The sequence below is a fragment of the Echiichthys vipera genome (genome assembly GCF_963691815.1).
Source record: "Echiichthys vipera genome assembly, chromosome: X".
Lineage (NCBI taxonomy): Eukaryota > Metazoa > Chordata > Actinopteri > Perciformes > Trachinidae > Echiichthys > Echiichthys vipera.
The window spans coordinates 33,546,563-33,661,562 of NC_139825.1; the positions used below are offsets into that span (position 1 = coordinate 33,546,563).

The 115,000-nt window shown below is 40.7% G+C and overlaps 4 protein-coding genes across 8 annotated transcripts; all 4 read right to left on the bottom strand.

The window, feature by feature from the left end:
- Positions 1 to 14,499: 14,499 nt before the first annotated feature.
- Positions 14,500 to 36,328, bottom strand: LOC310965313 (vitamin D3 receptor B). The gene is made up of 10 exons (XM_083938832.1): positions 35,892 to 36,328; positions 35,532 to 35,606; positions 22,712 to 22,859; positions 21,643 to 21,773; positions 20,319 to 20,515; positions 20,063 to 20,162; positions 19,186 to 19,366; positions 17,198 to 17,349; positions 15,424 to 15,540; positions 14,500 to 14,853 (listed from the first exon to the last, which is right to left on the bottom strand). The coding sequence occupies exons 3-10, from the start codon at positions 22,855 to 22,857 to the stop codon at positions 14,600 to 14,602; spliced, it is 1,278 nt and encodes a 425-aa protein (XP_083794958.1). The 5' UTR covers positions 22,858 to 22,859; positions 35,532 to 35,606; positions 35,892 to 36,328; the 3' UTR covers positions 14,500 to 14,599.
- A 7,209-nt stretch (positions 36,329 to 43,537) lies between these two features.
- LOC310965309 (tensin-2-like) lies at positions 43,538 to 74,926 on the bottom strand. Of its 2 annotated transcripts, XM_083938822.1 has the most exons (26): positions 74,361 to 74,926; positions 66,866 to 66,971; positions 66,689 to 66,726; positions 55,788 to 55,882; positions 55,111 to 55,294; positions 54,820 to 54,870; positions 54,598 to 54,720; positions 54,434 to 54,498; positions 53,762 to 53,845; positions 53,523 to 53,635; positions 53,294 to 53,354; positions 52,976 to 53,051; positions 52,307 to 52,436; positions 50,951 to 51,016; positions 50,748 to 50,864; positions 49,244 to 50,647; positions 48,973 to 49,123; positions 48,021 to 48,868; positions 47,792 to 47,923; positions 47,100 to 47,192; positions 46,839 to 46,916; positions 46,563 to 46,640; positions 46,258 to 46,426; positions 46,052 to 46,120; positions 45,082 to 45,111; positions 43,538 to 44,890 (listed from the first exon to the last, which is right to left on the bottom strand). In XM_083938822.1, exons 1-26 carry the CDS (start codon positions 74,481 to 74,483, stop codon positions 44,746 to 44,748), a joined length of 4,629 nt encoding a protein of 1,542 aa, XP_083794948.1. In that variant the 5' UTR covers positions 74,484 to 74,926; the 3' UTR covers positions 43,538 to 44,745. The 2 variants fall into 2 exon arrangements, with proteins under 2 accessions (XP_083794948.1, XP_083794949.1); XM_083938823.1 differs by lacking the exon at positions 45,082 to 45,111.
- A 3,180-nt stretch (positions 74,927 to 78,106) lies between these two features.
- eif4ba (eukaryotic translation initiation factor 4Ba) lies at positions 78,107 to 91,508 on the bottom strand. 3 transcript variants are annotated; one of them, XM_083938829.1, is made up of 15 exons: positions 91,473 to 91,508; positions 89,334 to 89,474; positions 87,523 to 87,728; positions 86,326 to 86,442; positions 86,133 to 86,187; positions 85,073 to 85,219; positions 84,064 to 84,186; positions 83,682 to 83,852; positions 83,037 to 83,364; positions 82,278 to 82,366; positions 81,590 to 81,851; positions 81,313 to 81,350; positions 79,627 to 79,756; positions 79,183 to 79,255; positions 78,107 to 78,929 (listed from the first exon to the last, which is right to left on the bottom strand). In XM_083938829.1, the coding sequence occupies exons 1-15, from the start codon at positions 91,483 to 91,485 to the stop codon at positions 78,852 to 78,854; spliced, it is 1,971 nt and encodes a 656-aa protein (XP_083794955.1). In that variant the 5' UTR covers positions 91,486 to 91,508; the 3' UTR covers positions 78,107 to 78,851. The 3 variants fall into 3 exon arrangements, with proteins under 3 accessions (XP_083794955.1, XP_083794956.1, XP_083794957.1); XM_083938830.1 differs by lacking the exon at positions 79,627 to 79,756; XM_083938831.1 differs by lacking the exons at positions 79,183 to 79,255; positions 79,627 to 79,756 and having other exon boundaries at positions 78,109 to 78,929.
- Positions 91,509 to 105,892: 14,384 nt separating this feature from the next.
- LOC310965763 (keratin, type I cytoskeletal 18-like) lies at positions 105,893 to 109,772 on the bottom strand. 2 transcript variants are annotated; one of them, XR_014593791.1, is made up of 7 exons: positions 109,264 to 109,772; positions 107,881 to 107,963; positions 107,327 to 107,483; positions 107,048 to 107,212; positions 106,835 to 106,960; positions 106,303 to 106,581; positions 105,893 to 106,155 (listed from the first exon to the last, which is right to left on the bottom strand). XR_014593791.1 is itself a non-coding variant. In XM_083939518.1 (7 exons), exons 1-7 carry the CDS (start codon positions 109,708 to 109,710, stop codon positions 106,116 to 106,118), a joined length of 1,239 nt encoding a protein of 412 aa, XP_083795644.1. In that variant the 5' UTR covers positions 109,711 to 109,772; the 3' UTR covers positions 105,893 to 106,115. The 2 variants fall into 2 exon arrangements, 1 of the variants encoding a protein (XP_083795644.1); XM_083939518.1 differs by having other exon boundaries at positions 106,361 to 106,581.
- Between the last annotated feature and the right edge of the window lie 5,228 nt (positions 109,773 to 115,000).

A 115,000-nucleotide genomic window follows, 5' to 3' on the forward strand; every position in this document is an offset into this window, starting at 1 on the left:
AAACTGATGTAATCTCAAAAGCTTCTTACTGACTCTTGTTCTCAGTTTCATAATTCAACACTGAAAAACTTTCACTCCTTTTCTAAACACCTAATAGGTACAAGACTGCTCTGATAACAAGTAATTTTGGTACTACAGGGACTATTTTCAGCCTCGGGTAACATGAATTGACAGTTAACAACAAAGAGCAGAAGATGTTGAGAAGAAAAGATAAGGTGATTCTCTACATCCATTTCCAAACTTGCGCTCATGTCGTGAGAAAAATCAACTGAAAGCTATTTCACAGCTGTTTTTCCCTCACGCAGGATTTTGCCTAAATGTTAATCAGGTTGTTGATTTTGTTCTGATAAGAATCAATCCTTTTTCCCACCACTGTTTATTTAGGAATGTTCTGTTGTGGATTTTTTTTATTTATGGCAACTACTTCTGATTCTGTCAGTCAGTCTAAAAGTCGAGCCAGTCCACATGCATGAGCAGTGCGTGGTGGCTGCCTTTCTACATTTAGTTTTGCCCATGATAATGGGCATCAATAATCAATTGTTTAATTTCATTTAATTACAAAGGTCATTTATTTCTTTTGGACAGAGAAGATTGAGATTACGCTTATTAAGATTAAGATTAAGATTATTAAGTGTTGGGTGAGGTTCAAATATCTACATTTTGTTCATGGATGTGACATATTTACGTATTCTACATATGTACATCAAAACTGTAGTGAAAGTGTTGTTATGATATCACTATAACCATCAAAAGACCAATCATTTTATCTTTGCTGTGAGTTGCTCGTGTGTCGTGGTAAAATTAGGCAAGACTTTTAATCTCTAGATGTGCTACAGACGTACTGCTCAGGCAGGCTCCAACCTGCTGACATGGCCGCCAAAATAAAAAATAAACAGTTTCAGTGATGCACAAGCGCTGATGGCGCGTGCAGTATGGCGCAGCCGTAATACTGGTGCAATGGAGCATCTCAGGCGTCAAATGTTTCACTTAGGGGCACAATAGTAGGAGTTCACTGTCAGGTTTCCCCAGTTCTTCTGTAGAATGAAACCAGTGACCTTTCATTTGCAACTATGCAGTTTTAAGACCAGCGCTGGAAAACACAATAAAATTACTTTAAAGTCCAAACCTGCCAAAACATAGCATGTGATAGACTATAAACTTAGCTCAGAGAATAAAAAATAACCATCATAAAGCATTAATAGTCTTTAGACGAATAGCTTATACAAGAAAAATACGTGAAAGTGTCAGGGGTCATGATAGGGGTCAAGTGTGTTCTGGGAACAGCTCATCAGTAGTTTTTGACTTTTTAACTTATAAATATCTCTGTGATCAGAAACTGCATTCTGAATTAAATCTGTGTTTACTGAGCACACCTGAAAAATAAACCAGCACTTCTTCCAACTTTCCACCTAAACTCCATGTATAATGATTTCAGGTCTGTGTAGAAACCACATGACTGAAGTGGCTTGAAAGTGAATAAACAGAGTGGCATGCTGTGTGTGTGTGTGTGTGTGTGTGTGTGTGTGTGTGTGTGTGTGTGTGTGTGTGTGTGTGTGTGTGTGTGTGTGTGTGTGTGTGTGTGTGTGTGTGTGTGTGTGTGTGTGTGTAAGTGGTCTTGGAAAATAAGGGCTGCAAAAGTCCCATTAACAGGCAAACATATTTTCCCCTGCCCTGTTTTTATACACACAAACACACACACACACACACACACACACACACACACACACACACACACACACACACACACACACACACACACACACACACTGCCCTCTTCCTTTTGCCTGGAAAGTAAAAAGGGCACAAGAACAACAGAAAAAAAATAAAAAGTCCGATGTTTTTCTTTCTTCTTTGGAACGATATCCAGCACAGACAGAACATGAAAAAGCTATGTTTTTTTTGTGTAAGTGTAATTAACTTTTTTTCATTTAAAAGATGTATAAAAATGTGAAGTTCCTTCTGTTCCACATAAATCACCCAGACTTTTAATAATAAACAATACGATTTTTCACACTGTGCCCCTGCATTGACTTAATCCTTGCATGCAAGACTACCGTTAACAGTGAAGGAGTGACTTATGCCTCCTGAGTGCTACATCTCAGTGCCGCTCCTAAAACGCAGGTTTATTGATGTTCTGTATGTATGTATTTTCTCTCTGTCTCCACCTTCAGCTGTGTGAGAGCAGAGAATGTTATTCTGCCCCATGGAGGGCCTGAGAGTAGAGAAACATCCACGGGCCATGTATGCGTTCCTCACATTCTGAACCGAAACCACATGGTGGGTTTAACCCTAATGATATTTGGATGACTTGCATAACGGACATCCAACATCCAATCTAGATAAGTGGGCACAGAATCAATGGAGAAAAGGAAAAAAGGGTCCTCTCTCTTTTGCCCTGTAGGCTCACACACATAGACATTTATCCATAGCATGAGCTTCACATTAACGATCGTTCTTTTGCTTTGTCTTCTCATCGTGACTGACTGTTTAGTTTGAAATAAAACTCTGTCTCTGTCTCACACACAGACATACAAGAGATATGCACACAGAAAACAACACGCCCTTGTTATTACTGGAAAGTCACAACTGACATCCCCCTGCAGGCGGCTATGTGCCAACTGAACAGTCATACCCCAAGCTAGGGCGTAAAAATAAAACACTCCTTATTATGCCGGAGGCATTCTTGGCAAAATATTTAATAGAGAGACCGTAGTGGTGGAATGTACTCAAGTACTGGACTTGAGTAAATCTGTTGAAGTACTTCTACTTAAATTGAGAATTACTACATTTTACTTTTTTATTTAATTTACACTTTTTGCTGTCCTTAGTAGATTCACATTATAACGCACATATATCACATAATAATATATATATATATAAACTAATAAATTATGATATACTATTATTATATTATATCATATTATATTAGCTCCACCTTTACCACCTTTGCAATTGTGATTACAGTTATGAACACAATTGCATTATTAGAGTCCAATGATAGACTATAATACATATATTATTCTGAAATGGGCCCTTCCGTAGAAGATTGCAAGACTTTTACTTGTTTACTTGTTTATTATAAAGTATCACACACAAACACACACACACAAATATATATAGTATTATACTATATATTTATCAATTAGTGTTACCTTGAATTCTTGAAGAAAATGTTGTTTTTCTTGCATGCCTTCACGGTGAACGAAGAATTGATGTAATAGGGGTATATATCATACGCCCCCTCCATTACTTCAATTCATTCTCTATTTTTGGAGACTTTGTTCAGAAAAAGATTTCAGAAAAAATGTCTTCAAGAATTCAAGGTAACACTCTTTTCACTTTATTGATATACAAAGGATGAATTGAAATGTGACAACTTCTTCCACTACTGCGCCTATCAGTGCGCACACACGCGCTCAGAGCTGCAGCAGTCTCTGATAATATGATGGCACCACCCGTTGGTATTATTTATACCCCCATAGACAGAAATAAATGCATTTGACGACCCCCCTATATGCCTGTACAGTGGTACCGCTCTGCAATGTGTGTGTGTGTGTGTGTGCGTGTGCGTGTGCGTGTGCGTGTGCGTGTGTGTGTGCGTGTGTGTGTGTGTGTGTGTGTGTGTGTGTGTGTGTGTGTGTGTGTGTGTGTGGACGTCTTTATCTCGTACTTGTGACTAGACTCTGCCTCACCTAAAAGCCAGTGCCATTCCAAGAAACTGTCCTGGTGTGACCCTGGTCACCGAGTGCAGGGTTTGGTTTATAGAAGCAGAGGTGAAATGACGTTTTGATTTTGTGCATTATTTTTTTCAGGCAATATTAACGCAGTGGAGAAAGGTCATGTAAATATGGAATCAAATTCTTAAGTGAAGTATTTGTTGAACAAGAACTTTAAAGTTGCGAGCTGTGAACCAAACATTGACATTTTATCATCTTATAAAGTTGTTGTAGCAAACGTGTTAGCCAACACTCGCCTAGTTACAGATCCGCAGACAGGAAGCGACATTAGCATTTATTTGTAGTCAAATTTGTGTCCAGTGTCAAAGATTCTCTTTACTTTTATCAAAGCGTTTTCACTGAAAGGAGCTGCCTGCCAAAATAGCAATTTTGCTGGGCAGAAAACCAAAACATTCAGCTGAAAGACACTAAAGACCCAGAAACACCAAACTCTAAGAACAAAAGAGTGTTGCGTTGCCTCATGTCGCCTTTGTCTCAGCCAAAAAGTAGCACTTGAACACACAGCAAAGACTATAGCCAGTGGCCACCTAGCACGTCTGTTCTGCGTCTGCGTGAGAAGAAAGAACTCTTCATACCAACAGGTGGCGGTAATCTTTATTTCTCATTCAAAAAGGAAAACCGGATGATCGTCAGTATACAGCTCAAGACGCTATTAGCACATTAACAACACAACCCAATGTTGAATGAACAAATAATTATGGGCAGTTTCTGAAAAAGAACTCAATGGCTTAAAATATTTTTATCTGACATAACAAGTTTGTTTTCACTCTCACATTCTCTTGACTTTGGTCGTTTGCTTACTTTCCTCACTCTGTTTCTCTTCTTGTACATTAATTCGATTAAAACTGCACTAATCAATATTTTTTATAAACAATTGGTCAAATGACTATTGTAACGTGACAGGTCGTCAATGAACATCCGTCTCCCTAGTTTTTGCCCTGTGTCCCACACAGTTGGCACTAATTGGCCCCTCGTCAGCAGCTTTTGAGTTGATTCAGTGTTGAATCTGTGATGGGGCTCGTTGGTGAGAGGAATCACTCTGGCAGTTCAGCTTAAGACATATGGAATTAAATATAAGCCAGCATCTCAAGGAACTGATTTCTCTTAGCGAAAAAAAGAAGATTTTGAATGAATGGTTTAAAAAGTCATTGTATGAGTCAACCTGTATAAGTGCACCGAATGCGCTTAATGAGTTGGGCTCACAGAGTGCAAATCTGTGCCATTTGATTGAAAAATTAGAACAATATGAATGCAACTTGGCCTGTTTTTAATATAACAATTTCACATGTGGACATCCTAAAACTGTTCTAATGCTGGTTCACCTTTACACACCTGAATGATGCAGGAGAGACTGCTACTTGTCAGTGATGTTTATTATCTATAGAAGGTAACTTACGGACAGAAATACATCCCCCTGTGGAAAAGTACATGGTGTACAGTTGCTCGTTGCCCTGTTTGGAGATAAAGCAGCCAGAAAGCCCTCACCTAAGGGATTTTGCTGCAACCAGAGCCTCTATTTTCCTTCATCTAACCTCGTGCACAACGGCTCAGCAGACCGCACGAGCGGCAACCTTATCAGCAGGCAAAAGAAGTGCCTCTGCTTCATACCAGAGCTGACAATTAACTGTCACACAATGACTGGATTTCTCTGATAACCTTTTATTTGTTCCTCCTGCACATCACCACTTGTGCAATCTTGCTCCATACATGACCAGCCAGAGAGATGTGAGTTGAGGTGAGCTCAAATCTCTTCTGGCATATTGTGTCAGATATATCTTCAGAAAGCCTGCTGTGTGGGTTCACCAGCAGTGCTGTGTGTCCCTGCACACACACAAACCACAGCTTTGTGGTGAGGTTGTCCAGTATGACCTAAATAATGTCAACTGTTACTGGCTGTGTTGAATCAGAGAGGTCATTGGGTCAGTTGAGGCGTACAGGCTCTTGAAATGAGAGACAGTGACCTCTGGTGGTCAAATGATAGCATGAAAATATCTCAGCACCTGCATGTCTTTGAAAACCTGGAGAGGACCCACGCAGACCAGGGAGAACAGTCAAACTCCACACCTAAGGGTGCCAGCCCGGACTCAGGAACCCTCTTGCTGTGAGGTGAAAGTGCTAACCTGTATCACCCATCTGCCATACTGCCTATAATAATTTTAAATATCCTGGGGATCTGACGACATGTATTTAGAGTGTGTACGGATGGAGTGAAGATGTTTCTGTTCAGAGCTTATTGTACACCACTCTATACTGCACACTTGTGGTCAGAGAAAAGCAAGCTGACAGAGACCTCAAGTAGCTTATAATGATGTTATGAGAATATTACTTAAGAGACCTAGATGGTGGAGAGTAAGTGAAATGTCTGTGTCTGCAGGAGTCAATGCTAGATTAATGAATCAATGATTATTATCATGAATGAAATAATTCTTGTGTTTGCCTTACCAAACACAAGATTTAGCACCACATGCCTTTTGTCTTATTGTAGGACACTGTTTTTTATTGTTGTTTTCAACCATGTATTGTGCTTTTATATATAATTTATTCTATGCAATGTCTTGTCTACTATCTGGACCCTGAGTCCAGATAGTAGACATACTTTATTAGAATAAAGTATTCATTGATATCTATACAAATATTCATACTCAAATTTCTCATTCTTCTCATTCTCATTTCTCTCTGTTTTAACAATGAAAAGAAGATAATGTTTGTACCAAACTGTAAATAAAGTAAGACCATATATTTTTCACCAAGGCAGTTCAAGGGCAGGTTCGGAGCTGATGCCTTATCTTGAACAAGTTCATCGTGTTCCGACGGCCAAAATACCGTCTCTCTGCCAGGAAAACCGGTTCATCAACGCTTTGCTGGGGGCGGGATAACCATGACCAACAACAAAAACTAAAACTCTGTGGCCGGCATTTTAAAAACAGAGCTTCAGTATGTATGGACGCAAAATCAAACCAGTGGTTCAACAATCTGCCTGTATAACTGTCAGGAGGTCCTCAACAGAAGTGCTCCATTCTGTAAGGCAAGGCAAGTTAATTCAACAGAAAGGTAGTTCAAAGTGCTTTACATAAAACATTAAAAGCATTGGAGTGAAACAATATAAAATATAAAATTACATTTAAATAAAAATAGTAAAAACAAAATAAAAACAAGGAAGCAAGGACACAACATAAGGCAATGACAGTCAATGCAAACTGAGGCTTATGAATCCAACAATTTGTGGCAGGCTGTGGGGTCCTCAACTTACAAATTTGGTGCCTAAATAAAACACCTACAAAACAATCTTAGCAATTAGACAGATAAACTTTTAGTCACATACTTAGATGGCAATTATACAGTCGCCAGTTGTTCAATTATAAAACATTAAAAGCATTGGAAAACAAATAAAAAATGACATTCAAGGAAAAATAATTAAAAGTTCATCAAAAGCAAGAGACGAAATTTCTAAAAAGGAATTCTCAGTTGTAAATTATCAATTTAACTAAAATATATTCTTTTTATTATATTAAAATATAATTTCAAAGACAGGTTATATAACAGAAAGGTCTTCAGTCGCAAATGTATTTTGGCTAAATACACTAAACCATTCAGTGCTTTGTAAACCAACAGAGGTATATTGAAATTAATTCACTTTCATTCATAAGTTGCACCCTCATCTGTACTTTGCCCCATTTAAATGTTTTCCTATTTCTTACTTATTTTAGTAAGTTTGTCGTTGTAATATGCATAAACGGTATACGTAGTATCTTTACACTACAACACAGTATATCAAGCATCATGAACAAAATTATTTACTCTGGGATTAATGAAGTTCACCCTTGCTTTCAACCGGATGCTTTGAAAACAGTGTAGATGTTTTGGCTTTGGTTTAGTGGGAGTCGAACCATCTTAACACCATCCAGCCCTCCAGACTAGAAACAAACTTTAGGGGATGGGGGTTGATCCCTCCTTTGTTTTCTGGAACATAGACTACCTGACAGGACAGCCTGGCTGTGAAACTGTGTCTCAAAGGGGTTGTTTTGGCTGCATTCCTGTTTGCACTTTACACAACAGATATTAAGTACAACTCGAAGTCCTGCCACATCCATAAATAAGGAGACGGTGATTTTTTCGCAGGTCTAAATCCCCTCTTCAGCTAGCAACATTGGAAGAACGTTGCAAGGTTGAGTCAATGACAAATGCACATTTTATCAGCCCCAGCAATCAGGCTTTAAAACACTTCAGCCAACAGAGGGGGCTTGTGGCCTTTGCTGCTGGTTTCCTCTCTTTCCCTCCCTCAACCCTGGGCTGTGCAATAATCCTTCTAGGACTATGTGGCACCTTTTTTTTTTTTTTATCTGAATAACCTTCATTGGCATAATTTCTTTATTATTTTGTATGACTTTGCTTTTCAGTCATTTTAAATGTGTGAACTACTAGACACCCACATTTCCATATAGATAGATAGATAGGCTTCATTATGATGAAATAGACAGATGGATACTGTGTAGCTGGTATTGTGGGTGTACTTTGAAATGTTCTTGTGTAACCTGTGCACATATGTTGCTTCAAACAATGTACAGTTGTTCTTAAATAGCTGTTCAAGGACAATAAGCAGCATTTGGATCAGCAGTGTCCATAAAGTGCATAAAACGGATATATGACGTATTAAAGGTGTACAGCTAATACATGAAAACAAATCACACAGAAGCCCACTGCTATGTACAACTGTTTATTTTTGATTTGCAAAACATCTGACAAAAATAACATTACATAAACACCAATTTATAATAGAAAAAGAAGATCTTTGAAAAAAAAAAGAGACAAAAGAAAAATTGCAATTACATTAGAATTTAGGTGAACTTTTTTTGATAATAGGAGCCATATCTTTCTGACCTACAAAGGCAGTTTATGGCTAATAGATTCATCAATATGCATGTGTTACAAACATTACATTAAGTGCTTTTGTTGGTTCAGGCATTTTAATTGAATGTGGCATGATTTGGGTTCACAATGAAGGGTGAGAATTCAATGCCAAATTCAAATTTACTCCTTATAGAAGGTCAATACACATGGCTGACTAAATACTAAGTGCTAAGTAATAGGCCAATCTCTTATTGAATTAAGATGGGGAACATCTGAAGCCAGCTTCATTAACACCCTCTCTGCATCAGAAGGGACATATTATGGCACACAGCTCAGGGTAGTTGTGACCATGGCGACATTGTTCCTCAGTATTCACTGATCAATAAAAATTATCTTATTTCATTCAGTGTTTACCTGAAGCAGTTTGACATGAATACAAAATAAACTTGGTTAAAAATCACCAGTGAGTAGTTGCTCTGTTAATGATACTATGCTCTGAAAGGATTTTTCCCCAATAAGCTCAACTAAGTTGTGTGTGTTTCGAAAGACACAATATTCCAATGAGGCCTGTTGCACCACGGGGGCGGGGGGTGGGGGGGCACACGACATTTTCGACGATGCCTGTATTATGCGGTATCAATAACACACAACTTGGTGATGCTCGAGATAAAAGCAGCATTGCATGGATACTGAGGATTTTTACTTCTCCCAATTCCCCTTGTTAGACGAGACACCAGCAGGGAATGATGAAGGCGAGAAGAAAGCAGACTTAAGGACAGAAGGGGAGGTGAAGATGGACATGGTAGGGATGGCGTACTACAGAGCAAAGACCGTGCTACGGTACTAAATGGAGCGCAAACACACCTCCCACTTCTCCTTCAACTGCATTCACATCACAAAGTTCCCCTATTCAATTTGCCCTTAAGAACCCTAAAGATAAGGTAGATTTAAGCAACATGCCAACCAGATTAATCAAATCTCTTGCTGAAAATTACCAAGATATCCAAAGGACAACAGGCCCTTTTAACAACTGGCATTAACATCAGCCCTGAGTGATCCGATGAAGTGGACAGCTCTCAGTACGTCTGTTCGCACTTAGCAGCAAAATGTGCCGATGGTCGTATTTCTCTCTGCCTGACGGTGGTATGTGTATTGTGTTCAGATTTTCAAGTAGACATTTTATGAACCAAAAAATTAAGTTATTGTCTACCAGTGGTCGCCGGAGACCTCTGTGCCCTTTTCAGGTAACCATGGTGCACAGAGCTCCAGAGAGCCAGGGAGTGACAGGTGTCAGATCTGTGCAGAGCACTGGAACAAAAACACAAACATATTTCCGAGTATAATACCTATTAACAACATCCAAGTCATTCTCAGTGGTGAAATACCTTCAAAATACTAAAATGTTTGAAAATAAGACGTCCAAAATACACAGAGCTACCTATAGCTCAGACGTTGGGGATAACGCCAGCGAATAATTGCGTAGTTTCACTTAGTCAAATAGGCGACCCTTCGATGTGGCCCAGGACAAATTCACGCGCACACCGCTAAATGAATGAGGGCATATTCAGCCCACACCACCTCTGAATGTGCTCTTAGCGATCGGACTAAAATGCGTCGTTCACAAGAGCTGTCCACTTGTGATCGGATCATTCGTGACGGATGTTATTTTATTGCCAGGTGTGAACAGGGCCAAAGATGCATAGAAGTCTTTTTTGGAGTAAATGCAGCCTCACCTTAGCCAGTCTGAGCCCTGTTGATCAGAGTGCAGGCACTATATTAAAACACTCCTGGTATTTTGTGCGTTAAAAAAGGGCAATGTTAAGTCTGAGAAGAAAGAAACTGTACAGAAAAAAAAAAAAAACTATGAACAACTTCATTAGCTGGACTCTGGACCAAATCTGTGAGATATCTCTGAGGTAATCATTGAAATATGACTCATTAGACAGCAATAAATACCAACATGAATACAAATATTACAAAAGTAAAAACAAAGGCAAATGCTTAATGCTAAAGCAAAAAATCTGAGCTAAAAGAGGTAGGTTTTTTTAGGTAGATTATGGTGTACATCCATTGCGGACACTCCTTTTTGTAAGAACTAAATTAAGTTGATTCCATTACAATCCCTGTCCTAATGAGAGGAACAACAACAAAAAAAGAAAGACTTAAAAGCCTTTGCATGGGAGATGGCCATCTGTTTTCTATGAATGATATCGTACATGTTTTACAGACAGGATTTGTAATGGTAACAGTTATACAAAAAACTTCAAAAATGTCTTCTAACATGATAAACTGTAAAGCTTGCTGGTGATAGTGTACCATGAGTTGTGTATTGCAGGTGTTGTTACTGTGTTATGTTGCCAAACTTGAGGAAATCTCACCAAAGATGGACCCATCTAATTTGTGGTAGATTTCCATTGATGAATGTTATCCAAGTTCCAGTATTATAACAACAACCACCACCGCAATGCAGAGTTAAAAACGTATGAATTTTGAGCAGCCTACTGTGGTTAAACCAAACAGGAAAGTCTAGGGAGGCACCAAATTTAGATTTAGTTATATTTACCTTATGTACAGTATGTTGTGTGAGGAATTAAATGGAGAAAAGGTCCAAAAAACAACATTTAATCAAGTCATGAAAGGGAAAAAGGTAGCTCACGTCCGGTGATAAAACCTTAAGTGAGAACTCCCCTGGCGATGTGCGGTACTGACCAAAATCTACTGGTTCAATTGGCAGCTAAATGATACATCCACAAGACTCTTCCTGTTTGGTTTTTAAAGCCCCCAAGGGCAACTCTCTCATTTACCCTGTTCTTGTGTGGAGGGAACTCTCCCTGTGGCACTTACATGTTCACCAAACCTCCCGCTGTATTAAACATACACAAATCAACACTGCATCTCTATCTCAAAAACAATATAGAACTAAAATCAAACCCATATCTACATACAGAAGTATGTATTCAGAGAAAATCTACATGGAGACTTTTCAAAAACTTCAAAAGTCAGTGTTCAGTAACCAAGCACATCATATATATCATCAAACTGACATACTATACATATGAGTGGTACTGCCTAAAGACACTCAATCATCAACTCCTTATAGCTCAATCATGGTAGGGAGACTTGTGTATATATAAAATATATACACACACACGCTACACAATCCCAATGATTTTCACAAAGAAAACCAAACTCATTAGGATTACGTGAATATGCAATCATCCAAAAACTATTTAACTATCTCTGCTATATCCATGTCCAACCCTGCCTGTCAGCTTGTAGAGTGTCACAGTGACTGATGAAGAGTTGGAATAAAAGCCACAATGACTGAGAATGGACTTAAGGTTAGGTTTAAAAAAACAAAAACAAACCATGTGGGCTAAACAACTTAAAGCAAAAACTGTCACAACTTCTCACAAAGCCGTTGTGAGAACACATCCAGCTCAACGACAAACACATGCTCTCTCCCACCATCTTCCTCTAAGATCACAGAGTAACCCTGGGCTGCTCGCGCTCTGACATGGGAGGCCTGTACAGGCCAATCACGGGAACCGTTTTCATCGACGTCTTCTGAGACTCGTGCCATCTCTGCAAATGACATCTTTTATGCCAAGATGCTTTAGTGAAATCATCTGAACTTGACTAGAATTTGACTTAAAACTTCTTTGGGGAAATGTCTTGATATAAAAAAACATGTCATCTCATAAAATTTTACCATAATCCCACATGCAGCAAGCCATACATTACTGGCCTCTAAACCTAATTCTCTGGGCAGTTTGGTTTATAAGCCATTAGATGCTGTCTGATGAAGCATAAGCCAAAGATGACTGACAACAGAGAAAAGGCATACGAGTTCCTCTCATACACAAGCTTATCTTCCAAATGCCATGGATAAATAGCATATGACTTTAGAAGATTATATAATGAGGATATCCAAGGCTCTGGAGTCATCATTTCGATGCACTGTAATGTATCAGGTGTATAAGTAGCTTAGTGATCTATATGGCTTATATTAGAGAGCAGCACAGTATGTTTAGCTTGTCCTCTTTCTCAAAATGAACCTCTGAAATTAGGCAAATACATCAACCCACCACTAAACAAAAAATTATTTGATTGAGTCAAATACACAAGCAATCCCTGTTTAAGCCATTTCTAACTCATTCTTACCAAAAAACATGATCAAAGTCAAAACAAAAGAGCATAGTGTCTCAGAACGTAGTAATAATGTATCAGAAAAGGGTCAATATTGTATTTGCATATACATTTCTGAAGAAAATTAGCCTTGAGAAATATCTATGTAGCCCTATGTACAGCGGCGGACATATATATACCTGGTATTTACACAATGCAGCCACTAGAGGGCTGCGCAGCATACATCATCAAACAGGAGGGCCTGGGTGTAGAGGTGAGCACCACATCCACAGCCAGGCCCTCCGACATTCTATAAAATCCACTTCCCTGTCAGAAACGAAAGGGGTGTGATATCTGGGGAGGTCTGAAGCAGCTTCCCAAGCTCTCCGCCCACCGAGCTCACCGTATACTAAGGAGGAACAATTCATGGAATTGTTTTTAAAGGTGAAATGACGTATAAAACAACAAAAAACATCCATTGCAATTACATCAGTATATATGCCAATTCCAAGTATGGTATGCAGCTATATATTAACAAGACAGGCCCCTTGCTTTGGCCTCGATTTACTATTCCAGTTAGATTTGGCATCTTAGCCCTTTAAAATCTGTGATAATATAGATACTGTATATCAATACATAGGCTTGAGTAAAAGGTGGTATAACAGTGCTTAGGATACATGTGGTAGTAATTAACTATTTACAGGGAAACAACCATTTAAACAAAAGAGAAGAAGAATGAGAAACAATTTCAAAAGAGAGTAACAAGCCATAATGCAGGCTTGGTTTGATTGACAGTTAGCAGTGTAAAAGTAGCTAACACATTTAGTGGCTAATTCTCACCTCAAAACCAGGCACCCCAAAGTCCAAAACCTCACTAAATTACAGACTATGTTCTACACTCTGCACTGTAAACCTAAATAATGACAGTTTCCTTCATTGGCTGTGAGGTGAGTGAGACTACTTGCTTGCATGTCGAGTGGCTGCATGCGTGAAACGAGCCATGAAGCAGCAAGGTTATTTTTGGGTACTGGAAGCTTTTTGAGAAAAAGTAGTTGACCATACCTTTGGTGAAAAGGCTAAAAAAGGCATGTGTTTGAATTGTATACACAGTCATATACATACATACGCTGCCTTGGAGAGAAGCAGATGAAAAACAAAGAAAAATAATAAAGTTTTGAAACATCAAAAGCTCAAAGTAATGTGCAGGCACTGCGTTTGCACAGATAAGCGGAAATGTCATCTGTACTGTATCCAAATGGTTCTGTGTAAATGTTACTGTTTCACATAGGTGATGTAAAACAAAGAGGTAGCTCAACTAAATGGCTAAATGAATAACTGAGTATGTTGTGTTGGTGTGTGAATGCACATACACACACAAAATGTCCAGTCTTTTGAAGCAGCGGTTTGTTGATTTAAATACAGACAGAAACACTGTATATCGGCAGAAGTTGTATGTAAAGTTTGATTTGTACTCTATGTATAAGTGTCCTTTTTTACTACGTCTCTCTACATCTGCTTTCCCCCCCCTACAATCTTGGCCTTTCTGCCAAGATAGACTTATTTAGACAATAGACAGGAACACACACACACACACACACACACACACACACACACACACACACACACACACACACACACACACACACACACACACACACACACACACACACACACACACACACACACACACACACACACACACACACACACACACACACACACACACACACACACACACACACACACACACACACACACACACACACACACACACACACACACACACACACACACACACACACACACACACACACCTATTTCTTCCACTTGCTTGCTATTCTACACTTCCATCCCTACTCCAAATTCACCATTGAGAGCCAAAGGTTCTAAGAGACTTCGCTGCCAAACACCTCCAACACCAACGGGGTGAGCTGCATGCTGTGCTCCGGCTGGAAGGACAGTGAGCGGTACTGTTTGGAGTGCTCCTCGTTGAGGCTGCGCAGGTCGGCTAGCTTCTGGATCATCTTGGCGTAAAGCAGCTGTCCTCCTGGGTGGTGAAGCTGGATGTAGGCCTGCAGGGTCTCTGACAGGCGGTCTTGGAGGGCTTCAATGCGTGCATGATCCTGCACACCTGGGCGGTCTGCAGAGTGAGGGGTGGTTACGGTTGTTACACAAGCTAAAAGGTGATCGAAATGTGCTGTTGAAATTGAAACCTTTTTGGAAACTCAGGATTACAATGTTTGTGTTTATCGTGGAAGTTTTATCCCACAAAATGAAATTGCATGACCTCTGTGTTTGTATTCCTACTGTTCTGGTCAGGTGGCTTTCTAATTTTAGATCAGTGAGAGCAAGTCTAATGAATAATGAGTTGCCTTCTATACACACAGGAATACAAATACCCACTTAGTTACACATGCTTGCATCCTTGCATAACAATACATGTATAATATATGCACTGCATCTACGGCAGATACATACCATAAGCAACGGGTGTGTGTTTAAATAAAGGCTTTTGCTCACAAGAACATGAAACCCCTCAAGCAGCTTAGACCTCCACCTTAATGTGATTAATGTTGACTGACAGATGTTTCAAATAATCTCTAAAATATTTAAGTTGATCTGTTGCCAAAATAAAAGCTATAAGATCACTCAAACAATTCATCGTGACCCTCTATATGTTTCCTCCTACACACAGTCAGACCTACGGTACCTGGAGAAAGCAAGCAGATGGCCATCAGCAGCACATGTTCCTCCTCCAGCAGGTTGAGCTTCTTTAAGCCCACCTGGAACTTCACCAGCGGTTCCAATAGCTCCAGAGTGTGGCCCGCTACAGAGGACGTAACACATCATTACTGTCTGTGCAGCACATATAATCAGCTATACACTATAATGTAGAAGAAAGGCCCTCCAGGGAATGTTACCATCCCGCTTACTCATTAATATTTTATTTTGTCAGTTGGAATTCTCTCGACTGAGGTTTTATATTTCCTTGCATGCTATGCGTTCTCAGCTTTGTTTTTAAGAACTACAAGCTGAGAATTTCTTTAAATCAGCAGATTTTAATATGGATTGATGTATATTTCTAGGGTTGCTTTTATGTAGATGCATAATTGAGAAGCCATATAAATACTGATCAAAGGTTTTCATTGATTATCATGACTGTACCTCCATTTGCTTATTTTATGGCCGGGGCTGTGTATTGGACCTCAATGCTTTTCCAGCACTGACTGAATAGTGCCTGTAGCATTGAACATTTTAGCGCCAGATTCTTTTTTAAATGAATTCATTGTTGTACTTAATAAATTAATTTAGACTTCCTTTTATAATGCATGTTATTCATGCACTGGTCTTACAGTGCAGGTACAGTTGATTGTGTTAAGGCAATGTTAAAGACTGACATGTTTTAATTGCAGAATGATTAGGATTTCTCAGTTGTGGGTTGTAAACATAACATTCACAGTTGGCCCCTGGCTCAAAGACACCAAAAGTGCACGTCCCCCGACCACGGAGGCCAGAACCCAGCTGAGCGTACTGACTGCAGCATCACATACTCGCTACTCGAGAGCGGTATACTCTATGGCTGGGGGTTACACACCCAGTGCCCAAAAGCTGAGGCCCATAAACAGATACAGACGGCGACACATGCTTTGAGCAGGTCACAGTGATGATTGAGAGAGATTACTTTTGTATAAGTATATACATTGTTTTGTTTTTTAGGAAATTCCTGGTCATTGTGCCTTTAACTATTTGTTTTTTAAATAATTAAATTTTTCTGGAAAAATACTTACTTAACAAAAGGCAGTATTAAAAAGTATCAGTTTGATAGTATAGAAACTCAGGCATTGTATTGGACATTTTTAACGATACATAGCAGTAACTATGTCTGTAACTACTATTACTGAAAAAAACCTACTAATGAACTGCAGCTGTGAAACAGAATGAATTTAAAATCCTGTGTGGAAGGATTGTGTGGATTCTTTTAATTTAATACTATTGATCACTACATAAGAAAACACATCTGCATTCCAGTCATGTTCATCTCAACTACTGAGTGATATTTTAAAAGGAGCACAACAGTGCTGCTTCTCCTGGTCCAGACAGTGGTTGTTTTGTGTGGTGAGCAGGTCAGGAGTGACATTCTTTGGTTGATCCGAGAGAGAGGGGTCTTGTTTGAAAGGCAATGAAAGCCTTGCCCACAGGGGCCTCTGCGGATATGTAAAACTGGTTTTGCAGAAGTCTATGCACTAGCATCCTTTTCCTATGTGTGTACACACAATTGCCAGTGACATTTTCAAACTAATTACGTATCTGGTCACTATCTTAATGCCAGACGGCTTCCTTCAGGCACTAGATAGAAATGTAAATGTGTAACTGTAAATGTGTGTGTCTTTTCTTCAGCTAAGTGAGTCGATGAGCATGCATATGCATACACACTAGCTTGTCTTCACAGCAGTCAGATTGTACGTGGCAGAGTTTACACTGACCTTTGGTGACATCGCTGATCTGGTATTTAAAGTCAGGCCCACCGCAGCTCCAAGACATGTCTTCCAGGTTGAAGCTCTGATTTGAGCGCAGCATGATAACCTCAATGGCGCTGGACTTCAGCAGGGCAATCTGGTCCTCTGCAGTCAGCTCCCTAGAGGGAAACAAATCACTTATTATGTTTGTGGACAGCAAATAGTAAATTATTGAACTAATAGTCTTCAAATAACCTTCATCATGTAGTGCTGGTCATGCTTTGTTTGACAGGACAGTGATAAAGCAATAGGTAAGCAAGTAAAGATGCAAGCCAAGTAGTCATCCTGCATGTATATGTCAGTTCAAAAGTTGTGCAATTAATTTCAAAGGATTTTTCTTATCAATGGTTCTACTGACTACAGGTTCAAGGTCAGTCACAGTCTTCAAAGTTTATCAGATGTATGTTTTGCAGGAAACATGCATGCTTTGGAAATGGAAACAGACAAAATCATCATCTTCTGTTTGCTTCCACCTGCTGTGAAGAACGGAGGTTGCTGTGTATGGAAAACTCATTTGATAAACATGAACTAAACTGATGCCAAGTGCATCATTGCGGTTACAGTAAAATCCTGCATCTACTGTAGTAATGTTGTGAAATTTCTTTAAATGTTCATAAAAGCTCACTACTGAACTAGCAGGAGACATGAGCTGAAACCTGCAGATCTTCAGGGGAGGTCTGGGCTGTTTTTCAGAGCTTAGGGAGCAGATCATAAGTGGACAAACATTCCAAAGGTAATCCGACCAAGTCCATCACTCGCTGCCAGTGGGAATGACATCTTTCAGGAAATACAGGCCCCAACTCGTTCTAGCCTTGACTTTGGGTTGACCCCCGAGACACTGAGCATTTGTCCCTGTCAACACACTGAGAGGCAAACACGCTGAAAGGCTGCAGTTTCAACGTGAGGAAGGTGGGGAAAAAACAATGAAAAGGCCTTGGCCAGTCATTGTAATTTTGCCTTTACAGTCTCAAACAATGTGCCGGCTTGTGTATTCCACAGGTATATTACTCTGTTTCTAGTTTCAAGGTTACGGTATTCTCCTTCATATCTCTTAAGAATCAACCTTGTGCCATTCAAACTAGTAAACAAAAGACAGTCTTTTGTAATAGGTCTATCACACGCTCTCAAAAAATGTTGTAAGATGATCAGAGAGATAGTAAACCTGAGTGTGTACATGCAAGGTAGACAGCTGTCTGCTCAGTACTAAAAGGAGTGTCTTCCTCTAAAAGGTTAGACAATCACCTACTCTGAACTTCACATAACAACATGACCATGGCAAATGTATAACTTTATCCAGTGAACACAACATAAAAAAGATTTTCCACAGCGTCAGCTATCTGTAATATACAGTCTATCAGTAATCTATGGCCTTTAGACCACAGCCATCACTGTGGCACAATATCGACTAATCAGGCAGAAAAACAAGTAGGTGTACAAAGTCTTCGACACACATTTAGGTAAAGAGTCACTCAGAGACATGTAAATACAAAATACATGGGAGGGAGTTGTGATAATTCTGCTCATACATCTTTGTTGAGATAAAGATTTTATTTTACCAGCATTTGTTTACTAGAGCTGGTCTATTCTATATGCAAACAGAAAATCAGATCAACAGTAAGTCCTCTGAAAAGACTTAAATACAGAGAAGCTGAGGAACTGTGTGCCATCTCCTCTACCCCTCTGTCACAGTGGAATGCAAAACAATACAGCCCAAGACTGAATTAGCAACATGTCGTTATTTCTGCAAACAAACATGCTTTCTTGCCATCATATTGGTCATTGCAAATTTAGAAACACAATATTTTTTCAAGATAGAATATAAATCCTCGAGAGAAGCCATGTTTTTTACTGGCTAACATTTGTTGTTGACAACTAATTTAGAGTTACAAAACATTGGCAGACTGATAGAAACATGCTCTCCACATTCATACACACACACACACACACACACATACCTGAACCCAGGGATCATCTTGGCAAAGCCAATGACCTTCTGGATGCTATAGGAGACCAGGTCAGCCAGGTGGGGCAGCATGGAGAAGCTGGAGCCCTCCTCCTCACTGGAGTCAGGGCTGCTGCCCTGCTCGTGGTACATCATCAGCAGGTTGTTGAAGTTCATTTTGGTGTCTACTGACTCTGCAATGATCAAGTTGAAGACAATAGAGCGAAGAGGAAGCAAAAAAAGAGCGGAGACAGAAGAAAGTAGTAAATAAGGGAGGGAAAAGTGGTCATACACAAAGCATGACAATGTCAGACTATTCCTCATGAATAAACAGACTTTGTGCCGAGACAACTGAAACAAATCAGGGAAAAGAGAGGGCTTGTTGATGGAAAGGATCATCTGAGAATACACAAGTGACAGGTAAGTAGGAGTGAGATGAAAGCTTAGATGACAGCTATGACAACATGGGAAGCACGCTGAGCTCTCTGAGGTTGTTTTCAGTCATTCCTCTCTGCTGGGTGTTGCCCATAGGCATCCATTAGTGATGGATGCATTAATGAACTGATGTTTACTACTAGGAGTCAGGTGTCGGTGGCAGGAACAAGTTATTCATAGAATTGCCACTGAATTCTCAGTAGAGCAGCGCAACCGATTATATACGCCAACATGCAAACAGATGAACTACAAGATGTGTGAGCCAATTTCACTCCCTACTGAAAGTTGTGTATCTTTGTGTTTTAAGTTCAGCGAGATGACACCTTTTTAGTCCTGGTTTCAGTTTCTGATTTGTTTCTAGACAATTACAACAAATGCAGGGATGTTTCATTGTAACCCAACCTGCACACAGTCACTCGATTTTGAGTGAAGTGTCCATAGTGTGTGTCTCTTACCTGGAGAGTGACTGAAGGAGTCAGAGGAGGCATCGGAGAGAGAGTGGAGGGAGGCTGCCCTGCTGGCGCTACGTGTAACTGGGCCCTCGCGCACAGGAGGCTAGGCAGCAAAAAAGGGCACATATAAAGACTGGAATTGTTCCATTTTAACACTATCACAACAACACCCGCTGTATTTCTATTCTGTTTGAAGTCCCGTGAAATCGCGAATTGAAAGAAACAACAGTAATGACGATAAATGTATTAAGACACAAACCCTGAAGCGGCAGAAGTCAGAGTAGGAGTCATCATATGTTTTGTGGTGCGCCTCTACCAGTGTTGCGATGACCTGACTCTGTTCGTCACTGAGCCGAGGGCGCCGCGCCTCCTTCTCCGCTTCACGCTGTGCTTCCTCATCCTTTCTCCGTTGAATCAGATCTTTCTTCCTCTGCACTTCCTCATCAGTCAGAATGACTGAGGATGCAAGCATAAAGAGAGAAAGAGAGAGAGGGAGTATCACACACACACACACACACACACACAAATGGAGAATACAGTGTTTACATAATTAGAAAACAGGTGGGGTGAAAGCAGGGGAACAAGTGCGGAAGAAAGAGCTTTTAAAGCTTTTCAGTATGTATTGGTGTTTACATTGTGATGAAAACTATGTCAATGTGCTGTTGGGTGGTGGAGGGGGTTGTTATTCTCTGGAGGAAGAGAATGGGAGGGGACGGGTCCATATGGAGACCCCTGCTGCAATGAACAAGTGAATGCATTGTTTTTGCTCTGTTCGCTCCTTGTTGTTCTAACCACTGAATTAGCTCACAGAGACAGAGAGAGACAGAGAGAGCTGGGTCTCAACAACATGCTGCTGTTTTTGCAACAGCAATGCCACTGGCTCCTCTCTGCGTACAGTAAATCAAAGTTACTTCCACCACTCTTGTGGTATTCCCAGAAACACTGAGGGGAAAGGACATACAGCTGGAAGTGAGAGGCCTTTGCTCAAAAAGAGGCCTGGGGACAATATCCGGATATTTCAGGAGAAAACAAGAAAAAAAAGACGTACCTGCTATTTACAGACAAAATAAACAAAAGTGTTTGGAAAGAAGAGGACTCGCTAGATTGTACATAACAGCAGGTGTTTAAACTTCAGATGAAGTATACTTAACTCTATACACAATGTGGGGAGGCTCCACAAGTTCAAATAGAATATGTCAACACTCTAATGGGGGCAACGACCCAGAGATACTGACCCCAGTCCAAATATTACGTAATATATACAAGAGGGACAGTATGCCCCCAAAACTTTACTAGCCATCCCCCAAAAAAGAAACAACAAGCAAAGTAGATTTAATGTAATTTATATACAGTAAGTTATATTAATATCTAATTTGTCTACATGGGAGTTTGGTCTTAGATGAGTCCAAGACATAGTTTTGATCCATGTTCAAAAGTGTTTGGGAAACATGAAAACTGTCAAAAACTTTAAAATAATTAATTCTAAGAACCTTGCTTTTAACACAAAAGGGTGACTCACTGTTTAAATACATGTTATGTTAGAATATTGCCCTCAAGCCATAGGGGTCACCTGTCATACTTACACTCTTTCATCATGCCAATGTCCACACAGCGCTTGAGCCGGCATGCCTGGCAGTGGCGCCTGTTGTCCTTGGTGATGGTGCAACTGCCATTAAAGGGACACGTGAAGGCAGCCTTACGCTTCATACTGCGCCTAAATAAATGACATACATTTTACACTCTATTAAAACACACAAACACACATGTATCTCAATTTATAAACAAGTAATATTGAAACAGCATTCATATGCAATGTGCACAAATAATAATCATGGCAGAACTAGGAAAATATTTTTCATAGCTTGGGACTGAGAGAAACAGCATAAATATGGATGAATACTAAAGAATCAAGGGGGTAAAAGACAATTATTGCCAAACAGTGACGCAAAGCAAAGTGATTTAATCAATGACGGACGGTGTGTATGATCATTTATACACAGATGTGAGTACACAGATAAGCATGCTGGGTGAGAGTTCAAACAAGGGCCAGCTGAGAGATGAGGAAGGAGATTATTAAACATCCGTCTTTTTCATCCTCTCGCTTTAAACATCAACAGTGCTGAGAGGAACAGACGTAAATGGGCGTAAACATCAAACACACACAAGCTCATGCAATCATGACATGCTCTAGTTTTGTCTTCAGTTAAATTGGAAACTCATGTGTGTATCAATGAGCAGGCAGCAGCCAAGGCGATAACTACAGGACCGAGCTCATTTGTATTCTCTACCTGCTGCTGGGCATTAGTGTGAACTTGGATGTTGTCAGTGGTTTTGTGTGAGTTCTTATGTAACTGTGGGTGGTAATTACATTTAGTGTATGTGTGAGTGTGGGTGGCCATTATTAATGCAAGTTCAGACCTGTGTTTGCATGCTAATGTATACATGTGTCAATGACTTGTTAGTAGATGTGCATCTCTTTGTTTTCATCAGGGTGGTATAAGCAATTGTGCTTCTACATAAGCCCTACTTAATGTGCGTGTGTGTGTGTGTATTTGTGTACATCCAATAACTAAAAAAGATTTAAATAAATATTTATTAAAATATAATTTATTTAAATAAATAAACTGTAAGCTCCCATATGCATTTGTGTACCTGAAAAAACCCTTGCAGCCCTCACAGGTCATGGCGTTGAAGTGGAAGCCAGTGGCTTTGTCACCACACACGCCGCAGATCCGTGGCATGTTCCTATCGAACTCATCGGGGGCCAGAGTGGACGTACTCACAACTGTGGACTCCATCACTACAGAGAGAGAAAAAAAAGACAATGAAATCAACTCCTGGTTATACAAACTGTGCAATTGCTCAATAACTCATAAGAAAAAAAGAAAAAGAAAAATATGAATTAGGCTGCCAACTTCTAACATCTGAAGTAAATTTAGATTAGTTCAGCGTTACATTTCCCGAGATGTGCAAGAGCAAAAATAATAAAAGTAATTTAAAATGACCTTCTATCATAATATTTTTTAATTAAGTAATGTTTCAAATGTGAAATGTTTTTTCTTGCAAAGTTGTTGTAAAAATGCTACACCAAGTGAGACACGTCTCTTTTCACCTGTCTCCATGTCAACCAAACAGTGTCCTGTTTTTCAGGATATATTCAAGTGCCCAGTCTCCCCTTCGGAGTTGAACTCAACTCTAGTGTTTTTGCCCCGGGGCAAGGAACTGGAGCCATATGAATCAAGTGGAAAAACTCTTGTTCTGCTTTAAAATGCTGGCTCTGGGTTACATTTGATTACATAGTGCTCCGAGTATCTATTTCACTTAACAGCCTTGTGAGAGGGAGAAAAAAAAACATGTCACCACAAGGCTAGCATCCTCGTAAACAAACAATCACTGTCTTTTTCACAAAGCTCCTTTCTTTTTCTCTTCTTTGCTTCCACTGTAGAGTGAAAACGAAGCGAATGATAGAAGGAGATGAAGGGCCATGGGAAGGGAAGGCAAACCTCAACAAACTCACAAGTCAACAGCCAACGACTTAAGGGCCTGGTTGAATAATTTAAAATGTTTTCACAAATTGCTCCATCACTCATGTCAAATTAAAAACCACGGGTCCTTCTAAAAGTCTCACATACTCCTGCAAATGCAACAACGGAGTTCTTATTCATGTTGTTTTTTTCTATTTAGTACAACTGAATTTGAGCAGTATGACTTTACACCCAATTCTGTTTGTGTAAAAACAATCAACAAAAGTTTAAAAGAAGAACGGAAACAGGATCTTTTAAATTCCTCACTGCTGCAGACATCATGGACAGCCTTGACTCAAGCCTCCAGTGTGTTGACATGTTGTATCTCAACGGGACATGCTTCAACCAGGAACATCTGATGCAACAGACGTTATGGTACAGTGAAACTGTAAATATGCACATGACTGGAAAGACCACAGCGGAACTCGTAGGATGATGGAAAATCACTTGAGACTATTAATGTTTTCACTGAGCTCCTGAAACAATGAGCTTTGGCCAGCTGATGTAAAAAAAAAAGAAGCTCTAAGCAGAGCAGTATTTTTTGCTACAAAACCGAAACATGTTTTAAAAAAACAAATGTAGTGGGTTCAATCTACGGATTTAACAAGAACAGATTCTTCAGTGCTAAATCAACTCCAAAATAAGGGTGACAGATTTTCTACAATATCGCAGGTAGAGGATACAATTCTTCCAGACCAGATTACAAGTGGTCTAGTCTTCCGTTAAAGAAGAACGAAGAAAAAACAACTTCAACAAAAACATGCTGAAAATGGCGACAAGTGCAGCTGCAGCGACTGCTCCGCCTTGACTCGTCAAAAAGAAAAGTGGTGTATGGAAATTCCAACTTCCAGCTTAGGTAAGCACCTCAAAGACAGGCATCCATATTTATTAAAGAGCTCAAGAAGAGCCCTACTAGTCTGTCTCCAGACAGAATAGACAGAATATCCTGTGCTCTGTCTCAGTGCACAACTTTTTTTCTTTATACTATCCACATCCCACATCTCGTGTGCAGAGGTAAGGTTATGAACGAAGGCTGAAGTAATCATCAATCATACTAATTTTATTCCTTCCTGACAGTGTTAAAATAGAGTTCATCCATGGACACATCAAGATAAGGCCTCCAGGCTGTTTACCTTATGATAATACTTGCCATCAAGGTGCTATGAATAGCATGAACGGGCACAGTACAGATTTTACATTTCAAACATTGACACTCCATGCAGCCTACATAGTGTGAGTAACCCTGCTGGCTAAGACTGAGGCTTGCAACTGTGGCCAGGGCTGGGTACCCATCTAAATGATTTTTACACAAATATATTTTGAAAGGGTTTAAATGCGCTCAAATTCACCACACCAAAGACTGTGTGGGATGTAGCTGTTGCAGCAGTGGGCCAATAACAAGTCGCATTGATTAAGAAAGCTTGCGTTGATTGGCAGCGAGCCTAACCATACATATAGTATTTTTTTTTTGATCTGGGTACAAAAAGAATTAACTGTAGGTATCATTTGACTGGAGGAGTTTCAGTATTACTTACTGGGTTCTTTTGACTGACACCTTAAAGGGTAGCATTACCCAGCCCTAACTGTAGCGTACTGGAACAGGATATTTTCCAACAGTCCTGGGGAAAAAAATCATGGTTCTTTAATAAAAACTGATTTCATGGGAACTCATTCAATGAATTAGCCAAGACATTATAGAGTCTTATAGGCCCCTTGAGAATTGGCACCAAACCCCATATGTCTGTTAAAAACATAACTTTTTGGCTTTGTTGTGTGAATAGTTGTACGAGTTGGCCCATGAACACTGATCATGGTCAGGTAAATTTATATGTCCTCAAGGAGGAAAAACGTTTGGTAAAAACGTCTGGAGTCCTGCTAACGTTTGAAGAGGTGACACAAACAACATACAGAGTGCATCTATGACCCAACAGAAAAAGTGCAGCGTCTACAGCTGGTTTCAATATATAATTAGTCTTTTGGCATAGCTAAAGAATTGTTATTTCTATCATGTAATGTAATATTACACAATACTGACCAGTATAAATGGCACAGCCCATTGTAAAACATAAAATTTGTTCTACTGGTGTAGGCAAAGTAATTCCAGCAGGCATTCACACTCATCACTCATGAACCAACAGGGAAAACACCCATTTACCATACCATATCATCAACTGATCAGTGAAGTCAGTCCTCTGTGATTGCATTCAGCCCTGACAGGCCATTACGCTAAATGCACAGTAGTATTGAGAGAGCGCTAAATAATGCATGAGGTTATTAGACCAGATCTGTACTCATTCCTGTCTCAGGCACGCAAAGCCAGGGAACAGGTTCTAAGCTTTAGGCTTCTACTGAATTTCTCACTCTTGAATTATATTGTGTGTACGTCGATCAGCAGCATCAATAAAATCTGCCATTGCAGTAATAATGTTAGATATTACTCATGTCTCACTGGCATAAAGCCTGAGGATAACACAGTAACACTGTGATTTTTGATTAGCTTATAGGGGTGAGCCCTGTTCCCTGACGGGCAGCTAAGTATACATTTTTCACCGTTGAGTATAATTAGTGTGCTTGTAGATTGTAACTACACTCCCATACCAATTAGAGAATAACAGTCATGTGTTGTGAATACTGCGTTGCAGCAGGAGGGACAGTACTGTGCGCTACAACCGACTGAATTTATTTAAGAACTCGACGTCCAGCAACTTTTGGAGAAAGTGTTGAACTCCAACCTGCTGGGTCCAGAAACTTCTCAGGTGGTAAACATATTTGTTGCTCTCCGCAGTTTTGGCAGAAATATGATTTCAAAAAACATACTGAGCATAGAGAGACAGAGAGAAATGCACTATGCTTCAGAGGGGGTTTGAGATGTTTCAATGGCTGTTTTACTATTCCAGGCCATCATATTAACCTTTTCCAAAACATTTTTCTCCAAAACAAACTTTTTAAGCAAGTGCTAACATCCCCAATGCAATTTCAGTCAAAAGCAACTGGACTTGGTTATTTGTCTAGGAAGATGTTTCACCTCTCATCTTCATCAGTTCATGTACGCATCTGACCAGGCTGGGACTGGTCCAACTATCTGGTGTGGAAATCCAGGTATTAAACCTCTCACAAGGGCGATGATGTCACTGGAAACCTTTGTGTTTCAAGTGCCAACGACCGTTGTTAGAGTGACAGTCGTTGTTGGGAAGTACGTTTTGACTTCGTTTGTGCTCTATTGGGTCATAACAACAGTCGTTGGAGTCACAGGAGGCCATTTGTGAACAGTTGTTCTTTGAGGTTAGATTGTTGAATCTCCTGGGAAGGGATAAATGGTAAAGGGTTTTTCCACTTTTGCATAGATGGCTTCTTTTATTCCTCTTTCAAACCATCTGTCCTCTCTGTCCAGGATGTAGACATTGTTGTCATCAAAGGAGTGGGCTTTCTCCTTGAGATGTAAATGGATAGCAGAGTCCAGGCCTGAGGAGTTAGCTCTCCTGTGTTGGGCCATGCGTTTATGCAGTGGTTGTTTTGTTTCTCCAATGTAGAGATCTTTGCATTCCTCGTTGCTTTGAAACTTCTTCCTAGACAAATTATCAAGTCCAGTTGCTTTTGACTGAAATTGCTTTGGGGATAACGATGACCTGGACAAATGAGAACATTCAAAGGCCAAGTGCTAACAAGTTAAGCATGTATTAGGGCGCACTCACACTGTCCGCCCATACCGTGCCCCGCGCTTTAGGGTACTTGTCCCCTCTCCCTCTCCCCCCACTGGCCAGACTCGTTTGTACTCACACTGCCTGGGCCTCGGCGACTGCTTCTTGCCTGTCCATATGTCATCACACCGTAACACGTCACACGCATTGATGACGTCATCGCGATGCGTCGCTTTGTTTACAAATCTTTCCATAGACCTCAGAGTTTTTGTGCGTCTTGTCGACTGGTTTTGAATATTTTCATCAGACCAAATCTGCAGTAAACACTCCACCTCCGCATCACACCAATGTGAACCTTTCGCCGCCATTGTTGTTGTTGTTAAATGTCCGCGCATGGTCCGCCTTTTCTTTCTATGTCCGAACAGGCGCACATAAAATTACCTCAGAACCGCCGTAGGCCGTAGTGCTTGGCTCGTTCATGTGCAATAATGCTTTACAAAAGCCCACCTCTCCCAGATGGGCCGTGGACGGCAAGCGTACCGCTCCTAGGAGCTTGCACTCACACTGGTCAAATAAACTAGACTTTAGCCTGGAAACGTCCTGGTGCACGGCACGGATGAACAGTGTGACTGCGCCCTAAATTGACCCCCACGTTCACGTTGGTGTGATGCGGAGGTGGAGAGGCGTGTGACGTGTTACGGCGTGATGACGTATGGACAGGCAAAAAGCATTTGCGCGAGGCCCAGGCAGTGTGAGTACAAACGGGCCTGGCCAGCGGGGGGGCTGGCCAGCGGGGGGAGAGGGAGGGGGGGACAAGTACCCTAAAGCCTGGGGCGCGGTACGGGCGACCAGTGTGAGTGCGCGCTTATTTAAAATGTGGGAATCACCAATCCTGCATTTGATTTTGATAATTGAAAATGAAATGTCATTTCAAAAGACTTTCGAAATTAGAATTGAAATTGTGACACCCCTAATTAAAAATAACTAGCCAACTTTCATGTATTTGCTAATTATTTAAATGTGATTATTGATTTTTAACAGGAAATTCACCAGAAAACACAAAGTAGCTGGAGCTGTTTTTGCTCCTTTTGGAGATTGACGTTCAAAATGCCTCTCTACACATGCATGTTTCCGTTCTGACGTGGATTCAACATTGACATGGCTGCACAACATACAAACAACTGTAGTCTCTATTGTTGTCTTTGCATTTCAAAACAAAGCACTTTTAATCAGTCTAATGTGGTTAATATTCACACTTCTGTAGATGCAGTGGACATTAATACAGAAAAATAAAAATTTACTTGTGACTTTAATTACTGTAATTATTAGCATTCTTGACTTCTTCTATACTCAGAGTTGGTCTTTATTGCAGATATAATATAACTATCACATTAACATTAGTTTTTTTAAATTAAGAGTTGATATTTAACTTGCATTAATAAAAATTTCATGTGACGGTTATGTTATTATGTATATCATGACTACAATCTTGGGACATAAAATTAACTTAAACAGGGACACGTTAGAAGTTGCTGTTGATTGTGACATATGTCTTTGTCAAATAGCTTTAAGTATATAGAAGACACATGGACATATTCTGTGTGGATGTAATGTAAAAGGTACACATATTCCATGTGAAGTGGAGCACTACTGAGGGTCGTTAAGGTAGCTCATCTTATCCACATGACTAGTATGAGAAGGAATAAGCTTACACCAGTTGAGACAAATCTCTCCCTCAAAGCAGTAGTAACAGTGTACATGAGTGAATGAGTGATTTCAAAGCTGTGTACTTAAACCACTACATACTAGGTAGCAAGTACAAAAATGCTAGTTATTCACGGCAATATTGAATTGAATTACAGTGGACGTCTCTTAAATATAAAGCAACTGTTTTGTTGCACCAAATTTCTTTGGATTACAAATACTTCTCACCCTGTTATCGAGTGTGTCACATGGTAGGCATGTTTTCACTCTGCTTATGTGTCCATTACACCTCACTGCACATATAATTCAGATGACCTCTCATCTACTGGCCTCTGTATGGCTTTTTGCAGCCAGAGAGAGGAAGTGCCAGCCCACGGGGGAGCAGTGACAGTGGGAGTAGTAGGAGGAGACAGGGATGCACGGGAGGAGCAGGCCAGAGAGGGGTGAGGTGGAGGGGAGCTGTGAGATGAAGTAAAAACAGATATGGCTATATTACATAGATACAGTGAATAGGGGAGGGGTGACCTCTTTGTCGCAGGGACTTTCTATGTCACAAGGCTTACCCTGCTGGCTGTTGCGAATGTGAGGGATAAATAGTACGAGGAGCGGTGGCCTAGAGAGAAGCAATCATCACAAACGGTCCGGTTTTGTTATCTATAAAGAAGTTTCTAAAAATACAGTCATAAGCCACTTCAATTACTGGCTAAATATAAATAAATGTCTCATCTCTGACAGCTACTCATCTTGAGAAGTATCAGGGGAAAAAGCTATTTGCTATTCATGTAGAAATCACATTTTTGTGCGATTTATCTTTGTTAGTGGTACTTTACTCCCCTTTTTCACATCAAGGAGCTGATTTTGGTGTTGCATGTTCTTTGTGTGCGTGTGTGTATGTACACTTGCCCATTGTGACAGTGAAAATCTGTTGCCTGGCCTACTAAATTGTAATTCTGATAAAGACTGGTGTTGATATATTTAATCTTCATGCATGTCTCTTTAAGCCTTAAAGACTTACTCACTTGCATGGTTCCCACTCTTTTCTAAAGATAATTTCCCAGGACATTTTCAGTTATAATCTAGCTGGAATAACAGACAGGGATCAAACCAAGCATTAATATGTTCCTCTCTGTCAATGTATGACTTAAAAGACGCACAGTACAATGGCTATATTGTGACCACAAGCGCATCAGCCTGCTTACCCAAGAAGTAATAACAATGAAGACCAGGGGGGGTATGTTGAAGCTGTGCACTGTGTGGTGGGTGTGTCAGAGGGTCTGCCCAATCAGCTACACGTTCATAAACCATGCTGTAATGAAAAGGGCAGTGCGCTTGCCCAGGTAATTAATTACATTTTGGGGGTTTTATTTTGTCTGATGAAGAACCCAAAACTCAAATATTCAATTACAGCGATACAAAACTGAAAAAGGCGAAAAACTAGTAAATGTTTCTCTTTTATTATTCGATGCCAAAAATGGTTGCCGGTTTATTTTTTGTTCTTTCACTAATCGATTAACTGCACTTATAAAAGTACTGACAATATGACAGTTCTTTTCAGATAAAGGTTGAGAGAAGAATTGATCACATAATGTAAAATAAGTATCTTTTGCTGCAATTGATGGACTCTATCCAATAAATCAAGGGATAAAAGAAGGGAAATGTGCACTGGACGCCTGGGGTTTGGGAGTCTTAGCAACACCGCGGCAGTGGTCGATGAGCAAGAGATGAGGCCTGCTGTAATTATGCGTACTACCGCAAACTGACTCTAGCTTGTCATTTCAACTGGGTGGTGAAAGCTGCAAAATAAAGAAATTACCCTAATTTTGGTGGTGTATCTGGAGGAAAGGAAAGGGAGTTTCCCTTTCTTTTTACCCAACAAACTAACGGAGGGAGAACAAGTGCTACTTAGCATGCAGTGAAGCAGTGACTCATCTTTTCCTCTTTTGATTTATTCACATCATGGCTGAAATGACACGCATGTGTCTCATGATCCAGGGACTTATGTTAGAAACAGTCCCGGGTTGGATTTAAAGACATGACAGTCTGTCTGCAGAAGCATAAATGCTGTACATTTAATAAGACATCAATTTTAAGTGTTCTTGGTGGTCTGTCCTAAATGAAGATAAACATGTCTGAAAAACCACTCATCATATAACAGAATATATTTCCTAACCTGAGCATAACTTATACTACATAAAAAGCCCATAGATTAAATATTTATTCCTGAACACCTGGTCAATTTTAAATCTGGTGGAGTTGAATGAATATCCCACCAAAGTTCACATGAAATGACAAAACCTGTGTTACATCTATCAGTGTAAATTGTTTGCAACATCTGCATTTAAGAGTCTCAAATGCATGTGCATAACTTGCACCTGCTAATGACTTGACGTTAGACGTCAATTAGTGCAAAATTAAGTCTGGGCTACAGATGGCGTGAACCTGAGGGGGAGAGAGAGTAGAGACTTGTTAAGTGCTAATATGAGAAATAGTAACACTTCATGCCGATGATGTTGCACAATGAGCATAGTCCTTAGAATATAGTAATTCATGAATATGTGTATTACTGCTGCAGTTTGAGCTGCTGTGTGATATTCATACAGGGATAAGTACCAAGGTGTTCCATGGCAGGAGTCCAATACCACTCATAAGGAAGCTTATTTCCTTCTGTTCTATTTGCCATTTCATTTCAAGCTGCACCACTGTCCAAGTATGTGATTACCAAACAGGAAAGTGGCCATTGGTTTTCTTTGTCAGGTGCCCTGCTACTTACAGAAAAAACATAAGTGAGACCTCAGCTGTAAAAAGGATTTGGACTGCAGCCCAGATGTTAGATTAACTTTCATCAAAGTCAATATTAAGTGATTAAAAAACCCACCCTCCACCAAAGCCCACCATCTAACAAAACTAATTAAGTGGTGCCATTAGTGCCTGGGTGTTGAAATGAAATGTGATTGAGGACAGGGCAAGATATAACAAAGTGGGTAAAGAGGATGATCCAGACAGCATTTCAAGGAGGGATCGTTTTAACTGCACACAGGCGTGCAGAAGAGAAAGGGGAAAGCGGGAAATAAAAAACCTCTGGCATCACGTCCCAAGAATGTCAGCAATGAGCTTACAGACCACATCCCAACACATAAGAGTCAGAGTCGGAATCACATCCAGACCTATAACAGCACTGGAGGAAAGAGAGGGGTTGCTGTGGAACGCCTGAGTGGGAGAAGGAGGCCCTGTCTGACAGCCCAATGAGCATCCTCTGTATACATCACATGACGCAATCCCACAAATGGTTCTGAAATTGTTCCATGCTGCCAAAAGTTTCTCTTAAAGGGAAAAAGAGAGAGAGCGAGGGAGCGAAAGAGAAGACAGGGAGAAGGGTTGGAGGGAGAAAGGAGAAAACATAAGGCGATGTGTTTTACTGCATACCTCTGGCTGGGTCACTATGAGTACAGGAGAGACATAAAACAAATCAGATCTGGAATGACCCGGCCTGCAGAGAGAGCCACAATGGAAATACATGGGCTTGTAATTCTCACATAGACGTACATCTAGGCTCACAGTAACGGCAGGCAAGAGATTGAAAATGGAAATTTAAAAAGGAGGAGGATAGTAGTAGTGAAGAATACAAGTACAATTAAAAGAAAACATGATCTGGGATTTGTGACAGAATTAGTTTAATTCACACATGCATGATTTCTAGAAATTGCCTCCGGGAAAAAAAACAATACATGGGGAGAACAAATAGAGGGACGAGAACAATGGACAACGAGAGACAATGTGGACCAACAACAAAGAAGACAAACTGAGTCTGTAATGCAGCTAAACAACTGGCTGAGCAGACTAGTCCGGTCCTGTACCTTCGTTTCCCCCTCTCTCTCTTTCATTCTCTCTCTCATTCTCCCTCCTGCAACCTCCAAGGGTCTATCTCATGCTATTTTCCTGCGATTACAGGGAGCATGTTACAGCAGCAGTAATAGCACATGACAAGGTGACCTGTGCCCCACACAGGATGGGCTAAACTGGGGTGGAAGGGGTGGGGGGTCACATGTCCAACCCTATGGTCTCCGCACCACTCCCCCCCTGCCCAGGCCCCAGTGCTGGCCTACAAGGCAAGAGAGAGAGGCAGTGACGGCAGCGTGCCCCCTTATGCTGGGCCTCTTGCTGGACTCTGGAGAGGGGAAAGAGAAGAGGCAGGGAGAGGCCCACTCAAACACACACCGAAAGTCCTGTTTATGTCTATGCTGAATTTGACAGAGAATGCGCATTCTCAAGCACACAGAGCCGTGCTCGCATAGAGCCAACTGGACAGAACCGGACAGGCAACCAACATGTGGGTGAGGTGGGTGCAAATGCGCTTAGCCCACAAGTCAAAGTTATATAACCTCTATAAAATGCTGTATCTCTTTGAGGAAGTATAAGAAACGACAGAAAACTTTTGAAAAGGTGAAAAATTTCTATACAAAAATGTCAGCCACAATCCTGTTTATAAAGTGAAAATAATTTTAAAAGGGCATTCTGGATATACACTTCATTAGATATCAAACAGCAACTTATATGGAAAATATTTTCCACATGATGTGTACTCCATATATAACAACAAATATGACCTGTGTGATGTGTTTGGCCTAGAAACCATTAACCACAGAAGGTAATTGAGGACGTAAAGACATTAGGGGTAACTTAACACTTCATTAGTCTCACAGGCAACTGAACATATGTGGTAAACAGCACGTATGTACAGAGCAACATACAAGTGGCTCTTTACAGTAAAGTACAGCGGCCTCTTTCTTTCTATAGGGTTACATGTGAGAGGAAGCGACCAATTACTGTAGTCACGAAAGGGGGTTGGGGGCGGGGTATCTCACTGTACAGGAGACCTAATGGACTGTACCATCACCACAGCACACAGCTCCATGAACAACCTGCCACAGTTAAAGTCAACAAAGACACCAACAGAGCCCTTATCTTCTCGTTGCATGTCAGCACTCAGTTCCACTGAAAAACAAATTGAAAGTGATTTAAAAGCTGAAACTTATGTGGTCCTTATTTGGGTTGAGTCTCCCGTTCTGTCCCAAATAATAGGTTATCTCATAAATGTCCACATCATATAATTTCAGAACATTTGTGACCATTGATCTCTTGAGAAAATATACCAGTCATTTTTCTGAAACAGGCGTTGAAGCAGCTGACATAAAAACAACATCCTGCCTGCTACTTTTCAAGAGTCAAACTGTTTCATAAACAGAAATGGATAGGTGTGAGAATTATAGCACCACACTCACTGGGAAACTGGGTAGGACTATGTACCCCTTGCTGTTCGCTGTATTTGGTCCTGTTCAGATTTACTTTGAAGTGATGAGCAGGAGAGAGAGAGGAGCTGGAGGCTGTTTAAATATCAGATGCAAGAAAAACAAGGCGCTCATAGTAATTAATGATGTCATTATCAGCCTTGCCAGTTCTCCATGATGAGGAAGTGCGTGGTTAAGGATTAAAAAGAAATTATTCCACCAAGCAACTGTGTGTGTGTGTTTGTGAAAGTGAGAGAGAACTCCTTCCATGCTGAGATAAATTGCTGTAGGTGGCAAGTTACCTGAATTCTGCCCTGATTATAGATCACTGCAGCTTATCGCGTTTTTATTGTGTGTTATCAACACAATACACATGTGAGTTGATGATACACTGGGTTATTTAAGTTGACTTACTAGCTAGTAATTAATATTAATAAATCAGGAATGTTGAACACGCATTGTTTTGTTTTTGTGACTGCTAATGAAACGAATCTACTAGCCACTTGCATATTTTACAAGCTGGTAAATGGTGCCAATTTGATGCTCTGTTATTTATTTACAGAGGGAATAGCTGTATGATGTAATATTCTCATTTAGATAAAAACATCATACAGTATTCGCTAAATAGGGGCAATCATTTTAATTTGTGCATATTTCAATACACATCCCTTCAAGTCAGACCTCTGAATAGAAATACTTTATTGATCCTAAGCTGGGAAATTGTGTAACAGCAGTATTACACACAGAAACATCAAAACAGTAATGTATAAAAAAAAACAATATAAAAAATAAAATGTATAAATAAGCAGTTTAATTGTAGTGCAAATGTGAACATAATATAAGATAAGGTGCAGTGGACAGATTATGAGAAAAACCTATACGGTGCTTGTGATTGTGTTGTTATGAACAGCGTAACTGTTATTGTACAGTGTGATGGCATGTGGCAGGAAAGATAGATTGGTTTACGGAGAGTCACTGATTTAGGTCACAAATTAACCAAAGTTTGCACATTTTCAATTCCAATTCATTCTTCAATAAACTGATATCACAGTCTTCTTGATGGCAACATGAATAATAGTCTGTGCATTACTTTCTGCCTAATGTTTAAGAGATTTATTGTGTATGATGAGGGTGAATGTTTTTATTTTAAGCATCAAAGTTGCCAAATCATAAAACTGAGCCCATGTGAGGAAATCTGTGCAAAAACAAGTGTAACTTAAAAGCAACTTAAGTTGGGACTTAATTACATGTTAACAAACAATTTCACGGTGCGTCATCTGGTATCAGGTATGACTTTGAAAGCAAAAGAAACATATCTCACCTGCGGCTTTCGCATGCCCTTGTACAATAGGTAAAGACTTGAAACCGTTCTTCTGTTTATCCCAAGTTGTTAATCCTGTTCAATACAAAAGCAAAATGGCATGTCGCAAGTCACTGAGTGGGCCTATATCCTCGTACCTGACCTGCAGTAGCTCTGTTTATGTAACACCGAGTTACTTTCAACAGCCAACATACACACTCACTTGTGATCATATAGCACTGAGGCAACTACGGAAGCAAACACGCTGACAAAACAACATACTTAAAACTGGGATAAACATGTTTCTCCTGTAGTATTGAGCAACATGCATTACAACAAGTCCTGATTTTAGCATTTCTCCTGTGCTTGCGAGTTTCATACCTCAGCTCAACTTTTCCCCATCAAGACCGAGTTGCTTTTTAATCCTCTTTGGTGGCCGTGGGTCGTCGTGTTCATGCTCTGGCAAAGTGCGTCCCCTCCATGTTGACTGGTGTGTTAGCTTTGAGGAGAGAGGGGACCGCGTTGCACTAAAACTCAAAAAAATTAGAGGAGACTTTGGGGGAGAAAACGTCAAACTCGTACGCCCTTCCAGACGTCGGCTCACAGCAGCAGCGGCGGCGCTGGTGGGAGCTAACGTTAGCGTGGCTAGCTGGCTCCTTTAACCCTAAAACGCGGCGCCAAGTTCAGCCAGCTTACTAACCGTGCAGGGACCGCGGCCGACAAACATGCAACGAAAAAATGGTGAAGACGCAAAATGTGTTTCACTGACGCGTACGCACTTACATGAAGAAAACTCAATCACACCTACGGTGGTCCGACGTGAAACACCCCTCCTTCTTCAGGACCCAAATAGATGGCCATTAGTTTTTGCTATGCACCGCCCCCTCTCCAGGACCTCTACGGGGAAAGAGGGATTTCCCCCCCAGCCCCTCTGGTAGCCAATCACAGGGGGGCTCGGCATGTCTCCTGTGTTGTGATTGGGGAAATTTCGGCCCAGCTCGGCTCTGATTGGTCGACTTCGGTGCCGATTAGACGGGGAGCCGCCCCCTCAAACAGGGGTGTGTCGTGACGTCAGAGGTAACGGAGAGGTAAACAACTTTGACCGCGTGAGGTTTAAAGCAACATCGTTTTGCCTCTAATCTCTGAATCAGTGGTCACACGGTGTGTGGGATTACCGCGCTAACATTAGACACGGCGCGGTGTGGAAACGTGTAAATCGTCGTGTTTCTCTCTTGCACCAGAGTGTCTTTGTTTTGCTCCTATATGCTCTGAGCCCTATATATTTGAAACTGTATTAAACCACAACACCATCACCTTCGGTATCACGCAGTTGGAATAATAACACGAGCTATGCCTGGTCACTAGTCTCTCATTTTATGCATTTTGCTCCATTGTCTCTTTGTCTATTTGCAAATGTGTGCAGTGAGGCGTGCGTATTAGAGGGGTGTGTCTGCTCTGCAGTACACTGGTAGGCTGGGAAGCAAAGCAATGCCTCTGCATGGCGATCTTGCCTTGCATTTGCAATGCATGAGATGGCCGAGTATGCTAAATAAATAAATATAATAGGCGATTAAACAATACACGATCACACTGGGGAAACATTGCTTTTGTGCCGTAGTGCATTTGTTCGCTCACGATTGTGTGCACATAGGGGCTTTGGTATGTGGTGTGTGTGTGTGTGTGTGTGTGTGTAGTGGGGCCGGTGGAGGGGGTCTGGGTGAAGGTCAGGGGTGTGTCTATAATGTAAACACAGTAAAGGCGACAGATACGAAGGGGAGAGGGGAAAGCCAGAGGAGGGCCTCATCCGGTCCCATATATCCTCTTCCAGCACGTTACTCCTGCTGCTGCCTGAAAACAAAAGACAGACCTGCGCACATTGAAAAGATAATACAGATCTCGGTTTATAACATAACAGCAATAGGCTACACATTAAGTTCTGACGTCTACAAGCTATTAGTCACTCAAGCAAAAACCCGACTAATGACTAATGTATTGTTTTGTATAAAATTATTGAAAAAAAAATACATTTAACAAATATAGCCTACATTTTAAATTGTTTTACGTACAGTGGTACTATTTCAAATCTTCTATCTAATCGGTTAGTGTAATTTTAATATGATCTTCATTCTGCTCTTTAAGTTTGAAAATAAATAAATACTGGAAACAGTAGTGCTTAAACAGTTAATGAATGTAAAAACATGGATTATAACACTAACAATCATAATAAACAATGTCAGCTGAAACTACTGTATTATTACATTACTATATTGCAGATCTCACAATTTAAAAAAAAAGTATGAACAAACTAGTCACCTCTGCTGTTTATATGAAATGTGTATCAGGTATTTTCGCTCCCAGAATCACTCCAGCTCTCTTCAGCACAAATTGCTGGTGGAATAAAATGAAGTAAAACAAAGTAAAATGGAATTATTTCCAACATTGAACAAAAACAGCACAACTGAAAAAAATCCCTGAGTGTCTTGTAATGTGCAGCTCTTACTTTCTAAATCCCCTGCCAGCACTGCTATGCTTTCAAAATGAGAAAAACATAAAAGAAAAAAAAATTCCCTATATTTCCCAGCCCACTCCACATTATACATGCCGTACCTTCTGTGTCGCTAAAGAGTACAGGCCACCTAACAATTACAGCCACACCATTAAACCCAAGCATGCATGTGCAAAGTTCAATGTTACCAAAAAAATAGTTTTGTCCAATTTTGTATTACTTAACCCCAGAATTAGCATATGCTGAGCCCTCCAGCACCTTAGCCTTGTGTGTCATAAGCTTATTGACTGTAATGTATGTAACTCGTAGTAAAGTGCGGGTGTCATATGCTCATGGAGAGTTGATCCTTATCCAAAGGCTTGGGCGGTTTCCAAGTCTGGCACCAGCACTTGATCAAGCCGTTTTGCTTACAGGGATTTTTTTTGGATCCACAACACTCATGTCAGACATGTATCTGGGCCAGGCCATTTGTGTCATCACATGCTTCAGCCCGTCACAGTAAGCTGGCTTGCAGTTTGGAAGAGTGGAAATCATAAATCAGAAACACTTGACCCACTCAAACTATGAGGAATACTATCCGTGGCACTGAACAGACAGAGTTGAATGTAGGCTGTTGAAGTGCAAAGAGACATGTAAACAACACCTCAACTCAAATATTAGTACAGAATACACATCGGAAGCAGAAAAGTGGCTGCAGATTTAAAGAAGATGCATTTATTGTAAAGCTGAACATTGATTATGTTGTTACTCGTTAACAACATCAAAACATTAAAGGTAAAAACAATACTGTTGTGAAGTGGCGGACTGCAGAGTGAAATTACACTTCAGGTGTGAGTATTGTGCAAATTACTGTTCATGTATCGTAAAACTGAATAGATAAAACAGTAGCAGGCTAACATGTTACAAGTAATGTCTGTGAAAATAGATCAGATAAGACATGTATCAATAAGTTATCTTCTCTCCAAAAAATACAAAAAATTGTATCAAATGAAACATAATGTGTCTAAACTCTTTCTTGACTTTGTCAATCCTCTATTACTTACTGAGGACAATCACAGCACCAAAGGGAAGCCCAGCTGTGCATCACATACTGTACCTTCCTTCCAAATAAGGTGAACACATCCCACACATGTTTTGAGTATTACAGGACGACCCAGTGTGTCTAAAAGCACTCAGTTCTCAGGTGCACGAGCCCCCTTTAAGCACCTGAGAGCAGATTATGAAAGCATGTGCTGATCAGCTGGCAGATGTCCTAGTGGATGCGTTCAGTCTGTGCCCTTTGCTCCAGTTTGTAATGTTCCAGTGCAATACAACATGAATTCATTTTTTGCTTTAGGATACCCTGCCTGTGGGACTACCACCGTGTTGCGCCTCCGTCTGTCATCATGGGATTCCTCATGCTGCTGGTCTAAACCCATGTAGACCCCCCAGGCAGCTTATACAGCCTGCAGTTATATAATAGAGCAGATAGATCAACTGCCATCACCTTCACCCAACACTTGCTCTGTCACATTTGGACATAAAGAGCATATATGTGAGAATACTGTTGACTACAGCAGAGCCTCGGAGACTATCTGAGCACTGCCATGTGCGACTACGGACATTCAAGACTATGTGCTAAGCTCACACCATTACTCCCTGATCACACATTACTGCAGGCGCAGCACATCACAGTCCCACTTTCATCATTTTGAAAGACACTGTAGTCATCGGCATGCTTACCAAAAAAAAAGTTAGATCATTTCTGACTTTCAGCAAAAGCCTGTTGACACATCATCTACTAAACAGTATGTGTAAAATTCAGGCCCGTAGGTGAAGTAAAGAATAACAGTTTTGTTATGTAACATAATACCCTTCCTATTTGTAAGCAGAGGTTTAGGAGCCAGATGAACGGAGTACATCTCCTAGTAACCTGGTTTTGTGTGCACAAACAAACACTGTATCTGACGGAGAAAAGTCTGCACAGGAGGCCGAGGTGAGACTCTTAAATATGGTGCCAGGACAACACAGTGAAGGAGATAAATGTGGACTTCTGGAAGCAGCAAAGACGTGAAGGAAACCCCTCATTCTCATCAATATGCACTAAGTGGAGACAGTCAGCAGTTTGTATTTCCTTTAGATCAGCAATACTGTGTGATGTTTATATGTAAATTCAGCCTGGCTCTGTAGATCCTCTCTACCTTCTATATGCGACATTGAGAGGAGCCTATCTGTAGCAGCTGCATCACTGTGTGGTATCCATGCTGCACCACCCTGGACTTTAAAGCTGTACAGCAGGTGATGTAAACAACATAGCTTCTCACAGGCAATAAACGACTAACCCTCCAGGACATTTACCACAGGAGAAGCTTGAAGGAGGCCTATACAATCAACCAAGACCACACTCATCCTTGGCCACAAACAGTCTTTTACCTTCTGAAAAATGTTACCAGAGTATTGTTTCCGAACAGGTTCAGGACACTGTCGTCCTCAATGCCATTAGACATTTACATTTATAGTCAAATATCACTCGCTCACTTTCTGCCTTCACTGAATTCAGTGGAAGGTAATTGGCTTAAGTTGTATTTTATATTATTCTGTTTTATTTCATTGTAATACTGTAACTGCTTCAGATATGAAACATGTAACTGGATTAATTACATTTAATCAGCCATAGTAACAGGTAGGAGAGTTTATGACCATCTAAAATGGAGTAAAACTTGAAAAAATAATAATGAAAGGTCCTGTATGTAATGTTTTACATGTATTAATCGCTTTTTTATGGCCAGCTTGCTGTTACGGCTGGTAATAAAAGCAAGTGTGTGAGTCCTTACTCTAACAGTGATAAAAGTGAATGATACACATACTTGTTTTAATATGTGACTTATGGTTTAGTATTAGTTTTGTGTGAGTCCATGTCTTTAACTCAAATAAACACACATCTCTTTCTTGTCTTCAAAGTGTGGTATTGTAGCAAATATTGAGCATCGTTGGAATTCCTTTTTTCTCCTTCAAATATTGACCTAAGGGACCAAAGGTTATTCTTCTTTTTAATCATTCCTCAGAAGATTGCCAAGAGGAGGTGGAAGCTGTTCCTGGACTCCTGCAGTTCTGAGACTTCATAAAGCACAAAAATAACAGCGCTTTTTTGCTACATGATCCAGCTCTTAAATTTAATGATGTAGCGAGACTGGCTGTGACCCTTCATTCACAGACAGAAAATCCAAAAACTCATACATGGTTCTACTGTTTTCCTCCAGGGGCTCGACAGGAGCTGCACTACGTATAATACAATATCTGATTACGCCAGAGGATCACTGTGATCTATTAAAGTCCCTCTAGCCCCCTCTTCTGGGAGGATAAGGGACAACATGGCAATTGATCACCCATTGCTACTGTACTGTCACATGGGTCCCTGGGAAACAACACACTGCTAAACAGTGCTGCATTTTTTCATTCAAAATGGCAGACTTATGACTCAAGTAATTCAATTCAATTATATTAATTTTTTATTTATAGTGCCAAATCATAACAAAATTTATCTCAGGACACTTTACAGAGTAGGTAAAGACCACACTCTATGACTTATTTATGATTCACATAGACCCAACAATTCCCCCGTAGAGTACGGTGGCAACGAAAACCTTCCCTATTACTTGCAGGAACGTCAGACAGACCCAGCTTTGTGGAGGAATTTGACACAAGTAATTTTTCTTGTTGGTAGATAAGCAAGTCAAATCCAAAGTCAAATGTATATTATAGTTATTGATATTCAGGAAAATAAATATTATCAGCATATTATCAACACAAATCAAACAAATATCCCCTGACAGCCAGACCAGGCTACAAAGTAATCAACTGTAGGCTTATTTCTTTCTTAAGTTCATCTAAATAAAAATGCCAATGTTTTATTTTGATGATTGGATTGTTTAGTGGTATCAATCGTAAGCTAACATCAGCCCTCACAGACACCATTATGTTACGCATGTCAACACTGACAACATTGAACATTTTAATATTTTAGATTAAATATTTAAACTGAAACGTGATAATAACAAATATAAGCATGGACTAGTCATTTTAGTCATCATGTCTCAAGTCAAGCCAAGGGTCTTCAAAGTCCATGTCAAGTCTTAAGTCTTTTAATTTTTTGTCAAGTCAGGTTGCAAGTCAGTGATTTGAGTTGATTCAAGTCCAAGTTGCAAAGTCCCAAGACCACACCTCTGCACAATGGCACATAGTAATTTGTTTTTGTTTTGTTTTTGGCACAGAGGAATTCAGCTACAAACCCAAAACTTCCTTCTAATGAAATGTGCTGCTACACAACCGGCTTAGTTCGTTCTGAGAAATTACACCAAAGTGGAGGAGCCTTTATGTTCCTCTACAACACAGGGCAACTAAATAAGCATGGAGATGTTATGATAGTGTAGTATATTAGCCTACATAAGTAACTACCCCTAACTCATTATGTCTTCCAAACCCTGTCAACAACCAGTGTTGGGAGTAAAGTTGGATTGGAGGAACAAAACAGATGGGCTTGTAAAACACTTTAATTTTTGGTTAATTATAAGAAACACCTAATAATAGCCCAGGCGCTGTGTCTTGGTTGTTTACAATGCACACACCGACCAACCCCATTCACCCCAGCACAAACAATCTTCACACCTGGGGCAACTGAGTAGTTACAAAAGGTTGTTGATGCCTTTCTTGTTTTGTGTTGTTTTTTCTAATCAGATGGGTCTACTTTACCTTTACTTTATTCATAATAAAACTCAGTATTCAAAATGTAGTTAAGTTTTCTTTGCTAATGTTTATGTTATCAGTAAAGCACGCTGACAATTATTGCTTCCATGAAAAATAATTATAAAACTGTTAATGAAATAAGACTCGGCGCCTTTTTGTGGTTACATAATATAAACTTTTATTTTGAAAATAGAGCTTTTATTTTCAGGAGGCCACATCGGATAGATAGGGAGTAGCTAGCTAGCAGACATTATTCAAAGTAATTGACGTGACGGACGTGACCCTCAAACCTCTAGTCATCTATTTGATAACTCACATCGGGAGGCTCGGTCAGATAAACGTGGACGACTGTCTGCACCTGTGGGTGGATGCGTGTGTTTATAACAACCTGTCTTTGAATTCACAGCTAGCTTCTCTAGCTTATCAGAGTTAGCTAGGTTAGCTTGCGTTAGCACACTAGCAGTGCCAAAACACGGGTAACGGGCACACAGATTAGGAGTTGAACCTCACTAATAGATTCATTTTTCGAAGAGATCTAATACCAGAAAACACACATTACAGCTATGACCCATAAACATGAGTCAGTATTGACGCTGACTATAATTAGACATATATGAAGTGGTGCAGGCATAGTTGGTCCCATGGTGTAATGGTTAGCACTCTGGACTTTGAATCCAGCGATCCGAGTTCAAATCTCGGTGGGACCTCGTCCCTTTTAATCTATCACTGTTAAAAGTTATGTCTTCATGAATCGTGCTGTGCAAAGGCAGCAAGGAAAGTGACAACAAAATGATGAAATATACTCGCATTTTATTCGATTTTATTACTTCAATTGTCTGTCAAATGCGACATTCTTCTCAGGCCTAAAATATATTACTTCTTTTACATACAAATCCAGTATGAAAAATAATAATTGTGCTGAAGTCATCTAGTCTATCAATTGATATAAAACACACAAATACCAAACAAAAATGTATTGGTAAACATTATGATCATACTTTCAAAATATCTTTTGACAATAATGTAGTCTTTGGCTTAAAATGAAACTTAACTCACTTATTTTGTGTTGCCATGGTTATTGATGAGTTAAACAGTGACAAGACCAATCTGATATGGAGAGACTTTTTTGGTACTGGCTCTTTTTAATGATGACATCCCTAACGTGATAATGTCCTTTGATTTCATGTCATTTTTTATTTCCTTTTATTATTTGTGACTGTTGAAAATATTCAGGTCCTGTCCACAATCTTTTAAATTACATGTGTTAACTCTATTTTAAGGCTGACCCAGCTTTTACTTGCTTATGTAGTTAGTAGCAACATAACATATAATCTGTCTTTGTTTTAAATTGTAGGCAGGTTTAACATTATATGTTATTACAACTGTGGTTATCACTCCAACAGAAATATACTTTTAATAGTATAGCCGGGAACAAATGTTGGTTGTTAAAAATATGATTGTAACCACTGAGTTAAATGCAGCCTGACACTTTCTCCTCAGATAATTAAAATACATAATCTCTAATTTCTTCTTTTACTCTTTCTCACATTACATGAGAACAAAAAACTGTATTTATGCCACTTTACCCTGAAACATGACTGTTACATTTTACTATTTGTTGAAGACTTCTTAACCACGTTTTCCTTTAGCTTTAAATGTTGATGTAAAAAAACTTTAATACGAATAACAGCATGGATTGTCACTTACATGAACTATTTGAACAGGATTACATATAAAATAACAGAGAAAAACAAAACACTCTAAACTCTCAATTCAATCTCACTTGGCAAAGGTTACCAAAGTTAGGTCAGTCTTGTCTGCGTTGTAAACTGACATATAAACAATACTTTATCTGTCCCAAGTGTATTCTGTTATAAACAGTCATACAGCAGAGCACAATGGTGCAACCTGTAGAAATGCAAGCACAGATGTAGTCCAACACACTTAATTAAAAATCATATGAACATCTCCCACAGAGCCCCAATAGTCCAAAATTCTTCTGCTTTTTCATCTACGTAGTTGTGGTCCCAGCATGACTTTGTTGATAAAATTGACAATGGCCACAGCTGGCTGCTCGGGGTCCATCTCTGCAAACAGGTGACAAACGTTCTCTGTAGAGCTGCCTGTCCGCCTCGCCACAAAGCCAAACATCCTGCAGCAAAATGGAGACGTGTGAGGTCAAAAGATGGGAGAGCTAATAATATTTGACACTGAAAGAAACCCAATTTTGTCACAAGAAGTCAGAGTTACAAATCTGATGGTGATTCACTGCCATGCAAAGTAGAACACTGTAGTTGTTAACATCACGCGCCAAGAAGAACACACAGTGAAGCAAGCACTTACTTGCTTGACTTGCTATCAGAATTAGTCCACCTGAAGCACGGGCACACAAATAGAGACACAGAGACAAAACGCAGGAAAACATGAATGACAAAGATATGGAGACAGTTTCATAGTGACTCACAATCTACATTAATTTCTCAGAGTAAAAAAGCAGCAGACAAATCACAGAGACCTTATATTTATAAAATATAAGTCAATACAGGAAGTGCAGCAGCAGCAAGCACACAGATGTAACTGCCTTTACTTAAGATAATCAGAAGTAACATGTACAAGCACATATAGTTTTTTTTTATTTAAGGTCACAAATGCTAATTTTCAAGTTCATACTTGTATTATGGCTTTCTACTAGAACATGTTTAATGCTTTGATGTTAAGAAACACCTTTATTCACCCTCTGTCTAAAACACCATTTTAGCACCTGTCTCTTTAATCCCCCCTCCAGAAAAACTCTCTTTGTATTTCTGCACCGTCATTGCAGCCAGGGGACGACTTAAATGGCACTGTAGCGACACTCTGTACCTTAATATAGTTTAGTATGATTAGAGGATGTGAGTGGAGTGGAGAGAATTTCTGCTCCTCGCTTGCGGAGCTGTTTGTTCCACTCGCTCTGCTGCTCCAAGCTGCTCCAGTATCGCTCCATGCTCAACTAGATTTCACCCCGCTCCACTCAAATTGCTCCCCACTCACTCCAAAAAAAGGTGGTGCAGCAATAAAACAGATACAAACTCGAACAAGATTTGAACTCATAGTGTTAGTGCCAGAGCGACACAGGAACAGGACATATAGGTGACGCTCCACACTGCATAAAAAGTCCTGGACATACAGGCTCTGTATGTATATTATGATACTTTCTCAGTATTTATATGTTTGCTTCATAATAAAAAAAAAACACGGAAATCTCACTTAAACTATATGGCACCTTTAATCATACTGTCAATGTCTGTTTCTTCAATATGTCTCAGTGACCCACCTCTGGTCTTTGGGGTTGAGACTGCTGAAGGTCACACTGTTGATTGGATAATGTCTCCTGAAAAACAGCCTGTGGACACACAAACAGTATAATGGCTTGTGTGTCTTTAGCATTATCTCGTATCTGGGAAGTTTTCTATCAAATTGGTGCACATTGCCAGTTATTTTCAATGAATTATAGAGTCGACTGTTGTGTCTAAGATGTACCTTCTTTTGCTGTCGGTTAGAGTGATGCCCTGAGCTGACACTTTGAAGTGGACCACTGTTGCCACCGGGCGTGGACTCAGGGCCAAAGTACACTTGGTTGCCTTTGAGATTGCCTCAGGGCCCGTCAACGACTCGGTCTCCACAGAGTTCAGATAGAGCACGTTGCAGGCTTGTGTATGAGAGATGAAAAAATAGGGATTAACGCAGTTTGGTGCTATGAACAGATGAGACTTGAGCAGTCTCTGCTGGTCAAAAGTAAAAACTGCAACTGAATCACCAAAAAATGAAACAAGACCATTTGCTACCTGCTCCTTGTTTGAGGAGGTCAGCGGCCGTGCTGGTGTTTGTTGCATTGTGCATCTGCTGAAGCTCCCCAACCAGATCTGAAACATACTCTTCAGTTACATAACTATACCGTCTAAATGATTAAGGATCCAGTCTGTAGCTGTTGTAATAACCTGCTATTCTTTGTAAGTGTTTAACAGTTCTCGCATAATCAATAGATCTTGTTTGAAAAGGTGGATATTTCCTTTTTTGGAATAAAAATCATGACATCTAAATGTAATGATACTGATTTTTACCTTTTTCTGGGACGCGAAGTGCACATGGCAGGGAGATGGGAGTAATTGAATGCTGGTACACCAGGGCAGATAAACTTCCTGAAACAAAGACAGAATGAGAAAAAAGGTAAAACAGGTCACCAATAAGACATATTAGAAGACATTAAAAGGAAGATAACAGGCGACTGGGAAGGAAATAATAAAAACAATAAATTTCTGTATCTCGTACATAACTAATTATGTGAAAGGTATTGCAGCAGTTGTGTGTCCCTAATAACTGACCGAAGTAGGACTCATTCTGACAGCCCTTGATCTTCACTCCCCGTGGCCCAGTCTCGATGAGGAAGTGTCGCACCAGCTGTTCCAGAGGGTCCCCTGGGAGAGAGGAGGGTGAGAACGGAGGGAGTGAGGATTAAAATTATGGCAGGCTGTCTTACTGCAGAGCATATTCTATAAGGATGTATGAATAAAAACACAAAACAAAGCAAAACACATGAATGCATAAGAAGAAGAATTAGGGCTGGCTAAAAAAAATAGCCTTAGCAAATGTATAAAAATCATGTAATTAATCACCCATTGAAATACATAAATCTGGCATCAAATTTCTATACATACTATCTTGAATGGGTGTATGATGCGACTTGACTGGTGCCAAGAAAAACACTTAGCACAAGCCTTTTTCATATGGACATTTTGACTTTGCCATAAAAAGTGCAGGAGTTTCTAATAACATTAACGAAGGCTCTGTTGTATTCAAATGTCACATTAAGCCATGCCGCTGTCAAACTCACAAGAGCCAGCACGCACAGGAGCCTAAACCTGAACCGAAGCAGCTAAATGGAATTCAGCTGTCATTAATTGTATTATTTACACCTTTGCTTTGTTTGTCTCTGGGTAAATTTGTCTGTGGAGGCGTCTGTGATACGTGTCCTAGCCAGTTAAACTATCGTCTTCAACACAATTATAATGGATACCTTTGCTGCCGGTGATGTTGGCGTTAGGAGGAGGGGTGGCCACCTTGAGCGCCAGGCCATAGGCCCCCTGGAAGGAGTTACTGTCTCTGATGAGGAATGTTCCTGGTTCCTTGTCCTTCAAAACAGCAATGGCTACGGCGGAGAAGACACATTAGAGTATGGGTGTTGTAGTGTAAAATGAGAGGCGCAGAAATGACAAGATATCCCCATCCTTTGTTATGTCCCTCACCTTGGTCTCTGGAGATGCCTGGTTTGTACCAGTACTTAGAGCTGTCCTGGACAAACTTAGCATTGACCCTGATGTCTGCTTCCTCTCTGCAGCTGTGTTGTAAAGATCCCTGTACCTGCTCTCCCACAAAGGGGGAGAAAGTAACGTGGTGCGTGGGGGAAGTAGCTGAGGAGGCGCGGAACAGAGAGTTGTGTCCATTTAGGGATCCTGGTGTGGACGAAAGCCGCTTCTTCTCGGGTAGCGGTGGTTGGATGGTGGGGATGGTGACTGCAGTGTACCCAGTGTATGGGACATGAGGGACGTTTAGTATTGGGTAGTAATAAGACGCTAAGGGGAAGGTTGGTGTATGATATCCATCGGGAACAGGTGATGGTGGTTTGGTGTCGGTTGAGCTGTCTCTTTCTGGAGTCAGTCTTTGTCCCACTGCTGATGTAGAGCATTGGGGAGAAGACTGGAGGTTGGGGGAGCCAATAGGAGAATTTGGGGATGTGGTGGAAGGACTAGAGCTGAGACTGGCAGAAGGGTTTGTAGATACACTTCTGCTGCTGTCAGACGGGGTATCGCTGATAAGGGCAGAGCCGTTTAGTTGCACTTGGACTGGTGTGATGGTAACAGTGGCATAGTTTGAAATCTGTTTAGATCCCTCCGCGCTTCCTGTAATCTTGGCTGCTCCAGTCTTACCATCGGAGTTCGAGCTCTGCTCACTTGATGATTGTGTGGAGTTTATGGATATGTTGGAACTTTGGACTGGGGTTTCTCTTGGTACTGGTGTGATGGCTTTGCTGCTATTTGTGCTGGCCTCCACATGTGTCGAGGTTTCATGGCTTTCAGGAGGGCTAGCAGTTACACTGAGAAAAGGGAAAAGCATGGAACAAACAAGACAGATATCTTTAAATCTGTATTAATGTAATTTCATTTTCCAGCTTTAGAAAAAAGGAAAAGCTTCACCCACCTGTGTTCTATGTGTGTGGGGCTTCTGCTATCAATAATTGTGTAGTCTTGATCAGAGTCCAGTCCAGGGGTGGTTGACTGTCCATTGGAGTCCATTTTACCCTCTGAACCCTGGGATATTCCATCCTCTACCTCAGCCTTGGCATTTTCCACTTTGAGAAAAGTGAGATAAAACAAGATTAGATGAAGGTATAACAAAGGAATTTGAAAACTAAGAAGTAACAAACATGTTATTTCAATGTACCACTGTATCCATCCACCTATCCAGTCACCTTTTTGATGCTCAGTGTGCTGCTGGTCTCTAGATCCAGAGGGAGTCCCGGGTAACCTTACTCTCCCAGGAGAGGGGCTACTGGCGGGCAAGGGAGAGGCTGATCCAGAATGATACCCTGAGGCGTAACTGCGGCTCTCATGGCTCTCGGCTGGGGATGGTTGATAAGGAGAGCAAGGACAGGAATGTTGGGGCTGTGGAGGGGTGTGGTACCCACTGCTGGCTCCGTCCCACACATCCATCAGAGACTGGGGGCTAGGGTAGCCCTGATGGGTTCCGATGGCGTATCTAGGCTCCGGGTTTGGACTTTGATCCAAAGTGGAGTGGCAGGTGCGAAATGTTGGCATGGCTGATTTGCACTGCCAGAACTCTGCCTCCCTCACCACCTCCCATGGATTTTCACTTTCCCATAGCGGAGGCGCCTCTCTTGTCCTTTGCATGCCTGCTCCTTGAGGCCAGTGTGGGTTTTCTGATTGGTCAGGGTGCAATGGGTGGAATGCCCTTACTGAGGCTGATTGGTGCTCTCTCCTGCTGGAGCAGTCCCGACAGGAGCAACCAGAGGACGTTGTTGGAGAGCTGAAGAACATTTCCCTGTAAGGGCTGGAGGGCAGTGATTGATGGGAGAGATGAGAAGTGGGGTTGTGGCTGGAGTAATGGAGAAGGTGACACTCTTCTCCAGTGCAGAGTCTGTTTAGGGCTGGGAGGGTGTGGCTGTGTGCATGGGTGTGTTCAGGGGTGGAATAAGAGTAGCAAGGCCTGAGGAGACATGTCGGGGGTGGGGGTGGGGCTGGACGTTCCCACGGTAACTCTGGTAAAGGATGGGCACTATGTCGTTGGCAGAGTTCCATATGAGTTGAATGAGGAGGCGGGGACACAGATTTAGATGGAAAGGCAGGCAGAGTTTGGCTTTTTGGATTCTTTTTGATACTGTTGCAACGGCCGAGACAATGGCCATCGGAGAGGCAGGGCTCTCGTTCCCTCTTCCATCCCACATCGCCACAATTTCCCCCTGCTCGACCGCAACACGAGCGCTCTCGCCTCAAACCTCCAGGACTTGGTGCCTCTCCGTCATCTAAAATCGCTGTCTCTCTATCCTTCTCTTTCCCTCTTCTTTTCTCCTTCGCTCCATCTTCCTCTTCTCCTCTCCTCGGTGGACAGTCAATGTTTTCTCTTTCTGGGCGGTTTATGGACAGAGAAGCTTCGTCCAGGTGACCAGAAGGGACTGAGGAGTGGCTAGAGTCAGAGGCGAGAGGTTTGGGTTGGCTGGGAGTTTGAGGCTTGACTGTTGGGCTGCTACTGAGGCACCCATTGGGCGACACTGCTGAGGCAGTCGAGCCCGGCCCACGGCGCTTCCTCACCTGGGCGTACAGGCTGCCGTCCAGAGGGCCCCTTGTATGAGAGATATCTGGTAGAAACAAGAAGGGAGTGTGATTTGATGTTTGACCCTCTTAACATAAAGCTTCTTATTACACCTGTGTGTGTGTGCATGTTTGTTTGTTTTTTACTTTCAATGCTGTCTTGGTGGTGCAGGTTGAAGTCCTCATAAGAATTCCATCTGACCACAGGGTCTGAGGTGTTGTAGTCCACTGTGATGGAGGGGTCATTCTTGCGGTATTCTCGGCCTTGGAAAGCAGATATTTGGATATGAAGCATGTGAAAATGTAAAGTGAAGAAATGCAGTGACAGACAGACAGCTGATAATATTCACCCTTCATTTTTTCTGGCCCATTGGAGAAGATAAACTCGACTGTAGCATCCGGAGGGAACCTGTCATCTACAGAAAGATGAGCATAAAGGCAGTGACTAAAATATCCAGGCCATAACTATAGGGACTGATGAAAACATTCACAAGAAAGTGAGACCTGTGAAGTGGAAACACCAAAGTTAAAAGATGATAATACTTGTTTTCACACATTTCTGTTTCATCTAACTGAGACTCTCATTTCACATTTGTCTCAGAATACACACAAACACAACAATGGACTGAAAATAACCTGGTCATGAATTATACAGCTTCATAAGTGGTGTGATGCAAGTTCTTTAGAGATGAATATCACAAAAACACAGGAACTTGTTTTTTATGAAAAGGACCATGTGCAGCCCCTTACAATTAGGGGACAAGTTGTAGAGGTAGTAGACAGTTTCAAATACTTAGGTACATTTATTGATTGCAATTTAAATTTTAGTGTAAACACAGACTATATTTTTAAAACCTGTAACCAACGCCTACATCTACTGCGCAAACTCAACTCATTCAGAGTGAGCAAGCGCATTATGGAAACAGTTTATAAGAACCTTATTGAGGGCATTTTAACTTTTAATATGGCTATGTGGTATGGTAACCTAAACGTAAAAGGAAGAAGCAAGCTGCAGAGAATAATAAACCTTGCCTCAAAAATCATAGGGACAAAACAGAAACAATTAAGTTGTATGTACGAGATAGTGCTAAGGAAAAAAGCTGTCAAAATAGCAAACGATCCGTCCCATCCACTGCACAGGGAGTTTGAACTTCTTCCCTCGGGTAGACGTTACAAAGTGCCAAGGGCAAATCGTAACATTTTTAAAAATTCCTTCATTCCGAAAGCGATTGGGGTACTGAACACCATATCCCGCTGATGTGTATACTGTCACTGCTGCCCTGCTTCTTGCCCTGAAGATGTCTGTGTGTAAATGTTGTTGTTGTTGTTGTTGTTGTTGTTGTTGTTGTCCTGCTTGTTGAGACCAAAGACGAATCTCCACACCGTGGACAATAAAGAATTAACTAACTAACTAACTAACTAACATAACCATTTCGAGGAAGTAATAGAAATATACAGAAGGAGTTTCCATTTGTTCATTTATATGTTTGCAATATATTCACATTTTAATGTGGCAAAGCACTTGTATAGTCTAAATGCCCTCCCATCATTGACGTAGTGATATAGTTTTCCTTATGCACATGTAGCATAAATACCCTTCAGTCTCTTCTATAAGGCCTTAATGACTATTTTTCGACAGTCATGGAGGCCTTATGGACTACTTTCTATTCGATACATTTCCAAAGAGCCTTTGTTTTTTTTAATACCTGTGCAGGCAAGGTCCAGCTCAGTCTTGCCAAACCACAGTTGGGCTCCGTGGACAGTGCAGGTGTGGAACTGCACTCTGAACACCACCTCCCTCTCTGCTGCTCGACTCCGCCGGTGGTAGCACTTTACCTGCAGCGGAGGAGGCGGGTAAAAGAGCGACAAAGGCTCATTTTACATAAACTTTATCAAAATGCTGATATATTAGTGACCAAAATAGTAAATCAAAATGTTAATTTGCGCTGTTATAGTGTTATTTTTTATCCGATTTTTTATCCGATCATATTAGTTAGTTCCTGCTGTGGCAACTGATTACCCTCAGAGACAAATAAAGTACTTACACGTCTTTCTAGGTCGCTAAGGGGTCTGGATGATTTTACCCTCTCAAAGATACATGCAAGACAAGTGTAACAAAATAATTCAGCATGCATGTTCATAGTCTGCAGATGATTTGTAGCTTTAAGTGGTTTAAAAATAATCAGGCACCTTTTTAAGGGAAAAGTTACAAAACTACATTAAAATCAGGAGTTTTCTTTTTTTTCTTTTCACAGCAGTTTGTTAAACAGTTGAGGTCGTGCAGTTATTGCAGTGATTATTGTACAGTATGTGTGGATATGGCTTGGATTTAAATCAAAGTAGTGAAACACAGTGCTCAATAAGCTATTGCTCACCATTATGTCCCCCTTTAATAACAGTGCTGGCTCCATAGTCACACACAGCTTTCTTGCCCTTGAGCTCTGGGGATCACTGGACACACAGATACAAAAACAATGACCACATCAGCTCAAAACACACATAAAACCAGTCAAAACATGTCTCAGTTGGGTAAATCAGTGGTAAACGAGAATAACCTTAACATAAGCACTGAGCAGCCGGCACATAAACACAGACAGCAGCCTGTATAGACAACATCAGTCAGTTGGACAGGGCAAGAAAAAGAACTGCCCGCGGGAGGTGAGCTGAAACTGGACAACCGGCCGTGAACTTACTAGACACCTGAAGTGTAGACGAGCTGTAGAGACTGGTAGATTTTCAGGAATGGATAGAAACCTGCAGATACAGAAAAAAAGTTGACAAATTGTAGGAAGGGGGAGAGTTTGCAGACAAAGGCATTCTTGTTTTTTTCCCCCTTCAACATTGTTAAACACTTTCTGTCCACTATTCAAAGCTTAGAATTACTGTAAGCTATTATAAAACTTTAGTTTGTGTGAAACTGACCCCCTCCTGCCTGGAAGTTTGGCAGCGATGGAATGAGGATCTGGTGGAGGAACAGAGGACTGCTGTTCATTTTGATGGTACCTGACAACAATCCACCAAAGTAGTAGATGTACCTGAAGAAAAGAAATGAAGGACATGTAGTGATGATAGCAGATGACAGCAGCAGCACAAGAAGTGATAGGTGGCAGAAGAGGAAATACTAAGATATATAATATATATATATATAAAGTGTGTCCCACCTGTTCTGAGAGGGCTGTAGGGAAGAGGAGACTTTGTCTTCACAGAACTTTCTCATTGCTAAAGTGGTGAGAGCCTGGTCCGCTCTGTGGACACAACCAGAGGTGTATTAATAAATGCACAAATAGGAGGTTATAGTGTGTCTTTTGGAGATAATGAGGTGTATGCCTAGAGTAAATCATGACTGTTGTTTTTGTTTTTGCCTACTAATTAAATCTATACTACATTAGGCATTTTGGACATTTTCTCTGGTTAGAGCTTGCCAACAATATTAAGATGTGAATGCACTAAGAAGGAACGTTATTTAGAGCTGAAATGATAGAGTTAATTAATCGATAAGCTGATCATCAACAAATTTGATAATAAATCCACAATAAGTAACTTTTTAAGGAATATAACAATACTTCATTGGTTTCAGCTTCTGAATAGTTGCAAGTTTTCTTAGTCCTTGTGATAGTAAACTGAATATATTTGGGTTTTGGTCATTTTTACCAAATATAGACTAAATGATTCATCAGAAATAAAAGTTGCTCTAACTAATTGTACAGTTGTTCTAGTTGTTGTTTCTAGTTCAGCATAGGAGAAATGCATCACTGGTTATGCATGTTGAACATTTTAAGTAGTAGTATCCATTTTTTATTGATCTATATTAGATTAATAACAATGTAGATTACCCTGCTGATATCTTGCTGTAGTGCATGTAGGCTGCAACAATGACACCGGTCTTCCCTTTGTTTCCCTGTCAGAACACACATCAAAGCGACGATGAAAAATCTTTTCCCACAGTTTTAAAATTTCCACCGCAAAGCGAGCAGATATGGATTCAGGTTGCACCGACCTTGCAGTGGAGGACCACCACATTGTGGGGATCAGAGGCCAGCCAGGTCTCCATGGCTTTACAAATAGCACAAATCCTGTCCAGGGGTGGGGCGTGAACATCAGGCCAGCCATAATCCTGCACCTGAATCACAGAGGAGGAATGATGTTTCAATTTGTTTTTGTTTTGGAATGAGGCAAACATGCCCAGTGATCTTTCATCCTTTAAGATAAATATTTGTACCTTTGGGTTAAGTCTGCTGATGTCATGTCTCTTCTCTGATAAATTCAGTAGCTGGAAAAGGCAAAGACACATGAGAAGGTGTCACAAATCAAAGAGTGGAAGGATATGGTAATTAATATACCCTATCAATGACAAAGAAGGGCTTAAAGCAATACACTTTCTGGATCATTATGCAAACAAAACGTGTTTAATTTGTTGTAATACAACTTAAATAATAGCAGCCTTGATCTCCAGAGAGACCAGCTACAACATTAAGTTTATATTCCGTATGTTTTCAGTTTTATAACTAACCAAGAACTTGTCTTGGTGCTTAGATTTCAGCATGGAGGCCACTTCCTGAAGGTTTCTACGGTACCGGTGCTCCTCCAGGTCCGGAAGGAAGAAGACAGAGATGATCCTCTCCGTGATGTAGGTGAGGTCAAAGTCATAGTGACGCTCCATCACATGCTCCATCACTTGTTCCACACTTTTACTCCTGGACATTGTGACAGTACAATTATTTTAGTGCAGCCAAAACAGCCATTAGGGGATGAAGACATTCATTCATCTTCAACCGCTTATCCCTGTCGGGGTTGCGGGGGCTGGGGCCGATCCCAGCTGACATCGGGCGTGAGGCGGGGTACACCCTGGACAGGACGCCAGTCTATCACAGGGCACATAGAGACGAACAGAGACAGACAACCATTCACACCTACGGGCAATTTTAGAGTCATCAATTAACCTAACACATGCATGTCTTTGGATTGTGGGAGGAAACCGGAGAACCCGGAGAAAACCCAAGCTGACACGGGGGGAACATGCAAACTCCACACAGATAGGCCCCAGCTGTGAGGCGACAGTGCTAACCACTACACCACCGTGTAGCCCGGGATGAAGACAGTCAAAGTTAAAGCTCCGTAATGGTTATTTTGCTGTGCAATTTATTTCTGTGTATCCATTTCACATTTCAAATAGCATTTCTTTGGTACCTCGGTATGGAACCTCTCTTCTTCTGTGGTGTAGATTTAGTGGAGCTGTGCTGAGGAACAATCAGGTCTGGTGTTGCGGCACAGTTGGGAGTCACCTGAAAGGACATGAGCACATTGGCAGTAGTCACATAACCATTATTATAAATTATTTATACATTTTATTTTTTAGGTATCTTTTATTTGTATTAATACTGCTTTGATGTGTCTGTGTGTAATGCTACTGTTACACTGCAATTTCCCAGCTTGGGATCAATAAAGTATTTCTATTTCTATTCTATTCTATTCTACACACACACACACACACAGACAAACATACACGCGCGCGCACACACACACACACACACACAAACACGCTCACACACACACACACACACACGCGCACACACACACACACACACACACACATACACACACACACACAGACTGGTGCACACTAACAGACACATACAGATAAAGACAAACAAGCGCCTGCACGCATGTCTACAGAACATGAGGACATTGTTTTTGTTAATTTATTATGCTGCCAGAAAAGAAAAGAAAATGGCACAGTCCTGTATGTTTGATACTGAAGGAGTTTAATTACTTGACCAAGGAGAAGAGTCATCAACATAAAGTGGTGTGTGAAGCCGACCCAATTCTGAGGCTCAAACCGCAAAGATCAGATTCTTATACTAGGAAGGTGGATTGAGACAGCAATGAGATGTGCTTACATTTCATTGACTAAAATGCATATACTTGACTTTAAGGAAATGACAGTGAGTGTTATCATTCAAGTCCGATTGAAGGCGCCAAGGGAATCGTGGCCTTGGCAGGCTCCAGGGAGTTTAGTTAGGGCAGCCTGACTGACACAGAAATAATCTAACCTATCTGACAAAGAAATAATCAGAACAGAAGCCTACTAAAATAACAAGGATTGGACATTAACCCAAACTGTCTAGGGAAAAATTTAATTCTCCTTATCACTATTGATTCTTTGCATTCTTCTTTTGCACACTGTAAAACTGTGTTTATTGTGCTGACCAGGCGATTAAAAAGAAGAAGTACTCAGTATGAGAGATACTCGATAAAAAATTAAGGATTGCGGATTTTTTTGGTCTTCTAAAGAAGAAGAAGGAGAGGGGTGAGAGGGATGAAGTTTACTGGAGGAAACCTCCTCTCTCTGGTATCTGCTGAGCCAACAGTAAACAGCCAAAACCTCCCACAACGCATACATACATATATATATATATAGAGAGAGGGGGGGGGGGGGGGGACGCTCAGTTCATTCAAACAGGCTATAGACAGTTCTTCTAGGTCATTTATCATGAGGATAAGTTGATCCTGAAGTTACAAGCTAGAAACTGGTATGTCTGCATGTCTTACTTTTTCAGCTCATTTAAAGGTCTCATGAGATGAAATAACTTGCAATGCAAATTACAGCAAATGATAAAAAAAAAAAAAACAGCAGGAAATGCATGAATGAATGAATTGATTGATTGATTGAAACTTGTATTTAAAAACAGCCAGGGAAGGCCATTGAGAGCAAGCTCTTTTTTACAAGGACACTCTGATTACAGTGCATACAAAAAAAATAATACAAGCACATGAACGTTACATCAACAAATCATACGACAAACAAACCAAGGACATCAATATAAGGGACAGCAACAAATCAAAGAACACACATGCATTCAAACTACTGTATGTCAGACAGATCCTTCATCAGGGATCTGAAGCAGGACATGGGAAGGCTGTTGTTGATTTTGTTTCATGGTGTGACAAAAACTACTTAGACCTAAATGTGTCTAAAACTAAGGAGCTCATGATTGATTTTAGATGCAACAAAATCCCAGCTGTAGATAGCACCATTCATGGCAAAACTGTGGAAAGAGTTTCTTCATATAAATATCTTGGCACCTTTTTTGATGAGAAGCTGAAATTTGATGTGAACACTGCAACGATTGTGAAGCGAGGGCAACAGAGAATCCATCTTCCTCGCAAACTGAACTCTTTCTCTGTCAGCCCTGTTATTCTGTGTTGTTTCTATCAGTCTTTTATCGAAAGTCTCCTGTGTTTCTCCTTCATCTGCTGGTTTCCCAGTCTTACACTAAAAGATAAAAACAGTTTGTTCAGCATTATAAAGACGTGTTCCAAGATCACAGGAGTGAAATTTAGGGACCTGACCAGTTTTTGTGACCAACAACAATGGAAAGCAAACCATATTTTGTCTACCCCTGGTGACACATGCTCTTAAGTATATTTCCTCTGTTGGCCCCAGGTCGTCGCAATGCTTGCATGTCTTTAAGACAAACTGTTTGTTTTTTTATATTTTATCCCCTCTGCTATCCGTCTTAAATTTCTCAATTTCTTAAATACTTTATTATGATTTCATTCCTTTTACCATGTGCATCTTATTGGTTAAACATGTGTAACCTATGTATTCACTTTGTTCTGCTGATCCTTGATTACACTGTACTCCTTGGAATTTTATTTTTATTTTTACTCTTATTTCATTCTATTCTATTTATTTGCTTAATTCACTTATCCCTGTGTATTATTGTGTGTATTGTGTTTTCATACCGTGCCAGTATGCAAGCTGCTGAATTCAATTGCCCCTGGTGGGATTAATTAAGTTGTCTGAGTCTGAGAAGTGGTTTAAATTGATTAAAAGGGATAAGCTTGTCTAATTTTACATGCTTCTGATGATTGTTCCACTTTTGTGGAGCAGAATATTTAAGAGCCACTCTTACAATCTCAGTGTTTACTTGATTGTTAAGGACCAAATAGCCTTGGGACCTGGTGCAATGTGAAAGTGATCGATAGTTAAGAAGACATCCATTCCAAGAAGTACTTTGTAAATAATAAAAAATAAGATGACCTAACAAATGAAAATGAATAAAATTAGCTGATAAATGAAATTTCTACATTTCAACCTATTGCAGCACAACCACAGGCTCCCTCCATCTGTAGACCCTAAAGTGACACCCTGTCAACTTTTGACCTTTGAACTATCCTATAAGATTGATTGACAGCTGAACTGCCCTCTGTGGCTGAGTGCTGGCCAGTGCTGACAGGTGTCAGGCAGTAGGTTAAACAACTCAAATGACTTCAATCACAATGATCTACAACTGAACCAACCCTGCTCTAACTTTGACATGCACAAAGGCACCTAATGCTCACATCGATTAATTGAAAGTCAAGGTTGATTTGTCATTGTTCAGTAGAATAGCTGCGTGTCTTTTAGGTACATCATGTCAGCTACAGTAGGATTTTGGACATTTTCTCTGGTTAGAGCTTGCACAGATTAAGATGTGAATGCACTAAGGAAAGTGATTCAGAGCTGAAATGATGAGGCAATTAATCGATAAGCCGATCAACAGAGAAATGAATCATTAACAAATTTGATGCTCAATTAACAAAAAGTATTTTTTTTTAAGGAAAATACCAATACTTTATTAATTTAAGCAAGTTTGCTTCATCTTTTCGATAGTAAACTGAATATATTTGGGTCGTTGGACAACACAAACTATTCAAATATACTACTTGGGCTCTGGGGCATCCTTTAACTTTTTCTGCCACAATAAAGACTAAATGATTAATCGAAAAAATAATCATTACTTACTGCCCTACACTAATTACAATGACCCAACTATCAGTGGAAGGGGATCAAAATTGTCTTGATGACAACAAAAATATAGCAGTGAATAAAGACATAATGGAGACACAAATGTGCTCTAAGTAGTTGTACAGTTGTATTTTGATTTCAGTGCAAGAGAAAGATAAAACTTACACTGTAGCACCCCAGACATCGCCTTAAATTTATCCTTATACAGCACATTCAAGCAGTATATTGTTGAGGCCATTTGTTCTAACTTTTTTAACTTTTCTATGACATGAAGTAAACTGAAATTACAGCTTTCTTATTTAATAGCACATACACACAGACAGGAGATGGGGCATTACAGAGGGGGTAAAGAGACAGACTTACAGAGAGTTAATGAGACTGTGATGGAAACAGACCCGTGATTCAGGGAGGACTGAGTTAAAGGAGGAGTGAAGGAGGAAAGGGCATGCTGTATTTGGTCACTGTATGGCAGTGAATATTCAACAAAATATGCAGCTGCTGAATTGACAAGATGACGTCATTACGTGATTATTGTCATGCAGGTCAGTTATTTCCACATTCCACCGCAGCGCAAACACAATCGGCACTTTCCAGTGTGTTAATGTACGACAGATCACAAACATGTTATAAAACCTACAGTAGGAAATTAAATAACATGGAGATTCAGCCATAGGGGAAAACTCCTCTCTTAATAGGTTTAATAATGGCAGTTAAGTGAATAATTGGTCGGCTCCAGGAAGGAAGAGTAGGAGACAGACACAACACGCACATGTGTATCCAAACATGCATACACAAACACACAGACACACACACATATGCACACAAAAGAAGACCAGGGTCGAAACTTATGTGCAGCAAAAAGGGCAGAGGAGAAAGACATAAGAGTCAACAGGAAGCAATTTGCAACAGGATGTCAGCGCTGGTCAGCTGAGGTTCACACATGCACATGCAAACACACGCAGAGTGTATACAAGTTTCTTTGGTGGCTCTGTCAGCCTCAGGGTCTTCATTAATGCATGTGGACTGTATACTGGAACCACTGGGAGCAGAGCCATCTGGTTCAGTTTGTCCTGTTCACGAGCTAGCATTTACTGAGGTGCCAATGACAGCACTCGATCCCGTCCTCAGGGACTGACTGTCTAGTGGACTGAATGCCTGGGCTGTTTAGTGGTTCAGGTTGCCTTGTTCATCAAGTAACACTTGGCAAACATTCAGTTCGAGCTTCTCAAATGTGAGAGTGTTCTTCTTTTCTCTGTTATCTTTCAATTATTCCCCCAGGTTGGGATATATATGAAGCTATTGCAGCTAGCTTAGCACAAAGTCTGGAAATTAAGAAACAATTAGCTTTACTTTGTCCCAATCTTAAATAATCCTCCTCCTAGCCCCTCTAAAACTCACTTATTAGCACATTGTAGCTTTTTAAGGTGCTGTTGAGTGGATTTTGTTACCTTAGAACAGAGCCATGCAAGCAGTTTCACCCCGTGTCCAGTCATCATGTTGAGCTAAGCTAAGCTAACTAGTTGCTGGCTCCAGCTTCAGATTTAAAATGTTTTTCAAAATTTGATTGAGTGATTAATCAGGATGAATCTACATTAAATCTTCATAGTGTAACAGTAGTTTTCTGGCTGCTCCAATCCAAAGATTGACTGTGGCAGGAATCTTAAAAGTTGTCACTGTCACATCTCAAATCATCTCTCATATTTCATGGAGAGGATATTCAACAGAGACATCTGCTGAAGCAGCTGGGTCAGTTGCGGGGAAGTGGGAGATAAATGTGAGTGTATGAGACACGGGCGTCGAGTCTTATTCTGACAGTCGACTCACAGAACTGACATCACACTCTGGAGAGGGAGAAGTGACTAAGCCTTCCCGTTTGAAAGTGGAAAAGCAAAATTACCATGACTTATTCCAAGTTCCATAGTCTCACAAAAAGACACTGAAGGCCAAAGTCCACTGAAAGCTAAATAAAACTCTGAGGCTTTTTATTTTTTTTGCACAGGGTACCAGAGGGCAAATTTAGGAGTGGCTGTGATTTAGGAGGCTTCGCAAGAAAGTATGGCATCCTCTCTCTATCTTCTCTCATTATCGCTGTCTGTCTTCTGGTTCCTCTCATCTTTGATCCCTCATTTGTGCATTTCTCAACCACTGCAGGGGCTATGCTATGCAACTGGAGGGAACAAGAGGGAGCATGAATGAGGGCTCAAAGCAAAAAACAAACTGTCCAGGGAGTGGAGATAAAGATGGAGCTTAGAGGGAGGGAAAAAAGCATCAGGAAGACGAGAAGGAGGAGAGGCAAACAGAAAGTGAGAGCGAGTGCTGGATGGGAGAGAGATGTCAACAGCTGAACATGCTGACCACTGACACACAGCAGAGAGATTTAACAGAGCTATTTTGATGGAGCTCCTTATTTTAGACCATACGTCCGTCAGAACACTTAAAGGCTCATTTTGTCTATTTGTCCATCAGGCATTTCGCAAATCCGCTTGCCTTTCACGTAGCAGTGACATTTCCAAGAGATCTTCCAAAGGATCTGTAATTACAACTCTTTGTCTCACTGCATCATGGCAACATACATTTGTATTTGGTATTTGGGGCTTTGCCTAACAACATTTGACGTCCAGTAATTGAAAAAACATTTTTCAAAACCTACTATCTATACACATCCAAAACATCATAATACATATATTATAAATGATGTTCAAAGAAGCTCAGATTGTTTAAAAAGCCTTGCCAATAAATAGGAACTGCATAGATCATGGAATATTAAACAAGTCTTGCCGTGTACCTATCACTTGGCGTAGGTTCTCAGGAAATGAAAAGCAATGGATAAATATAAACACTGTGCATGCATCCGTGTCTCCGTAAAACTTAATTATTGATAATGTGAGTAGAGCAGTAAAATTAAATTAACCATGATAATTATGTGTATACAAGGCACCAAGCCTGGCAACAGTTATAAATAGTAGCAGCAGCGTGACCACCTTAATGAAGTTACACAGATGTTAATCTGACAGGATTATCCATCAGCATCCACTTCAACCAACATTCTGCTGAGTTTCTGAGCTGTATCATCTTAAAGCGGTTTCTACCTTCCCATTGAGGTGCTGCAACACTTTGAGCTACTACAGGACAGCGTGTCCAACGATCACCCGCGATGGGACACGAACAGAACAAAAAAAGGGTTGAAAAACATGACACTGGCCATTGTGCTTAAGACACAGGAGGCACAGAAATTCACAACAACTGGACAAGGGCTAGACTGATAAATAAGCCGATAGTATACAGCAGATATATGGGTACCTGTGTAAATGGCAGTCGATTAGTAACAAGAAATGGTTAATGGACTTATATAGCACCTTTCTATTCTTCTGACTTCTCACTATTTGTCACATTCATCCATTCACACACACACACACAGACAGTCATACTGATGGCAGTGGAAACCTACCCATCTAATCTATCTAACCATTCACACCACATTCACACACCCAATGCACAGCACTAGGAGCAATTTGGGGTTCAATGCCTTGCCCATGGACACTTTGACATGCCAACCAGAGGAGCTGGGGATCAAAACTCTTGAATGGAGGAAGACCCACTCTACCTCTGAACCACAGCAACCCCAAATGCCAGCTGTCTTTTGTTTCAATTTTAGTTGCACTAATTAGGACTAATGGACAACACTATTGTGTACAACTTGTATATTACACAAGCACATAGTCCATTAAACATCAAAAGTGCTATATCAATTCATAAATCAGCATGAAACATTAGCAGAACAGCTGGTGTGTCACTGCCGCCATCTGTATTTCACTACGCAACATTAGGATCCATCAGATGATGTAAGGACAGCTGACTGGGACTGGGATACAGACATTTGTGTCTGTCAGGTGACCTCTTCATCATATATTGTCCCTACACAACAAACAACAGAAATGTCTACACAGTGTTGAAGTAGATAGATGCAGTAGATAGATAGTGTGGGAAATTGCATTCTTACAGCAGCATACGCAAGTACAGAGTAGTATAAAATGAAAAGTAAGTTTTGTCAGTCAAACATGTGAGAGAGATGCACGCTGGTGTATGCAGACATTTGCAAATGCACACAGAGACATGCGGACAAACATATACACAACTTATCTACCCACCAAACAGTCTGGCAAATCTTGGCTGCAAGTTTCACAACATTTTATATTTACAGGAATAGTTGTACATAGAACAGCGTTTAGGTAGGTCTGCATTTTCTGGAATTTGCACATAACCTGCACATATTCTGACAACTACTTCATTAAAAAGTAAATCTTTCACTCTAGTATTAAAAATTAAAATCTGTGTATTTTTTGTAGGTCACAGCAGAGTCCATGCTTCATTTTCTGCACTAATCACAGTAAATTAAATCCTCATTCTGGGCAACTCAAGAGCTCTCTGGCTACAGCTTTATTAATTGAATAAAAGGCACACATCACATGCCGCATTATCAGACCAAACACTGTGAAGAGTCTTTAAGGTAATTAGATTCCAACTTAATGGAAAATAAAAATATAAAAAGTACATGAAAAGTCAAAATGAATGTGCTGAATATATGAATGAACAAAACCCAAATCTTTACTCGGTAAATACAGAGCGTGTTTTTACCTCTCAACAAGCAGCTTCGGTCTTTCCCTCTACCTCTAAGCAGTCCTGTCTGTAGAGTGGGATACACCACCTCCCTCTCTCTCTTACAAGCTCTCTACTCACTCTCTCCCTCACCAACTCCCTTTGCCTCCCCTCCTCCCTCCCTCTCTCACGATAACACACACACTCCCACTGTGCCAGCAGCGCATGCAACATAGCTTTCCCTTCTCGCTCTGCCTGTATCATATGCACAGAGACAGTTAAGCGCGTCGACTACGCCAGTGCTTTCCCTTGCACGTGCACTCACACATACAAACCATCAATACACCACATGCAGACACCGGCTGCCCTGCAGAGTGCTCATGTCCAGTGACCTCTCCTGGGGCTGAGAGAGAGATGACAAGTGGCAGCAGGACAAAGAGGCAGAATTAGATGGACTGCACAAAGGATGCAAACAAAGAAAAAAAAACTAGTGCTGACTGTTATGGAGCTATACTAAGATGGCATAACACACTGATGAAAGCATTTAAGACTTGAAAAGAAGACAAACGAAACACCACAGAGAAGGTAGGACAAGCTTTAACTGTGAACATAAAACATCAGGAAATTAAATGTAACAGAGATGAAAGGTAAAAAAGATGATGACAGTGAGACGCAAGCGATGAAAGAAGTAAAAAAAAAAAGAGTAAAATATTGAGATATGAGCAGCAAGAAGAAACATACAGTGACAGCATAGAATGACATGAAGCAGACAGCAATTGCAGCCTTGACCCAATGTTCCCCTTTATTTATGAATACCCCCAAATGGGACTGATTACACACACTCACTCACGCACACAGTCTGCCTCCCCAGCTGCCTCTCACTTATTTGCACACCCCCAACCCCCCCCCCCCCCCCCACACACACACAAACACACACACACACACACACACACACACACACACAACCACTCACTGGCAGGCATCTACGGCACTCTTGTTATTTTCTATATTTACCCACTCAGACTTCTCCTATCCAGATTGATCATCGTCCCGTGTGATGTCCACTCTTGTCCGACAAGAGTTGTTTTTGGCTATCGCCGGGGCGACCAGGGGGACAAATATGATAAAAATAATAATCCTCTGTTGATGCATGCTGCTAGGGCACAACAGTTGGTAGTGCCCAGTTGTACAGAGTGCATGTGTAGAGGAGGAGGAGGAAGAGGAGGAGAAGGGGGCAGGAAGGCCAATACCCCCTCCCCCCATACCAACAGGATTTGAAGATCTGAGACATTGAGGTCCAAGTGCAATTGTGTCTTTTTTGTAAATTTGTGCTGTCGGACAGGGCAGTTACAGCAAGGTCATGAGCCCACTCAGTGGCGTGAGACACTGAGCTGCTGTGAGCAGGCTTACGGGAGAGCAGAGGCAGCTACTGCCAATGGTTTGACATAATCTGTGGACATAGAGAGAGAGCTTCTCTCTTACACAGCACAACCATGTCATCCTATAATGAAAGTGTCCATTCAAAAACAACAGAGATTAGAATCCTAACGCCATTTTTTGCATGGCAGTCTGATCTATTGCGGTCAGTGTCTGTGGTTTCCTATGTTGAATTTGACCTTGATTGTTTAATGGCAGTGCAAAATGGTGATTATTTATCTTTGATACTGAGAGACTGATTACAATAGCTCTGATGTAACGCATAAACATGGCGCACCATTATAACAGCAAAGTGTTTTCATGTCATTTCCCCCCACCTTGTTATCTGCTATCCTATATTTCCATTTTAGGCAATAAGCTCATTCTTACATTGTTGCTCATACACTGTGATCTACATTGGCTGCAATATGAAAATATTCACTTTTTCAGTGCTTGTGCGCACACATTTGGGTATCTGGAGTGCTTACCAGCCCACAAACTATGACAAAAACTATTTACATACATGTAAGGCTTACTAGTAGTTTAGTTTTTCTCAGGGCTGTCAGGGAAAGTGTGAGGGAATTCAATTGACTTAAATACTCAAAACTGTGACTGAAACTGTTCACAGGGGTATTTCCTTTCCTATTTCCAACAAACATACCACTGGAGGATTGTCCATTGTGCAGAAAGTCTAATTCTTAGTAGCTTCCAGTTGTCATGAGCCAGTACGGTTCTGTACTTGACTTTTTTTTTATTACAGTTATTGCACAGCTACAGATCTATTACAATCTGACCAACAGGCACACAGACACTATTCCTCTGTAAGGTGCCATCACCCTGAGCTGTGTGTGCTCCATCTTGTGCTTTCTGGTGAAATAAATAACCCCGCTGAGACAGCTCACAGCTCACGACTGCCACCTTCTGATCAGCCTAAGACCACTTCTGACAGACAATGCTAATGGTTATCAGAATCTTGTGTAAAATGTATATATTTTAATAAGCACAAAGGTTTCATATCAAGCTTTATGAATGAGTCACTGAGACTTCCCTGGTATTCAGGGACTCTCAGGAGCTCCTGCTATGCCATGTTAACACATGACTGAATTACTCATAGCAACCTAGCTGGTTGCAGTTCAAGGGGGGTGGCGTTCTTTAACCAGACAGACATCTAGGTCAGTGCACATGGCTTACTCTACTTACGACTCACACCATATTAACATCTGAACCTCTGACATAGGAGCACATTGTGCGCAGGACAGGAGGAAGGTAAAATGAGGAAACTTACCTTTGCTTCACAAGTCTTGTGAACTGCAACCTTGCACTCTGCACACAGAGAGGAGAGTACATGTTTTACTCTGACAGTGAGCTTTGAGAGAGACAGAGAGCGGGCAGTCAGGGTGAACTCATCTACGTCAGGTCTAGGTGTGTATCTCTGCCTGACCTGACTGAGACATGGACTCACCCTTACAGAAAGCCCCGGGGTTGTTGATGTTTTGCTTACACACAGCGCACACCCGTTTTCTCTTGAAGGTCTTCTCCGTGAAGGTGTGACTCCCTGCTTCGGCAAGCTGCAGGCGCACAAATAAATAGAATTAGAGAGAAAACAATAAATGATTCTGCCCGAAGAAAGTCATTAATTGAATCACTGAAAAGACTGAAACCACATGCATGCCCTTTTGATAATATGCTTTTTAAACTGAGTATGTAGTGTTTTAGTTGTTTTCCTACTTGTCCCAAGGCATTTGATCTTAGCATTGGACAGTCAATGTCCCCCGTCTGAATTATGTCACTACAGATGTGTGCTGGTTCAGTGGCACATCTGCATGCATGAGCACTTGTGCCCTACCTGCTGTACATTCAGCTTCCTCCACTAAAATTGTCTTTCACATCAAGATATGTTTTAAGGTGTCCTCTTGTCTAATCCTTTAACTTGTGCTCATTCTGTCTCAGTCTGTGAGGCAGCTAAGACGATGAAAAGCAAGCAGATTTCTGTGCTGCCACCCTCATCTGATGTGCTGCATGGTCACATGTAAGATAAATGTAATTGAATAGACGAACATGGTGTTTTAGTTTGTTTTAGTGGTGCCCTCTGTGATGACATGGTTTACCATTAAATTTATAATGTGTCCAGGACTTTGGTTTATGACCAAATTCTTGCAGAAGCTGTAGCTGTATTTGTGTTGAATGATAATTAGCATAACTTAGCATGCTAACACTCTAGTCTAAATTAAGAGAGTGAACATATCATTAGGAAACATTGTAGCCTACACAATAAACAACAGCACTTTAGCATTGTCGTTGTGAATGCTTACATGTTCCCATGCTAAAGTTAGCTATGTGGAAGTACAGTCTACAACTAGCTTACCGTTGACCTGTTTTATTTATTTTTGTCCACCTTCCCATAATAAGCAATAAAAAGGCCTGTTGCCTCTCCTCATGCCAATAAAATAAATACATAAAATTATTAAAAAAGACTTTTGTTATAGAATCGGCCTTGACAAAATGTCAATATTATATGTAAACAGTTTACCAAAAAGACAAATCTTTTGCCATGAGCAGAGAAACTAAACATTCAAACAAACAAATCGGTCTTGTAACCAAAACTATCAGGCAAATACTGCCTAATATTTTTAACATTTATATCATTCTAGTCAATAGATTAACATTGTCTTTTTGCTGGTGAGTGGAGTGAATCTAACAGCCCCTTGCATATTTTACCAGCATTTGGCTGGCGGCTGGTGCTTATTTCTAATCCTGATTTTAGTCTCTATTAAAGTCTGGCCGAAGTAGATGGGGTCTCTCCTTTTTGATGTCGGGCTTACTCTAAGTTTCCTTTCAACACTGCAAGGTGGTACCACACTGGACCATCATGGCAGCTGTACAAACATGGGCTTCTGTGGTAAAACCAAGAAAGAGACAAATGCAGACAGACCCACTGTAACTGTTCACTTTCTCTTTCCAAAATGCAAACTCAAACATGATGCTGTTTTATTGGCTGAAAGTTTTGAAATACTAAGCAGTCCCTAAATTAACTGAATAATACATTTAACATTTCAATGGTAGAGGAGATAAAAAATAAAGCTTTAAGCACACACACACACACACACACACACACACACACACACACACACACACACACACACACACACACACACACACACACACACACACACACACACACACACACACACACACACACACACACACAGGAAGAGAGAGAAGGGGTCCTAGTGAGTCTATGCGTCCTAGAAGCAAATAAATTTAGTGCCCTGAGTCATAATCCATGGAATTTTATTTTTATATAGCAATACTCAACTGTCCCAGTGAAAAGGACACTGTTAATATAAAACTATGGTAATGCTCTTCCTAAGCAATGCCTTCTGACAGCATGTGAAGCACATTAAACCATTAAATCTTTCCTTCAGCAGAGAAGAAGGAGGCGCCTGGAAACATCAGGAGGGAGATGGTGTTTGTGTGTGTGTGTGTGTATGTGTGTGTGTGTGTGTGACGCAATGGAAGGGGTGGAGGGCCACAAACAGCGTACCTGCACACTCTGGGGTTTCTTTTCCTATTAAATGACTCAATGCATTTCTCTGGTCTTGAACAAACATTTTTTAGTTTTTCCGATGCATGGGTTTTCCAAACAGGAGTAGCATTGAATGTAACTCTGGAAGGTGAAGGGGTGTGCACACCAGTTTGGACTCTCTCACAAGCATTTTTCATTGAATGTCCCACACCAAAGTCCCACTTCTCTCCTCATCTTGAATTGAGTGGAAGGAAACTCATTAACCACTGTGTGTTATAAAACAGGAAGAGGGGGGTACGCCATCTAAATCCTTTATGACTAGAAATGTATAATTCATTTTTTATGTAGCCCTACCCTGAGCTTTGTGTTGTTGCATAATGTGAATGTAAATGCAGCTTATTTACTCCTTCTGAACTTCCCAAACCTCAAAAAAACAAATCAACAGAACTTTCGACTTGCTTCATTGATTTTTCATTAACATTAAATCTCTTGGGTGGCACGGTGGTGTGATGGTTAGCACTGTTGCCTCACAGCAAGAGGGTTCCTGGTTTTTTCCTGGCTGGGGCCCTTCTGTGTGGAGTTTGCATGTTCTCCCTGTGTAAACACAATATGATATGGCAACCATCACCAACGAGCTGGCTGACAAAACATGTCATGCGAGCAGTGGGTGAACCAAAATAGTAAAGTTGCTAAACAATGATCTGAAACTCACCAAAAAGGCTCTGTAAAGCCAAGATGAGCTACAGATTCAGATGATATTTCTCTGCTGTTTCCTCCCTATGAGCAAGGCCTCTCACATTACTCACTCCCTCTGTGAAGCTTTTGTATAATGAATTGATGAAAAAAAAATATTTAAAAAAAAATGTAATCATTCTTCCTGTGTTATCTAACAACAAAAACCCTCTGAGGTGGAAAAACTGTTTATTTTGATTACTGACTCGTACTGATGAGATGCTCACAGGCATGGAGGGGGCACATTACCATTATACACTGTGTATTGATCTTATAATCACAGCAGCATAGTAACATTGGACTATTGACATACTATGTCCTCTGCTATAAACCATGGCCTCCACTGAAAGTGTTTAATCTGGGTCTGTGTGTGTATACTATGTGTGTGTGTGTGTGTGTGTGTGTGTGTGTGTGTGTGTGTGTGTGTGTGTATGGAGGGATTTAGGAAGAGGCTGAGGAACCTAACAAAAAGAGGGCATGTGAGGGGAGAGGATCATCATCCCCACCAGGCATTTACATTTTAAATATTATTACATAACTTGTGCTTTTTGGAGCTTGAATCGATCTGACTTATGTAATGGCCCACTTTGTTGCTGTATGTGTAACCGTGTCCCTTCATAAACCTGACCTCAGATCACCTGCAAATTTTTCAGTAATAACACTGAGAAATTAGTTGGACCAGACTCACAGTGGAGGAAAGTAACAGTCACTTTCTTTCCAAAAAAAGAAAAAAATGCTACAACAGAAAAGTTGAATAATGCTATTATATTTACATTTATGTTATTATAACTATTATGAATAACAATATGATATTACAGAAGTTAAAAATATCAAAATAGCATCAATAATTCAATGTGACTAGACATGGAATTGATTTTTCCTTGACCATTTGCTTTGAGTAAACTAAATTACAAATGTTTTCCATGTTCATAGTATTTGTTTTTTTGGCTGCACACCTGAGCCAAGTTGTAGTACAGTTGTATTAAAATTACTAAAAACATAATGAGATAAGTGCACTGATTCATTGCAGAATGAGGTGAAGCTGACACTGGCCAGGTAAATGAATTGGAGTAAAGTGTCTTCTCCCTCTTAAAGGTCTGGGGACCCTTTCAAGAGGCAAAAATATCAAATTTAATTTTGGATGAACACTATTTCATCTGTTTTCATGCTCATCTCATCTCACCACAATTACTTATCGTTTGATGCCAGTGTGTGAGTTTGCAGTTCAAACTAAAAACACAGGACTAGTGAAGGGCACCGCCTGGTGGATAAGTTTTTAATTACCTAATGAATGCAGAAGTGGTATTATCTGTGTTGCAACTGTTGTCATAAAATCATAAAATGACAGGTGAATCATATCTTAATCTACAAACACTCCCACATGTTAAATATCTTTATTCCATATCCCTGACATTGGAAGCTTATAGGTCAGGTTGCCTGAAAGATATACTTCAAATTAAGTAAACCCCTGACTAACACAACTAATGACAGCATTTAATGTTAAATATGCTCATTCTTTGCCCATTTTACCTAGGGGAACTACCCCATTTTCAAAATTCACACGTTTTTCCTATGGTCTAAGACAGTCTTTTAAGTGTTAAAACTCAATTTGTGATGTCATCAAGTATAAAGTGTGTAACAGCTACAGCTGCTTATACACAAAGAATTGAGAAATATGTAATAGATGACACTGAGAGCACCCAGGGGGTTCTGATTGTATAGAGTATAACATTTGTTTTGCTTGAGAACTGACAACTCTACAGTAGAATAAAGTTTATTTGGGAATAAAAACGAAAACAAGCAAAAATCAGAATCCACACTATACTTGATGACATCACATCACAAGTTTGAGACTTGTCTGGTTTCTGGCTTTGCGAGAGAGTGGCTCACGTTCACAAATATTGATTGAACTTGCCTAGGTCATCGATATAACATATTGAAATTCTTAAATAAGGTGCTGTTCCCTTTTAAATATTTTTAAAATAGGTTTTAAAATGTTTTCAAGGATTCTGTTTCATGTGCTGTTGTCAATCTGTTTTACAAATAAACAAATCTTTAAGAAAACAAGTTTCTCTTTTCTTTTTCACAGCATGTTACCAGAGTTTTTAGCAGCAGTAGGTTGGTGAGTTAGCACTTAAGGCAAAGCAAATGGTTTGGTAATCATCTGTCAAATAATGACAAATGGGATCAAAGTGCGTATTATCAAATTTTAAAATGACAAATGAAATGACTCATGAATTTCACACTGGGGGGTGTCTTTGCATAATGGTGCTGCCCTTTTCTTCCAGTTGTAGTTCTTTCCCTACATTTTCCCCTTCAGTACATTGGAGAACAGTAAAATGAGCATGCAACAGTACAGGTGCACACAACATTACATTATATGTGCCACATAATACAGTACAGTCAAAAATATTATAATATTATATATAAGGATTTTTTTAATTTGGACTGAATCAGGACTGCATTGGACTGTACAGTTGGTGACATGTATGTACTTTTGATACTAGAAAAAAGTTGACTCCACATTCAGTCTCCAGAGGATCCAGTGACTATCAGCAGCACTGCAGTATTGCATTGCAGCATCAAAGAACCCCACCCTATTTGGATGTTTGCTGCCATGGCCTGTCATTCTACAAGCATCTCTGACTACCACAGCGAGCCTGAAACATTTCCACTTCTAACATGCAGACAAGTAGAGGGTCAGGTAACAACAGAAGAATAATGGATTTCTTTATCACTTTTGCTGCAGTGTAGCTTTTTATTACTGTGAGGGCAGCAGCAGCATTTTGAGGGTGTTATTACCAAACAACACATGAAAGTTATCTAGCTGTCTCTTTAGATGAGTGCTTCATACACTTCCTGAACTGCCTTAACCTGACCCTAACATTAACTTACCCTTACCCTAACTGTAAAAGTCTTCACCATAAAATGTAATGATTTACATTATGTCTCCAAAAGGACAGCGAGTCCCCACAATGTGACTGTGTACATACATACATGTCCGACATTACTAAAACACACACACACACACACACACACACACACACACACACACACACACACACACACACACACACACACACACACACACACACACACACACACACACACACAATGTAAATTAATACAGTGTACACTGACACACCCCCTTGGCACGAAATGCCGCAGTCTGCGTGAGTGTTTTTTTCAGTGACACCTCACTTGTGATGACATGCAGGAAGAGTAGGAGCCACAACTTCTAGCTTTCGGTAACACACACACACACACGCACACACACACACACACACACACACACACACACACACACACACACACACACACACACACACACACACACACACACACACACACACACACACACACACACACAGACACACACACAGGAAGGGATGGGAGCAGGTGGCAAGCCAGGAGTATGCTCTAGTTCTGGCAGGGTATTTATAACCTACATCAGTCGGGGCTGTCACCTCTAAACTACCATGAAATGCTGAAAATAGGTTTAGGAATGAGTGTGTGTTTTTTTGTGTGTGTGTGAGAGAGAGAGAGAGAAAGAGAGAGAGAGAGAGAGAGAGAGAGAGAAAAAATAGACATAAAACAACATAAAGAACTTTTGGACTGTTTGCATGTATGACATATTTCATTCCTCTCCACTGCAGAGTCCACCCATTCAGTTGGGACTATGCTATCATATTTTGGCATGGTATCTCTCTCACACACACACAAGCACAAAGAAATTCAGACAGACACACACAACCAGGGCTTTAGGGGATTTGAAGCCACATGTGATCTACGTAATGTTTTTGTTCCAGCAAGTTCCAGCAAGTTCATTGTGCAGTACCTCGCAGCAGTGTATGAAGATAAATTGATATGACTTGAAATAAATGTTCTTTCTGCTGGACCTTTTACGCTGACATACACACATGCCATAGTGTGATTTACTCTGACATGTGAGAACACACATTCTGGTGTGTAGCCTTGGAACTTAACCAACAGACTCTTTTTATTTTAAGTCTCTGTAAAAGTCCTCCAGAGGCTTTATGCTGGTCGCTACTAAATCCATACATGTTCCTAAATAGAGCCAGCAGCCAGGCAGACGGCAGGTCAGAACTGGACAGTAACTTATACCACTTCCTCTTGAACCTTGACATCTCCTCCCGGGAGACATGATTAACAGGGATCAAGTTGATCATCCACGCCTATATCTATTTTCCCTTCTTTGCCGCCGATCATATTGTACACAAATTTATGAGGCCATTGAAATAATACATATAGCAAGTCTCATTAACATTGCCAGTGTATGCAATTCATGCTTCTGATGCAGGTCTGCAAAACACATGTTTATCCTTCGGTATGCAAGCATGTGCGGGACAAGATGCTTTTGCTCTTTTTAACACTGGCAAAAATACAGAGAAGGACGATTTCGTAACTGCTTTGGATCTAATTAGGAAAAAGGATTCTTTGGATTTGTTTGGTCTGATGACTAGTATGTGGTGGCCGTATAACAATCAAAAACGTTCAGCTTCTTCTGCTGAGTCAAATGAGAAACATTAAGTAGTATCTACGGCTATTCGAAACAACTGCAACGACAATGTACATTCAAACATCCAAGACCATGATAATTTACTTTTATCATAATCTTTTTCTTTGTTTATCCTCAAACTCAGAATTATATTTCTCTTAAGAGCACTTATTCACTTACCTCAGCAAGTTGAAGGATTTCAAGGTGCATCTCAGGGTCTGCCTTTATGGGGATTCCTCCTGTGTCAATATCAGGTCCATGTGTTTTCGTCCTGCTGGCACTAGTGCTGTGAATGCACCCCATACTTCCAGCAGACACCTCTTAAGCTTTGTATCTTTAATTTCCTTTCCTCTTATCCGCTCCTTACACACACACGCACACACACGCACACACACACACACACACACACACACACACACACACACACACACACACACACACACACACACACACACACACACACACACACACACACACACACACACACACACACACACACACACACACACACACACACACACACACACACACACACACACACACACACACACACGTGTGTTTTGCTCCAGAAGGTCCTCCTCTCCTTGCTCTCCTCTCAGTGCTTCAAGTTTTGAAAAGGCCTCATTTAGTTTCTGCGACAGCTAACATCTTCCTCTCCAACATGCTCCTTCTTCCCCAGTGACTCCTCACACCTCTGCCCTTCTCTCTGACAGCTTGTCCTACCTTGAAATCCACCCCAGATTACTTCTTTCCCCTCCTTTCCCCCTCTCCTCTTACAACCCTCATTCACCCTTCCAAAAAGTGTCACCATGCACAGACCCTCCACTCTTTCCCCCACTTCTCCACTTACACTATTCCCTGTCCCTTGCTCCCTGGCTATCTTCACTCTGAAAGCATGCAAGCATACACTCACCACGACTCTCTTCCCTTCCCCCTTTCCACTTGCCAATACCTTCGTCTCTTCTCTACGACTCCACAGACCCTCAAATGTCTCGTACACTGCTCTCTCCCTTTCCACACTTACAGACCCTCCAGTCTTTCTCCCTCTCTCTTTCTCGCTCTCTCACACACACTCCATCAGTCCCCTCTTGCTGTCTCTCCATGGGGGAGAAGGGGGCAGCTGTTTTGGCTTGTTGATGTCAGGCCCTTCCCCTTTCCTTTGGCTTCACTTCAGCCCCTCTCAGTCTCCTCTTCCTCATGGGGGAGTGATTAGATAGAGCTTCTTTCACACACGTCATCCCTCTAGACTCTTTGCACATGAGAACATACTGTAAGCTTGATCCCACTTCTCCCTCCTGTCCTGTTGCTGTGAAGAAGAGAAGACTTTTAACTGCTTGCATGGGTTTTTAGTAAACAGGATCTCAGCAGCTCCCTTGGATGTAAAAGAGCCTTTTTTATCAGACACATGCCATCAACATTAATGTCCTCTCTTTTATTTCCTCAGTTGCTTCCCAACGAAATGAAAACAATGATAGGCTCTGTGCTTAAATCTCAGATCTGTTAAATTCCTCCGGACTTACAGCTCTCCCTCTCTCTTAGTAACACACGCATAACTGTATTTCTCCAAACTGGGTTCTCCAGACAAAATACTGCTTTAAGCTGGAGGTTTAAGGGTTGTGAGGAGAAAATCTCCAACAATAAGCTCTTTCTAAAACCATGTTTTTGGCCTCCGGTTGGACCATACAGAGCGGCCCTTGGTCTAAGTGAGACAAATTGGTGGCTGCAAGCTAAATTAGATGACAAAACCATCATCATGCATTAAAAAGTGCGTAAGAAACATTTTCAGGAACTTCATGCCTACAGTTCCAAATGACGGCATAGGCAGACACAGTGTAGTTGACCATGACAGATTATATAGTGAATGGTGATCACAAATTTTACTTCAGACATCATCTGGGGACCTGGATTACGCAAACCTGAGTCATGTTGAGGCTTGGAGTGGAAGGAAGGACCCTCCTGTTCGGACCAGCTGCTGATTCACATGTCAACAGGGGTGGGGGCTACTGGTGGTGGGTGGGTGGCTAGGGTGTGCAAACACACACATTTCTAATATGAAGCCCTCTCTTTACTGACACAAACAGTACAGGAGACGCATTCAGAATTTTCAGTAAAAGTAGCAATACTTAACATAGAGTACTTTATTAATTCCAGGGTCCAGACCTTTGAATCTACCCTACCCTAACTTCTATAACAAGTTGACAATTCTGTCTGATCAGGCATTTGACTTACTTTGCAATGCAGAACTGCAATGAATGTATAAAACAGCAGGGATGATTTCCTGATTTATTTTACTTTTTTTCACACTTACCCTGATGCTATTTCTCCTAGAATGGTACCTGGATTCAGGTTTATAATATGTGTCCATCAGTGCCACCATTTACAGATATGTAGAGAAACATAAGCAAAAGCCCTCAGTTGCTTTCAGACAACTGACCACACAGTTACTCAGCATCAATCCGTCTCACACTCACACTTTTCACTCCCAGAGTGGCTACTTTGATGCAAACAATACACTGTAAAATGAATTAACTGTAAGAAGTTATAGGTTCCGATTTGTTTGTCAGTGATAAAAGAAGCAATCATCACTCTTCATACACAAACTCCATAATAAATCTTATTTATCATGATATATTACAACACATGTACATACAAGGAGGTATTTTGATACTAAATTGACATGCTTGCTACAGGCCATCATTCCCACCGTTAGTCTCCTAGTGTGCTGATGTCCATTGAAGAGAGTGTTCTGCTGCTGAGGGCTCTAGCGGTCCTATCTTACAGCAAAATGGGTGCCCTCTGTCTGTGTGGGACGTGAAGCTCAGCAGGATCCTAACCAGCTGCCACCAGGAGCCTGGTCCTCAGCAGGGGGTTGAGACTGAAGAAATACTGTAGAAATGTTCCGTCTCATGGACCACACCAGGAGAACAGTCAGCAAAGGAAGTTTTTGTTGTACACAAGTGTGATATTTGATGATTCAATTTGCCATCCTATGACCGAAAGTTATTTAAGAATGACGCGCTACCACAAGAGTGTAGGGCAGTCAAATTCATACTTTTAATTATTAAAGCCATGCACAAAATCTGCTCCATATTATGCTATTTTTATGTTCATAATTGTATGTTGGGTTGCTATGGGTATTAGAATGCAGGCCCAGTCTGGTGAGATTGGTCAGTGTTTCCAGGTCTTCTGCGCTTTCTGCACCAACATTGCAGCCGGTGAATGACCGAAACAGCCCTGTAGTGTCACTTTCTACCTATATATATACATAGTACATTTTTTTTGACATCACAACCGTATAGAAGTTCAGACCTCTTGTTTAAAGGCAGTTTCTGAATACATGCTGTGTGCATTTCTCTGTGGATTGAGTGTTGTGATAATTTCCCAGTATTTATATAGCACCTCAACCTGCATTACAATAATAAAAAAAATGAACATCTTAAGTAATGCACACATCCTGCTGTAGAACACTTCAGATGTTACCCTAATATTTGTATTACTCACTTCAGAAAGGGAATGATTTAGACAGCTGTGGATAATCTTTAGGATGGCTGGAAACTACCAACAACAATTAGCCTTTATTGAGTTGATTATTTCATTAGTGTGGAAATAAAGACAGCAGTACAATGATTGGGGATAATAGTAATGGCACTAGATTCTCTGAAGGAAAATCGTGTAGCAGATGTTTTTCTTTGGACATACAAGTCAGTCCTCTCTAACAATACTGTCAATCACTTTAAAACAAATTCAAGCAATGCTTTGTGGAATGGTGCACATGTTTAAACAAGTAACCAGTCTCAACATTCATGAGTTAGCATTCAAAGGTTATTCTTGACCAATTCTCATAAATTAATCTGATTTAAAGGGAGCAGTGTGTAGGATTTAGAAATTAAATATAACATTCATAACTATGTTTTCTTTAGTGAAACTAAGAATTGTTGCGTTTTTGTTAGCTTAGAATGAGTTGTTTGCATTTATATATTTATAGAGAGGGTCCTCTTTGACGGAGCCTGCTATGTTGCACCGCCATATTTCTACAGTAACCCAGAATGGACAAACCTAACACCAGCTCTACCTCTAGCCGCCAGCTCTAACCTCGCCACTATTAGATGTCATACACAATGCTCCTTTATAGGATTGATTTTAAATAATTATAAAATACCAAATTATTTACTAATGAATTAAGAAGCCTAAAATGAATAGTTATGCAATTACTCTGGAAATTATGGAAATCAATAAGAGCTGATAAAACTTAAGTTTCCACTTTGAAAACCTCATCTTCTGTCCTACCCTCCAACCTCACCCCACCTGTGATCCACAAACATACAAATTCATTTTTTCCCCACTTTTTCCATTTATTTATTACAATTAATTCAATGTTATCCATCACTTTTCCATGTGTCAGCTACTCCTTTTTCCCCCCATTTAATACAAGTCCAGTATGCGACTATTCTTCAGAAGCTGAATAGTGCTGAAGGGGAGGGAGGATGGGTGTGTGTTTTACAAGTAAAGGACAGTTTTGTAGCAGGAAAGGAAGGAGGGAGTGCTGTCCTCCCAGGAGCATCTTCCATGTGAGGAGTTTTTTTTATATGCTATGTGAGATTTTTTTTTTTCTGCGGACGTCATTTTCTCCTCTTCTTACTCATTCGGGCCTTGTCTCCTTATTTTCTCTCTCTATTCTACGTCCTCTGCGTCATCGCCTTGGTCTCCGTCCATTAGCAAAGCAGCGTACTTACTGGCTGAGCTGAATCTCTGTAGACAAGACAAAACAGAACCTGGATCAGTAGAGGTGGCTTTGGATGCTAGGCAAATAAGAATTTTCTCAAGGACAATGAAACATATTTTAGGATTAATGGACTTTAAAAAAAGAAAAAAAGGATGTTTAAAACCTATAATGTACAGGGGAGCACTGGTAAAACAACTTAAGGCGTCGGGGAATCCCTTTAATGAAGATTAATTTAGGTGATGTCAAAGTCTGACTAATCCTTGGCAGTGAAGGACTTACAGGGGTTGGGGTTTCTTCAAATTTCTTTGGCTCTGGGGGTGGTCTGGAGTCTCGGTCTCTTCTGTTATCCTTTCTACAATCAGAGCGAACACTGAGATTAAAATTTATTGATATTCCTCAGTGCTGGAGAGTTGACCCTTGCTGTGAAGACTCAAACACAAGGCTAAAGAGACAATCTAATGCAGCACAAATTATGCTCATTTTCATTATTTGAAAAGTTAAATCTACAAGCGGCTTGGCACCCAGTTCACACCGTGCTCAGTTCTTATGTTCAGAAGAAAAGTCTCAAATAAATTTCAGGTGTTTGAGCACTCTAAATTATTCCACAACACTAGGAACAATGATTGCATCATCAGTTGTGTAACTGAGCATAGGCCATTCTTTACAGATGCCCAGTCCTCCTTGTCTCAAGAACCTTGGAGTGGCTAGCTTTGGATGGCTGACCTGTCTGCCTCCTTTCTTCGGTCTTTGTTGGGCGCCTCTCCTCGGCCCCGCCCTGCTCCAAGCCCTGCAGGCCCCCCTCTTGCCCGTGGGGGCCCTCGGTCCCGACGCATACAGTCAGCCTTGTTCTCATCTTAAAGGAGAAGCCAGACAGTGGAGTGAAGGGAGGTTGTTGGACTTTATACAGCCGACTACACTCACAACGCACTGCAGCATAAAAGGCCACTGGGTTGGATTCAAAAAGTGTTACTCTCTGATGTGGGGCCAAATGAGGTACACAATGCAAGCTGAGCTAGAACAGTGCAATTCATCTCATTTAAATTTTATATTGACTTGAAAGTTGCTTCAAAAGGTTTTCAAAAACAACAATGAAAATAAGTCATTTTCTGATCCAGCACTGCAAATAATGTAAGTACTCAATGTTTTCGTATTTGGCCAGGTTGCTGGCCTGATCCTGACAGACGTGTATCTTTTTTGTGGTGCATGTGCATATTATTCTGCACCATACATTTCACTTTGATTATTTTTAACAATGGAGGCTAACAATGCAAGACATATTTCAGTGCTCCCCTTGTTATGAATACCTGCTACTGTCAGAGACGTTTGCCAGATATGTCCATTATGATATTAAGTAGTGTGAAAAGTAAGGATAACGGCTGTTCTTGCACCTCTTGGTGTAAATGAACCTGTCTTGATGTAAAACACTGGAACTCTATAATATAACTTGGGTAATAACACTGCATATGTACGATAAGGAATCCACTTCCTGTCTGTATAGTCAAGTTTTACCCTTTATGGACTTAAAATTAATTGAAAACCACAGATCACCGTTTTCAATAGAGATTGAAGTACAGCTGCCTTTAAAAAATCCTTCAAAAATCCACCATCAAAAAGGACACTGTGGTGACTGGGCTGCAGTCACTGTCAGATGTTTGAAAACAAAAACTACACTTTCACTTTTTAGCCTGGCCAGCACTGAAGCTTAAGAGATAGCAATGCCAGTTGGAGTCAAACATGTTGATTCAGAGTGAATTATCTCTCATTATTGGATGGACAGCTAAATAATAGGCCAAATACTTGAGTTTATGACAGGACCTCTAAAATCTAAAACTAATGACAGAATTCCCATCAGATATTTAAGATTAATGTTGATGTTTAATATGCTTATTTACAATGTCACGATACTACATGTTTATCCAATAGTTGTGTTTTGAACTACAAACAAAAGTATTTCCACTGATGAGATAAAAAACTGCTAAAGTTAAAGAAGACTGAGTCTAGTCGGAGCCGAGAACCGAGCTTAATTAGAACAGTCTGAGATGACAGAGGATAAAATGATTGGACCAATATAGCAACATGGCCTTTTCACTGGTCCCAAACTTAGATCCCTTCTTCCAGTGAGGCAAAAATTGTCTCATTTTTATCCATCCACCATTTTTGTTTTGTGCTTAATGGCTTTTACAGTCTCATAGGGTTGTTGATGTGGCTGGGGTCTTTAAGATGTGTTCAAATTTAACACATATTATCCAGGTGTATGCAAATGTTTGTTGTTAACGTAAATGTCTTCCATCATCTGTGTTTCTGATTTTGAGTCCTCTTATAGCTGACATGGTTTGTTCAACTTTGAAAATCATAGCCTACACTGAGGTTTGGTTTGGATAAAATCCCCCACTCATCAGTAGGTCTTACCTTTCCCAGATCCTATTTCATCTGCAGCACTTGGGGATCTAAAGAGAACGTAAGAACAGTCAAGAAATGGTATACAAAACACTCAAACTGATGGCTTTGATGGCCAATTCTGGGTGTGAAATGTTTTAACATGGCTATTTATGTGCAGTGTTCCTAAAAATGTTCCTAACTCAGAGTAAAATCACTTCTAGATTTGATGAGGCATTTAGCCAACTTTGGGACAATCAATGGCTGTCCATTGCCCCTGTTTAATGAATAAATACACCCGAGTTCTCACCGGAGCTTGGGAGGAGCTGAACCACTGGGAGAGACAGGAGAAACTGGAACTCTTCCGTCACCTTCGCTTGAGCCTGTGCTGGCGGCACTTCTCTTAGCCCAGACATTCTCCTTTGGAGGAGGTGCAGGCATCACCTTCAGCGGATCCTTGGAAGAGCTGGTAGGGGGGGGCTGCGGGGAGGTCCCAGGGGAGGAGGGCTCACCTTCTCTTCCGCTGAAAACCTCATTCTCCCCAGAGCGGTCACCATCTCGACACCGGGAGCCTGGTGGATGAGAAGAGCAGCGCATTGTTTCTGACTGTTTTACATCACTGAAGATTATTTTCAACACTCTTACGACTGAATGAAATACTCACCTTTTGTGGTTTGACTTGAATTTTTTGTTTCAAGTACACCGAAAATATAACATAACTCCCAATACAAAAAAGCTGCATTTGTGTCTACATGTCTTATATAAAAAAAAACAACAACCTCAAGATTAAAATCTCATTGAACAGACTACAGACTGAATTGATTGTGACGTGACTCACAGAACAGAGGTCATTTGTTGAAAATATTTTTTTACATAGAAAGACACAAAAATAGGATACACAGAAACATAGCAGTGCGATATTGTCTCTTCATGTTTATATGGAGAAATCAGATTCCTCAAGGCACGCTCTATCAAAACTAAATGAAGATGAATCTCACCTCTTCCAGAGGTACTTCCTCCCTGTGAAGACTCACTTCCTGTGCGAGATCGCTCAGTATGGGATTCTTCATTGCGCCAGCTTGGGTCCCTGAAAACAATAGAAAAAGCTTAAACAGGCCTGAAAACGACAATGGGCTTAAAAAAGAGACAGTTCTGAAAATAGAGACAAACTTTGCAAAGCACCATTAGTGTGGTGAGCAAAAAGTGTTTTTGCAGAAAATGATAAAGTCATAATGAAGTTGACCTTTTGTATATAAAATCTCATAACTTCTGGAGTGGATAATGTTAGCTAATTCATCCAGACCCCCAGGACTGATCTGGCTGATAAACTGTTTGCAGATGACTTTACCCAACATTAGGAAGCAAACAAACGCCAGATCCATGCAGTATAGCTGGCTAACCTTAGCATGCTTGTCGCTAATGTTATCACTAGCAAAAATACTATACAAGGATGGATAGGTTAGTTGGCCATAATACTAACTAGCTGTTAGTAACTAATTTCTGAAAAATTCACATAGTACCTTTACAGAGGAATTCCACACAACATTTTTTTTAATACAGTAAACAATCACAAATTCTTGTTGTCATATTATACTAATGCATGTGATCTTTTAGATACAATTCTTAAGCGTGACTTGACTTCTGTAAAGTATGCAGCTATATTACAAAAAAAACTTCCTTAAATATACTGTATTTAAGCATGAATGAGATAGAGTTCTCATTCAAACTTATGATGACCATCCCTGTCAACTCCTTACCTGTCTCTTATCTTTCTATCGGATCCCCGGCCTTTGTCCTCCTCCAGCTGCCTCTGCAGCCTCTCTTCCTCTTTCTTCAGCCTCTCCTCCACCTCCCTCTCCTTGGCTGCTGTGTCAACTGGCTTGGCCGCACCAAAGATTGATGAGGCCCTGCTGCTGGAGGTCGGAGCTGCAGCTGGGGAAGTACCACCGCCAATGCTGCCGCCGCCGCCGCCACCACCACTGCCGCCCCCGCCGCCACCACCACCGCCCCCGCCGCCACCACCGCCATCCTCCTCCTTGGGCACACTACGAGGCTTAAGGTTCAACTTAGGTCTCTGCTGAGAAGCTGGTGTAAGAACATGAAAGAATGATATTAATATGGATATTATGGCGTGGCTGTGAATATCTGAAGATGGTGTTAGCAAAGTCAAACTCTACTCTGACAAAAAAACAGAAACACTGAGAACGTGTGAAAATCTTTCAACGTTATTTGCACCCTTAAATTAATATATTTGTATCATTATTGCATAAATGGTAGATATAAAACACTACAATTACCGTTAAATGTAACCTAACATACCTAACCTAATGTAAACCTTATCTGATATAATCAGGGAATGAATAATGCTGACAAACTGTAGTAATAGCATATTGAACTCTCACCTCTGTCCTCACGCTTGTCATCACGTCTCTCATACCGCTCCTCGCGGTCGCCATAACGATCCCGATCCCCATAACGATCGCTGCTACCCCGACTGTCGTCATAATCGCGGCGGAAGCCACTGCCAAAGGAACGACGACCTCCTCCACCACCACCACCACGAGAGTCAAAACCTACAAGGATGACAGGAGAGAAAAGTGTAAAAAAAAGTGTATACAAGTTCAATTAAGGAAGCAGCAGTGCATTGAGGGAGTGTTGTAAGCCAATGACTCAATAAGGATAGGTATATATAAAGTATATTTCAGGGATTTTATGATCATGAAGCAAAAGAGCTGTTGATAGATCTGAATCCATCACAGGGTCCCAACAAGCACAATGATGCACCTCCTCTATCATAGTCCCTACGGTCCCTGTCGTCGTAACGATCGCGGAAGCGGTCTCTTCCTCCATCATAGCGGTCATTATCCCGCCGTGGCCCACGATCTGACTCATAGCGGTCTCGTGATCCTGTAACAGAATAACATTGCTATTACACTTATGGAATTCCTCTGCTAATCAACAAATGATTGTATGTCAAATGGAGCTTGGAAGGAAGAAATGCAAATTTTTTTGCAGTCAGGTCAACATTTTGGATGAAAATATAAATGGCACAACACTGAGGCAACATTGGGAACACGTTTGGAAAAGGAACGAATTTGGACACTTTCAAATCTCTCAAAATTCTTAATAGATGTTGCATAATTAAATATCTTTCTGTCATCATGGCCAACCAATATCTTGTTGAATGATAATCTCATCATATTACCCAAGCCTAGACATCAGTGATACTAAGAAAGATGTCCCTTCTGTCTAGGATTGGGTACTGAACTTAATGCTTTTAAATGGTACTAACCAAATACGGTAGGAGTCACATAAATCCATCTTTGGAACCTGAGAGTGCACATGTGAGTGAGCCTCTCTGGATTCTACTCTGCATGTTTGTCAAGGAGAGTGGGACTCCTCTCCAACAAACCCACATGGAGATGGAGCTACACTAAGTCATCCCTGCAGCTTGTTCAAGTCACAGTAAATCAAGGCAATGGCGAGCCAAAAGCGGTCACAAGTGTGGTTACACATTTCACAACTTCACACAGACCGACTTGAGGTTGTAGGGACAGGTTTGAGAAGAGGAGGATGTATTTTGTATAATATGATGAATTGGTTTGGATTTAATCTTACAACTGATATTTAATTTTTGTTATAACAGAGTGAAATTATCGAATTCCAGGTACTGGTATGGGTTCAAACTGCCCAACTGTACTTTTGTCCAAAGCTGCAAACACAATTATCCTGGGATCGAAATGTGAAATAAATAATGGATGTCAAAGCACAAACAAAGTCAGATCTGACTCACTCTCTCCAAAGGCATCATCTCTCTTGGGAGGTCCATCGTCAGCATCTGCACTGGGCCGAGCCCTCCAGTCAGTGTCTGTCTTGTCAGGTCCCATGTCCGACATCCGTCCACCCCTGTCTCTGCCTCCCATAGATCCATTGTCTCTCTCTGAGGTGTGAAGAAAAAGAAGCAGATATATCTAGTTCAATTGTAGAACATACTAAACTTAGCAAATTAATGAAAAGGTGGTCATAGTGGCTAGGGCTGTACAGTGTGGTCTCGAATGTATATCAAGATAAAATTTGAAGCATAGAAGGTAATGGTATTATATCACAGTATATTGACTCTTTAAATTTCTATGTAAATCCTTATAAATTACTGTACAATTACTGGAACTGAAGTTAGTACAAGTTTGAAGCTCTTGTTTTTTACTTGAGTATTTTCTTTTCATGCTACTTTATAATTCTACTTCACTACAATTCAGTGGGAAATATTCTACTTTTTACTCCACTACAATTATCTGATAACTTAAGTCACTAGTTACTCAGATTTTTGCTTTACACTGATATACACACAGGCTTCAAAGTGACAGTTTAAATAAATACAAATACTTCTGTGCATTTACTGTTGAATTGCTGGTTTTCTGTGTTTACTTTTTTTCAAAGTAGAAGGAGACATTGTGGTCGTGATTTAACCATGGATTTAACCAGACTGAAACGATTTCATGAACCACAACAAACACGAAGCAGGCTGTTATGGAGAGGAGAGGAGCGGTAAAAAAAATAGCGGGAGCGCGCAGAGAATTGTGGCCACACTCCTACAGGCAAAGAGTGGAGCAAGCTTCCTAGTACGTCGGTATTTGACATGCTGCGACTGTTGGCTTGAGATGCAAGAGAGGACAGCAGTCAACATCAGCCACTAAGGCACATAGGCTTCTACTCAAAGGGCCAGTAAATATTCCCTCGTGAGCCAGATCTGCACACATTGTGTCATTATTACTGAGCTGCTATTCCGGTTACACAATCCATACTGTAGCCAAAGAACAGTGGCCAGAAGAAGACAAAGCAAAAAGAGTTGGTACCTTTATCATTTGACTGGTCTGCAATATCCACACGGATTCTTCGGTTTCCCAGGTTCTGTTTACATGAACAAATGGCTCAGATTTTTGTGCAATACGACTACGTGGAAAGTCGTTCATGTTAGTTCAGATCCAGGGGTTAAAATAAAAAGGCAAACATATACTTTAAAACCAAGTTCTTATTGCATCCTCTCACCTCCTCATTGAGACTCAAGGCCCTCAGAAGAGAGTCCACATCATCAAATTCAGCATAGCCAAAGCCCTTTAGCCTCTCAGGGTTACTGGGCTCTCGAGGCAGACGCACTGCACTGATCTGGTGATAAGGATAGTGACAGAATAACATATATAACATAGAATGCACTGATAAAAAATGCAGTTATAAAAATGTAGCATGCAAAATGCTATGGAAGACACAAATCAACTTTGCAATGGAGGATATGCCAGATGTTTGAGATGTTTATTGTAAACCATTTAAGCCCTAACCTTAAACAAAACAATGTACAGGTCAGCACTGTAGTGCAAAATAAGATAAGTGATTTCGCTGATATTGGTCAATGTAAAAGCCAGAGGCACGCATCAGAGGACTTTATGATTGCAACTAACAATTATTTCCATTGTCTATTAAATCAGTCGATTTTTGTCTTGATTAATGGATTAATTTAGGCATAAAATGTCACAAAATGTTTAAAAGAAAATAGATCAATGTTTCTAAAAACCCAAGATGAAGTCCTCAAATGTCTTGTTTTGTCCACATCTCAAAAACATTCAGTTTATCCACATTTTTAAAAGCTGGAATTAGAGAACTTTTGAGTAATTTCTTTTATAAGAGAACAGGTCAAACATTTAATCTATCAAAATAGTTGGCGATTCATTAAATTGTTGATAGCTAATTGATTAATCATTGCAGCTCTAGACTTTATACAAGTGAAGCTGAGTTTTACGACTATTCCTGGTTAGATGAGGAAACTAACGTAAAAACTATAGTATTCCTCTGATGTCCCTGATCCCAGCTCCCCAACATGACTCTACTCAAACATCTTTCTATAGATAAAAAGGGAAGAAGAAAAGAAAAGAAAAACAAGCTTGACCAGTGTGTCCTGTTCTTTATTTCTAAACAAATTAACTTGTCCTTTGTGTGTCAACAACAGCAGTGTGTCAGTGTGGACTAAAAACAAACATTTAAATAACAGATGTAATTGAATATAGACTCACTAGCTTGACAAGATGCTCAGGCGAGTGTTTAAGGCTCCTGTAAAGAGCAATAAAGCCTACAACTAAAACTGTCACTTGAGTTTCACTGTTCCTTACAAAACAAAGAGTTGCAGTAATTGTAACCCCCATGTGCTGTGTGTTACACGCCTACATTACATGCGTGTGCGCTTGATATACATACTGCCAAGCCCCGGAAGAAGTCTTTGATTGAGTCCTCGGTGACATCATAGGGCAGGTTACCCAGGAAGGCCGTGTAAGGCGGGCTGCGGGGCAGTCTGGACCGGTCAACGTTGGGTTCACGAGCTGAACGTGGTGCTGTGGGCAGGATGGACCGGTCAATGGGTGGTGCCCGGAACGAATCCTCCTCTGTGTGCCACGAGGTTGAGACTGGAGGGTGGAGGAGAGAGACAGTGTCAAATAAATACAAACCTAAAACTTCCAATAAGTTAGCTCTTCTACTCTGACATGCAAAAAGGCACACTGCAACAAATACTCAATAATTAATCTTAACGGAAAAATATATGCATTAGTCACTAGGGGTGAGGAGACCATCAGTTCACAAGAATGAGACAATATTTTAAACCTGTATTATATCCAATGCACTTTTTGTTCCGCAAACTTTTTAAACGTGTGTATTTTTCATGATGTGGAATTCATGTTATTGTTCTGAGTTATATATTGATGGATTCAATTATCAGGATTAGGTCTAGCCAAAAACCTTGGATTTGATATACCAGGTGCACCGATTAGTGTAGTGACACAACAAGCCCAGTCTGGATCTTCCTACTCAGTAGGAGCATGTGACTATAAAGTACGAGGGCCAAATGACGGTAGACCACCCACGCCCATAAAGTATTGCCTGCCCCTGCAAGGCTGGGGTGGCCCTGCCACTTGCAGAACAGATGCATTTCCATTTTATTAAATATAACGGTTTATCTCACTGTATTTGTGTTATTAACCATATCTACACTGACTGCTCAGCTCTGTCTCTATGTCTCTGTGGCACTACAGGCTTTACTTGCTGTGCTAGGCTGGGATATAAGGTCAATGAATCAACTAAACACTGTTCCCATGGAGCCAATATGAAAACTATTTTGGTTTAATACGTTTCTGTCAGTCAGCTGGTGAAGGCAGGTTATCCAGCCCCTGTCACTTGGCGCAGGAGCTGCTGACAGACAGCAGAGTCCAAACCGTTCTCCCAACTTGTCACATGGTGATGCAACCAATTTATGCCATGGTACATAGCAAAATTGTAAGGTTCAGCAACACAAACTTGACAAAAATACATTATATGCATCATGCAAAGGAATATGATGAATGTATACAAGCCACAAAGGAAAAATTAGTAAGGCTGAGTCTAGAGAGCAGTAGTTTATGGCATATAGATGTTAGAAAAAACAATACATTTATATGACCAACCCTCAACTGTGGTTGATATTATGGAGTTTTTAATGGTTCATTCAACAGCGGAGACCTCAATCCACACTATTCAAACACCTTTTGATATTCAAAACGGCCATGCCAGATTTGTACAAGCAAGTAAGTGGAATCCTTTCAAAACACTTGAAAAGTGTTAGTTACCAAATTTGAAAGGAAACTGTAAAGATTCAAGTTTTACGTTGAAAAAAAAAGCAGTGCTGTAGGCTGAACAGTTCAATAATAACCTGCTGGTTATAGACAGCAATCTTAGAAATGTAAAGGACTTAGCAGACATAAAAACAAATCCTTGGTTCTCCAATGTGTCTGACCTTTTATTAATCCTTGAAAGAAAAGACCAATAATGCTCTGTCATAGCACATTCACACATAAAACAAGAACACATTTTCTCATTTTACAATGAGTTACTGCAATCTTCTAACACATTTTCATTTCCTACCACTCAACTGAGAGACAACCCGAGTAAGAGAGTGATGATATTGATCTTTCTATCGTTGGACGGAAAAATGCAAGACAGAAGCAAGGTATTTTGTGTGTATTTCAGAGTGTGCTCACCATCTCCCTCCAGGTCATCAGTCTCATCTGCCCAGCTAGTGGACTTGGCAGGGTAGCTGGGGGGTGCATTGCTGCTTCCCTTGTCCTCTGCCAGGAAGTCAGTCAGAGTGAGGGTCTTACCCTTCTTATTCTTCTTCTTAGCTAGAGGGAGATGAACAGAGTAAATAGTCAACCTTGGAAAGATGGTAGGCCACAGGTTTGTTGTCTATATGGATAAGGGGAGTCTTTTAAGCCTTTATCCACAAGCACAACATTTTCTTTATGTAAAAAAAGGAATTATATACATCAGTCTTTTTGTTTGGAAAAATTACAGATAGCTAAAGAACACACAAAGTTTGAGAATAGTGGCAGATGTTACAGATGTGTGTAAACATTAGATTACTATTATTAGATTATTACAGTGTCAAAACAGTGATGTCAGATTACTTCAGTGGCTTGAATTAGATTTCAGCTATTATTTTTGATCACATGAACAGTGACATAATACAAAATATAGTCACATCAGTGAAATGCTGAACTACTGAGAGATTTATTCTAACACCAGAACAACCACATTCTGGATTTGTGCATGATCTCTCTCCACTGAAGACAGCAGAGTCTCTGCCTTGAAAAACACTAGTTGAAGTGTGAGCTGTTGTCCTGCCGAGCAAAATAAGACTGCAATGTGCGAGTGATAATAAAAACACCTATTTTCTTATTGGAGAGAAAACACAAGGGGAGTGTTTTGCCTGTCCAATGGGTCAGAAAAGGTTGTCTCTACTTATTCATCTCCCAAGAAAGCCAATGTCCAAACCACTGGACTGCATGTTTTCTGCATCTTAGAGGAATAGACCTGGGGCGTCTAAATAAACGAATCGCTTATCCATTGCAGAACATTCCTCATAGTGTCTATTTGAATGGCAAACAGTTGCCAGTTGCCCAAGGGGGCTTCACACAGCTCAACTCATAGGGCAGGTCTGGTTTGTTTTGGTCTGAGGCAGAAAAAGGGGAGCGACAAAGCTGGGCTGTGAGCTTTATTGTGAAAATCCCAGCTGTCAGGACATTCTTTACACACATCACTAAAAAACCTGCACACATACAGAGCAACACACACACACACACACACACAGGTTAACAACTCTTTCCATGTTAATAATGCCAAGTCATTGTTCACAATTAACAGGCCTAACTAGCCTTGACTGCTAGAACCCTCAAAAAACAGAAAAAATAACATGTTGACCGCTTTCTTAGAGCTCCACGCTAATGCGACATTAGCAAGCATGAAGCTGCGCAACGTTGACTTTTGGCAGCACTGACTTCTGCTGAAGCTGCAACAGCTACGAGGGCCTACAGTTAGCCGTTTAGTTGAGTGTTTGCTGCCTACGCAGACCGTTTTTGTCTTTGACTATGCGGGCTTAGTCAGCAAAGGAGTGCTGACGGGGGAAGTGTCCCTGCTTAGCTGGCTAGGTTTTAGGGCCTAGTGCACGTCGCAGCACCAGGATCAAAGTGCGCAATCATCGGCGCAAGACTTGACCGGCCGGATGGGACGGCTGTAAAGTTGCGGAGCTGCCAGGGAAGTATTTAAGATGCGACTTAACAGGCCCAGCTGCCCCGGTTCGTCAAAAACCAGATACCCGAGAGCCAGGCAGCACACGTGGGGGAGACTCCTCGGGCAGCACGGACGTCTCGGCCCAACCCTCCTCCACGAGACGCGCTTGCGCCCCGATGCTTATCTGCTCTGAGCGCCACGGCGAGCTCCCCTCCACGGCCACACAATGTGCCAGCCCTGCACGCAGTTAGCAACATTTCATAACATGTCACACAAAGTCCAAAACACGCAATACCGTATAAACCTAAAAGCGGACAACCCGAACATCGCGATTCACTTTTCTCATAAAGAAAATGCCGCATGTAATCTGTAGGTTACAGTTTTAAAATTGTGCAACTCGCCGCTTCGCTCATTCGCCTTCTACCAGCAGCAGCTACGTCTTAACCGGGACAAAACGACCGACGAACCGATTTATAAACGCGGGACAACGTCGCCAATCAGTAAGATGAGGCTTTGAAAATCCTAAAACCTAATGTGTTAAACTGTATCGAGGTATAACCCGCTCAAATTCCCCCCAACCGACACAGATCGTTCAACCTAAAAAACCTCACCTGACGCCGCCATGTTGGAAAACGAGTTCTGTACGAACAGTTCCCGGATGAAGGCGTCAGAAATTTATTATCGGGAGCGCGCATCGTCATTCACGGGCCCGCCTCCTCCTTTTTCTCTCCTCTTCTATTTTTCTGTCCATGGTCTCCTCCCTTGTTTGCATGCTCATCCACATCTGCTCTGCCATAGTCACTGACTTTCACTTTCCTGACATATTTGTCACTGACGCTGAGCAAACGTTAGCTGTAACCCACGGTTTATTTAATTCCAGTAGTTGTAATTTAGTTCAGACTTCGCAGTCTGCAAGTCGTTGGGCCAAAATACCATAGCCTCCATGCAGCTTTGTTTTAAATGTTATACAATACGGATGTAACATATGTATGGGTGTATTTATTTTTTGCAATTAACAATGCTCCATTTTTTTACATGAAGGCCACATAATTTGAGCGGGTATATATAGGAGAGAGAGAGAGAGAGAGAGAGAGAGAGAGAGAGAGAGAGAGAGAGAGAGAGAGAGAGAGAGAGAGAGATCTACTCATTATGAACCAGTCAAAATATCTAGATTTGGGACATCGGACAAGTGTATCAAAAGTAGATTAAATTATTATCTGACTCTAAATAGAGAACATAAATTGTCTGAGTATCAGCAGATCCTGACCAAATGCAAGCAGTGGAGACAGGAAGACACAGACAGACATGGCTGCCCAGAGAGGAGTGTGTATGTGGTCAGTGCTCGACGGGTGAGGTAGAGACGGGGATGCATTTCCTCCTTCACGGTGAGAAGTTTTCTTCTCTAAGAGACAGAGATGGTCACAAGTCACTTTTTGCAAGTCAAAAGCAGCAAGTCCTAATCAAGTCTCTTGTGTTTTTAAGTAAATAATAAAATAGAGTTGGAGTGCAACCATATTGTATAACTACACAAAGTCCCAATTTATGACACCTTATAATCTAGTGTATATAAACAAAGTCTTCTGCTCCCATTACCTGGAACTAATTACCGACACACCTGAAACTCCAGGTCCTGCTCTCATTGGAGGATTTTAAGACATTTCATAATAATTTGGTGACAGACACATCTGGTTGTTGATGTTCTGTATTATATGTCCATGATTATGCTCGATTTTGATATATATTTGCTAGCAAGCTCTTTCTGTGAAATAAAAAAATCCTCCAGCCTCTCAAACGCAGTGTGATGGTTAAAGCTAATAATGCAGTAACATTAACGTCGGAGGCAGCACCGGCAAGAAAACACTTTTCAAAACTATGTAATTTGATGAATGAACGGCAATCTAAAAGTTAATCTCTCACAAAGCTAACATTAGTAACAGGCTAACGTTGGTAGTTTATGCAGCTGTTTTAACACCGACATTGCATTCTTTGATTCTTTTGTTTCGGCTTTGCCTGAAGTTGTTAAAGCCAAACACAAACTGTAATGAAACTGCAGCAGCAGCAGCAGCAGGTGTTGTGTCATCGATCCCTGTCGTCTGCGTGTGGCCATTCGCGCATCTCTGTGGGACAGAATGACTTTCTGCTCCTGATGTTAATGCTCCAAAAAGTACATAAATAAAAAGATTGTTCACAAGTCTCAAATCGCAAGTCTGAGTTGAATCTCAAGTCTTTGAGGGGCGAGTCCAAGTCAAGTCTCAAGTCACAGTTGTGTGCGACTTAAGTGCGACTCGAGTCCGAGTCTCAAACTTTCCCATCTCTGCTAAGAGACCTCCAGTACAGGGACATAGCGAAGAGAATTCCCACACTTTGAAATGTTGAGCCCAGAGAAGAAACTGTCTAAGTCATGTAGTAATGTCTAAGAAACCCACCACAGTTACCGAACTGTGGAAAAGACTGCAAGAAGAATGGATTAAGATCAAACCAGAGCAGTGAGAGAACCTAGTGATGTCCTATGGGCACAGATGTGCTGAAGTGATTCAAAGCAAGGGCTTCTACACTTCCTATTCATTTTTTAATCCTTTAGTCCTAAAAAAATGTTTAAAATCTCTCTTCTGACACAATGGTTGCTGTTTTTTAATTTTGCTTTTTGCTTTTGTTGAAATGCCTTGGTTATTTAAAAAAACAACAACATGCTGATACAGTAGTGGTAGAGCCAAAGTGGATATTCTATTAAATTCTGAACAATGAAAAAATAACAATATTTCAGAATAAATCAAGGATATATCATTTGTTCTCCAATTTTGATCTCCAGTGTCGTGACCTACAGATTATGTGCAGAATTTATATTGATAGTGAGAGAACAGGATGATAAGTGGCCTACAAAAAATGGTGCATTGTAAATTGCTAAAAATATATTGTTTATAATAGGAACAAAAAGTGGATGTTTTGGTGTTACAGGTTTATTGACAGTGTATAATTGATTTAACTGTTCATCAGATTGATGGCCTGCAGAAAGAAACTGTTCTTTTGTCTGGTTGTTTTAGTGCTCTATAGTGTTTGCCAGAGGAGAGATGTTTGACCAGGTTGTGTTCAGGATGTGAAGGGTCTGCAGTGATGTTTCCTGCTAGTTTCCTGACTCTGGAGAAGTGCAAGTCCTGGATGGACTGAAAAGCGAAATCGTCATCAGATGGCACCAATGATTTCCCCTGCAGTCCTGGCTGTCCGTTGAGTCAGTTTCTGTCCTGTTTGGTGGCTGATCCAAACCACGCGGGGATTGATGTGCAGAGAACAGACTGGATTACCGCAGAGTAAAATTAAAGCAGCTCCTGCAGGTTGACATCCTCTGCTGGGCCTTTCTCCTGATAGTGTAGATAAGTTGGGTGCCCACTTTAGGTCCTAGGACATGGTTTCCACAGCACAGTGGTGTTCAGTATGGAGATGGGGGACAATATTCTGGGCTTCTTTTAAAATCCACTGTCATCCCCACAGTTTAGGGTGTGTTCAGCTCCAAATAAGTGGTGTAATTGTGAATTATGTGATTTAAAATCTTACCACAGCTTGGTATGTAAGACATATTCACACTTTTTTTTATTTTTTTTTTAAAGATATCCTTTGACATTGTTATGTCATCATTATACACTGATGAAGTTAATCTCTAACAATGCATCAGCATTGTAAGGTCATCATATGTTTTTTTTAATGTAAAATCTTAATTTGGACACTAGTAACTAGTGTACAGCTGTCAAATGAATGCAGTCAGGTAAAAAGATACAATCTTCCTCTGAAATGTAAGTAGCATGGAAATACTCAAATAAAGTACAAGGGTTATTTTCCACTGACGAGTATGTGGGAGCATGCAGGATTAAAGGTACAAATTATTCAAATAGAGTTTTGGACAGTATTGGAGCTAATGAAACCAGGTTTTTGCACTGTACTTTGAATTCCCATCTGTTCAAAACTGCCTTTTCCCTTTGATCTTATTTGCAGTGTTGTTGTTATTTTAACCTGATTTGATCATTTTGTTTACTCCCCATTTTTATTATTGTTTGTGTTGCACTGTTTTTAACAAATGTACGGTGTCCTTGAGTGCTTAAAAAAGGCGCCTATAATAAAATGTATTATTATTATTATTATTATTATTATTATCATTATTATTATTATTATTATTATTATTATTACATTGTTCATATTATAAACCAGCTGCAAACAAGAGGGGTTGAATTAGACCAAACCAGAGCTAAGTTAATATTGTACATTTGTCAATGAACCAGAAACTTGATGACTAAGGACAAAATAATATTGTTCTGTATTTACTGATATGTTTGCTTACACATTAACACCAAAATATATGTAGGTCTATAAGGTGTGTCTCCTGGCTTGTTGTGAAGTCTCTTTGCCCCCCTAGTGACCAAACATCAATTTTTGGGGTGTGGTTATTTTGTCAATAGAAATTATAAAATCATCTGTCAGTTAAAATTATGTAATGTTTTTCAAAATAGACAAATCCGTAATTGTAATTGCAATAAAGTACTGTATCTTTAATCCTGAATTTAATCCTGAATTTTTAAATCTGCATATGAATGCAGATTTAAAAAATAAAAAAGTGAATAAAAAGTTCAAATGTGATTGGTCCATGATTTAAATTTAAATTTTATTTACAGTGCCAAAAGTTATCTCAGGACACTTTACAGAGTAGGTATAGACCACACTCTATGATTTATTTAGGATTTATATAGACCCAACAATTCCCCCGTAGAGTAGGATGGCAACGACAACCTTCCCTTTAACATGTAGGAACGTCGGACAGACCCAGCTCTATGGAGGACGGACATCTGTCTTGACCGGTTGGGGAGGAAGAAAAGGAGAGAGAAAGAGAAAAGACGGGCAGATGGACAGAGAGAGACAAAGACAGACATAAACACAGACAGACATACACACTTCCAGACATGCAAGCAACCACAAAAGTAACCTAGAAGAGCATAACAGAATCAGCATGGTACATGCAGGCTCTAAGAGGAATTGAATGCCAATAACAACATTGCTAAGGGCTAGTTAGCCCTAACTATAAGCTTTATCAAAGAGGAAAGTTTTAAGTTTACTATTAAATATGGTGACGGTGTCTGCCTCCCAAACATCACTTGGGAGTTGGTTCCACAGGAGAGGAGCTTGGTAGCTGAAGGCTCTGCCTCCCATTCTACTTTTTGGAGACTCTAGGAACGACAAGTAGCCCTGCATTCTCAGAGCGCAGCGATCTAGTCGGGTGATACGGTACTATGAGCTCTTTAAGATACGACGGAGCCTGACCAATAAGAGCTTTGTAGGTAAGGAGAAGGATTTTAAATTATATTCTAGATTTTACAGGTAGCCAGTGCAAAGAGGCGAATACAGGAGAAATATGTTCTCTTCGATTTGTTTTAGTTAGTACACGAGCTGCAGCATTTTGGACCAACTGGAGACTCTTAACAGACTTATTAGAGCAGCCTGATAATAAGGAGTTGCAGTAGTCCAGTCTAGAAGTAACAAATGCATGGACTAGTTTTTCTGCATCTATCTGAGACACAATGGCCCTCATTTATCAAACGAACGTATCGCAGAAAAACGTGCGTATGACCATTTCCAAGCAAACTTCGGCATTTATCAATTTGGACGTGAGCGGGAGATACGATCAAATCTCACGTCAGGTCTGAGATCGTGTACGCAAATTTCAGCCTGTGTATTTGCGGTGCAACACAGCAAAATCTGGCTGAAAGTAATGAACAAACCTCAGCTGTCATTAAGCATAAGCAGTCACATATTAAGAACAGATCAAAACAGATTCTTAAAACGAATTAAAAAAAAAAAATTGTGATTGGAGCAATTTATTGTACTGATGTGCGTCTGAAGGCCCCATCCATGAATGATTACGCATTCAGCAATGGCAAAAACTACCACTTGATAAATGTACAGGTGATTTGTGATGCCAAGCTATCGCTTTTAAATTTGGTGGCCAGGGTGACACACACACGATTCTTTTATCTTTCAAAACAGCTCGGCTCCAGCCCCCCGCGACCCCGACAGGGACAATCGGTTGAAGATGAATAAAATGAATGAATGTGTTGGCGCGCGGCTGTAGGAAAGCGCACTGCAGAGCCAAAGTCATCTCCTCGGTTAGTGGCTACCCTCGATAAATTGCATTAAATCAAACAAGCTATCAGATGATTAACATCTTGGTTTGGTTCTTCTAGGTGACAAAGGTTATCCTCTAACGGTATACCTAATAACCCCGCTGGCAAACCTCGCTACAGAGCAGGAGCGCAGGTTCAACAGTGCGCACACATGCACACGGGTCACAGTGGAGCGCTGCTTCAGGTTGACTGCCTCCGTTATTCTTTTCCATACAGCGTTTTTATGGGCCCCTTTTATTCCACTCTGAAGACTGACAAAAATCACATCTTTATTTTGCTCCATCTCGAGTGTCAGGATGCCGATTCGTGTGTCGGAAAAGTTTCTTTTCGTACCAGCGTTTCTCCTCTGCATGTTTGACCTCAGTGGGCGAGGCCTCTGAACCAGGAATATTTAAGGGCGTAACATGTTAATGACGATCGAATTCAGCCACTGCATTTATCGAGGCCCGCTCATTCGTACACTGAGATTGGTCAGACACGGATGTTTCATAAATCACACGTGTGTCCTGTCGTACAACCAATTCTGCGCTCAGATCTGTGCCCGTTTTCACGCAAGATTGATGAATGAGGGCCAATGTTCCTAATTTTCGCAATATTACGCAGGTGAAAATATGCAGTCCTTGTTGTTAATTTTATGTGAGAATCAAAGGACATATCCTGGTCAAAAATAACACCCAGATTCCTTACTGTGGTGCTGGAGGACAACACAACATCATCCAGAGTAACAATGTCTTTAGATATTGAGTTTCGGAGGCCGTTGGGGCCAAGGACAATAATTCCATCAGAATTTCAATTTCTGATGGAAATTTAACATCAGAAAATTGCCTATTGCTCATTATTTCCTTAATGCACATTTGAAGTTTATCTCACTGATCGGTTTCTTCTGGTTTGATCAACAAATATAATTGTGTATCATCAGAAAAACAATGAAAATTTATGGAGTGCTTCCTTATAATATTTCCTAAGGGAAGCATATATAAGGTGAATAGAATCGGTCCAAGGACAGAACCCTGTGGGACTCCGTGACTTCAGTGTGCATAGAGGATTTGACGTTAACATGTACAAACTGAGATCTATCTGATAAATAAGACTTAAACCAGCTTCATGCAGTTCCATTAATGCCAATGAGATGCTCCAGTCTCTGTAGCAGGATGTGATGGTCAATAGTGTCGAAGGCAGCACTAAGATCTAGTAAAACAAGTACAGAGACAAGTCCTTTGTCTGAAGCTATAAGAAGGTCGTTAGTAATTTTCACCAGTGCTGTCTCAGTGCGATGATTCAATCTAAATCCTGACTGGAAATCCTCAAATATTATTATGTAAAAAGTCGCATAGCTGATTGGCGACTAATTTTTCCGAGGATCTTAGAGAGAAAAGGAAGGTTAGATATAGGTCTATAGTTGGCTAGTACCTCAGGATCAAGACTGGGCTTTTTAGGAGGGGTTTAATTACAGCTTCTTTAAAAGACTGTGGTACATAACCTGCTGATAAAGACATGTTAATCATATCTAATACAGGAGTGCTAACTAAAGGTAACACTTCTTTAAGGAACCTGGTTGGAATAGAGTCTAGGAGACAAGTAGAGGACTTTGATGCTGAAATACTAGAGGTTATTTTGTTAAGGTCGACTGTAGAAAAGCAATCCAAGAATATATCAGGTCGTACAGTTGTTTCTAAGGTTCCTGGGTTTGAAGAAAAATTGGTGCCAAGCAAGTTGATTTTGTCTCTAATAGTTTCAGTCAGACAGAGTAAATCAATATGGTTATCTGATATCAGATCGTTTACTAATACAGCTTTAGATCTCAGAGATCTGATGTTTAAAAGTCCACATTTTGTTTTCTGATTATGTTGCATTATCGCAGATTTGGTGTTGATTTGTATCAAGCTTTTCTGTATAGCGCCTCTTCTGTTCGTTTTTGATCTGGTTAATTTAGATGATCTTGGGGCACACAGCGTTTGTATACTATACTGAGCTGGAAAATGCTCCACAGGGAGCGCAGAGAGGTGTGTTAGACTGCCACTCTGCTTCCTGGGCACCTGCGTTAAGGGCAGCGCAGAGTGGTGTATTAAACTGTGACTCTGCTTCCTGATCCCAACACTGGATGGCATGGTTTTAGCTGCTAACAACTGCGTCCAGGTTTCTTAGATATAAGAGCAGCACCCTCCAAAGTAGGATGAATACCATCTCTCCTAATAAGACCAGGTTTTCCCCAGAAAGACTGCCAATTATCTACGAAGCCCACATTATTTACCGGGCACCATCCAGACAGCCAGTGACGAAATGATGATATGCGGCTATACATGTCATCGCAAGTCAAGTTGGGCAGGGGACCAGAGAAAATTACGGAGTCCGACATAGTTTTTGCATATGCACACACCGAGGTTAATTTTAGTGACCTCCGATTGACGTAATCGGGTGTCATTACCGCCGACGTGAATAACAGTCTTACCATATTTACGTTTATCCTTCGCCAGCAGTTTCAAATAGGACACAATGTCTCTAGTGCTCTGGCCCCTGGGAGGCATTTTACTATGGTCCCTGGTGTCGCTAAGTTCACGTTTCTCAGAATGGCGCTGCCAATAACCAGGGTTGTTTCCTCAGCAGGTGTGTCACTGAGTGGAAAAAACTAGTTTGAAACGTGAACGGGTGGATGGTTAACCATGGGCTTCGATTTAGAACTATGCCTTCCTCTCACAGTCACCCAGGAGGACCCTGGCTGCTCAGGGATTGCCGGGGGAGGGTTAGCAGAAGCTAACGCTACACTATATGGCTTTAAAGTTATAGGTGGCCGGCTAGCTACCGTAGCACAAGACTGAGCTTCCATGGTGCGGAGCCGTGCCTCTAACTCACTGAGCCTCGCCTCCAGCGCTACAAATACACTACACTTATTACACTTACCATTATCACTAAAGGAGGCAGAGGAGTAGCTAAACATAAGACACTCCGAGCAAGAGAGAGCAGGAGAGAGAGCGGGGGAAGCCATCACCAGCCTTGAAGCTAACTGCTAAGCTAAAGTGGCTAACAGCCTGTAACGTTTAACACTATGGAATTAACGAGAAAGCGGCTGAAAGAACGAGAGCTGTGAGTGCTTGAGTAGAACTAGTTGATGTTTAAATGTTGAGCTGTTACTCTCTCTCTTCCTGTTACCGTAACAACAAGCAACACACAAAACACGACTGACACATTTACTCAAACAAAACTATAAAGACTGATCAGTTAGGTACGTTATGTTTGACACCGTCATGAAAAACTAAACATAGAGGCATCCAGGAGGACAGCTAATGTTACTCAGTCTCTTCCTGTTTATCCGTCACTACGGCAACCTCGTTATTGATTTTGTTTTATGAATGTACTAAAAGTAGATTTAGTACATTGAATAAATCAATTAAAAAACAAATAAAAAGCAGATCCAGCATATTGACCAAACTAATCCAAAAATAAACGCACAAAAAGCAGATTTAGTACATTGACTAAATTAATTTAAAAATAATAAACAAAAAGCAGATTTAGTACATTGACCAAATTAATTTTGAATAAAAAGTAGATTTAGTACATTGACCAAATGAATTTAAAAATAAATAAATATAAAGCAGATTAAGTACATTGAATAAATTAAATAAAAAAATAAATAAAAAGCAGATTTAGTACATTGACTAAATTCATTTAAAAGTACATTAATAAAAAAGATAATGATGAAGTAATCCTGCGTTTCCCTGCAGCTGTGATACACACACTTACCAAGAGGGGGTGACAGACTCTCCAAGGGATGCGTTGTACAACTTAATGACCACAGGCAGGAAAGATTTCCTGTGGCGCTCTGTGGGGCATCTGGGTGCGAGGGGTCTTCTGCGGAAGGTGCTCCTCTGCTGGGCCAGTGTGTCGTAGAGAGGGTGGGAGACATGGTCCAAGATAGACCAGAGCCTTCCTCCTCTCTGCCACGGTCGTCAGGGTGTCCAGCTCCTCCCCCACGACATCACCGGCCCTCCTGATCAGTTTGTTCAGTCTGTTGGTGTCTGCGACCTTCAGCCCACTGCCCAAGCATGTGACAGCAAAGAAGATCGCACTGGCCACAACAGACTCATAAAACATCCACAGCATCATCTGGCAGATGTTAAAGGACCTCAGCCTCCTCAGGAAGAAGAGTCAACTTTGGCCCTTTTTGTATCCAGCTTCAGTGTTTCTAGTCCAGTTCAACTTATTATTGAAGTACACCCCCAGGTACTTATACTTCTCTACAGTGTCCACAGGGACCCCCTGGATGGGGACGGGGTCACAGGTGTTTTCACCCTCCTCCGATCCACTACGAGCTCCTTTATTTTAGTCACGTTGAGCTGCAGATTATTCAGCTCACTCCAAGTGACAAAGTTGCCCACAACAGTCCTGTATTTCCTTACATCCCCCTTTCCGATGCAGCCATCTATTGCTGAGTCATCAGAAAACTTCTGAAGGTGGCAGGACTCAGTGCAATAGTTGAAGTCTGAGGTGAAGAGACCACCCTGTCAGACACACAGTTCTGTAGGCGTACATACCGTGGTCTGCCCATCAGGTGATACACATCCAGGACATGATAGGGTCCTCCACCTGCATCGCAGCCATCCTCTCACCTAGTAGAGCCGGACGGATAGTGTTGAATGCACCGGAGAAGTCACAGAACATGACTCTCATAGTACTCGCAGGCTTGTCCAGATGACTGCAGTCCTGAACTCCCAGGCGGGGCTGGTAAGCGAACTGTAGTGGATCAGTGAAGGGCCTGACCATAGGCCTTAGCTGCTCCAGGAAGAGTCTCCCCATGCTCTTTATGATGTGGGACGTGTTTTTGTCATAATAAGTGTAGCGGACCCCAGCCGAATACCATTGAAGCATACCGATGTTTTTAGAAAGCCTTTATTTATGTTCGTCCTTATCGCTTTAAACACCGTAAAAACTGTTGTAACAGATATAAAACAACAGTAAGCCTTTATTATTTGCATTGCATTATATTTGATCTTACTGTTTTACTGACATTTACCCCAGCATTATTAACTAAGAGAAAGCTAACATGTGTTAATGTGTGTATTCACACCTTTGGACCTAAAGATAGCAAATCCAAGCTGTCTCTTCAGATTTCAAGAAGATTTCCTTAGATGATTTCCTCAGACTTCCCACTTTGTCCTTCTTAGTCTTGCCTATTGTACAGACTTTTATTTTGTAACATCTATCTAGTTTATTTTTGTCTTTATATTTTTAAGTAACTTTCTTCCTGTTTTTTCAACGAAGTTTAGTGTTTTATTTGATTAATAACATTTTATTAATCAGTCAAACGTCATCAAAGTAAGTGCTTGTGTTTTTGAGAACAAGTTTATTTTATCTTGGCCGGAGAAATCATGCTTTAGTCAACAGTGCGAAGTTACCCTTTAAGTTGATATCAAAAATCCAGTATTCACTAGGAGCTTGAAAGTGAACAACTGACTCTCTCATTCACCTAACTCAAGACTGCTGAAGCTGAAGAATCCCTAAAACACTTTTTGGCTTAAAGCTGAAGATTTAGGGTTCACCACCAAAGTGACCTTTGACGCTTAACAGCCGTTGCCAATGTGAAGCGTTCCCTATCGAGAGGCTGTCAGGTGCTGCTGTTGGACATTTCCGTCTACACGAAATTGGTGTGATAAACTCTGTGATGGGAAATGTACAAATGTACATCTCTCACCTTCTCTGCCGTTGTCTTGAATTTGCTCTGCGTCACCTCTCTTTATGACCTCTTCCATGAACTCAACCAGTTTCCTTTCCTTTTGAGGTGATTTAGGGCGCACTCACACTGTCCTTCTGTACCGGGCCAAAACCGTTTTTTCAGCTAAAGCCTAGTACGTTTAAGCAGTGTGAGTGCACCCGTTCCGCGCATAACTGCGGACAGCGGGCCGTCCACGGCCTGCTTGAAAGAGGTGGGCTTTTGTAGAGCCGTTTGCACATGTATGAGCACGAGCGTGCGCACGTGTACGAGCATGAGCACGAGCCCTACGGCGGTAGCGGTATGTGCGCCTGTTCGGACATAGAAAATAGAACGACGGACCATGCGCGGACATTTAACAACAACAACAATGGCGGTGAAAGGTTCACGTTGGTGTGATGCGAAGGTGGAGTGTTTACTGCAGATTTGGTCGGATGAAAATATTCAAAAACAGTCGGACAAGACGCACAAAACTTCAAGGTCTATGGAAAGATTTGTATACAAAGCCACACACACGCGATCAATGCGTGTGACGTGTTACAGCGCGATGACGTATGGACAGCAAGAAGCATTTGCGCGAGGCCCAGGCAGTGTGAGTACAAACGGGGCTGGGGCGCGGGGGGAGAGGGAGGGGGGGCAAGTACCCTAAAGCACGGGGCACGGTGCGGAAGGACAGTGTGAGTGCGCCCTACTCTCACCAGTTTGCCTACAGAACCAACAGGTGCACAGAGGATGCTATCGCCACAGCTCTCCGTGCTGCTTTGTCCCACCTGGAGCGGCAGGGGAGCTATGCGTGGCTCTTATTTGTGGACTTCAGCTCAGCATTTAACAACATACTTCCCAACAGACTAATGACCAAACGTTTAGAACTGGGAATATCCAACTCCGTCTGCCTTTGGATCAAGGACTTCCTGTCGGACTGCTCCCAGAGGGTGAAGGTAGGCCCCCACATCTCCACAGCCCTTAGCCTAAACATCGGCTCGTCTCAGGGCTGTGTGCTGAGCCCCCTACTCTACACCCTCTACACGCATGACTGCACCCCCGCACACTCCAGCAACAGCATCATCAAGTTTGCTGATCACCATCATTGTGGTATCTGTGGTACTGTGGTACCACAGTTGTGGTATCATCTGGGGGAGATGAGTCGGCTTACCGGGACGAGGCGGAGCAGCTGTCAATGTGGTGTTCAGACAATAACCTTGTCCTGAACACCTCCGAGACCAAGGAGCTGGTCATAGACTTCAGGGGGAAAGCCAAAACGGACACTCAACCCCTATTCATCGGGGGGAAACAGGTGCTCACAAATTTCCGGTTTCTCGGTGTGCACATACAGGAGGACTTAACTTGGAACATTAACACCACATCCACCATCAAGAAAGAACAACGGAGACTGCACTTCCTGAGAGTTCTCAGGAATAACAATCTGACTCTTTTAGTGTCATTCTATCGCATCAAAGCATCCTGACTTACTGAATGTGTGTGTGGTTTGCCAGCTGCACAGTGGCTGACCGGAAAGCTCTCCAAAAGGTTGTTAACACAGCCCAAAAGATCATTGATTGCTCACTCTCTACCCTGGAGGAACTGTACAGCTCTCGCTGTCTTAGTAGGGCTAAAATCATTCTAAGGGATTCATAAGGCATGACCATATACCTCAAACATTTAATCATTGATCATCATCAGCTGTTCAAGCAATTATTTCCTGAAATAAATCTTGCCAAAGAATCACTTCATGATACATTATCCTCGTAGCATAAGGTACATTTGTCCGATTTTGCATACATGGTGCATGCGTTACAAGGCCATGCGTTACAACATGGCAATGTATCATGGATCTTTTAGCTAGGAAAGATTAATTGTAGGTCCAGGAAAAATTATGAAACAGGGTGCAGCAATTGCTGAAAAACTTGTTTTGTCAATCAGAGTCTTTTTTGACAAATGGATGAAATATCACGGTACAGAGTACCGTTGTGACTTCATTATATGTAGCATGTGAGATGCTTGGGTTTTTGTAAGATCAAGAATAATTGCTGTAAACGATGACTTTGTTTTGTTCTGTGTAAAATTGATGGAAACTATATGTTTTGATGACCATTACCAAGCCTTTAAGGTCAAGCTACATCCAGACACGGTTCTAAAAGTGTTGCACATAAATGATCTTTTTTACTCCAAACCATTTGATGTTCAAATTAAGTATGGTACGACAGATCCCGCCTTAAATATTGTTCCATATTGCAATTTTATGCAGACTTAGGGTGAATGTTCTCAAGTGGTGACGTTGTTAGTCAGACCAAAAGTTAACAGTTGTTTTCAACTTGGTTCACTTGGAGCCCTGTAATGGCATGGCAAGTACACTGTTACATGACCTTACTGTAACTGTTAGATTGTGGCATATGTTTTTTCAAAAGTGAATGTTGTAGTATTGGGGCAGGTACGGCAGGGACACACGCAATTTGACACTACACAAGTGTAAAACAGTGTGCAGTGTTAGGAATTGACTAAGTTGTTTTTTCACTGCAACAGAGTAAATCATTAACACATTAGTGTGTAAAATTAACACTTTTCTTTTCGAGTTATATTAGCCTCCAGTGTTAACCTTCAATAGCTCAATACAGTGTTAAAAAGCATTAGAATCAGAGTTAAATTGTCACCACAGTAGAGTAACTTTTATACACTGCTAAGAGTCATATTTACTCTCTCCAGAGTTATTCAATCTGTAGTGTTAAGTTTCATTAACACCACATTTTTTACTCAATTTTGCGTAAATTTGAACACCATGGAAAGAGTTAATTTAACAACAATTCTGATAAAGACCAAATACACTTGGACACAGTGTTAAATTTACTTCTTTAAGTGTTGATTTAACACTGCAAAATTTACTGTGCAGATAAATGTGCACAGTCTGCATATACAGTACATGCATTATAATATCTCTAATTAAAACAGAACCTCTGCATTTAATTTACCTGTTGCCATGATGAATTGTAGTATCGGAGCTCCAATGATGGATTTTTATGTTCAGGTTCAACCTTCTCAGGGTTGATTGAACTAACTCTAATCAGCTGTTTTGGAACTGAAAATTCAGTTTCCCATCTCAGGATTATTACTCTGAGTTTCACGACACAAACAGTCTTACATTACGTAACAATAACAATGCACAATGATATGATTGTGGGTCAACAAGTGGTTTTATTCATATTTGCCTGTTTCACTGTGGTGTGGTCAAATGCCTTTATTCAGAATTGCTTGTATAATTTGTGGTTTACACAGAATGTGGTCTTCGTTTAAAGTTGGCTTCATAGTGGATTGGACCAGCATTTTTTTCCCATAATGGATAGTTGGGTTTTTTTCTGCTTTCATTGTTTGGAAGGTCCCAGATTCTTTGTTCCAAATTAGCTTGTGGCCGCCAGCTCATCCAGTGCATCCTGCAGCCTGTACAAAAACACAAATGAAACATTTAAACTTTCAAAATTTTTCAGTTGAACTTGATATGTAAACTGACTGGAACTACCGCCTCACGTCATGATGCAGTTGTGCTCGACCATGCAAACCATGATAACAAGTGATTTTAGTATTCACCTCCACCACCATCAACACCATGCCTGGATCTGTTTTTTCTCCTCCACCTAACTCTTACTTGAAGTCTCCGCCATCCAGCAGACTCTTGTAAGTGGCAATCTCTGCCTCCAGTTTCATCTTCATGTTTAGCAGCACCTCATACTCTTGGGTCTGCTTCTGGATGTTTGCACGCAAGTTGGTCAGCTCCTCCTCCAGATGGATAATAATGCTGTTGTATTTCTCCATTTCCATGTTGTTTCGTTGCTCTGTGTTGCGTAAGGTGTCCTCTAAGGAGGCTTTCTGATAAAGGATTGAAAAGGAGAAATCAAATGTGTGCCAAAGATGTTTTAAGCCAAGCAAGTCTAATTCAGGAAAACATGGGAAAGTTCCAACCTTTGTGAAAAGAAGGTATTATGTTATGGTCATATTTTAAGGAAGATCTCTAATATTGCAACAAGAATCTTAATAGAGGATTTTATTATTTTGTGTTTGTTAATAAAATGAAAATTAACGAAAACAGAACATAAAACACTTTTGTAAAATTCATGCTTACTAAGCTCTGTTGGGATGCAAGTTCAATTTCCAGAGTTTGTATCTGTCTGGATGCGTCACTCATCTCCATTTGGGCTCCCTGGAGAGCTTCCGTGTTCTGTGATACTTCCACCTGCACATCCGCAATCTGACAGGGAGAGGGCGAAAGGGTGTTAGCCAAAAAAACATGATAGTTTTGCAAATTATATTGATAAATGATTCAACACTGCATTACCTGATTTTCATGCCACCGTTTGAGGTCTTCTGCGTTCTTCAAGGCAATTTTCTCATAGTTGCCCCTCATGTCCTCCATGATCTGGGCCAGGTCATTACCTTTCGGAGCGTCAACGTCCACTTGCACGCCTGACTGGGAAATCTGACTCCTCAGCTCCATCACTTCCTATCGGACCGACAGAAACAGAGAAATTAACAAAAACATTCAATACGTGTAACTCGTGAGCCGCTGCTCCAGTAGCAAAGTGTGATGGTTAATTTGGATGTACCGTAAACTTACATTCTCATGGTTCTTCTTTAGGAAGGCGAGTTCCTCCCTCACAGCCTCGATCTCACTCTCAATGTTCATCCTGGTCATGTTGGTGTCATCTATGACTCTCTTCAGCCCAGCGATGTCGGCCTCCACAGACTGGCGTATTGCCAACTCGTTGTCAAACCTGTAGGTGCACAAGCATCGGCTGTTAGATCAGCTGTTATTCACATTGTGCTGTATTGTATAAAAGTTTCAAATGGAGTTTGATTGAAGTGTATTAGACAAAAACATGTTCTTGCTGAAATCTTAATATCAGATATACTGTACAAAAGACACATGACATGCATGCCTGTAACGTCACTGTAGCGGCACTTTCTACCTATATAATTGTGATATCACAACTGTGCAGAAGTCCTGATGGCCTGTTTAAAGGCACCGTTTCTAAATACAGGTTGTGTGCCTTTCTCTTTGGATTGAGCTTTTTGAAACTTTCACTGTATTTTTAAAGCACCTCAACCTGCTTTATAATAAAAAATACATGGAAATTTTACTTTTCACAATATTAATTTTACAATACTTACTTTACTTTAAAGTCATCAGCAGCAAGACGGGCATTGTCAATCTGGAGCACGAAACGAGCATTGTCCACAATCTTATCAAAGATCTGGAGAGAAAAAATAATTTCAGACAAAAAAAGGTTTTCATTAAGGTGTTTATGCTGGTCAAAAAGAACACAATCGTTCAATCAGAAGCCTCTTCATTCTATGCTTCAATCATTATGTCCAATAATAACACAGCTACAGAATTAAACATGATTTCAATCACTATTTCCTTTATATAACAGTAGAAACCTCAGAGTCAGATTACACACTAGGACCACAACATGACTGAATCCATAGTCACACTCAGTGAAAGAGAGAAACCACAAACTGAAGGACAGGAAACGTGGATATTCCTGTGCCAGAATAGAATCTGGTTTGTTTTAGCATTGTTGGAAAAATAGGTTTCCTGTCTGAGACAGAGAGATTTTCTTCTCACCCAGCTTCACTGTCTCCGTCTGTCATTTTATTTGTGTATACTGTCTAAAATTCTTTGTGCGTGACTGCATTTGTGAATGTATACTGTCTTCTGTGTCTGTGGTAAACTGCCTCAGAGGACAAAAGGAAATAGTTGTGTCTTTATGTGTCGAGAAAGACAAAGTACCACTATCAATGTGTTGTTATGCGACACTGAAGATCTGCAGTCTGTAGAAGAATGTGACATTTGACTCTGGCAGACTGGAGCTGATTGTTATACAAGCAGTGCACTCACACACATCTGTGTGCACATACACACACTCACGCTGGCAGTCCAAGATCCTTTGTGTGTGTGTCATTACCACACATCTGTTTCACATTGAGGGCCTCCTACACTAGAAAATGCTTGTAAAATCACCATTTGCAAGCAGGAAATGCTTTTGTCTGGTGTAGGTTTGGTTTTTAGGGAAATTCAGTCTCTTATGATGAAGACCGCATGATGATGATTCACCAGAGGAAGTTCTGGACACTTTGTGGCACAGACAAGTTTTATGGGGGAGGGTTAGTGCTTAGCAACCACACCCTTCATTCTGTTGTGAGACATTTGATAACCCACAAAGGAAAGGCTGCCCGTCTCAACATAAACATTCTCAAGAATAATTTACAATGCTTGACATTAGATAAAATGTAAAAACTGATAAAATGATAAAACCTACTGACACACGCAGGTCTACATTTGATACATCTTCTGTGATGAGTGCCATCACGTGCACTCATTGATTCATGTAGAGGCCTCATCAAGCATTTCTAAAGCACTTAAACCCTCATACCTCATTGTGTCTCATCTTGCTGTATCAAACACATCAACCAACAACTTCCTAGTTTTCAACATTTCATACATAACTTCCCCATTTCATTTTAATGATCATTATTCATTATCCTGCTTACCTTTCTGCGTAGGTCTTCAATGATGGGTTCATACTTGCTGTAGTCTCTCATGTCGGGCCCTCCCTTCTCCAGAGCCTCCATGATCTTCATCTCCAGCTCCTTGTTGGCCCGTTCCAGGTTCCTCACTGTCTCCAGGTAGTTGGCCAGGCGGTCGTTCAGGTTCTGCATGGCTCCCCTCTCGTTGCCCATGATCCCAGCACCGCCACCACCACCACCAGTAGCCATGGATGCACTGGCACCAGCTCCAAAACCTGAGCCCATACCCCCACCCACTCCACTGCTCAACCTGAAGGCAGAGGATGAAGAGGCCATTGGGGAGACAGAGGAGATACGGGTGCCCTGTCCACCAGCACCGGCATAAATGCTCGCTGCACGTTGGGGCATGGAGCGGGTGAAGGAGATGTGGGAAGAGGCTATGCCTTGTCGTGTTTGTCCTCTAAAGCTCATTTTGGAGAAGTTTAGGCACGGCAGAGGATGAAGTGAAAAATTAGATGTGGAGTCTGCTGACCGGCTTAGAAAGTGACGCTTGCAGTGAAAAGTTGGGAACTTATACGCCTCTCTTCCTCAATCACAGCTGGTCTCTCAGACCCTGCCCACTTTAACATCGCCCCAGCCTTCCCTTCCTTCCCCCCCCCCTGCTCTCATGCTCTCATTCACCCACATGTTCCCTTTTTTTTAACCGACATTGTATTTTCTGTTTCCAAGGAAATGTGAGGCACTTTGAAAACACCTAAAAACATTTACATTTAAACAACCAGGCTAAATGAGTTCACTTGACTGAACTATAAATCAGTTTGCAACAAATGAAAGAAAGCAGTAAAAGACATGCTGCCCAGAGTAAAGTACATGCTCCAACTGAAAAAGCTGGAATGGGATTAAAAAGTTAAATGGTAGAATATTCTTTTCAAAATGAGGTTTACTCTGTAAACATGCACCCAGATTCCTTTGGTTTGCCTATAAAAGGCATAATGTCTACCATTTGCTGCATAGTTTCTAAGTTTGTGGTCAGCCATGTCCCAAAATAAATAGATTTTGACTACCTTCCTATCTAGACTAAACTAAAAGTGAGATACTGTGTTGCAGCTGCAGCCCTGAATCTTTTAGCTGTAGCTAAAACAGAGGGAGAGGGTAAATGCATATGCTTAATATGTAAAACAACATAAATATATCCTTAATATAAAGCAATAACCTGGAGCACAAAACAACTGGGCAGGAAAAAAAGAATTTCAGACAAAAAAAAAAAAAAAAGTTATTAGAAAACTTGTTGGATAGAACACAATTGTTTATCCAGAAGCCTCCTCCTGCTCTGCTCTAATCATTATGTTCTACCGAGATAGCAATGTTTAACACAGCTGCAAACATCTTATTTGTATCACTGTTTCTCTTGGGTAAAGTCCTTTTGTGATGTCCCAACTATACTATATATAGGTAGAAAATAGTTATATAATACCGTTACAGTCATTGCCTGGCTGCAATGACATAGAAGACCCTGAAAACATGACCAGCCAGGGCAAACTGAGCTTCTTTTGGAGAGGGGCTTAAAAAGAAAAGTGCTTAAATGGAGCATTTCAGACAGAGGGCAAATACAGATGTATTCAGACAGAAAGGATGAGAAAAAAATATGAATAAATGTTTTTCTGACATCAAATCATGTGAACATGTTCTAATTGAAACCAAAAAAATATAGGTATAAACCTGAAAGTTAGCATACCATGTCCCCTTGTGGCATTATAATGTTTATAAGAGTAGTTGCCGTCAGACAGCTTTTACTAATTAAAACCGAACTGATTTATTAGTAAGTTGCAATCATAATCACATTTTAAAACGGACAATAGGGTGAACATCATTGACAAGTAACATGCCATACTGTAAAAGAAAACCTAAGGGCATGCAAGCTTCAAATATACCCCAGAAGACCTGAGAAGGGATAAGATAACTAAAGAGTGAAAGTAAACCAATAGCTCATTGTTCAAAATACAATCGACGGGAAAGAAAAGCTGCCCTCATTCACCAATCACACTATAGATAATTACCTGCTCAAATCAGCTCTTTTGAGGATTTTGAACAATTAACTTTGGAGCCTTATCTGGCCTGACCTGTGATACTATCTCTGTATGAAAAGTACTATTTTTTCATTGATCCTTTGTGAACCACAGGAGAAAAAAAAACAGAATCACGAAACTGTGGTCAATGTGTTATCAGGACTAATGTTACTTTTACTCATCTCAAAATTATGTTTTCTTCTGTGTGACTAAATGTTATAGTGTCAACTAGGATTTAGTTGCAGGAAACGGATCAAAACATGATAATTTTCCTAAGAAATCAAGCTGCAATTTGAATTGTTCTGGGCCCTTGGAAATGTTCATATAAGTTTAATTGAGGCTGAAGTTGTGGTCAGTGCGAATTTTCACACTGGGCCCCAGAGAACCTAATAACAAAACCCTGAACCACCTCAGGGGAAACTGGCAAAGACTCACACACCCTCCTGAACTTCATACAACCTAGTTCTTTTCTTTCCTGATCTTACCTCAGCTTCATGGTTGATCAAGTTTCAGTGTTTCTCACACTTCACACTAGACCCTTGCTGTTCAGTACTCAATAAGAAGGGAAAAACAACAGAGAGAAAGTAGCAAAAAGCTACAAAAAGCAAACAGTGATGAGTCTGGCCTGTCACAGGCAGATATAAAGAGGAACGGTGAATTAAATCAGCATGACTCATAACTCATGACAGTGTCTCTACTGGCTTGTTTGTTTGAATGTGTGTTGGCAACATTTTGCCTCGCCTGCCAGGACAGAAAAAAACAAGAAGTTGACAAAAACAGGGATGTACCTTGAACAATAGTTGTATATAACACATAGTATATTGCATATATCTGTGTCTATATGAGCATTAATTCCACAGGGTTATTTTTTCCACACGATCCTGATTTTGTATGTGTTATTATTTAATGTCAATTGTTTTTTTTCCTTATGTCACAATTAATTAAATTAAATTTGTTAGTTTACTTTTTAATGTTTTGACTAATTGTGATTATATTGTATTATTGTCAAGACAGGGGACCTCCCTCCGACAATTTCCATGCAGTAATTTGATCTGAATTGTAAACCTCTTGCCGATTAGACAGGAAAAAAGCATTGGAAAAGAAGAGAATTTGGAGCCTGTGAGTCATAGTAACACAGGAATCTGGAAAGTACTACAGGAGTTTATGTGCTTCACAAATCTTGGACAACTTTCACATTACTATTGCTGACAGCCTACACCATCGAATGAACTTGACTTCCCTCCCTGTTTCTCTTTGGTTTTCTTTTGCCCAGCTGAAGTATGAGAGCTCTGACATGCTTATATACAAAGTTGAAGATATGTATCTGCATAAATGCATATGCGTATTTATGCATATGATTGTGTGTACCGTGACAGATGCAAGAAGGAATGCGGACAAGCATGTGACTGAAGTAGACTCTTACACACTAATTGTCCTCCTTCCTCTCCTGATCATACCCTTACTGACTCACAAAAGATGTTCAAAAGGCACCAAAACAGATATTTGTGCATCTTTTAATTGTATGTTTATATTCCAGCTTTATGTACAGAATGTCAACAAAGTGTAGGGGTCACACCTCAGAGGTTGGCGAAATGTGTCGACTAAGAGACATTTTCTCTGTGGTATGTCATGTCCATTTCTAGCGCAAATACATTTCACATGAAGACATAAAGGAGCAGAACTGACCACTTCCATTTCTCACGTGGGCACAAATGATTTCATTAACAAGGAAGGCTAACTGTCTTTTCAAAATGTCAGATTTGAGATTTTAGAAATTGAATGAACATACAATATGTCAAATGTGTGAAAAGCTGAACAACTCTTACCATATTTTTTGACACCCTCATTATGTTAAAATGAACATTAAGTAATGAACAGGAGCACAGAACAGCAACAATAAGGATACAATCATTTAGTGCTTTGAGCTAAATGCTAACATCAGAATGCTAACATGGTCACAATGCTAATGCTAGTTAGGTTTATTATACGCATCATCTTAGTTTAGCCCATTGGCATGCTAACATTTGCTTATTATCACTAAATAAAACATACGGCTGAGGCTTAAAGGGATGGCTAATTAAAGCAGAAATCCATCCAGTAGATGGAAACTATTCTTCCCAAATCAGAGATCACCAAAGTCAGTGGGTTTTATTGTCCAGTGGCTGAAATTAACTAAATACATTTATTCAAGTACTGTACTAAAGTACAATTTTGAGGTCCTATACTTAAGTTATTCTATTTCATGCTACTTTATACTTCTACTCCACTACATTTTAGAGGAAATATTGTATTTTTTACTTCACTACATTTATTTGGTAGTGTTAGTTCAGTTAGTTACTTACTAGAGATTCAGATTATGAATACAAAATATTATCAACAAATGAAATATCATACATTGTTATAGATAAAGCTACACAGAAGTATATAAAGTAAATAAAATTAGCCTCACCTTTATCAGCTGCTAAATTAAAGTGATAATAACATTAATCTATCAATAATTATAATATAATAATATGATATTCTGAAATGGTCCTTTCTTCGTTATGAGTTCTTTTACTTTTTGTATAATCTTCATAATCCATAAAATTTGATGTGGTTGCAGGCGAGCCTGTTCTTTCAGAGCCCTCCATCTTGTCACGTTCATGGTCACTATGTGTGTTGACTTTTTTTTTTTGTTTGCTCTTTTGTGAACTTTTTATGAAACACATTCACATCTCTTGTTTCGGCCTGTCCCCTATATGATACCCTGTTAATTTTGTACAAACACGCACGCACGCACACACACGTTCCTATTACAGTTTGTCACTAACATGACGGCCTATTTACATCTAGCCAGCAAATGTTTCCACAGACACTCAGATTGGAATACTGCTTTCATTAGTGGGTCATATGATCAATCACCATTGTTTTAACTCACTCTGTGATACAGTAGATAGTAACTTAACAAACGATTAACAATTTTGATGCTAATTCTTTTGTACTGTTACTTAAATGACATTTGGAATGTAGGACATTTACAGTATTTCTACAGTGTGGTATGATTGCTTTTACTTAAGTAAAAGTTGTGAGTACTTCTTCCCCCACTGGTTTTAACGATGGGGACTGTGAATGTTTGTAGCAAATTTCCTGGCAATCCATTCAGTAGTTACTGAGATATTTCTATCTGGACTCAAGTGGTGGACTGACAAACAAATATTTCCATCCCTAGCAACATACTCTAGTATGGATCAAGTTTCATACAGCAGCTAGGTTCATAGTCAATGAGGAACAGATGATAACATGTGACCTAATCATGCCACTCCTCCTTTGCAAATCCTGGGCTGAAAAATGTTTATCTCCATCTTCAGTCACTAGGGGGCATGGGTCTCAAAGCAAACAAAAATTCTGTAGTGAGAAAGGAGTAAGGAAGCCCATAGAACTGCATGTTCTGTACTTTTCTCCCTGACTTTAACTTTGAGTACATGTGTGCTCCCGTTGTTTGAATCAATGCACCGTGTCCGTGGTGTGGATTTACTTCATGTCTGTCAATCTCTATTTAAACAAGCATCACAGGGCGAAGCAGGAAGTGAGTTTTATAACTGATTTTACTGATAGTTTGGAGAGCTTGGCAGGGTCCTTGTGAACACTGCAAAGTCCAATTGTTTTTAATCTGTTTTACCCTTTTAATACATTTTCTGAATTTCTCCTGCACTATT

Bases quoted from the DNA above. Each gene is read 5' to 3' on its own strand.
- eif4ba (XM_083938829.1), bottom strand. The intron at 87,729-89,333 runs GTGAGCACACTC...TCCACCCTCCAG, and splicing joins TGATGACCTGGAGGGAGATG to TCTCAACCTCGTGGCACACA. The intron at 79,256-79,626 runs GTCAGCCATCCA...CTCTGATTGTAG, and splicing joins CGAAGAAAGGAGGCAGACAG to AAAGGATAACAGAAGAGACC.
- LOC310965309 (XM_083938822.1), bottom strand. From the start codon at position 74,483: ATGGGGTGCATTCACAGCACTAGTGCCAGCAGGACGAAAACACATGGA. The intron at 53,636-53,761 runs GTGGGACACACT...TCTTTTCTTCAG, and splicing joins CTACAGCCCTCTCAGAACAG to GTACATCTACTACTTTGGTG. The intron at 46,641-46,838 runs GTAAAAATCAGT...AGTATGTTTCAG, and splicing joins ACTTCGCGTCCCAGAAAAAG to ATCTGGTTGGGGAGCTTCAG.
- LOC310965763 (XM_083939518.1), bottom strand. From the start codon at position 109,710: ATGAGCTTTAGAGGACAAACACGACAAGGCATAGCCTCTTCCCACATC. The intron at 107,213-107,326 runs GTAAGTTTACGG...TCGGTCCGATAG, and splicing joins TAAAGAAGAACCATGAGAAT to GAAGTGATGGAGCTGAGGAG. The intron at 106,582-106,834 runs GTAAGCATGAAT...ATCCTTTATCAG, and splicing joins TTGCATCCCAACAGAGCTTA to AAAGCCTCCTTAGAGGACAC.
- LOC310965313 (XM_083938832.1), bottom strand. From the start codon at position 22,857: ATGGAGTCCACAGTTGTGAGTACGTCCACTCTGGCCCCCGATGAGTTC. The intron at 17,350-19,185 runs GTATGTGTGTGT...GTTTCCCTCTAG, and splicing joins AAGATGATCCCTGGGTTCAG to GGAGCTGACTGCAGAGGACC. The intron at 15,541-17,197 runs GTCAGTGTAAAC...CGTCCTCTGTAG, and splicing joins GATCAGCGATGTCACCAAAG to CGGGCCACACTCTGGAGCTA.